The 125,310-nt window shown below is 36.9% G+C and overlaps 3 protein-coding genes across 4 annotated transcripts; 1 reads left to right on the forward strand and 2 right to left on the reverse strand.

Annotated features, from left to right (window-relative positions):
- Positions 1 to 6,455: 6,455 nt before the first annotated feature.
- On the reverse strand, positions 6,456 to 22,589 carry LOC140151456 (sialin-like). Its single transcript, XM_072173803.1, has 9 exons — positions 22,417 to 22,589; positions 17,066 to 17,256; positions 15,988 to 16,227; positions 14,832 to 15,015; positions 13,904 to 14,028; positions 13,359 to 13,511; positions 11,462 to 11,594; positions 10,447 to 10,688; positions 6,456 to 9,248 (listed from the first exon to the last, which is right to left on the reverse strand). Exons 1-9 carry the CDS (start codon positions 22,475 to 22,477, stop codon positions 9,048 to 9,050), a joined length of 1,530 nt encoding a protein of 509 aa, XP_072029904.1. The 5' UTR covers positions 22,478 to 22,589; the 3' UTR covers positions 6,456 to 9,047.
- A 9,745-nt stretch (positions 22,590 to 32,334) lies between these two features.
- Positions 32,335 to 58,357, reverse strand: LOC140151457 (ATP-dependent RNA helicase DDX54-like). The gene is made up of 17 exons (XM_072173804.1): positions 57,894 to 58,357; positions 53,014 to 53,134; positions 52,663 to 52,733; positions 51,485 to 51,673; positions 50,335 to 50,522; positions 49,535 to 49,718; positions 47,906 to 48,037; positions 46,882 to 47,092; positions 45,592 to 45,723; positions 44,307 to 44,531; positions 43,638 to 43,711; positions 42,394 to 42,597; positions 41,023 to 41,165; positions 37,560 to 37,664; positions 36,661 to 36,768; positions 35,916 to 36,076; positions 32,335 to 34,090 (listed from the first exon to the last, which is right to left on the reverse strand). The coding sequence occupies exons 1-17, from the start codon at positions 58,176 to 58,178 to the stop codon at positions 33,819 to 33,821; spliced, it is 2,805 nt and encodes a 934-aa protein (XP_072029905.1). The 5' UTR covers positions 58,179 to 58,357; the 3' UTR covers positions 32,335 to 33,818.
- A 33,518-nt stretch (positions 58,358 to 91,875) lies between these two features.
- Positions 91,876 to 120,125, forward strand: LOC140151458 (GATA-binding factor 3-like). Of its 2 annotated transcripts, none has more exons than XM_072173805.1 (8): positions 91,876 to 92,249; positions 96,899 to 98,030; positions 115,186 to 115,248; positions 115,570 to 115,790; positions 117,070 to 117,195; positions 118,544 to 118,723; positions 119,133 to 119,243; positions 119,716 to 120,125. In XM_072173805.1, exons 2-8 carry the CDS (start codon positions 97,112 to 97,114, stop codon positions 120,043 to 120,045), a joined length of 1,950 nt encoding a protein of 649 aa, XP_072029906.1. In that variant the 5' UTR covers positions 91,876 to 92,249; positions 96,899 to 97,111; the 3' UTR covers positions 120,046 to 120,125. The 2 variants fall into 2 exon arrangements, with proteins under 2 accessions (XP_072029906.1, XP_072029907.1); XM_072173806.1 differs by having other exon boundaries at positions 115,570 to 115,718.
- The last annotated feature ends 5,185 nt before the right edge of the window (positions 120,126 to 125,310 follow it).

Consider the following 125,310-nt stretch of genomic DNA (forward strand, 5'->3'; position numbering starts at 1 on the left):
AGGGGATGTTTAAAGACATTCCCACAACCCAATGGGGTTTCTGACCTTGTATGTCTGGCTTTTGTATACATGTGGTACAGTTGATCATGCCTTGCATTGGAATTGTGTGCAAATATCTGGTGTTTTCATCCTATTATTTAACATTCATAACATCGAGACTTAGGAATAAAATTAATGCAGTGGGACAATATGAATGTTTCCTGTAAGAAAATCAAATATCAGTCCTAAGTCTCAACTATTAGCTCGTTGGCTGCAGTTTTAAAATTACCATTTTGTGTGTGTGGCAATGGGGACTTTGCCTTTAAAATTGGGTTATATTGATCAAATTTCCCAATCATAGTGCATTGTAGGAATGCCTTTAAGCCTCCTCTGCCTGGCCACTTGGCCTGGCCAACGATTTTAGACCTTTAAAGCATTGGAAGCAGAAAGTAAGATTTTTGAGCTCAACAATATATCAGGTAGGCCCTATACCACCTAATATACCGTAAGAAGAACAGAAAATAGTTGCAAACATACAGCAGCAAGGGTATCACTAATTATTCATACTCTTGTTGCTGTACCGTACATTTGCACTTTGCACTGATGACATGACCAATACATATCTTCATTTACAGGTTCATTACCAATTGAACCTGCGACGTATCACAACAGATTTAGGGGGATTTACCGGTAGTTACGAAATTTCACCATTTTCTTTTAAATTCCAGATCTAAAAAAAACAGAACAGAGGTTTTATTCACCTGCAAATTTGTCACTTGACTGGTTGTCAAAAGGATCAAAGGTATTTACTAATACTTCTCACCCACATCTCACAAGGGTATTACAAACTAGAGAAATTCCCTACTTCATTTCGGTATAGAAGAAAAATGCAATTTTTGAGGTTTACTCCAACTCCTTCGTAAATATTAAGACAAATGGGAGAATAAATATCTCTAGAAAATAAGACCTTCTGTAAAAATATATAACCCTGACTTCTCCGAAGTCCTTGCCTTCACTAAGATAATAATTACCAGTTTGTATTATACTTCAATACCAAAGATGGCAAAGAAAACATTCATTATTCTTGTTATAATCACAGGTTTATTTCATTGCACATCATTATAGTGACCTCTTCAATTTATTACAATAATCTTATTAACTTTCATGGCAGATTGTATCTAATAAACTGTAGTCAACAGATTTGGTGTAAAATAATGTCCTTATAAAAAGATGAAGTTATATACATAAATACAAAAATAAACTGATTTCTAAAGATTTTTTCATAAGATTAAAGTTTTTGTCAAATTAATATACATTAGGTGAACACCTGCAAGGGAAGACCTGAGCGCAAGAAGACTGTAAGTCCACTTTTGACAAAATTGAGTTACAGGTTGTTTTGAAGTTATTGGATGAAGACAAAAATGTTGACAATTTTGTTTGACATTTGGCCCCCTCCCCATAGGGGTCATGTGGGGGTTCAAGAGGGGTCAAAAATGAAAAATTGTCCAATGTCAAGAGACATGTCAACAATCATATCTCAAAATACCAAATATGGACTTACGGTCTTCTTGCGCTCATGTCTACTTCTCTAAACTGAGGAAGTTTTTTATATCTTATTTTTATATCTTGAATAGAAAGGTAAAAAAGAACATACATCATTACAATAATACAATTTGATATATGAACCAATCATTGTAATTTAAGCATCACAAATGCTATGCGCAGTATCCATGGATGCATATGGACCATGGATGGTCGGTCTGCTTCTCCATCGGCAGCTCCAATTCGACGAAATAGGCCAGAAACAAAAATTGCAAGTAACATAAGTCCCCCTAAAATTATATCCACACTTGGATAATTGTGTGCATGGTCCTCATTTGCCAGCAAATGTTGTGGTGGGGGGGGGGGGGGTGCATGTGTACTATATACTTAGAACACATAAATGGTTTAGAATTTGCATTTTCAGACTCACCATTCATGAAGCACCCCTCATTTTAATATTAAGAGCTGGCATAAAACTGAAAAACTAAAAATACAGGTGCTCCACTAAAAGCTGTGCCCTAATTGCGCTCTCTTTTTCACATATTTTTAAGACAGTAATCAAATTTATATTTACTAGTTGCGTAGATTTCTTTTTGACATGGGGAGCGAATGGGTTGGAAAAAAAGTACATTGAATCCAGCATCTTTTGGTGATAGAATAAGTTTATGGTACGTGCACAAACAATTTTGCCATATTGAAGCTAAATTGATGAAATATGGTGCAAAAATGGAATAAAAAGCGCACAGAAATTGGCTCTATGGCTTTGGCTATATTATGGCCAAATATGAGTTTAATTTGGTCAGAAATCCACATACAGGCATCAACAATGGGGGGAATGATATTATGGACCACCCCCTAGCAAAATATGGGGGGGTCTACACCTTTATATTATTAGGTTATGGCTCTTATTGAGACACCCTGTACAAAATACCTCTTCAGCCACCCCTTGTAAAATTCATCAGGCACATAAATATGACAATTCATACAGTGCATGCTGTGTGCAATATAATTATAATGACCTCTCTGCTGAAAAGAACCCTGTTTGCAATGATGATAACATTAACAGGAAAGAGCTACATTCAGCAAGACCTTGTACTTAAGTGTGTTTTGTTTTATTTTGCCTCATTATTTCGGCTTAAATGACCAGACAACCTTCCAGACAGTTGTTACTAATAGTATTCATAATTTTTGGCAAATAATTACACATCAAAATTTGAGTGAAATCATATGGCAATAATATATATCTTGACCACTTTGCTGTGATGTTCTTTGGGGATTTAATGTCTTATTAAAAAAATCATATTTGAAAAAAAATTAACCAAACTCAACAAAGTTAACCGAAGTTTTCATTCACACCGACTAAACAAAACATATCTTGGATGGCAATGGACGCTGAATTTTAATGGGGTAATGAAAAAAATATGAACTTTCTTCTGATACTGAAATCTGAGTTTTGATGAAGAAAAATAGTGGTTGAGGCTGTCAATTGGGTCACACCCCATGAAGTGCCAACATTGCCTTAAAATTTGGAAACATATGTGACCCATCACATCGAAACAGACCACTTCGCGGCTAGCTTCATTGGCAGATAACAATGAAAGAAGATGGAAAAATATAAAGAAAATAAAAAGAATTCTGAGCTTGTTTTGCCTCATAAAACATTTTACTGTATCTGATTTCAACAAGTAAGGTGTCATTTTCAAGCTAAAAAGCAGCAGTTTATCCTTGTGTTTAAATCTCCATTTTCATTTCTGCCGCGAGGTGGTCTGTGATGTGATGGGTCACATATTGGTTTATTGGTAGGCCTCAATCAGAGATAAAAAACACAGGGGTGTGAGTGACCTCTATTGAAAAAAGAGGAACTTTGTTCAAAAAAGAGGAAAAAAGAGGAAAAGCACTGAAATATGCTCAAAATGGGCTGAAAATGAAAGAAAAAGCTGAAATTTTGCCTCAAAGAAATTTTAAAAGAGGAGATTTCACACCCCTGAAAACAGAACATGAAAAATTGGACCACATCTCTTTTCAAGGAATACCCACGGGGAATACCTTAAAGATGAAGCCCCACTTTTGGTCTAAGTTCCTTAGGGAATTAATCAAGGTTAAAATGTATCCATGTAAATTCTGTTCTGTCTGTCATCAAAGTAACAGGTGTAAGTCAGTTCTTCACAGAAGAACTGGCCAGGCGGGGCTTCCTCTTTAAGCTACAAGAACAAAACAATACCCCCCTGTTCTTACAGTTCTACAGGCCTGACTGACCAAGATTTTGCCTTACATGTATGTATGTTTATTTTTGCTGCTTGAATATAATGAACAAAAATATATGAGCACAAAGTGAAATTTTATTTTCACAGATTTGGGGGATTTTTAAAACGGTTATTTTTAAAAAGGTTATTTATCTGTAAAATCTGTAAAATTAAAATTCCATACACATGAGTGTGAGAAATATACAAAAGTGGTATGTTGCCACTTGTATTCAATAATGCTTTAAATAATACTGCTTCAATGTATATGTGGTGTGATCAAGCAAATCAGTCTAAAGTCAGGCATATTCAATTTTCATTTTTTTTACATGATTGTATAAAGCATTTTCAAAGCTACATTTTGCAGAAAATTGAATATTTAGTTCCAAAGATATGAACAGATGAAGTTTTTCCAAAACAATATGCAACAAAAGTCTTTGTTTGGCTATATCTGAAAATCAGTATATCTGACTACCGACTGATTTTTCTTGATCACAACACATATAACAATTTATTTTTATTATTCATGATTACTCTTATATTATACAAAATATAACTTCTTAGTCAAGAGTTTGCAACATATTCCGGCAAACACAAAAACATGTTTTGGTCATTTAATAAATCAGTATATCTGACTACCGACTGATTTTTCTTGATCACAACACATATAACAATTTATTTTTATTATTCATGATTACTCTTATATTATACAAAATATAACTTCTTAGACAAGAGTTTGCAACATATTCCCCGGCAAACACAAAAACATGTTTTGGTCATTTAGTAAATCAGTATATCTGACTACCGACTGATTTTTCTTGATCACAACACATATAACAATTTATTTTTATTATTCATGATTACTCTTATATTATACAAAATATAACTTCTTAGACAAGAGTTTGCAACATATTCCCGGCAAACACAAAAACATGTTTTGGTCATTTAGTAAATCAGTATATCTGACTACCGACTGATTTTTCTTGATCACAACACATATAACAATTTATTTTATTATTCATGATTACTCTTATATTATACAAAATATAACTTCTTAGTCAAGAGTTTGCAACATATTCCCGGCAAACACAAAAACATGTTTTGGTCATTTAGTAAATCAGTATATCTGACTACCGACTGATTTTTCTTGATCACAACACATATAACAATTTATTTTTATTATTCATGATTACTCTTATATTATACAAAATATAACTTCTTAGACAACAGTTTGCAACATATTCCCGGCAAACACAAAAACATGTTTTGGTCATTTAGTAAATCAGTATATCTGACTACCGACTGATTTTTCTTGATCACAACACATATAACAATTTATTTTTATTATTCATGATTACTCTTATATTATACAAAATATAACTTCTTAGACAAGAGTTTGCAACATATTCCCGGCAAACACAAAAACATGTTTTGGTCATTTAGTAAATCAGTATATCTGACTACCGACTGATTTTTCTTGATCACAACACATATAACAATTTATTTTTATTATTCATGATTACTCTTATATTATACAAAATATAACTTCTTAGACAAGAGTTTGCAACATATTCCCGGCAAACACAAAAACATGTTTTGGTCATTTAACAACATTTAAATGTCAGGTTATGCACAAGTAATGAAAACGTTTTATACAAAAACACTACATTTTTAAAACATTTAAAATGTTGTTGCAAAATATTTTTGCGAAACGCTTAAATAACACTATGTTAGAATGTTTTGCAGCAAGTTTTCAAAAATACGAATGTTATTAAAACGTATTATAATCTTTATATAACCTTAACATTTAAACGTTTTCTGACGTTTTGTGTTTGCTGGGTTAATGATATTTTATATCAAATGGATTAGACATTATACATCACCAACACCCTATATTTAGGATGACCCCCCCCACCATAAAAAATCACTGTCTAACATTATTACATTGTACATAATTTGTTTGTACAATGTACAAACAATTTATAAAAAATTTTATAAGTTCTTTTTATTCAACACATTTATTTAGCCTGCTATACCGTTCAAACCTTTTTTTCACCTAAACTGTTTTACAGCCTAAAAGCTGTGTAAAATCAGTGTTGTGTGTAATGTATTGCAGATTACCTGCTAGGTGATAAATGTACATTACATCAGTGGCGTAGCCAGGATTTTGGAACCGAGGGGGCACAACTTGTAAATGTACCGACGGAAATATTTTTTGCCGACGGAAGTTGTGATTTGTTGACCCAAATATTTTTTGCATGGTTTGAAAAAGTGAAGAGCTGTATATTTCACAATTTTCATCATTTTTTTACAATTCTCCCTTTTTCTGTCCCCAGAGTAAAAAATAGTCTATTGTTAACCCAATTTTTTTTTCTCCAACACCTTCCCTTTACTGACGGCCTTACACGAACGTCCATGACTGGGGGGGCACTGGCCCCCCACTGGCTACCCCTCTGCATTACATCACTCATATACATAAATTCTAAACAGTTAAATGGTTGATTACTATTCTATAATTTTATCATCAACCAATGCCTTTTGATAGTTTTTATTATATCACTCATACATAAATTCTAGACAGTTCAATGGTCGATTACCATTTATCATTTTTACTATCATCCTCTCCGTGTGATAGTCTTTACCATCATAGTGCTCTGTCGTAGGCGCCAAGTCGTGCGCTGACTCTATGGGTGGACCCCAAAATGTGAAGTATATCACGTCAAAACATGGTGTTATGTTGATGAAAAAATGTATTTCCTACCTTAAATAGTATTTTAGTAATAGAATTTATGCACCGGCCCCCGGGCCCCCCACTGGCTACCCCTCTGCATTACATCACTCATATACATAAATTCTAAACAGTTAAATGGTTGATTACTATTCTATAATTTTATCATCAACCAATGCCTTTTGATAGTTTTTATTATATCACTCATACATAAATTCTAGACAGTTCAATGGTCGATTACCATTTATCATTTTTACTATCATCCTCTCCGTGTGATAGTCTTTACCATCATAGTGCTCTGCCGTAGTGCGCCAAGCCGTGCGCTGACTCTATGGGGTGGACCCCAAAATGTGAAGTATATCACGTCAAAACATGGTGTTATGTTGATGAAAAAATGTATTTCCTACCTTAAATAGTATTTTAGTAATAGAATTTATGCATGAGTGATATAAAACAAATATTAACTGTCTTAAATTTGTGTAATGGTTGAAATATAATCACTTTCGGTGAAAGATGGATTGTTCCATCCGTTCCGGCTCGTGGAATGGAACAATCCATCTTTCACCTCGTGATTATATTTCACCATCACACTCATAGACAGTTAATATTTGTATACTATCCCAAAAATGCTTATGTCATGCAATATATGTTATAAAACTTTTTGTGCTTGCAAATTTTGTGCTTACAAATGTGTATAAATATTCTGCAAAAACGTTATAAAATTTATGTTTGAGTGATATAAAACAATCTAACATGTGTACTCTTTGAAACATGGATTCTTACATTTCACTCACCATGCTGGCTTGTGAAATGGAACAGTCCGTCTTTCACCTTATATATGATTATATTTCAACCATTACACTTCTGTTAGGTGTTAGCAACCCATTGACTTTGTCTTGTGATCATTTTGATCCTGGTTCCAAACACAGATAGCGTGAACCAGTTGACCTGGCAACGATCGATATTGATGTCACACTACAGTGATGAATAGACGGTTAATAATTGTATAATATTTTGCATTGCATATGCTTTCTAAAAGGCTAATCAATATTTACACTGGGAGAAGGGGGAATTAAGTTTTTCAAACAAAACATTTGGGTCACCGTCACATATCATTTATGTTGTGTTCCGCCTCTTAAACCTGAAAAACATTTTTGTATAGCCCTAAATTCACACTGTGTAAATAGGGATTGGTCCCTGAGACAAAAGCTATTATTTGACTTTGCCAACTTAAAGGAGTAAAGTGACTAGGTCCACATGTGCGAGAATCCAATATGGAGACTACCCCATTGCTTTATGGGATTACATAAATGCCCAGGGGGTACTCAACTTTGATTTTGGTAGGGAAATACCACTGAGAATTTGAAAGTGGATCCATAAATATACCAATTTTTGGAAATTTTTGAAATTTTGGCTGGATTGAGGCAAAATTGGGCTATTTAAAAAAAAAATTGAAACAATTTTGAAAAAAGGACCCATTCATATACCAAAATTGGCTTAAAAAAAGGGGTCATTGATATACCAAATGGCCAAAAATGCTACCCATATTAGCCCATATGGTCATTTGTACTTAGTACCCCCCCCCCCCCCCCGGCATAAATGTTTCCATTCTCCATTTTACATTCTTTGAAAGGAGGATGGTCCAATCAACAATATCATCCCAACAATTTATCACTAACAATGCAGATTTTTATTGGTATCACTTGAAAATCTGCAATCTTTATCTTCGCTTCTGCAAAATTATTAGGGCAGTTTGCAGTGCTTTGTTTCTATTTTGTAAACCAAAATGTGTCTAAACTGGGTCAGCCTATTTATTTACACATTATTCTACAGGCCTTCAACTTCACCATTTAAGCTCTCATATCAAAAGGATTGATGGAATATTAGCATACCTCCCAACAATAGAAACAGGCCCGTAGTCAGGATTTATTTGGGGTGGTGCTGATTTTGAAAGTGGACCTTTTTTTTGACCAACAAGACATAAAAAAACCTCTATTTTTGCACTCGCTGTGCTCGCAAATGGGTCGTACCTCCCGCAGCCCCCCGCCACGGGCCTGAATAGAAAGCCCAAAATCTGAACATCCACAAGGGCGTACCCACAAGGCATAGAACCCAGGGCATAGACCCCTGGGTGCACATGCACCATCTGTACCCCCTAGTTATTGATTTGCAACAGACTCAAGAAAGGTGATTTTAACATTGACTTTATATTCACATATTACAACATTTCATGCATTAGGCTATTTTTTTTAACCTAACTTTATTCTTTGGAAGATTTTAAAAATATGATTGCTCAGATTTGGGGCGTTTCATAACTGTAAATTCAGAACAAATCAAATTAAATCTGAACAGTTGGCAAGTAGGCCTATGTATTAGCACAGAACTTCATAGGTGCAGTGTGATGTTAGGTAATTGATAAAGATGAAATTACACCATCCTCCTTTCAGGGATTGTAATGCATTCCTTTATGAGACATATTTTGTATTCTTATATCCCATGCCTTATATGATGCAACTGAAGAATAAACCACATATTCACTATTCCTCCATGATATATTTTTACCTGCCATAATCTGGGTTAACATGATGATTCTCTTCACTAGGCTCCTGATCTTCTTCAGATGCATTAACTACCACCGTATACTCTTCTTTAGCCCATGGTTGCTCCACACCTGATGCCATAAATGTATAGGTAATAATACCAAACATGTAGATACCAAAACAAATCCAAAACACTATGCGCCACTGGCTAATTGTGTTCTAACAAAAGAATGGCAAAAATACAGTCATTAATATATGAATAAAGATAGTAAGTGTGTGTATGTTTGTCACAAATGTGCTTGAGGTTAGTTTAACTATTTATTAGTTTATTTATCTTATTTATTTGAATTGGGGAAAAGTTCTCATACTTCATAAACTGAAAGTCATTTACTTGTTTAATAGCCTACATACTCTTGTCTCACTCACTAACCTCTCTAATTTCATTCACAAATCTAAATCACTGGCTTACTCATTCACTTTCTCACACAACAAATACCCACAGAAAAACCAAACTCATATACACAATCTCACTTGCTCACTCACCTCCCTCTCCTCACCTTAATCTTTCAAACAGGGAGTACATGATGTATTTCAAATTGAGTTACTGGAATGGGTGACTCCATTTGAAGTCTACATCCTCTGTGTGGGAAACTATGGTCTTCCATAGGGGTGTATGGATTTCAATTGGAACTTGGGAAATAACCCAAAATGTTTAACTTGATGATGTCCTATAATGAAAATGTTTTTGTTATGAGGCTGGTCCCTTCCCTCCCTCCCTCAAACATACGTTTGAAATGATGAGGACTTAATTCATTCATTTCAGTCATTCATCAATTTATTTCCATATCAAATAAATACATAATTACATACATCAAAATCAGACAATATTAGATTAACAAAATACATCAAAATCAGTAAAACAACTTAATTACAACGATTAACAAGACATGTAAGATTGTGTTTGGAGTGCGCCTCCACTAATAAAATCTAATCTAATCTAATCTAAAAATGTTATGGAAGAGAAGGTTGGAAGGCCAAAGAGGCCTGTAAAAAGTTTTCCCCTAGGAGTAAAAACAAACAAAAGTAAAAAGAATTTAAAACAAAACACATAGCCGATAACACAACTATGGAACAAGACAAGGATGGAGCTCAAAGAAATTTATAAACCATGGTTTAAGTTAAGTGCTCAAAAGAAAAGAAGAAAAAAAATCATACGTAAGTTAAAATTAGCTTTTGCTTAAATTGATTGCGGAAATGTTTAACTGATTTAGATTGCTTAAGTTGATTTTCTATTGTATTCCAAAGATAGGGTCCACTAGTACGAACAGAATGATCTGAAAATGTTTTCTTATTTTTGGTTAGATTGCAGTTGTCGAATAATTGTGGATATCAGACCGTTTTTTAAAGTAATACTTACATTGTTTTCTGTAAGAGCTCCTACCACGGCAGGTCCAGCAAAGCCTGGTATGGTGGCACCACAGTTAGTTATACCCATTAATATACCTGCATACTGTGGAGCTATGTCCAGATGGTTGACATTACAACCAGACATAGTAAGACCAGCACCAAGGCAGGCAACACACAGAAACACTATGGCCAGTGTCCTATCACAGCCTACATAGCCTACTAGAACCAACGAGATAGCTGGAATACTAAGACCTGAAACAGGGCAAATTCATGGAATGGATTTAATTGTTGTATGTAGATCTATGCAAGGAGTTTGGAACTTAGTACTTGGTAGTTGCACTGGCCAACACTCCTGGCTGGAGTCAGACGGTCAGGGAACCCTGGGGTACTTTAGTTTGCTTTAGGTAGGGGTATACCACTGAGAATTTGAAAGTGGACCCATCCATATACCAAATTTCCCAAGAAATTTGGACCCATCACTACACCCCCCCCCAAAAAAAACTGAAAAAATTGGGAAATTTTTGAAAAAATAACCCATCTATATATCTATATGGTCTAGAAAAAGGGGTCATTGGTATACCAAATGGCCAAAAATGAGACCCATGATTGCAGCACATTGGATTTCGCAGCAGCAGGTTCTAATCATGCGTGCAGACATAATCCTGCAGGGCCTATAATATACACATGTAGATCACAGCTATTTGTCCTGGCGACGCAACCACGTATATGCACTGATTCGAATCTGCCACTGCAAAATCCCACATGGCGTTACTCTCAACTTGAGACGAAACACACTATATGTATATAATATTCTTATGTGGCTTTAATAAAGGTTTGGGAAGTATTCAACTAGAAGTAGAAGTAGAAGAAGTATAAAAGATGTTGAACAGCATAATAGGATTTCATATATTGGGCTTCATGGGACAATCACAAATTTCCTAAACCAGAACACCCAAAAATAATACTCAGATTTTGTATTCAGAAACAATGGTTAAACTAGAAACAAAGCAGCTAATGCTACCTACCTAAATTATTGAATAATTTTCTAGTCTGTCCGGTGGTAAGAATATTATTCATTCGCAAATAATCAGCCACTTGTCCTCCAAAAACTACAGCCAACCATAGGAATATGTAAGGAAGCCCTGATAGAAAACCACTCTGTAAGAAATAATACAAGGACAAATAATTAGGTTATCATTTATTGACTAGTCAAATTTATGCCAGGGGATTCTTGATTTTGGATGTGTGACTGGGACTCCAATAACTTCCCCCTATACACATTTTAATGAAAATGAGACCCAAAATTATAATTACTTGGACTTTGAAATTATTTCTGTTCAAAATTAAGGTAAATTTGCCAAATTCTGATATATCTTTACAAGTTTTGCTGAAAAAAAGAAAATTCACGCTTTTTCCAGATTTCTACTATATCCCCTTCCCCTTCTTCCTAGTATGAGAATTAAGAATTACAAATATGATAAGATGTGGCTTACATTTGAGTGAAACAAAATGGGTTGGAACAGGGACGTAATAGTTACAAATTATATTTTCTTTTACTTTTCACAGGTTTTCTCCACAAATGGACAAGAATCAAAAGATAAATGACAAAAGATGAAAAGAAGATGCAAAATAAACAAGCTTGATGATTTGAAATATCTGAAAGAATTCAAAGTTAAAGTGAGGTGTGAAGCCTAAGTTGCAACATTTGGAGCACAGCACCTGTTTATTGGCAGACATCAAGGCAAATTATAGAGGCCGTCAGCCTTTTCCGCGGGATCCGCCATCTTGTGGGTACTGCTGTTCTGCATGTCATGCGTTACACATTACGCCCATGATTACGCGGAAGTCGCAGTGCGTGACGCACCTCTTCAGTCAAGCGTCAACGCGGTGATCTTAGCAACAAGACTCCCCGTACCCACAAGATGGCGGCGTTGACGTCACAATGACTACCTCTATTGAACTGCAAAGCCTACTAACAAAATTAGAGGCACATTAACGCCATAACGGTAATTCATACACTCTTAGATAGTGAGAACCAATCAAAGCAAACATTAGAAAAATGCCAGACATGTGTTAATTGTGTATAATGCATAGATGCACACTCCGCATGATACGTGCAGTGCTTTTGGATGTGTTAATTGCTTAATTATTCAGAATAATTCTGGTATACCCTACGGCCTACGCACAACTATAACCCTAACCCTAATCCTAACCCCAACCTCAACCCTAACCCTAAAAAATAGGGTGCACTTGGTAAACCAGAATTGTATATTGAAAACACAAGAGTGCACAGGGTAAACCAGAATTGTACCAATTTTTCTTGCGGGTTGACGTATTTATACATGCTCTAATTTTCCAAAATTTTTTGTGACAATTTTGTTATAAATATAGCAAAAATCATGTGATTTATTCTGGTGTATGAAAATATGCGCATCACGAGGTGCAAGAGAAATAAAATAATAACCTAGTACTGAGATGCTGATATCCCCCCCTGTGGGACTTGTGCATTAGATGCATCAACATCTCAGTATGTGTGCATTATTTTGTACAATATCACTCCCAACAAGTATTAATATTATTAAAATAGCATGAAAGTTCATCTGTGTTGGTAAACTTCATAATTGGAAATTTAAACTTATGATCTCAACACAAAATTAAGACGTACCTCAAACCAACCATCTCTCAACCGCGACGGGGGCCGATACAAGTTACCAAGAGTGTACGACCGGGTTTTGGGGTCAAGTGTCCAAAAGGTCACTGATCCCAAACTTGGGTTGCCAGTCTCCAGATGAAGGTCAAAGTTGTGACCGAAAATTTGAGGTACGTCTCTTAATTTTGTGTTGAGATCATAAGTTTAAATTTCCAATTATTAAAAAATTACCTTTTCTTACAGGACTTAAGATAGCAAAGCAGATGACTTACCTGTGATAAATCAAACTTAAGTACATTCTTTAAGTAGTTTGGCAGATTAGTTAAGAGTGTATAGAATCCCCAATTGTTGGCAAAATGTGAGATGATAATTGCCCACATAGGTACTGATGTAAAAACACTTAGTATTGGCACCGACAGAGAACGCTGAAAAATAAAGAAAGACCAAACAGGTTAAAGTAACAGCAATATATATTGAGGTCTATGTGTAACACTGCCTCATTTATAGTAGCTCCTATTATTATATTATTCATAAGCTTAATTCATAATGCATGTATTTATTTATTAGGACTGTATTTTTTTCGAAAAAATTAACAAAATTAACAAAAAAGGAAATTAAAATTTAATTAAAAAAAAAAAGAGTAAAAAAGATCCAAGGCTTTTATCAAACACAATTTACAGATTTAAAAGTTGCATTATATTGGTAACTTTGGTAACTTTTTATCACAATTTTTTTTTTAAATCCCTACATACCTACCCTAATTGTTTTTTATGTTACGTCAATCAAACAATTTTTTTTCCGGCCTAATAGTACTCACCTTATTTCTATGGCCTATACTTTTTTCTATATATTCTCTTTCTTCAGGTGATATTCTTGGATGTTGTGCTGGTGTGTCATGAGCTAGTAGAGTCCAAAAGACAAACCACACTAGACCAAGAGCACCTACAGGAATGGGTGGAAGTGATATCAATAATTATGAACAAAGTGCATTCTGGGTAAATGTCATGGGGGATTAACTCCCAGTTTTTCAATGAGAGTGAACTTCACACTTAGTAAACTTGAATGTGTTCTGTGCATTATTTGGTCTTGATATCTTAACATCACTTATATGTACATAAAACTAGCAAAGTTATGGTTGCCAATGTTGTAACTAACAAGTCGAAAAATACAGGAATTCCTGACCAGTCAGTAACAGTTTATCATTCACACAGCCATCTATACGATTTTTCAACCTGATGTGGCAGTGACGTCAACAGTCAATTGAACGCATTGAGGCAACTGTTATACTTGCACATGGGCGTCTTTGTGGGTTTGCATATGTATGTTAGACGCTAGCAATTTGAAGCTGTGCCCAATGAAATGCACACAGACACCACTACCACAGGGTTTAAATATTAAACATCCCTAACACTTCCCACAATGCATTTTGTTTTTAAATGGTCAAATTGGCTTATTGAACTTTAAAAGAAAGTTAACACAACAAAAAAATATATAGGCCTACATGCCCATGGATTTATATTTAACTATTACATTTTACATGAATTTCAGAATGTAATAAGTTACAAGTTTAAACTGCACATTGGTTATTTGGCGGGGATTGTGAAAAATCTAAACATTTTGCCTTTGGAACCGAGGAATAACCGAGCGCAGCCCCGGGAGATATTCTGAGACAATTTGTACACCCTCTAACCCACTGCTTATTTTATTCCACAAATAACTAAGTGTAATACTACACTGATACTTACCGAACAAGTAAAAAACAGCAGGCCAGCCTCCCAGAAAATTGCTGTCACACAACACCCCTGATATTGGTGATGAGATGATGGTCCCCATGTGACTACCAGCATATGTAAATGTTGCAAGCTTACTGCGCTCTAATGGGGGTGCCCAGGAACCCCACATGGCATGCATAGCTGGAAATGTTACTCCCTGGATAGAAAGGAGGAGAGATACATGTAAGTACGGTATGTGATGCAGTGGTGTGTGTGTTGGGTTTACTATCAAGACCTTACAACTTGAAAGCATACTGCTTTTCAGCTGTTTAGTAAGCAAGAAAAGGGGCGTATTCATGATTAGTCTAATATTTTTTTTTTTGTCATACGCTTATGTAATTCACTCATTACTTTCAAATGCAATATATGTTGTGTCCATGCATTAAATATAGGAGTATAACAATGTCAGTTATTTTGAAATTTGCTACTCCTTTACCAAATGATCAAGGCCAAAAGTTTTGAATTCTTATTATTTACAAGACATGAAAATACATACGCCAGGAATATTGCTTGCTTGCCGTAGATAAGAATAAAACAGAGAATTTAATGATGTGACCTGCTCCCCCAAAATGAGTGTAAAGTCATGAGAGACATTCCAACTGTTCACTTGATGTTCTTTGTTTGAAAACACCTGTATTGGCAGTGGTATATCCTTTGTGATTGGGGACAGAATTGAATACAGAGTACAGCATTATGACCTCATTCACAAAGGGCATACCGCTGATCATCTCCCAACTTGAGAGTGAGACTTATGCTCATTTTGTGCATGTGGGAGCAGAGCACATGTGATTTACCAAAGAGGGTTGACTTCCTTGAGCCCCTTGTTTGTGTTATTTTAGTTCTTTTATTTCATTAAAATTAAATAGTTTTAATAGAATTTTTTTTTAATTCAAGATATTTTGGTCCCCTTAAATTGAGTGTATTTTTCCTCTGTTTTCCAATACACTACACTTCCATTCCCCATTTTATAGCACATATTTCAAATTATAACAAACATAACACCATAGTATACAATCATGAAAAACAAAATTTGATATAATTTATGAAAACAGAAATGTGCGAGGTAGAATAACCAGTGCCATCAAGGGGTTAGTGCAAGGCAATAAACCCTCGACATCAAGATACTTACCTCACCAAGTCCTTCTAGAACTCTGACTGCAATAAGCCACCCTGTACCTGCTGACGCTGCTAATGGTGTCAATAACGTCAAAATGGTTGTGCAGAGAACGCCTAAACCAAATAACCACTTGCCCCCATACTTTCCAGCAAGCCATCCACCAGGAATTTGAGTAACCAAGTAGCCATAGAAGAAAGCACTGAGGATCTGGTTCTGTGTGTTCTCATCCCAATGATAGGTTTCAGCAGTACCCTGTGCACATTAATGATGTACAAGGTAGGTTAAGGAATGTTACATGAATACTGATCGACAGCATCAATAAACCACTTTCGGAGGCACTTGTCTGTTCTATACTCCACTGGATGGTGATTTAGTCATAGGATCCAAAAACTGCCCATCCACAAAGCCGTTCCGATCTGGGAATGGATTCAACCTGTTAGTCAGTGACTATGCTCTGACCACGATAATGCAAAAGAAACTTCCTTCATCATTTCAAGGCTTTTTAAATTGTTATTTTAGACAAATTTAGAATAGAAATTTTAGAATTTTTAAAGGAAATTGTATTACAAATTTATCTCATCGGGGCTTTTGATTGCATCCCTTTACATGCAAAACATGGGTGGACAGCCCCATGGATGGGTCTTGAAGTTGCTCCAGGTATGCATCAATTAAATATCTTGCACATATAAGGCCAAGTCAAATTGTTTACAGATTGAGCATTGCAGAGCCAAATGAAACAAATATTTTGCATTAATATTGTTAGTTTTGGCCTTTCAATGGGCTAAATGACTTGCAATGTGAACATTGTAAATGATAGTGAAATCCATCTTCAGTCACTATAAAATCACGCATTGAAAATTCATTTGAATCATGATTTGATACATTTAACCAAAGGAGGAATAAGACAAACTTCATTTGCTCTTATCTTTCATTTGTGATATTGATCTGGTCAATAATTCTGTTTATTGAATTTTATACTGTATGGATGTTTTTTTATATCCAATTAATAAAATAACGCAAAACAAAAAAAAAAAGCGAATAATATCAATCCAATTTCCCTGTTGTCTATTTACTTATTTCCTTGTTTTACCTGAGTTATGTGTGTACTTAAGTTCCCTGAACATTCCTCTGATAAGGTTTCATTTTTGGTTGATGTGTAATTGGCCATAGCAACTAGTGCCACACTCAGATTGACTCTCATGCAATAGACATTGAAGAATCCCAAGAAGCCCAGAATTGCCAAGGCATGCCGAGCTTTAACACACCCTCTTGATGATACAGCTGTAAGAAAAACAAAAAGAGTGCTGTCAGTCACACACAAGGTCTTAGCCAGCCATGCGTCCACCCGTCTTTAAGACGGGCTAATCTAATTTTAGACGGGTGGATTTAATGGAATTTACAGATGTGATAGCTCTAAAACAGATGATTTTAAGGTTATATGAACTTGAGACTAATTCAGAGTGACATGTAAAGGCCAAATCAGGACATTTTTGACCCCAGTGACCCTTCCATGGGTATAGACAAGCTGTTTTATATTTGAGGGTCAAATTTTGGTATCTGCTTGGACGGGTGGTTTCTGATTTCTGGCTAAGACTCTGGTCACACACAATGGTTGTTTGATGCAGAGAAGTGATTATTTATTAAAAATTAATTTTTCTAACAAAACATCCAGGACTGTCAACTTTCTGGTATTGCTTGGTGTGAGACGCTGTCAAACAGTAGCATACCAGGACGAAATTATTATTTCGCGACTATATTACAATTGTTTATTTTGACCCATGATTATTTGAGTCAAGGTGCTTGAGGATCTAAAAAGTATGGGGGGAGCTCAGAGACTGTATGAATGGTGATGGAAATGCTAGACTCGTCAAGTATGGATTTATCATGCGCATGATATGCATGTATGGAACTAAAACTAAAAGGCTGCTTAAAGTGAATAAATTTAACCCATCAAATCTGAAGTGTAAAAGACTGTCTCGGGTCAGACTGCATGTGGCTATCACTTCAAAAAATGCAGGGCAGTTTTATTTCTAAAGAATGGGTGCGCATGAGATGAAAATCTTTACCCTTCAATTAAAAAATAAACAATATGAATTTTTGTTTTTACTGTCCTATACCATGTGATAGATGACAGACAGGTCCAACATTTTCAGCAGTGAATGCTGGGCCTTTGCCAGCGGACCATGAGCTGTAGTAGGCATTCTTGCATTGTTTGTGATGTTTGTACAATTTGTGAAATAAAATAAGTCTTTAACAAATATTATGTGTGAATTTGTCTGACTTTTTACTCTTTCTAATGTTGTGATAAATTTATAATTAGAAGATATCACAAAATATTGTTCATTCCACCATAAATGATCTTGTTTAAAATGGTATTCATTTACTTGTACTGACAGAGGGTGTCAGATATAGGCCTACATGTCGTTTTTGAAAAACAGCGAATCATACACATGCTCAGCATGCAAATTTACGACGGCGATTTAGTACACTGATCGTGCGTGTGATTCAGTTTTCTGCAAAAGTGATTTTAAAAGTATAAATCGTCGGGTGCATGACATACTGGTCTATCTTGAATTTTTGACTTTTTTGAGAAAATTGGTATATAGTTCTTTTTTACGAAGCTCTTCAAATACAACAAATTACAGACCTCAATTTTTCCTAGATAATTAGTTATAAAATGTTTAATTTAAACTATCTATGAATTTTTCAAAATACGTATTTTCACATCCTGATCTATCTCGTAAAAAACACGCATTTCTAGAAAATCGCAATTGAAAATCTTCGTATTAAGTTTACCTTTCTATAATTTAATTAGACTACGGATTTTCATGAAAGTGGTTTTAAATTAAAGCATATACTTAGCAGATTTATTTAAGTGGAATCTGTAATTATATTTACGTATGTAATATTGCTTAAAACTACACTTAAGTTGTAGTTCTGTATGCGAAATCGTTAATTTCCCGATCTCGTATTGAAAGTGCATTACATACTGGTCTATCTCGAGATAGACCAGTATGTGATGCGCCTAAAAATCATATCATTGTTCATGAAATCGAGATAGCCCCCAAGATAGACCAGTATGAAACGAATTTTAAATACGCTATCGGGAAATTAACTATTTCACATACAGAACTACAACTTTAGTGTAGTTTTAAGCAATACTGCATACATAAATATAATTCAAAATTCCACTTAAGGCGATATAATACCCCGATTTTCATCAGTACCCCTCTTCTTTTTTTTCTTGCAAATTTATTAAGTACATAATATGTTTATCACCTCATGTCCTGAACTTATAAAATAAACACAGCCAAAGTAAAAAGTCTCCAGTAGTTCCATCCCCATTTACTCAGAGTTTGATGAGTTTATGGCAAAATCATTTTTATAATAATTTTCTATACACTTTCCTTCGAAGGTTGATACCAAATCTGATAGCAAAAGTTTAATCATCGTGAGCAGAGGAACCTTTGTTTGGAAATTCGTGCAATTTTAAAAATGACATAGGGAATTGTATCACATAGCGGAACTAGCGTGAGTGCCAAGAATTACGTCGCCTGAATAGGCCGGCAGGATAAAGGTTTACCCATGCATGCCAAAATGCAAATCAAATAACCCGCTCTTTCAATTGTGCGCAGGCAAGTGTACAATGATTCCTGTACGGGTTGCTTCAGGCCACATAATAAGCTGATACCATGCATTGACTTTTGCGTGGTCAATTCGTAATTTGTCATTTTTGAAATTGCACGAATTTCCAAACAACGGCTCCTATACTCACGATGATTAAACTTTTGATATCAAATTTGGTATCAACCTTCAAGGAAAGTGTATAGAAAATTATAATACAAATTATCTTGCCATAAACTCATCAGACTCTGATTAAATGGGGACGGAACTACTGGAGACTTTTTAATTTGGCTGTGTTTATATCTACATATAAAGTGAATTTCAACAATTTTAGTAAGTCATTTTAGCCCTATATATTTTTTGTTTACTGTAACCTAGTAACTCAGATCTGTGTTTCATAACAAACCATAATTTATTCTTTTGAAAATGTTCAAGTAGGGTACATGAATAGAATACATTAAATCCTTTGTTATACTCTCTATAGAAAATCTATAGTGGTGCATGCAAAATACCTACCATGATATAACACTGAATAAATTAAATAAACACTTATACAATGGATGCATAGTCATTAGTTGTTAGGAGAAGAAAAGGCTATTAGGTCACCGTATGTCAGGTTATAGGTCAATTGGTTCAGGTCAAATTTAAGCATCAATTTTGAATACACATGTGAGAGTCTGTGATATCATATGAGGCATAATTTTGATATTCTGTCTTTAACTGGATATATATCGAGAAGTGCATGGTGGATATACTAATTATACCTTGGGATGTAAATGGTGAGTACAATTTAGAATGCCTAGTTGAGACGGATTTCACAAATAAATATAAAATAGTTACCAAAATCACAAAACTTAAGCTTACGGAAAACTACCCAATATGGTTGTATAGGTGACAAGAAATACAATTTTTTTCATCATTGCTGTAGTATGGCTGTTGTAACCTGTTACCTATATGGCTTAATTAAGTTTCAGTGCAATAATGTCGCAAGTTAAAAATGCAAAATATAGCTCAACATTGAAAATAGAAGCATTTTAACCAGTTCCTTTTTGATAGTTGTGGAGCACCAAGTTCATGAAGTCATAAAAGAAATCAGGAACCACTTATTCCCATTTTACATATCAACTTTATTTCCCTAATGTGTTAGCAACACATATCCAAAATTTTAACGAAATCCGTTGATAGTAAGCTTTCCAAAATGAAGTGAATTTAAATCATCAGTGATGTACCTCCTTTTGGCTTCTATCTGTAAAAGCATGTAAGCTACATTGATACCGATACCACCAATAAAACGAGAAGATTTGCCCCTTCATTTTGCATACCACTTTGTCCAATTTTTTTGTAATTTCTTCACAAAATGCAAAAAAATGCAAAAAAAAATCAATGGGTGTAGTACCCCCTTAAATAAATTTGTTAAGTATATGCTTTAATTTAAAACCATTTTCATTAAAATCCATAGTCTAATTAAATTATAGAAAGGTTAACTTAATACGAAGATTTTCAATTGCGATTTTCTCGAAATGCGTGTTTTTCGAGATAGATCAGTATGTGATGCGTCCGACGAAATGCATCTTTAGAAATGATTGTGTGTTCTCAAGTGGGTTTTATTAATTAGCGACCTGACACACATAAGGCGAATTCAAATTTGCCATTAAACTGCATTATTTTATATCAAATTAAAGCCATTGAGTAAAGAAAGCCAAAACTGAAAACCGTTTTGTCATAGCGGTTTCCGTAGCAAAGTTACATCTTGTCAAAGATTAACTTGCATCAAAAACATTCAGCCAACATTTCATCAATTAAAAAATTAAAAACAAAACAGCATACATTGTAGTCTCATGATAGAGCAGCTGGTGTCAAAATCCCTCTAAAGTATAGACAACATATTTATGTAGGTTTCCTTGACCTATATTTTCTTTTAATTTTCTATGTAAAATATGTATTGTGCTAGTCACTAGCAAATAGAAATTATGTGTTTTAACTAACAAGGTTTGCCTTTTATATATACTAAAATGCAGTAAACCTTTGACGAGCGCGTATTTACTGCATTGCACGCACTTGTCTCTGATTGGCTGCTAAGGCGATATGTTGTTGCTGAGTGGAAATAATGAACGAACTGTGCGCCGTACGCGTTGTTAGCGCCGAATTTGCAACATCACAGTAGTCGCGCTCGTCAAAGGTTTGCTGCATTTGACTATAGGCCTACCTATGTTTTGGTTTGATCAAGCATTAGAATGCTTTCAAATTTTGTACTGGATCGTTCAACCATGCTCAACAAGTTTTTCAATGAAAGTCCCTCTGGCCCTTGTACATGTACCTTGTAGAAATCACTCCCGAAGAGTGGCCAGGGACTACTAGCACACCTTATGTGGTCTGGTGGTCTAACGGGGGCTGTGAAGTTGGTGGTTTTGATCTTGGATGGTAGTCTTAGAAGTCTAGTAGGAATTAAAAATGGATACTATGGCCAGAGTTATACTTAGGGCTATAGAGAATGGTGTATGAAAGTTAACTGTACTATATTAAACAGGGACTGCCTTTTGAGGAGAGCGAGAGTAATCGCTCTCTACTGCTCTCCTTAAATCTGATATAGGAGAGCAACTCTCCTTAGTTGACAATTCTCTCCTTACTTTCTATTGTAAATGCTCTTAAACAGCTCTCCTGAAAGGCTCAAGAATAGTTTAAAAGACAGTCCCTATATAAAGCTGTGCAAAGTGCAAAGCTGTTGAATTTTGCCGACTTTGTCATGATATTAATCATGATATTGATAATGTTGACAGCCTTGTCCAGCTTTATCAATGCAGCGACCAGTTTACTCACCCTCTTGGGCTCCAAGTAACGGTACACCTTCATCCTCTGCTGACGATCTTTTAGTAGCCATCGTGGTGAAATAAAATGGAAAAACACACAGCTTTATTTTTGTGTTTTGGTTTCAGTGGGCAGGACGAACACGGTGGTTGCCTGTATCTTTTTGGAACGGCGTATGATGACATGCGTAAAATCAACGGAGCTGTTCGAAGCACGGAATTCCAATCAGCTGCTCATTCACGTGATTCGCCTGTCACATTCATTGCTTTTGTGCGATTTTGGCCCGATAATATGGTGCAGGACCATATCGCTATGAACACGGCAGAGTGCCGAATACGCAAAATTTCTGTTCTGAGTAAACGGCGTTTGAAAATCTTGGTACCATTCCATTGGTCCTTCTAAAAATTTAGAACATTCGTGAGCATTCATTTGAAATGTATATTATAGAAGTGAATGTACACGAATTATTGGCAATAGGGCCTACTTGCATGTTCTGAAATAATCGATATATCCCTCTAAACGCGTTAAACAGCTATTCGGCTTTATGCTGTATCCAAAATGTCTCAATCACTGCGCAGAGAGAGGTCGAATACGCATTCAACTACGTGTAAACCAAAGCACGCATTTATGATTTGGGGCATTTGTGTAGAAATTAGGCCTACTGGTTGTCCTACAAGCGGCTAGGGGACGCAGGGGTAACCTTGTCAATCAATCGTTATTCTATTGTCCACCAAAGTTAAGCTTAGGACATCACCAATACGTTTATATCCACGATCAATCCAATCGATAGGCAATTATCCCCAGAGGACCACTGTGCGAAATGACTAAGTTTAACGTGTGCGCATAAATCTGCATGGAATAAAAGTTAAATAGCCTAAATTATAAAATATTACAATTTGAAATGAAATAAAAATTAATATTAATAATGAAAAATCATCACAATCAAGTTATAAATAATGATAATAATAATAACTTTTATGTTAAATCATTGACCATTTATTAACATAAAGCTGCCAAGTAATTTACATTTTAATGTGAAGGTCTGAAAGGCCATCCCGGCAAACACAAAACGTTTTTGTATATTGTATATTTTATAATTTTATTAGAAATCACATAGGCCTAGCAGCCACCGGCTGAATTGCATGACATTTACATTAAAAATAGCATTATGAAAAATACATAGGCCTACATTTATAATTAAAACACTCAAACATTAAAAAACATACAAATAAATAAGAACACAAAAACGTTTTAAACAGGTTAGGCCTATATTGGGTTTCGGTTTTGGTAAAAACGTTTTAAATGTCGGGTTAAATAAAGGTCATAAAAATTTTAAAATATTTTTTAAATGTTTTCAAAATGTTTTTAAAAATATTTTCTGCAAACATTTTTTGCCAAATATTTTGTCACCACTTAATAATGATATGTCCTAAGGCTATGTAGACTTAACTTGCTATATAAGTTATAAATAGTCATCCCTGTAATATTTAGCAAACACTCGAGGATTTTAAAGCAAAAATAACAATATTGGCCTATATTTTGCGCATGATTTTCCGGGATTTTTCCAATTTCACGGGCGCGCACTCACATATTAAACCACAGCAATATCATGTGGGAAATGTTTGTACTTATTTTGGTAGGCCTATCACTGGATAGAAGATACCTACAGCTATACGTTGGTATCAAATATATTAGTATAGGACATGGTCATATAGAAAATTCGGGGTTTCCCGCTATACAATACTATAGATCAACATGATTTGTACAGCTAAGTATACGATTCGTCTCTCTGCCGAATTCATTTATCGCACTCAGGCGCGATTCGTCCAAATCAAAATTTCAATAGCTACGTCGGTGTGCAAGATTTACCATTAATTTTTGGTGGAAATAAAAGATAACCTGAAATATAATCATAAGCATACAAAAACTGAATTTGCTCAACATTCTCGATTCGTCACTCTGCCGAATTCATAACGATATGATCCTGCACCATATGGTACAGGAGCATGTTTGACTTATAAAATAATATACGAGTGCGAAATATCGTATTTGTATAGGCCTACTCATGAAATGTAATGTGCAAGAAAATCATGGGCGGCTGCATACCAAATTAGCTTGACATCGGCAGGAGGTCAGGGGTGCACCTTGGGGCTCAAGACTAGTAGTCCCGGCTAGTAGTTAGGCCCCGGAGTTAGGCCTACATTGTAGGGGCCTATGTGTTAATTCCGGGTGAGGATCGGAAATTACCTAGGCCTATTCCAACAAGAATTTGTCTTTAAAAAGACAAGTTCACGGATCAGGTGTAGTAGTACATGTACTTTGAGCTACTTTGGTCTAACATTTAATATTCATATCTAACCTACTCTGCACTTAGGCCTATTCGACAATAAATAAGTGATATGAGACTTAATAATGATACCTGCGTCTTGACTCTGGAAAACAATATTTCTTAAAAACCTCATTTTGCATTTAGTTTTTGCGTTGCAAAGTAGCAAAACTTTCTTTATATATGGCCCAATTTATGACTGGAAAAGGCTATTACAGCCTCTTACAACCTATCAACAGGTCTGATTTCTATAATGAGGTGTCACCGAGCTTCACCGGGTTTGCAAGAGATAATTAATGCCAAATCTAAACACCATGAAATTCACCACATCACGACCAAGCTCACATTGGGCGCCCCGTTCCTTTTTTAAAGGAATTTTTATGTCAGGGTCATGGTCCAGCTTTTATATGAACACCAATATTATACAGGTTTATACACATGGGTTATTACAAGATTCAATAAACATTCAATTAACTGGGTTATTACAAGAGTCAATAAACATTCAATTAACTATAGATAATGGACTTAGTTTTGTGCAATGTAATTATATTAAACTTTTTCTGAAGTAAATCGCCTGCTGCATAGTTTTCTAATTACAGATGATAGGCCTATGTTAATTTGTGATTAGGCCTGACCATGAAATGGTAGTTTTGATTAACCAATCAGTAATGTGTATTGTCAGCATGTGATGGCTATAAGCCAATTGAAAACATGTTTATAAAAAAGGCTAAAAAATTCCTCCATACAGACTCTTTCCCGGGTGTAAGGCTAAATATTAAGTTGTCATGGGTGGCAAGATTAGATAAAGGCATACAAACTAGGGTATGAGATATTAGGAATTATTTCCTAGCCTCTTAACCACACTGGTTAACCACATATAGCTATTCAAGACACAGGATATGTTAGGGATAAACTGTGCATATGAGATGTGGGTGCAAGTGGCATTTCACTGCCGTGAAAAAATAGGCTAGATGCACACCCCCATAAGCTCCCATAGAGGAATTTCGGATTTCCGGACTTTTTGTCCAGTCGTGATTGTTGGACTCCGGGCAGGGGCGGCGGAACGATTTTGAAAGTGGGGGGGGGGGCAGTCAGGGTGATGTAAAAATCTAATGGCCGCGAAACGGCCATGCGCGACACAGGGGGGGGGGGGGGTATGAGGGGGGATGTGTTCCCCTCAAAAGTGAAACTTTTGCAAAATGAAGGCCCAATTGTAACCATTTTTGTACTATTATTGAAGCTTATTGAGTATAATTTGAGTTTGAAAAAGCCGAAAATTGGTGAAATGAAGCTATTAAAGCCATTCGTGGACAAGTTCTCACTATTCTTAACTGTATAAATTATTACTGTAACCATTAAGTGTCGGGTGTCCAAAGCAGAAAAAGGGCGAAAGCGGCAGGGGGGTGTCTGAGGGGGGATGAGGCCCCCTCCGAAGTGAGAAACTTTTGCAAACTGAAGGCCCAATTGAAGCCATTTGGTGGACCATTCTGGCACTATTATTGTGTACAAGTTTTAGTTTGAAAAATCCGAAAATGGGTTAAATGAAGGCCCAAATTGAAGCCATTCGTGGATAAGTTTTCACTATAATTGTATAAATTATTGCTTTTAGTGTTGGGTGTCTATTAAATACAGGGGAGTTGGAAAATTTTGCAAAATGAAGGTCCAATTGAAGCCATTTCGTGCATCATTTTTACACTTTCTTTAAGCAGGGTCTAGAATAGAGATTTTATGTTCACCAAGTTACACACAGCACATTATGGCTAAAAGCGGGGGGGGAGGCCCCCGGTCAAAAAAGTGGAGGGGCCACTGGCCCCCCTGGCCCCTCCCTCCCCCGGTTCCGCCGCCGATGACCCGGGGGGCACTCCAACTTTGGAGGTGACGCGTATGTAGGGCGGTTAAGACCCCCTTTTTCAGCGTCGCTGTCATGAAAACCCCATATTTTTTTACGAACACATGTTCTGTAACTTCTGTCACCCGAAGACCCCCTATTTTTTCATTTGATCTGTCACCCAAAGACCCTTACAAGTTCAATTTTAACAGCAACTTTCAGTTATCACTGATTTTGTCACTTATTTTGAAAAAACAAAGAAATTTGAAGCCATTTAGAACTAGAAATTCGATTTTCGAGGTTTCTGTGGTGCTGTTTCGGCTCTCACCCAAAGATTCTATTTAAAAAAAAGGTCATGTTCTCACCCAATGACCCCCATATTTTTTACATTTCCGTCCCATGTGCACAAATTTTCTTGGGAGGGGGGAAATGCGAAATTAACTCAAGAACAGCAGGTGTAGTGGACATTGTTACAAAATTTACATTTTTAATCATCTATATCCAATGATAGCTAACCCACTCATTCTGTTAATGAAAGATCATAATACTTTAACTGTTGATATCAGAGCTCAACAGTAAACAAAATATTAGTGTTAGTTTAAGGAAGGGGTATGAACGTTTGGACAGTATTTATTGTGGGACATTAGAGCACATCAGACATATCGAATTGCATTCTGAATACGAAGAATGTCATTCTGATATCAAATAATTTTGATTTTTGAAATTCGCAATGTAATACACATTTTATGGCAAATCATTAAAAATTGATATTTTGATATTTAACAGTACTCGAAGTAAACTTTATAAATCGGATGATTTATACTTAACGTGTATGTAGGTGGGATGAAAAGCCGACGATCAATTGAAAATTTTGACCTTTCGTATTGAAGATATGGATTTTTTCCCCAAAACACCAAAAAAATTAGGTCTTTTGGGAAAAAAATCCATATCTTCAATAGGAAGGTCAAAATTTTCAATTGATCATCGGCTTTTCCTCCCAGCTACATAATACTTTAAGAATATATCATTAGATTTATAAAATTTACTTCGAGGACTGTTATATATCAAAAATTTGAAAAATATCAAATTAATGAGGTGTCACCGAGCTTCACCGGGTTTGCAAGAGATAATTAATGCCAAATCTAAACACCATGAAATTCACCACATCACGACCAAGCTCACATTGGGCGCCCCGTTCCTTTTTTAAAGGAATTTTTATGTCAGGGTCATGGTCCAGCTTTTATATGAACACCAATATTATACAGGTTTATACACATGGGTTATTACAAGATTCAATAAACATTCAATTAACTGGGTTATTACAAGAGTCAATAAACATTCAATTAACTATAGATAATGGACTTAGTTTTGTGCAATGTAATTATATTAAACTTTTTCTGAAGTAAATCGCCTGCTGCATAGTTTTCTAATTACAGATGATAGGCCTATGTTAATTTGTGATTAGGCCTGACCATGAAATGGTAGTCTTGATTAACCAATCAGTAATGTGTATTGTCAGCATGTGATGGCTATAAGCCAATTGAAAACATGTTTATAAAAAAGGCTAAAAAATTCCTCCATACAGACTCTTTCCCGGGTGTAAGGCTAAATATTAAGTTGTCATGGGTGGCAAGATTAGATAAAGGCATACAAACTAGGGTATGAGATATTAGGAATTATTTCCTAGCCTCTTAACCACACTGGTTAACCACATATAGCTATTCAAGACACAGGATATGTAAGGGATAAACTGTGCATATGAGATGTGGGTGCAAGTGGCATTTCACTGCCGTGAAAAAATAGGCTAGATGCACACCCCCATAAGCTCCCATAGAGGAATTTCGGATTTCCGGACTTTTTGTCCAGTCGTGATTGTTGGACTCCGGGCAGGGGCGGCGGAACGATTTTGAAAGTGGGGGGGCAGTCAGGGTGATGTAAAAATCTAATGGCCGCGAAACGGCCATGCGTGACACAGGGGGGGTGTATGAGGGGAATGTGTCCCCCTCAAAAGTGAGAAACTTTTGCAAAATGAAGGCCCAATTGTAACCATTTTTGTACTATTATTGAAGCTTATTGAGTATAATTTGAGTTTGAAAAAGCCGAAAATTGGTGAAATGAAGCTATTAAAGCCATTCGTGGACAAGTTCTCACTATTCTTAACTGTATAAATTATTACTGTAACCATTAAGTGTCGGGTGTCCAAAGCAGAAAAAGGGCGAAAGCGGCAGGGGGTGTCTGAGGGGGGATGAGGCCCCCTCCGAAGTGAGAAACTTTTGCAAACTGAAGGCCCAATTGAAGCCATTTGGTGGACCATTCTGGCACTATTATTGTGTACAATTTTAGTTTGAAAAATCCGAAAATGGGTTAAATGAAGGCCCAAATTGAAGCCATTCGTGGATAAGTTTTCACTATAATTGTATAAATTATTGCTTTTAGTGTTGGGTGTCTATTAAATACAGGGGAGTTGGAAAATTTTGCAAAATGAAGGTCCAATTGAAGCCATTTCGTGCATCATTTTTACACTTTCTTTAAGCAGGGTCTAGAATAGAGATTTTATGTTCACCCAGACATGTTACACACATCACATTATGGCTAAAAGCGGGGGGGGGGGGGGGCAGGCCCCCGGTCAAAAAAGTGGAGGGGCCACTGGCCCCCTGGCCCCTCCCTCCCCGGTTCCGCCGCCGATGACCCGGGGGCACTCCAACTTTGGAGGTGACGCGTATGTAGGGCAGTTAAGACCCCCTTTTTCAGCGTCGCTGTCATGAAAACCCCATATTTTTTACGAACACATGTTCTGTCACCCGAAGACCCCCTATTTTTTTCATTTGATCTGTCACCCAAAGACCCTTACAAGTTCAATTTTAACAGCAACTTTCATTTATCACTGATTTTGTCACTTATTTTGAAAAAACAAAGAAATTTGAAGCCATTTAGAACTAGAAATTCGATTTTCGAGGTTTCTGTGGTGCTGTTTCGGCTCTCACCCAAAGATTCTATTTAAAAAAAAGGTCATGTTCTCACCCAATGACCCCCATATTTTTTACATTTCCGTCCCATGTGCACACATTTTCTTGGGAGGGGGGAAATGCGAAATTAACTCAAGAACAGCAGGTGTAGTGGACATTGTTACAAAATTTACATTTTTAATCATCTATATCCAATGATAGCTAACCCACTCATTCTGTTAATGAAAGATCATAATACTTTAACTGTTGATATCAGAGCTCAACAGTAAACAAAATATTAGTGTTAGTTTAAGGAAGGGGTATGAACGTTTGGACAGTATTTATTGTGGGACATTAGAGCACATCAGACATATCGAATTGCATTCTGAATACGAAGAATGTCATTCTGATATCAAATAATTTTGATTTTTGAAATTCGCAATGTAATACACATTTTATGGCAAATCATTAAAATTGATATTTTTGATATTTAACAGTACTCGAAGTAAACTTTATAAATCGGATGATTTATACTTAACGTATATGTAGGTGGGATGAAAAGCCGACGATCAATTGAAAATTTTGACCTTTCGTATTGAAGATATGGATTTTTCCCCAAAACACCAAAAAAAAGTAGGCCTAGGTCTTTTTGGGAAAAAAATCCATATCTTCAATAGAAAGGTCAAAATTTTCAATTGATCATCGGCTTTTCCTCCCAGCTACATAATACTTTAAGAATATATCATTAGATTTATAAAATTTACTTCGAGGACTGTTATATATCAAAAATTTGAAAAATATCAAATTTTTATAATTTGTCATAAAATTTGTATTATATCGTGATTTTCAAAAATGAAAATTATTTGATATCAGAAAGACATGCTTCGTATTCAAAATGCAATTCGATACGTCTGAGGTGCTCTCATGCTCCATAAAAAATACTGTCGAAACGCTCATTCCAGATCCCTTAATGAAAGAAAATAATCGTAACACCGTGTGGGTCAAGTTCCGGGGGGGCTCACTCACATGTATGTGCGGCGGTCAAGGGTCCCCTTTTCAGGCTCTCCAGGAGTTCTTTATTTTCAGGCTCTCCAACAGTTCTTATCGACCCACAATTGCATCATGCGCCAGTTGATTGAGCCCAAAATTCTGAAAATTGTAGCTTTTTAGCTCCAAAGCCTATAATTTGGCCCAATTTTAGTTCACAGACCTCCACAAAAATGTTGAAATTTCAGTTCATCAAGCCCCTATTTTGCCCCAAAATCAGTTCTTAATTTCCAAAGTTCGGCGTTTCGCGTCACACATCCCTACCAAAATTTAAGTTGAGTGTCACCCCGGGTCAAATTTAGTACATGACATAAATAACGGCATGACATTTAAGAAACCAAATTTTTTTCAAGTCTTGTTATAAGGTAGATTATACATTGTTTAAAACATTTCAACATTGCTCTTGTGCATTAACATGATTAAGGGGAGTCGGAGCCTTAAGTCATATTTGTCCAGTTTAATTGGTCCCCGAATTGGTCCCTGGGGTATCATCTAGCCGTGTTGTCGCCTGTTGCAGGCAGTAAGGTTTTAAACAAGTCTCATTAATTTTATTTATAATAAGGGGAGTTTAGTTTTATTTTTTACTAAATAAAATAATTTTTAGTCATTAAAATAATATTTAAGGTTATTAATTATTTTAAACTGTTGTGATTTGGTAGTTAACAGCATCTTACGAATGGTGGTGAGCTTTGGCAAAAACTGCATTGCTCAATTCATAGCGAGCGTGTAGAAGAATTAAAATATCACAGATATACTTTTATAGCTGCTGCGGTTCTTGAGTTACGTTGTAAAGAGGTCTGAAACAACAACACTTTTGTAAAACGTACATAACTCATTTACAACAATAAATTAAGCAGGTTTGCAAAGTATACGATTTGTAGAATGAACTTTTTCAAAGCATCAAGGTGTTAATTTTCAATAATATATTGATCTAGATAATGAAAATCGATTTTTAGGTTGCTTCGACCAACAATACCTCGTCTACCCTTAATGGACTAAGAATCAGAATAACCAATACGAAGTTTGGTTTTAACCCTATATCATGTCATGGATGATATGCAAAATATTGGACCTTTCTATCCGGGGGAGGGTCACTTCCAATATAAATGGATATAGGTGTAGGGCTGACACTTTGACCATAAGGGGCATTCGGTGAGAGCATAATATAAGGGGTCATTGGGTGAGAGCACGGGTTTTGGCATTTGGTGAGAGCGAGAGACACTGTTTGGACCTAAATTAGGAGGCATTGGGTAAGAATATGGCTTTTTTAATGGGATCTTTGGATGAGAGCTAAAATAAGTAACAAAATCAGTCATAAAATGAAAGTTGCTGTTCAAATTGGAAAATAAGGGTCTTTGGGTGACAAGTGGAATGGAAAAGTAAGGGATTTTTGGGAGACAGAGCATGTGTACGAAAAAAATATGGGAGTAAAAAATACTTTGGGTTGAAAACATATTACGATCTGGTCCAAAGGAGGCCAAAGGAAACATTTTGAAAATTGAGTTACTATAATTATTACCTTATACAAACAATTTGCTATCTATCATAAAATGAAAACACAAAGGTCTAGCTTACTTAGTTTTAGAGTTACGAAGTTTTGTGATGTCCATTTACTTATGTATTTTATTGTTTTTACTCCATATTTTTGCCTCTATCTCAATTTCAAATTTGCCGCCTTTGGTCTCCATGGACTAGATCGTGTCATATTTTAACTAGCCTGTGTAACGCCAGAAAATTCCAAGACTTTACACTCAATAGAAACACACTTTAAACAGACACAACTCTTAATGTATTCTTGCAGGTTTATGTCAAATAACAAATACAATGTATGTTTGAATCAATTGCATTAGTTAAAAATCATTATAATATATACTAAGTTCTCTGGGCTTACAGGATGAACAAATTTTAATCTTTACCCAGAGCAGCCAGCGCACATAAACATGATAAACGTTTAAAAAAACTCTGGTGACTTTTGTGATAATAGCATGACACATTCAAAGAACTAAGTATAATGATTTTCATCCCTATGTGACTTTGTGCATTTGTTATAAATATGCAGTTCTGATGCCTTCCAATAGGAATGAGATGATCATCATTCGAACCTAATACCTATAGATTTAAATCTTCCGCTCTTCTCCATCGTGCCTCCGAGGCTCAGTTGGTTAGAGCAACATACTAGTATTACGAAGGTCACCGGTTTCAACATTTATGTGTGCTGGCTGCTCTGGGTAAAGATTAAATTGTTCATTTGCATTAGTTCTTCAAATGTCAGAAGGAAGAGACATGTCAACTGTCCTAAATTACTTTTTATTGAAACTTACTTTTTTTCTTTCTTACTATCATCAGAAAATATTTCATAAATATTTTTTCTCACAATACTTTTTCGTTGGTTCATACCACCACTAGCTAATTAATCTGTAACATAACACCAAAATCAGCCTCTCGCCCCAAACTAGACTTTTATTCAAATCCAGGATCTGTGGTGACCTTCACATTTTCATAGCCAGGACCCGAGTTGCAAGCACTTCTGATCATCCACTCAATTTGAGTCTCAAGCACTGACAATTTGTGCCATTATCCATTTTAGCCAGGATGTCACCTCTTTTAGGTAGTTTGATGAGACAGGTACCCTGTTCAATCCATGGTAAATCTCAGCTGTATTGAATTTACATTTATTTGCTCCATTGCATTCATACCCACAAAATTCTGCCAGTGAATAGAACATGACTTTAGTGTGTTCAGCATATAATTGCCAAAAATTATTGTTATTTGTTACTGCATGCGTCAATAAAGTCCCAACTTATGCCTGTGTAAATTCACATAAGGGCTTGGCAGTCAAGCATTATGCAACGCATAACTTGCAAAAGTGTTGGAGTCTCATTTTTTTGCTAGTTATAAGCCGGGCAAACTGTCCCAGCTGTGCTTTGTATTGAAATGAGGATTCTTGTATATTCATGAGGAATGCTTTAACTGCTACCTGTCTTATAAATAACGCACAGCATTGTGTGTCTTTGCATTTATGCAAAAGATATCACAACTGCGCCTTGAAAATTAGGCTGTAACAAATGCAGATAAGAGTGGACATAGCAATTTCATGTCTCACACTTTGTGGGACGATTGTTTTCACTGGCTGTTTTCATGATATGCATTATATCTATAATCCAAATCTGCATTGCCTAAATTAACATTACCTAGTATATCTGTAACCTTTCCAGTTATCTCCTTTTACCTCCACCACTCCTGCCAAAACCACCCCTACCACCTCCTTTCACTCTTCCACCACCAGGACCACCCCTACGGCCACCACCACCTCCCCGACCACCACCACCACCACCACGACCCCTCCACGGCCACCACCGCCACGGCCACCTCCTCCACGGCCACCTCCTCTACCACCTCTGCCGCCCCCTCCTCCAAACCTACCACCCCCTCTATGCCCACCCTTTTTACCCCTGGAGTGTTGTAATTGTGACTTTCTCTTCTCTTTGATTTGGCGATCTTTCAATATTGATTCTTTGGTACGCAGGTCACCTTCAGCTCCTGTAACAAAGGAAAAAGTAGGAATGAATGTGGTTACAAATACCTTACACAGGAATGTCTATGAAGGTATATACTACACACATATTCAAGGGCTTTTGAGACAGAAATACTTTGGACATGCATTCTCACATAGCTGAACACAAAACCGCATGCTCTATCTGAACCTGACATGTATATCCCTTTGCGCACTTAAGTTTGTTTGGCTTATAATAGGTGACAATGATTCATTTTTTGCTACAGTGTGCGACAATGAAGTCCTAACTCACACGTTTGTGCTGCGCCCAACTGCGTGCACGCGATGCTATATCTATACACGGATGTTATGAGTCTTCTTATTTTTTCCGCCTATTATAAGCCAAACAAACTTTAACTATAGGGCGTAACTGTCAGATTCCAATTAGGCCAAAAAAATAAATTGTTTGGTTGCCCTTCCAAGACAAAAATTTGGAGGGTCGGTAGGTTGATCCCTTTTATTTTTCATGGGTTCTTCCTTCATTTTTCCTCCATTTTGAAAAGGCTAGTATTGACAAATGCTTGATCATTTTACAGTAAAAAATTGTACCGTTTTTGGACTGAATTTAAATGGAAATACTGCCTGTTTTTAATCAAATATGCATTTAATAAATAAAATGAGTGAATAGCAAATACCGTATTGTTTGTAATAAACGCTCCCCCTCTAATAAACGCCCCCCTCCAATTTTTCTGTGAAAAATTGACAAAAAATCCATGCTATATCGTGTGAGTAAGCTTAAAACTGGCATCAGTCAGTCAGTCTTGTCAGGGACGATCGGTAAATTGCATGGACAAAACCTGTTATGACTCACACTTTCATCCATTCCATTGGCTAATTATGGCAGAATTTCACCAAATTCTTGCTTGATGATGTACTTACGGGTGTAATTTTGATTTATTTACCACGAAAATGATATTTTCCATGGGCGTTGGCATTAGTATAGCCGTAAATCCATTCTTTATACAGGAGCACCATCGGGGCGTTTATTACAAACAATATGGTATCAAATGTCCTTGATACTGTCCTAATGTAAGTTTCTTCTATAAAGGTGATTGAAAAAAAAAATCTGACCCAAGATTTCTAATTTTTGCGGTCAGTCGCTGGGAGCAACCAAACATATTGTTTGGCCCTATCATACATTTTCAGACATTTCCTGAAATTGGTGCCAATGTGACTCCAGCAAAATTTAACCAAATTTGCAAAGTGATTTTTCCTTTTGACTTGTTTCAGCCCAAAAATCTCATTTTGGTCCATTTTAGCAATAAAATATCAAATAAAATATCAAATTTCAGAGCACATGCGTCACAGGTAAGTAATTTTGATAGCGGGTCAGTAGGGCGACTTTGTAATTTATAACTTTGCCCCTTTGGAAATTTTGGCCTGTACGCCTGCTACCGAAAATTATTTCCCATTCTTATTCAGGTGGTGTGTTTTGTCCAGAATCTACACAACTTGATTGATTTCAGCTATACATTATGAGTTGACACAATAGTGGATAGTCATATAAGAAAATGTGCGCTGCCATGCAGTTGTGGTCTGTCTTTTTAACTTTTGCATCTCTACTAAGGAGAACTAATTAAAAAAATTAAGCATGCAATATTTGTATTATAAAATAGGTGTGTCCATGTCTGTTTTGAAGAATAAGTTAGGCTCAACATGGACTCGTTCCTTGACAAATATCTCAGCTACGCTACTGTGCACAACTCTATCATTAAACTTCTTTGGACGTTTCAACATCTGTATCATCTTTCATGGATGCCATTGTGGCATGCTTCATCTTATATCACAGGACATGTCATAAACTTTACTAACCTCCTCTAGCGCCACCTCTGTTGCTTTGGCTGCGCTGCCAATAATGCTTCTGACCCAAATTTCCACCCATTCGCTTTTTACCACCAGTCTCTTCCTCGCTATCGCTGCCACCCTGAGCATTCAGCTCGTCCATCTTGCTTCTCTTCAACCAGTCTTTGTAACTGAATTAACTTGAGTTAAGAAAAATTCTGAAAGATGTCTTGGACATAATTATTTTATGAAATATATGTTCTGATATGGCTAATTTGGTAACAAACACCTGCTCAGATTTTCTCTCATCCTGCAAGTAAAACAATTGAATGAATGGTTGTTTTGTCACTGTTCTGTAGATATACAACCTGTACATGATTTTTGCCTACCTCGTAAAAACAACTGCCTCATCTTTATATTCTGGTGATAAAAGCGTCACATGTGAGGTTCTGATTGTACAGAGGTATCTGTGGTCCAATCAAAAGCATTGTGTGGCCATTTAATCATTGGGTTATAAAAGAGGTTGGGTAGTTTTTGGTGAGGTGGTTGAAACTCATACATAAGTGTCTGGCTACAACCTGACACAAATATGCCTCAGTATATTTTGCATATTCAATACTGTACTCTGATACTGCCTTATATTAATTATGGAGTACTTATAAAAACATGTCTTGCAAAATTACATTTGCTCCAAAAAAGGGCAATGATAACCATGTCACTATCGAAATCATTCTGCACTACATCACTGTTTTTCAAATACTGGTAAAAAGGATACATATCTTTCTTGTAAGACACTGGTATATATGTGCCACTTTCAGTCTTGAACTTTTTCACCGTGTCTTTTCCACCGTTTTGACCAACATACTTCTTCTTCTTTCTATCCCTGGATATAAAATAATAAGACACAAAATAAAGCAATGTGCACATTTGACAAAAATCATAACTATAACTAAAACACTGTTAGTAAACTTTGGAACTTTTCATTATAGTTGTCTAGGTACTTGTTTGTCTGAAGTGGTTGCTACCCATCTACACCTGGCATATAGCTTAAGGCACTTCACAGGTTATATTGCTATCATAGTTTGATCTGTTATCTGTCAGTATATAGATACCATGACAATAACATATCGATCGACTTTCATGTGGTGGTAAGTACTACAGTCCAACCTCCTTTACCTGGACATGATGGGACCTGGGGATGGAACCAAGCAATGGCTGGATAAGTGAATAATGTGTAATTTTAATTTTAAATGTCTGACGTGCTTATTGCCCCCAACAAAAGATACCTCAATATTCACTACTTGCCCGGTTCCGCCATTATGTATTATGTGCAAGGAGAGCCGCGAACTGACATCACATGAAAGGGATAATTACATAACTTTACACACAATGTCATATGACTGCTTTGACTCTCATTTATGTGTGCTGCCAGTCCGAAGCTCTCCTTGCACATTGTGCGTAATGGCGGAACCAGGCAAGTAGTGAATTGGGTAATAACACAAAGATATTTGAGTGCAGTATACAATATACATATGTCCTTCTAAATGTCCTTCTAAATGCTTCAGAGCCTGCAATTAAGGTGTCAATGCATAAAAAAATGGCCTGATAACAGAGCGATCCCTATAAAAGAGACCCGCATAAAGGACTGTAGCTACGAATATTAGTGAAACCTACCATTTCAGTTTACTCTGCTGCTTCCTCATTGCATCAGCATCATCCTGCGTCAGATCAAGAACAGCACCCTCTGCTTGCCTCTCAAATGCACTACCAATACTTAACCTGTAAGTAACAATGAGGAAGAACATGATCATATTTGACACAAAAGTTAACACCAGACAACATCACTTAGCATAGAGTCCAAAGTTTTCCGTTTTACGGAAAACGGAAGAAAATCACGGAATCGGAGGTACAACACGGAAAATGACATTTTTGTATGATGTGACAAAAATTGTTAAAAGACAAGAGAAGTAAATGTTAAAAATAATCATGAGTTGTGTATGTTGATTTTTATGATAAATATACTGTTTAATAATACTGAAATAAAGTTATATTGCCAAGGCATGAATCCCCTATATCCCTCCAAACATCGTAATAATCGGCCTATTGTCGTGAGAATATTCCAATCAGAGCATATTGACCGCGATATTGAACACTTTGTTGTTACATTAATATCATTGTTTGTACATTTTAGGCTTTATTCATGACACGGATTTACAAATTTTACAACACGGATTATAACACGGAAAATGAATTTTAGAAAATGGTAAACTTCGGACTCTAACTTAGCATCAGTGTTCACTTAGAGGTCGTATGTCACAATTTTTGTCCCAGGGAAAATTAGATAAATTAAATTCTGTATTACACTTTAGTCAATTTGAGGAATTTTTGAGCCAAAATTGGCCCAGTTAGCACCATTTAGTATTGCAATACATAACATGAGGTGGAAAACACAACCAAACAAGGATCGTTTCGCAAAAGAAGTCAATATAAGTATTATATTTATGATCACTGCATAACCCATGACTAAAAGCAATGATCAATTATACAATAATGCTATCAAAAAATCTGGTAGAAACATATCAATCAACATGGTTGTGTCATAATAAGCTAAATATTCTAACAAACTAATTATCCCATTTAAGGTTACATGAAGAAACGTATAAAAAACGTATAAAAGACGTATAAAGTTGTTCTCTAAAACCACGTTTTCTCAGCAATCAAATATCGCAGTGAGTCAAATGTTGGTGAATGGATGTATCTTTACATTATTTTTGTGTGTTTATACAAATTTTTAGAATCCGTTTGAAAATCCTTCGTTTAAATCATTTTTACGCACCGTGTTCACAAGATCAAAAACGCGTTCCATGCAGTTTTTTTCAAATGTTCGCTCCGTATAAAACCACGCCGAGTGATTGTTTTCTCCTTTTTTGTATTGTACTACAAATCAACCAAAGAAATAATGTTGCCATGGGAAAGAACCAAATACAGTACCGATTAAATTTTATTCGCCCGTTTTGGGGAACAATTTTCGAGAATCTTGTACCACAAAACACTGTTATGTTACATTATCAATATCCGGATTGTGGAACGTTAATTTTGATTTCTAACTGCCTACATTATTTCTCAAATGCCTGTCGCTTACTTTACCATTTGAATTTCACTCCAAATTTAAGCTACTTTTGCAAAAAATGAGGTTTTTCGCCATCGATACCTCCGACATTTACAGCGGTGATGAGCTTGTTTATCATAAGAGCCTGTTATGCACTATTCCATAATAGTAAGTTTGAGATCAATCAATTTCATATGTCCCTCAGTGGCTCAATCGGTTAGCGCGTCGGACTCACGTTTGAATTTACAATACAATAGTTTTGACCTGGAAAACTTTGGTACGTGTTCGAGTCCCTATGTGGTCCATTCCATTTATTTTATTTTATTTTTCTCTCACTTTTTTCTTTTTTCTTGTTCGTTTTTTTCTTTCTGACTGCAGCGATTGATTGTTTTTGCCCGTTTTTTTTTCATTATATAACTCAGGAATTTTTATGCTGTACTAGTCTAATAGGGGCGGCCTATGAATATATTTTTACAAATTAGATTAACACAATATTGGTTGTTGGTTTTGTTATTGTTGTTGTAGTTATTGTTGTAGGCCTATATATTGCATGATCAGGGTATAAATAGGCCTACTAGGCATATTACAGCCTATCAAAGCATTGATTTATTTCACAACAGATATCATCCAGGATAATTTTAAAAATTGAAAATTTAGAAAATCAAAAGGAAAATTGCCGAAAACGGCTGCCCACAATCAACCGCCCCCCATCAGCCCATATGGTCCTATCATGGTCGCCCCCTCTCTATCCCTGCAACATATAGGATGACTCACAAGCCACAGTTTGTCCGTTTTCATTATTAACTTACGCCCCTCTGGAATCAAGCCTTGAAAATCAATTGTATTTAACCTTAATAGATAAATTCAGTGGCATAGATTTCTTTTCGTCCAATACACGCAGCAACAACATGGGGGGGGGGGTGCTTGTCTGGACCATCCCCCTTTATCAAAATATGGGGGGCTGCATCCCCCTAGCCATGGGATCTACTATGCCTATGGTCAAAATGATGGACCAGTCATATATGAACTCACATGAGCATGTGAGCATGTGAGCACCCGGAGATGCAGTGCAGACACTCAGAAACTGCAAAAACTGCAGAAAAAACACATGTAGAACAAATTTGAGGTGCTCAATATGAAAAAGATAACGACCATGTTCTTGCTGCAATCCAATATTATCAGTACGTTGTGAGTTCTGATTGTGTTAGTCATTTTATCAAGGTCCTTCACATCTGTCACCTCTCTCCAGCGTGTTTATGCATGGAAGGTAAACAGACTGTGTAGGATATATTATGACATTACCCTTCCCCCTCCCACCAGCATATAACCAGCTTGGTTGTAAAGCTTTGATAAAGAGGCATGCCATCTGGCCTGTGTACAGAAAGCAGAAATTTGGACAACTATTTAGTTACCACAATATAATTGCTTTATTTGGTGCATGGACGAAAAAGATAACAGACTGTGTACAAGCAGTCAAAGTCTCAGCATCAACCGATAATGAGAGCGGATTGTTCCAGGAAATGCAATAGGCAAAACTGCTACGCACTTATATTTTTACGGTCTATCGCATAATCGCAGAGGCATACAATGCTCTATCTATACGTGAAGGCACGCAACGCTGGTGTGATTGTTAGACATGGCACAATCAAACAATCGGCCCTCATGAATATGCGAGAATTCACAGCATACAATATACAGGGACTTTGACTGTTGATACATGGTCTGCAGTAGTCTGTGATTCCATGTGTTAGTAACTGGATAGTTATCCAAGCTTCTGCTCTCTGTGTGTACACATGTATGAACCTTTACCATTATAGTTTGACTTACCCCAGCTCTGTTTGTCTATCTGATGGTGTGTGTGGAATGAACCCTTTACCATTATAGTTTGACTTACCCCAGCTCTGTTTGTCTATCTGATGGTGTGTGTGGAATGAACCCTTTACCATTATAGTTTGACTTACCCCAGCTCTGTTTGTCTATCTGATGGTGTGTGTGGAATGAACCCTTTACCATTATAGTTTGACTTACCCCAGCTCTGTTTGTCTATCTGATGGTGTGTGTGGAATGAAATACTCCTCATCTCTTACAGCTTGTTTCTTATTTGGTTCATACAACCCATCAGATATAGCCTTTCTCTTACTGCCGGGCATTACTATTGTACTGAAGGCTTGCTAAAGAAATTTATACAACAAAAGAGGTTCACAGACTAATTAATAGGGAAACAAAATACGGTTTCAACATTTTCACCATCATAACATACTTGTAAGGAGCAAACAGAATTAGTGATCCTGTCAGGAAATCAAACCATAGATGAATAAATAATCAGATAGGAATTTTCCATGCCTGTGCCCCCTAGGCGTATTAGAATTCAGCTGAGGCCGGTACAGCGTTCAGACCGGGCGACATCGCTTATCTTACGTGCGAAGTTTCTTTTGTGTACGCTCGCGCTGTTTGCGCTATATTTGAGTTTGCTCACACTGTACCTGACTTAGCGTCGATCCCCACGGGCAACATGTCATGTTTCCGCGGTATGAATCAAACACAGAATCCACCCACCTATGACTCGGTAATCCATTCATCAGACCGTCGGATGACCCAATTTCCCGCTACCATCAAAGCCAACATCAGTCAGCATTGAAGACCAGTGGATGCTGATTGCAAGCCACCAACCTCCACAATGTAAGTCGTGAGAACTTTGTTTATATTTGTACTTTCTTGATACAGAACTTTTGGTTTGCAAAACATGTGCCTTAACCAGCGGGCAGCCCCATACTTCAAAATAAAATACACTTTTCATGGTAATTTCCAAATTAGAAAGAACTTTCATTTTATGGTTCTCGACAAAAGCGCCGCTGCAATGCCTCCACTTTTACGCTAGTCATTTTACCAAGGGCGATTTAAATAAAAAAGAAGAATAAAAAGGTTCAAGTAGTGATGTCAAGTGTGCTGACAAACTGCCCTTGTACTCATATATGCCAGAGGTGTTATAGACACATGAATTCTAATTCAACACTTTGTCGGGGAAAAGATACGACAATCGACACATGTTGACACTTATAATGAGATCTAAAATGCTGAAAAAAGTTGATGAATAAGCTTAAAATCACGCCGATATGAGTTACGATCGGCGACTTCCGGTGCAAATACTTCCTGGTTCGTTCTACTTCCGGGTTTGGATCAACTTCTGCAGGTAATTTTTGACTTCCTGATGAAAACATGATCATACGGTAAGCTTATTTGGACAAAATAGCATTTTTGATATGTGTCGTAAAAAGTGTCAAAAGGGACATTTCGGATAAAGGGTCATGTCGACGATAATACGACAATCAATAACACCTTTATCATATGCACACACTGTGGGATTAGGTTAGCATGCACAATTCAAACAAATGCACCCACCTCCACTTCAACCATGGAGCTTTGTTGCATGGCGGCCATCTTGGGTTCTTCCTCCTTCTCTTCATCCTCATGTTGTTGCTTGGCTTTCCTTCTTTCTTCCTTCTGACTATTATATTGCTTTATGGCAAATTGATGCTGCACCCGTTTGGCAGCCATCATGACATGACCCTGGTGATCTGAACGAGTCTTGAATTCAAAGACGGTCTGAAAACAGAACAAGTATGCACAGTATCTCATATTACACACACAAACTATAATTGAAGACCGAATTAAAAAGACTAGTTTGCGTATGACGTCCTGTCAACCAGACCAAAAATGCTGTACTGCGCAGGTCAGCATCCAATCATGTCGCGCCTTTGCCTTGACGTCAGACACAAACTAGTCTTTTTAATTCGGTCTTCAATTATACCAAGAGCATCCTGCACAATCAGTTACATTAAGATGAAAACATTGATTATTGGCTTATTCATTGGGTTCTTCTATTTGAAAACAACACCCTCACTGTGGAAATGGTGTGCATGATTTTGAAATTCCAAACAAAATTATCTACTTTTATGCCAAATAGTGCAAAATTCCACTGATTTTTTTATAAATTTCAACAATTTTCAGCTGGAAATTCACATAAAACATGCACACATTTCCAGCTGAATTGACCATAAGGGTGCAACTAGAATTGAGATGGTAGTGAAATCTACTACAGCTACAGGTGGTGTGTAGATTTCAAATGGAGTAAAGAACCATACTTTAATCAGCTCGTAATCGGCGGGGCCTTATAACATCGCGGATTGATATAAAAATATTTTAGTTGGAGAATTGTCTTGTGACCTCTCACCAGAAGCATCTCTAATTATTAATTCAAGTTCTATACTCTACTTTCTTTAAAACACAAAATAAAGATCAGACAGGTCAACTATATAATAGCACTCTCAACGTGTCTACTTTTCGGCGTAGTGGTAAAAGCCTAATATTTCACGCCTATTACGAGCTGATCAAACTATAATTAGTCACCATAATTAGCATGTAAATACCCGCATATATGCAGTCTCTTGTTCATCCAGTGTCATCATGAAATCTTCACCCCCTTTATGTTCAATTTACTTGAATATTACTAAAGTAGATAAGAGGACATACACTTTATATAAGCTGTGCAGTCTGGATCTCTGGCATCAAATCTTTGAATATCCATTATAAGTTATAATGATAAATTACAAATAAACCTGTCATATCAAGACAGGGATACTCACTGAGCGAGGTTTGTAGTTCTTGATACCATCCACTAAATTGGCTCTCTCATTTTCTTGGAAATCATCATGAATACCTGTTGGACACACAACAAAAATATGAATGTAAAGTGTACAGATCAAAAAAACTTTTTTCAAGAGAAGACACTAATATTTGTTCACTTAGAATTGGCAAAAATTATTTGGTTTTTGTAGTCAATAAAGTGCAAGAAAAAATGAGATGTTGATTTTTTTTTAATTTGAAAAAAATCACACAAAAATTAAAATTTTGTATTCAAAAATATATGCATACAAAGTACTTTCAATCTTAAATATAGATTATGAATTGAACACAATTTTTTTGCTGGGCCTTAGACCATCCAGTGTGCATTGTTGACAATGATTTCTTAATCCTACGCTTCTTTACTCTTCTTTAACAATTTTACTTCAAGAAGTAGTACTATCCAGAACAGGGGTCCAGTTCACTAAGCATTTTAGTTAAACTTTTACTAGATATAGATGTAACTTTGTAAAAAGTAGTAAATCCCATTACTTACAAAGGGTACAGATCGTTAAATCATTTTAGTAAAATGGATTTTACAATGTGTTGCATGTTACAATTGATTTTGAGACTTGCTAAGCTTTTGTTAAGTTTAGTGAAATGGATCCCTGATCATTGAATAACTATCTTACCAAACACTGGATGAAAGGCTATTTCTGATTGGTCAAACTCCTTAATTCTCTTGATGCTAGCTGTGGATGGATTAGGTCTTGATTTGAGGTACTGCTTCATAGCATTCTCACAGGTCTTATGCAGTCCATCAAGCTCAACAGGATGGATCTTGTGATGTAGATCGATTACTTCTTCATTCTCATCAACGACCACTTGAGGAATGCGTCCCAGCAAACCATCATCTTCTGCAAACATGTCAATGTTAAAACTAAACCATTTAGATAAAATGAACACAAACTTTGGTATAATTGACTAGATTATACTCATTACTAGGCTTGTCAATAGCCTTTTTTATCATAATGGTCTCATGAATTCATAGGCACTTTTTACACAGAAATAGCAAGATAATTGGTCATGAGTATATCATTATCCATGCCAAAATAAAAATAGACTTGGTGGAATGTGATCACAAATTCACGATAGGTCCTTTTTTCTCACAAGATCAATTTATTCCTTTAGTTATAATGCCAATTTTCCATCTCAAATCATAATGGAATTTTGAACTTGTAAATTAGGCAATTAATTTATATATATATAAATATGCAAATAAAATGTGACAAAAATGTGTAAAGCACCAGCACCCATCATGCACTACCACCCTTTCAAAGTTGACTTTAGATGATAGAGTGGGTAAAGAGTGAAACCATTCATCCACCTACACTTTGTTTCACCTTGAGTTGCGCTGCACGTATGCCAACAAACCAACCTTGTATGTGTTTGAATCAAAGGACGTTTAAATACATTCCCACATTGCACTATGATTGGGAAATTTGATCAATGTAACCTAATTTTTAAGGCAAAGTCCCCATTGCCACACACACAAAATGTTAATTTTAAAATTGCAGCCAACCAGCTAATAGTCGAGACTCATCAAATTAAATTTGATTTTCTTATTGAAAACATACATTTGTCCCACTGCATTAATTTTATTCATAAGTTTCAATGTTTTGAATGTTAAATAAAAGGATGAAAACACCAGATATGTGCACACAATCCCAATTCAAGGTATGGTCAGCTGTGCCACATGTGTACAAAAGGCAGCTATACCAAGGCCAGAAACCCCATTGGGTTATGGGAATGTATTTAAACATCCTCTGTATTTGAATACAACCTGCAGGATTTGGTTAGCATTTGGTTACCAATGCACCTGTCACTACCAACCATCCTCACATGACATATCGCTGTAGAGGCCAAATATGGTGCAAATAGTAATCTGCATTGAACCAATGTCAATTGCTAACATACCTTTTGTACTATTTGGGGCAGCATATTTGACACTTCTTCCTAAAAATAAATGAAGATCTATTAAATAAGCCAATTCATCTGGACCAATTATGGAGTATGCTGTACCAGCTCGCCCTGCCCTAGCAACACGACCTAGGAAATAATGAACAAAGAGAGAGATATATGATGAAGACCATTGGACAAGGAATAGAGGAAATATAAGGGTAAACAAAAATGATGACAAAATAAAGAAAAAAAAACAGTAGAAGATAAAAGAAAAAAATTGCTCTAGCATCATAACTAGAAACACCAATTTAAAATTTCTTCTTGAAGACAAGCTTATGATTATATATAAATATGTTGGTGATAATTGACTTAGACAATTCAACGTAATCTGCTAAAACAGATGATAATAATGCTGAATACACCTCTTGATTGTTTTAAGTTCATAGAGATTATTCTGAACTTGTGCACATGAAACATGTACATTATCTAAGAAATTACAATAACCTTGCTTAAATTAAATACGACGGACCCTTGGGCCAAAGGGCAGTGGAAATCACTGTGGGCCCGTAAAATTTTGTCGCCAAAAGTCAGCAAAACAGACTCAATGCAATTTCAACATCAACCCATAGCATTACCTGCTGCTGATTTGTGTGTCACAAGTCTTGTGAAATGAGCTATTCTAGCCGAAATCTATACACCCACCATGGAAGACAAAACCTTAACCTCCTACACAGAGTGTCAATTTCAAAATGTAGTCATCAATTCAGATAGCCTCATTTGAAATTCACACTCCCTGTGTGGAAGATTAAGGTTATGTCTTCCATAGGGAGCGAATGGATTTCAACTGGAATACCCCAAGGTCACAAATTGGACCAGTGTAACATTAAAATTTGACAACTTGAGTTCAGGCTCGTAGATATCAAACCTAAGAGCCTGAATGGCCCTTGTAGATGTTGGCTTACTTTAAGCACTATCAGTATTCTCCATCGAAGTGATGTAATAATCAGATTAACTACCATAGCAATAGGGTAAAACAATTTTTGAATATATCACACTTCACTAGTATGTTCATGCAGTACCTCTGCATTAAACCATATCATGCTAATCACTCACACCTGTTAAGATTAGTATCTTTGAAAAGAGCGGAATTGTATTCAATCTATGATTGCAGACATACACATGTGATGAGTGCAACCTGCTTGTAGTGCAGCGCGATATATTCAAATATTGTTTTACCCTGCTGCTATGGTAGTTATCCGATTATTATGTCATTTCGCCAACATATTGTGACCTCATAATACTTACCCACTCTGTGAACAAATAATTTTGGCTTGCCAGGGAAATTATAGTTGATGCAATTATCTAAGAGAGGGATGTCAATACCCCTAGCAGCGATGTCTGTCACTAGCAGCACATTGGTTTTCTTGCAACGGAATTTGGCTATGTTGATTTTACGAGCTGTTGCATCCAAGGAGCTGTAGATGTATGTGCAGCTGATGCCTGCATGGAGAAGAACCTAGGATCAAAACAGACAAACTCTCTTAATGCTATAGCATTCAAGATTTTTAAAAGTCCATGTTTTTCTTCTAAATATGAAGAGCCATCTTTAGAATCACTGAACCAACTTGTTTGTACTCATTTTAAAGCATTTTTCATACTGATTCCAAATATGGTCATGAAAATGTCTAATTCTGAAATTTTCTAAATTTATAAAGAAAATTGGGAACTTGTCGTCTGCAGTGGACACCTGTGTATATAGAGTTAAACATAGCTTGAAACATTCATAGCTGTGTGTGTTTGTGTGTACTATCGGCACCTGTGCCCAAGGCTATGAACAGTAGTGCATTGAAATAGCCTGGTTATACAGCGAATCTTTTTTGCGTCATGCTTCGGAAAGTACTCAAACAACCAAATTTGTTTGATCCTTGGATCAACCAGGGATACTGCTTCGATGCTTGTTATTTTAACTATCAACTAATTACTAGTAATCAGAATTAATGGTAAAATTTGTATTGGTCAGTATCATTACATGCAAAGATTCGTGTTATCATAATTAACAATAGTCAATTAAGTAATTTAATAAATAATAATGATCGATTAAGCATTGACGGTTGATCGAATGATCAAACAAATTTTGTTCTATTGCCTATGAAAATTGTCTACCAAAATGAAGCCTGTTTCAGTTTTCATAAACTTACCACCAGTTTGATACAAAATGTATAGTTATGATGTTGTTCAGAAAACAAAGAGTCACATAACAAATCATCATAACCTGTAACTGCATTACATATTTCAACAAATTTGAGTGACATATTCTGAGTATACATACCTCTTTTACATACTCCACATGGTGTTTCGTGGCTAGGAAGACAACGGTAGGCTCATCTGCTTTGACAACTTTTTGAAGCAGATGTAATAGCACAGGCAGCTTGTCATTGCTACGAGCATAGAAGAATGAAAGCTGGAAAAACGCAACAATGTAACAATGTGTAAGTCCAACATGGTAACAGCTTTGGTAAGTTTAGACATGGAAGAAAGAGATAAGAAGGAACCACAACGAACGCATTCACTTTGTCCACTCCCTTTACCGACATTTAGTTGACATTGTTATTCATGAGGCTTTACTTTGATCAATACCCCGCGTTAAATAGGTGATTAGTATTGTATTCCATGTATTTGCATGTCTTCTGGAGCGCGTGTGAAGGATGATTTGAACTAATGACCTTCCGTGCAAGCACCCTATAGGATTTTCTCTGGTGACGTGATCATCGGTCATTGATGGCCTACATCTTTTTCTTCCATTTTGCCCAATTTTTCCGAACTTTGATGACTTTTTTCTCAGAGTTGGCAGTCTTTGGCACTGAAACGAGTTAGCTAGTTACAATTATACACATATAAACTATTAAATTAAACAGGTTTTATGAACCGGACTCAACCGGAACATTGTGCATTATTTAAGAACATTTTACATCTATTTTTTTCATCGAAAAAGTCACCAAAATCTTACCTTATTTGCTAAAGATGAAACTCAGCAAAAAAGCGGCCGATTTTGATTACCTTTTCGATGTTTTATAGGACATTTTCTACACAACACGATCAAGAAAACAGTTTGACTGTAGATCCCAAAACAAAGCTACTATACATGTTCAGAGCATCAGTGAAATTCCATAATCTTACTTCTGGGTAGCGTTTGTTTGTTCGTGGATGGGTTTGTTATAAATTTTTTCCAGTAATGATTTCGCCAAGCATCGATCATGCGGTAAATGGATCATACATGAAAGAAAGTACCATTGATAGCTTTTTCTTTTCATGCGTCAATAGATAAGCGGATTAAAACTTGGCCGATCGAAGTCGTTGTGGTTCCTTCTCATCTCTTTCTTCCATGGTTTAGATAAATACCATTTACAATGTGTTTGCCAAATGCCAAATGCATTTTCTGGTCTCCAAAAATGATATAATTATGACTTATGTCATTGTTATTCTTTCCACATAAATTTTTGTGCAGATGTTACTATGAATTGAGTGCTTCACTAACTCTAAACTATACATATACTATAGGTCAACTGCACAGTTATGACGAGATACTGTGTATGTTAATTCTGTTCTCTATAATGCCCTTTAACCTTTTTCCATACCTCCCAACAGTTTGAAGTCAGTAATGTTCAAATGGTTCATGACCATTTCCCCATTTTCTCTAAAAATGAAGGAAGAGATAGAAATCACTATAGTCTGTCTCGACTCAAGTTGAGAGTAACACCATAATGTATTTGCAGTGGCAGCTTCGAATCATGTGTGCTAACTTAATCCCACAGGCGTACACACACGCATAGAAGGCCCAATTTTCCGTACACTGACGACGCATCCACATAAATGCACCAATTTGTATCTGCCACTGCAAAATCCAACATGGCGTTACTCTCAGGTTGAGACGAGACAGACTATAGGGCATCTTTTATACCTTCAGGTGTTCAGATATCTTATTCTCAACATCAAGCCGTATCAAGACTGGATCCTGCAGCCCGGCTCTAGCAAACTCCACCAGTGACTTAGGCAATGTGGCTGAGAACAGCAACGTCTGTCTTGTGTCTGGAAACCGCTTGATGATCTCACGTAACTGCTCAGCAAATCCCATTTCAAATAATCTAAAAGTAACAAGTGATGAAAAAGATTTTCTTAATTAGAAGACGTACTTAGAAGAAGATCTAATACTGTTACTAAGTGTTAGTTATCTAGTAATTTTACACCTAATAAACAGTTTGTTTGGCAGGTGCTCCCTACAAACAACATCAAATACCTCATCAAATACAACATATTCTATATACTTGAGTTGAAGGGTCACCTCTACCAATACTATTAGTTATTAGATGAGGTTGGGTGTGATACAATGCTGTACGGGCAGCGAGCATAATCTTGGTCAAAAATCCAGTTACTCCCACATGGAATAAAGCAATTGCTATCGGCATAACTGGATAGCTGTCCAAGATTCGGCTATACAAATTATACCTACAGACTCTGAGACTAGATGTAATTCGTATCACACCCTAAACTGAACCTAATAAAGATTTTACCATACCCATCTGCCTCATCAAATACAACAAATTCTATAGACTTTAGTTGAAGAGTCACCTCTATCAATACATGCATATGTACATCTTACCTATCTGCCTCATCAAATACAACATATTCTATAGACTTGAGTTGTAAGTTCATCTGCACCAATACATGCAGTATTCTACCAGGGGTAGCTATATATCTTACCTATCTGCCTCATCAAATACAACATATTCTATAGATTTGAGCTGTAAGTTCATCTCCACCAATACATGCAGTAATCTACCAGGTGTAGCTATCAAGATATCAGGGTTCTCATGTAATGCAGCAAATTGATCCTCCATCCTATCTCCACCCAAAATCACCTCAGCTCGAAGGTTGGTATATCGACCAAGCTTAAATGGAGAGGAAAAAAACAGATCTGAACTAACCAGAAGACACATCACAATTTTGGCATAGTAAAATGATTGGGAAAAGCCATTTTTAATACTTTAAAATTTAATTTTTATTCCACAAAATAAGTATTTTTTTGCACACCAAACTAATGCATACACGCCATGAATATGCAGATCTATCCGAAATATCCATAGGCCGAGTTTGTATGCAAAACTAGGAAACCCTGTGGATTATACCCTGGCAGTGGACATGTCCCATATCTACACCTATGAATGACTCACTTTTCAAATTAATTTGAAGCTATTTGGCATCCTTAGATAGTAGACAGAAGTAGGCTAAAAACTGCAGACATCCATGAATGTTGCATGGGAGTCTTATAGGTGATGTGAAGTTTTACCAAAACAAATAATTACGCTTTGAAGTACCATATTCATTACATTAACTCCCAAGGGCACTTAAGAAAGTCATTTTGGGTGGGTGCTTATTTTTTATATTGTTTACATAATTGTAATGGTAAAAAATGGCCCAAAATATGGATTTTATGTGTTTTGTGTTTGATGGTTGGATCCTGCACCTGATGGAGGATCATGTGTATTCACCAGCGAAGTGTAATGTGTAATCCGATTATCACCATGCCAACTGGATCACGCTTTTGAGTTCTGTACCACAATCGAAATGATAACAACACAAAGTCTATGGCATGTACCATCAATTCCAAAAGGTAACTGGGTGGGCGCTTATTTAATATTCAAATAATTCTGTCAATAAAGTTTTCAGCATTGCATCATATTTAATCTGTCACTATGACTAAACATATACCGGTATATAATAATATATATGCTATGTCACAATATTGGGATTCTTCAAGATTGACCCATGTTTTCCAAAGTAATACCAACTATCCAGTTTTACCTGACACTCTTAATTTGTAGTTTTTTGATATCCAAAAAAAATCACCTACCTCCTTTGTAAATTTCAATGTCTGCAGCGCAAGTTCCCTTGTGGGTGATAAAATGAGCGCCCTCGCCCCAGCTTGAGCTGACCTTTGTTGTAGTTTTTCAAACATCGGTATCAGGAATGCAGCTGTTTTGCCACTTCCAGTTCTGGCCATACCTACGACATCTTTGCCTTCCATGACTACAGGGATGCACTAGAAACACCAATATTAAAAAGGTTTATTTATACATGGTACGACCAGAATAGATGTGTTCAATGGGTAATAGCAAGAAAATAATAAAAGTAATATAGTCCAACTAAAATATTGTGAAGATCTCTTTCAAGCAAAGCCAAAACTCTAATTTCTAGAAGACTGTATCAATCACTGACATTTATAGAGTGCCAAAAACAAAAAAGAAATTGCACTACTTAAGGCGCTATGAACGAGGTACAAAAAGCAAAGAATAAACAATGATGTATGTCCAAGTTAAACAATAATTTTCATACATGCTAACAAAATGATTGGTACTCATCAGTTTCTAGTGATTGTGGACAAGACTGACACATCAAAATGCAAGATAAGAGTTAACTAATTCATGTTATGGAATCAAAATTTGGTCATAAAACACTCTGTATAATACAGCAAAGCAAATGACACACACAATAACAGAAACACAGCTATCTTTTGGAATTTGCAGGAGAGCATTAAATAGCTCTTCTGGAGCCTACAAGGAGAGCTGTTTAGAACATTTACAATAGAATATAAGGAGAGAATGGTCAACTAAGAGCTAAAAATCAATCCCTTATATTAGATTTAAGGAAAGCAGTAGAGAGCGATTCCTCTCGCTCTCCTCAAAAGGCAGTCCTTGCAAAAAGGCATCTAAAATCATTTAACCGCCTTGTCATATTGCACCAGATTTTTGTATTCTGTACTCAGTTTTATTTTAAAGCAACTTGAAACTTTAATAAGGACAATTCACCTACAAATTTCACAAAATAACCCCTGTGAAAAAGAAGTGTCAATAAGGGATACTTTTGGTAAAATTTGTTCCAAGATAGCGACATCAAAAAGTAATTTGAGCCCTGTGATGACATAAAATAAAGAACCCAACTTTGTGTTATAGTTGCATGTGAATACAAACTTAGGTACATATAGTGAGTATGGTAAATTGAGTTCACTTGATCTACTTGATATTTTCTTACCTTTCGTTGAATAGGTGTTGGTACTTTGTAACCTTTCTTCATTACACCTCTGTACACTGGATAGCAAAGCCCTAGATATAATGATAAAAGATATTAAATACCGTACTGTTAACAATTATAACTACTTCATGTACAAGCACAACTGCGCCACACTTTGTAAACTTTCTTCATTACCCTCTGTATACTGGCATTCTGGATAGCAAAGCCCTACATATAATGCCAAAAGATATCACATACTGTCACTGTACATTGTAGGCACCCCAAATATTTCTCCTAAGCTTTTATTGATTTTCCGAATTTTAAAATTGGTATGCTTTAAAAAGTGTGGACTACCTGCTATACAAGTCTTACCCATAGACTGAAAGCCACCAGACTTTTTCTTCTTGCGGTTTTGTTCTTTCACAAGTTTTCTTGTGTCTGGTTCTGCATCAGATGTGTAGCCATCTAGTGAAGGAAAACCAGCAGACAAACCCTACAAAAATAAATCAATTACAACTTAAGGTCAATTTTATTCAGAGGCATATGAAATCCCTAACCCTTTGGTTACCGCAACTTTCTTTAAATATAATATGTAGAAATCTCCTTGTTGGAAAAAATACCAGTACAAATATTTCAAGAATGGCTGCAATGGAAATAGTCCCATTGATCAATACTTGTTACTTACACATTACAAGCACAATGTTTAAATGATCAGTAGGATGGACACTTCAGCCTAAAACGGTATATGTGGACTCATTTCGTACTTCTTTAGCAAGTGTGGGCTGGATTCTGGAGCATTTAAAATATAGTTATTCCATCCCGCCGGCACTGTCAGTGACTGTGATCAATACAGAGGACCAGAGGTAGTTGGTCATGCCGATTCAGGCAATAAAATGCCTGCATTAATTTAAATTGCCTGTGTTGTAATGCAAAAAGGTATCAACTTCAATTACAAAGAAATGTGAAATCATGTTTCCAAGCAGTTTAATTTCATTCACTTCTTAAGATCATATGTATGTTTCGTTTTTATAAATTTTTAAATACAAAAATTTGCCTCAGTAGACTGCTGAACTCATTCTTCAATGATTGTAGTTACGGTAGTCATTTATAGGTCGTTATATCATTTGAAGACCGAGTTCTGTTCTTATGATACATCTTCCAGGCAAGAATGAAAGTCCACTTTTGACAAAAAGCCTGAAAAACAGTGTGGAAATGACCAAAATGGCCCTAAAATGGAACTGAAAATGAAAGAAATTGCAAAAAGCCTGAACTTGGGCAAAAGTTGATTGCGATTTGTGTTTTTTATTTGGTGGAAATCGGTTAAGAAACAAAAAAATTTAACGGTTTTTCCCCAAAATCTGAGGAAATTGGTCAAATCTTAAGGATTTAGGCAGGTGAGACGAGTAGCCCTGCTCTCAAAACATTATAAATTATAATCCTTGTAGTTTTTTGAACAAGAAAAGTGCAACTTCATTCTTCCTCAACGAATCGCAAGGGAAATACAAAATATAAAAGCTATAAAGACAGGCACACTGAAAACATGTTTCGACCTCAGTACATGCATTTTCCTATTCAGCGCCTGCTTAAACTCATTTTCTTCATAAAATGTAAGTTTTAAAGTAAGTGGGAAAGGGCATGGGGTTTTAGGGTTAGGATGTGCACATCATTATTTTGACACATTAAAATGTCAGAAAGTGATCCAAATGAGAAATATTGGTGTTTATTCTGGTGATCTGGTCAGTCTCCAAACCAAACAACCAGCATGCAGCAGAAACTTCCAAACGTTGTAAACTTTAAAGATTATTATCTCTTCAAGGGAAGCAGATTTTCAAGCAGTTTTCGCCATTGTGCTTATCTCAGGCTTTAATTTGACATATAATTATTTACAATTCGGAAAGAAAATAATTTTGGGTGTCATTGCCTACATGTACTTACTTGCCACAGACAATCCATATAGGCCTAGGTATGCTTACTATGCTAGGTGAATTCAAATTTGCCATCAAACTGCATCATTATATCAAATTAAAGCCCTTGAGTAAAGAAAGCCAAAACTGAAAACCTTTTTGTCACAGCACTTTCTGTAGCAAAGTTACATCTTGTCAAAGATTGACTTTCATCAAAAAGATTCAGCTAACAAAACAGCATTTCGGTGGTGTTTCTAGATCTTAGTCTCATGATGATAGCAGCTTTTCTATGTGGAACTGCTATCAAAATCCCTCTAAAATTCCATGTGCGAGTGTCTCATCACCATAAAAAATCATATATTTGGGTCAAGTGAAGTATAGACAATATATTTATGTAGGTTTTTCCTTGACCAGGCTGTCCAATCTGTTCTTTTAAATTTCTATGTATTTATATGTATTGTGTTTGGGCCCCGTTCTAGGCGTATTTGGCTGACTAGCAAGTATGTTAACTAAGGTAGATATGCCCACATTGCCTATCATAGAGGGCTCTTTCAACACCCAACTTGTGACCACAGAAATGGCTTAACTGTGTAATCCCCATAGGAAAGTACAAAAATTTGAAATTTGGATACCAGAAACTTTACGTAGAAAGTCAAAAACTGTTAATTGGTATACCTTGATACAAAAGTTATCATACATGTATGTACAGTGATAGTAAGATTTTTTCAAATAAAATCGCTTTTGTGTAAAATGGATCGCCGTGCTGAAAAATGCTGCATTACTTGTTTTTTTGTACAGTACGGTAATTCATTGTAAAGGTACAGTCGATGATGGTCACAGAATTTGGGAAAAGACATTTGCCTATAACTTGCTAATTTTTGTCCTACAGACATGGTTGACCCCTCATTTTTTAAGTTAAATAACTCACCTTTCCATATAAAACAATTTCCACGTGAAATATCCTACTTGAAAATTTGATGATCACACCTAACTAGTCACGATTATGGCATTATGCACTTTCAGTTTCCCACGCGTTTGAACGGGAATTGGATTGCGTACTTTTTCAATGTCTAGTGAGCAAATTTTTTCATTATTTTGAGAAAATGATGTCAAATTTTCTATTCTATATTGTTTGGTAATAATGTCTTTTGCCAATAGTATGTTTAAAGTTGTAATTTTGTGTTTTTGATCGCAAAGATCGGATATTTTCGCTCCCGATTCAATTCTGAACCCTTCGCAAGGGTGCCGATTTCGCAGAACTTTGACGATAATTTTGCCTTTTTGGACACTTAAATGCTTTCGATCCTTAATTTTGTTTCAACCGAGTCTTAAATTATCAAGCACAATACAGTTGGTACCACCATGGCTCGAAAAAGTGGGGAATTTGGGAAGCTCATTCCCAGGAAATGTTGGTGTTTGGAGGGAAATTCTGGTATTTGGAGGGAAATTCTGGTATTTGGAGGGAAGTTGTGTCTTTTTTGCATATAAAACATGTTATAAATTGTGGGAAATTCAGCTTGCTTCCCGGGAAATTAACATTTTTTCGAGCCCTGGGTACCACATTTATATACATTGATGAAATTTTAAAGATTTTTTTTCAAGTTTCTAACCGGCGCAAATCGTTAAGTGTGTATTTCCCATTGACATCCAAAATGGCGTAAGCCAGTCCTCAATCGGAGTCAATATACATAATGTCATAGGTGAATTATGTACGTCATCCACCAGTGGAGCTCCTGCGCCCCTCCGCAGAACTTCCGGTAGTGGATGTTCTGCGCTCGGGGGCGCAGAGAATCCACTGTCGGAGTTGATGCGCTCGGAAGCAAAATAATATATTTTCTTATTATAATACTGGTGGATCATTGCTGTGCTCGGGCGCAGAACATCCACTGTCGGAGTTGATGCGCCCGGGCGCAGTCCCTTATATGTAACAGTGGATCATTGCTGCGCTTGGGCGCAGAACATCCACTGTCGGAGTTGCTGCGCCGGAAGCAAAATAATAGATTTTCTTATGATAATAACGGTGGATCATTTCTGCGCTCGGGCGCAGAACATCCACTGTCGGAGTTGATGCGCCCGGGCGCAGTCATGTAACGGTGGATCATTGCTGCGCTCGGGCGCAGAACATCCACTGTTGGAGTATCTGCGCTCGGAAGTAAAATGATAGATTTTCGTATTATAATACTGGTGGATCATTTCTGCGCTCGGGCGCAGAACATCCACTGTCGGAGTTGATGCTCCCGGGCGCAGTCCCTTATATGTAACGGTGGATCATTGTTGCGCTCGGGCGCAGAACATCCACTGTTGGAGTAACTGCGCTCGGAAGCAATTAATATATAATAAGAAAATAATTTATTTAGCTTCCGAGCGCATCAACTCCGACAGTGGATTCTCTGCGCTCGAACGCTGTTACTCCGGCAGCGCAGCAACTCCGACAGTGGATGTTCTGCGACCGAGCGCAGCAATGATCCATTTATAGTTATTATACGCATGCCTATTATAATAGGCCTAATACTAGTTATTATACGCATTAGTGCTGTAATCGATAAGCTTTCTGGGTATCGATACATTGTATGTCGGGAGGCAAACATCCGACATGTCGATACTATTATCGATACTCACGCAGTTTGAAACACGGATTTGAGTTTACCAATTTTATTATCAGTAAGTTCCAGAAACAAGTTAACAACAAGTGTATTGAAGCCTAACAGCTAAAACTAAATTGGGAGACGGTAATTTGAGTATTTGACGGTAATTTGAGACCTGATTTGAGATAATCTAAGCATGTGTGCCATGTCGTTTGTGTATCGATACTGACATTGAGTGTTTCGACATGTCGGAAGTCTATGTATTTTCCGACTATCGATACTTACGACAATCGATTACAGCACTAATACGCATGTATATTTATTAATATAGGCCTAATAATAATGTGTATTATAAAACTCGACTCCGACAGTGGATGTTCTGCGCCCGAGCGCAGAAATGATCCACCAGTATTATAATACGAAAATCTATTATTTTACTTCCGATCGCAGCAACTCTGACAGTGGATGTTCTGCGCCCGAGCGCAGCAATGATCCACCGTTACATATAAGGGACTGCGCTCGGGCGCAGCAACTCCGACAGTGGATTCTCTGTGCCCTCGAGCGCAGAACATCCACTACCGGAAGTTCTGCGGAGGGGCGCAGGAGCTCCACTGGTGGATGACGTACATACATGCATAGGTACGGCGTATATAGGACTGGCAAGCGAGTCTACACCTAACTAAGGTTTGCCTCTCAATCAGTACGGTAGACATGCATAATTATGGTAGGTCTGAGAACTGAGTCTAGATTTTGTTGGTTTTACCTTTGATTTAGTTGGATATTCTGGCTCTGACTCCAGCCCACTGTCTTCAGCTTCATTCCGTTCTTCAACTGCTGGCTTCTTTTTCTTCTTCTTGCTCTTCTTTTTCTTCTCTGAAGACAACGCAGGTGATGATGACATGACTGGTTTACTTTCAATTCGATCAGCTGACTTAGAAGCATCAACAACCTTCGCATTTACAGGTAAATCTTGAATAGCGTCTGGCTTGGTAAGCTTACTCGGTTCTGTCATTTCTTGGCTCGGTTTCTTTTTGCTTTTCTTTCCCATGTTCCCTAATTATTTTTTAAGCAGCAATCGTAGATGGAAATAAACAATCTTTCTAATGTTAATTAATGTAATGTTGAGAAAATTATCCACTTAAACTGATAGTTTACGACCCGATTTCCACCCTGCAAGATGTATTAAAGTCTTACGAATTCTGCGATTTCCACATGTTTGTGAGATTGACCTTTGTCTTTGACCTGTCCTGTACAGCCGGATGTGTATAACAAGTCAAATTTAACGTTAGAAGTACTGTAAATCATAAAATTTAATGTTTTAAGCCAATTTCTGATTAAATTTCATTGACAATAATTAATTTACATAACTTTACTTGCAAAAAATTAAATATTATAGTTTTAAACTATAAAATTTTAAGGAAACACAAATATAGTTTAGACCAATTTTCAACACTACCACCTCGACGTCGAGAGGGCGACATTTATTTTCACTTGTTGGCCTCACAGACCGGAGCCTGTCAGCCCTTTCTGTCTGGTTGCTTTACTTTTCAATCAATTCCCAATCAATCTGGAGTTCAACTTCAAAGGTATGAATCCCGGAGTCATGAAAAATGGTTTCGCATAACATCGGTTACGGCCTATATGAAATATCATGAAAACATGTTAAACCCTTTTATAAGAAAAGCACAAGTATAAAGCCTACAACACTATGATGTTATTTTAATGTCACAGTAGGCAACTGTGGCACTGAACACTAACATTATGTTTGTATCAAGTTTTCACAAATATTTTCTGACTGTTCAACATTTTATACCCTATACCCTATATGATATAACCCGATACTTAAACAAAAACGCGTGTTTGCTGGGCAGGCAAAAACAGTGCATGTTTAGAAATCGTGAGAGGGGAGATTGTAGCCCTGGACCCAGTGCCGTGACCAGTACCCGCGCCCTCTCGGCCGCTTCGCGGCCTCATAGTCCGAGGAACTGAGCCAGTTCTATGTTCTAACGAATGTTTAATGACGTAAAATCGATAATTAATATTATGCTTTACTTGTGGAAATAATATACGATTTTACATCGAATATTCTATATCCACTAAAAAGTCTGTTGCGGCCTTAAGTGCTGAGCTGCGCTACAGTGGTCACGCCCTTGTTGAAGAGAAATGATTATGATGAAGGCCCTATCCCAGTGAATTAAATCTTTGTTGAAGTGTATTGGTATTTTTTATTTCTCTCTATTTAAAGTTTAAAATAGGTGCCGGGAATGGGTGCCATTTTCAAATAATTATCAAATACGGTATAGGATATTCAATGATTTTAGTTCAAATCGTAGCCGTTGAAACATATTTGTTTCAATTGCTTTTTTTTTTTTTTTTATTGCTTTTGTGTTTTTTGTTTTTCATTTTTAATTTAGGACTACATATTAAATAATTTGATACATGATTTCACGATACAGACCATATAGCATACCTATGCCTTTATGTATTTATGTATAGGCAAAATAAATATATATTATAGGCTGATCGAAGTCCATGCCGACCCGGGGCTCCGCCGGGGACCACAAACACTTGTCTACACAGGCTGCCATATATTATTAGCGGTGAGTACCCTTTTATTCAAATACAACTTAGCCTCCTCCAAATCATGTTGATTTCTACACTATTTAAATAAGGAAGATACTACAATAAGTTTTTTAGTCTGCAAAATAGACCACAAAAAGTCATGTCATTGTATTTGCTAAGCAATTTATTTTATCCTCGGCGCCTATCTGTCGCACTTTACTTCACAAAGTTTGTCCATCAGCATTTTATATTTAATGTCGACGACCTACAACTTAAAGTCCAATGTTACTTACACAATTGGTGGGATTTGAACAATATGTTGACAATACAGGGTGCCTTTAAAAAGAAACTGTAGAAATTTAAAAAAGTGCGATGTAACAGGGTGTAACATGAATTGAATTTCAAGTTCCTATATAGGCGACGGAGGGCATAACCTATACCGGTGTAATTTTGCACTCAAATATTTTAGACAAACAAAGATGACACACAAGAGGTATGACATGGGTCCTATAAAGGAGATCCCAATGCTTGATAAAAGGTTGACCTATTGCCGCCCATTTGCATGATGAGTGTTTTTGCGATGGGAACTTCGCCCAAAACATTCGTTTTGATTATTGACCTTAAAGCCATATTATAACATTTCTGTAAAAATAGATTAGTATTTATTTTCCATTAAATGTTAGCTTTTACTGTCAGATATGTCCCCTTTTAATTTTGAGCCGAACAAGTGAGGTAAAGCATTGAAAATTGGAATTTACTATTAGCGCCCATGCATGCAAGTTACTCCCGCGGTTGTAATACGGTACGCATACGATTCTCGGGGTGTGTGTGTATGTGTATCCCGCACGCCGTGTACGTACTGTGCATAGGCTACTGTTCGACTAATATTTCCATCGTAATAATAAAACGCCGGTTCCAGCGTTTTATTCAAAATCTCGGATTTTGACAAAACTACAGCACCTATAGAGTCTTGATTTTTGCAGAGTATCTTTATTGACTAAAGTACATTTCAATCGTGTAAAAACCAGAATTTAACATTTTTTGAGGGCGTTCTCCTCAGCAAATGTTATAATATGGCTTTAAAACCGCAAGACCGGACCGCAAGATTATGGAAATAATATGAATGCGAGTATTGGCTTTCTTGACTCACTTCCTTTTCGCCAGCGAAGTGGTTACATAACTCCTTGGTATAGACGAATCCAAGTAGCCAAGTCATGGTCAGGATTTGGTCGGACATCTTTGGGTAGCCGCTAGCACCAACCTGGTGTTTTGAGCGTCCAATTGTGCAAATAAAAGCCGCCTAACACCTAGAGAAGATGTAAGGACGAGGAGGGTTAATAGAATAATAGCTAATAATGTATATAATGGAGATAATTCCGCAGGTAATCCCGTCGCATCTACATAGTCCTTTTGTTCGCAAGTACATCAATGCATAGATACCGTGTATAGTTAATCCGATTATTATGTCACTTCAACAGCGAATAGATCATGCTGTGTGTTTTGTCGAAGGGAACTGCATTGTGTCATTCTTTTGTCTACCTGTGTTTTCGTGGAAGGTGTAAAACGGGTGATGGAGTGCAGTTTAAAATGTCTGCCAAGGCCGAATCATTTCACATTTTGAGTGCATTGTAGCCGATGGCTACCCAACTAAAGGCTGCTAGTCAGGTGTAGGAATGCGTGAATTTACATTCGTCTATATAGTGGATCACGCACATTTTGGAATCGGTAATGCATGCCATAGACTTTGTGTTGCGATCATTTCAATCGTGGTGCAGAACTGAAAAACGTGATGCAGTTGACATAGTGATAGTCGGATTACACGTAACACTTCGCTGGCGAATTAGGACAATGCATACCTATATTAAGGGATCTGGAATGAGCGTTTTGAGCGTTTCGATGATATGGATTTTTTTTCCCAAAAAGACCTATTTTTTTGGTGTTTTGGGAAAAAAATCCATATCTTCAATACGAAAGGTCAAAATTTTCAATTGTTGGCTTTTCATCCCACCTACATACACTTCAAGTACATATCATCAGATTTACATAGTTTACTTCGAGAACTGTTAAATATCAAAATATCAATTTTTAATCATTTGCCATAAAATGTGCAGTGTATTAATATTACATTGCGAATTTCAAAAAATCAAAATTATTTGATATCAGAAGGCCATTCTTCGTATTCAGAATGCAATTCGATATGTCTGATGCATGTGCTCCAATTTCCCACAATAAATACTGTCCAAACGTTCATACCCCTTGCCTTAAGGTTTCCAGTTGAATGGCTCCTGCCATCCCACTCGCCTTAAAGGGCTCGGATAGCGACGTTTGCACAGTATTTTTTGTGGGACCTGAGAGCACATCATACATATCGAATTGCATTCTAATAATTATAGGAATGTCCTGATGATATCAAATAATTTTGATTTTTTTTTAAAATTCGCAGTATAATACAAATTTTATATATTTTTGATATTTAACAGTCCTCGAAGTAAACTTTATAATCTAATGACATGTACTTAAGGGATCTGGAATGAGCGTTTTGAGCGTTTCGACAGTATTTTTTGTGGGACATGAGAGCACACCAGACATATCGAATTGCATTCTGAATACGAAGAATGTCTTTCTGATATCAAATAATTTTCATTTTTTGAAATTCACGATATAATACAAATTTTATGACAAATAAAATTTGATATTTTTCACATTTTGATATATAACAGTCCTCGAAGTAAATTTTATAAATCTAATGATATATTCTTAAAGTGTATGTAGCCGGGAGGAAAAGCCGACGATCAATTGAAAATGTTGACCTTTCATATTGAAGATATGGATTTTTTCCCAAAAAGACCTTATTTTTTTTGATGTTTTGGGAAAAAATCCTATCTTCAATACAAAAGGTCCAAATATAGTCAATTGATCGCCGGCTTTTCATCCCACCTACATACACTTTAAGTATAAATCATCAGATTTATAAAGTTTACTTCGAGTAGTGTTAAATATCAAAAATATCAATTTTTAATCATTTGCCATAAAATGTGTATTACATTGCGAATCAAAATTATTTGATATCAGAAGGATATTCTTCGTATTCAGAATGCAATTCGATATGTCTGATGTGCTCTAATGTCCCACAATAAATACTGTCCAAACGTTCATACCCCACCCCTTAAAGTGTTTGTAGCTGGGATGCATGAAAAGCCGACCATCAATTGAAAATTTTGACCTTTCACATTGAAGATATACATTTTTCCCCAAAAGACCTAAACATTTTTGATGTTTTTGGAGAAAAAATCTATATCTTAAATACAAAAGGTCAAAATTGTCATATGGACGGCTTTTCATACAGCTACATGCAATTTAAGTACATATCGTTAGATTTATGCAATTTACTTTGAGGACTGATAAATTTGCCATAAAATATGTATTATATCGCGAATTTCAAAATCAAAATTATTTGATATCATTAGGACATTCCTCGTTTTCAAAATGCAATTCGATATGTGCTCTCAAGTCCCACAAAACATACGTGAAAACGATCACACGTCGAACTAAATCGACTCGGACTGACTGACCGAGACTGATGGGATTCGAACATGCCTATAGCCCTATATTCAAGGGTCATAAACATAGTTGTTGAAATACAGCCTGTCTCAAAAAAATTTGTGCAAATGCCCTCTTTGGCAACTAAAAAATACCATTGTGACATGATGCGGCGTACATCAACGTTAAAGGCGATATAAAAACAAGCAGAACAAACGGCATTTGAGAACTTAGACTGCGCCCTTGACGTTGATGTAAGCATCATGTCATAACGGTATTGTCTAATTGCAAAAGAGGGCGATTTTCACTTGCACAGTTTTTTGAGACAGGCTGTATATTTAAAAAGTATTAGAAATTATAATTATAATAAGCGTGACAAGTTTATATCTGTAGCAATGATAACTTTGAATTTGTTGTCGTAAAATTATATCGACAGTCGAACGAACGTGCAGTCGACTCTGTTGATGTTCCACACTATCATGGCTATCTCTTGTATTTATACCCGCTGGTTAAAAAACACAAGTTTATCTTTAAACTATTTTCTTCAGCAGATATAAAGCAATAATACAGATAATAGGTGTGAATTTTATCAAACAGTAGCAAATTAAGGGTAATTTCTGATAAGATTCAGTATCTTTAAACGAGTGATATGATATCATATAGGTGTAGGAATTACCCTCTCGTTAGCCACGCGTTTTGATATGGAAGTGGATTTACTGATGATAATAATTGTTATGATACTATAGGATAACTTGCGATAAAATCCATTAGAAAATCAAATTATGTTAGTAGTAGGTCAATCAGTGATATTTGCTACTGGGTATTCATCTTATCATTACCGGCTCGTGAATCAGTGATGATATCTTCAATTGTTACAACAACAATTAAGATAAAAATTAAACGGAAACTTGACAACGAGTCGAGATTGACCCGATTCAATGTACTTTTATAGTGTCCAGTGCTGACCCACCCATCGATTCACAACATACAATATAGGCTAATATTTAAGTATAAGTTACCCTGCCCTGATAGTTCTAACCAAAATTGTGTTTTTAGTTTAATAAGTTAAATAATGATAACATTTTAAACGAACGAATGTAGAATATGGCCAGCGTATGCAGAGAGAATGTGGGCCTACTGAACAGCTGAATGCTCTGTGAAACTCGCAATCCTGTTTCCATTTTGACGTGTATGCGTTAGATCAATGTAGACCGAATAAAAAAAAATTAATAGAAAAATAGGTGTAAATACCCACATTTGGCCCTGTATTTAGTGTAGAGAATAATGTCTGAAAAAAGAAGAGTTTTTTATTTTATTGTTCTGATCCTAATCCCCCTCGAACATGTCGAACTCCCAGAAGTGTTTCTTGTATAATAAGCAAGGCTATAGAAAGCATCTCAACTTCCTAGACACCTTTCTTCAAAAGTGAAAATAGATTTGAAGTGGTCGCAAAATAGGAAGCGGGAGGGGACGAGAACTTGTGTCGAGATTCTTGAAAAAATGTGTCGAGATTTTATGATTTTATATAATTTTTATCATTATACATTATACGAAACAAGTGAAACGTGGAAGTTGAATCCAACATTGCCGTCCGGTTAATCGATCAATGTACTATTATATATACCCAAATATTTCCATTTGGATGTTTCTGAGACCAATGATTCGCCACAGGATGACCGGAACTTCGACAAAAAAAAGATACTTTGCCTTGTTTGCCAACGCTCCACAGATTTCTGTTTTCACACACATCAAAGACCAAGCCAAACAGCACCCGCACGTGACAGGTCTGAGCAATATTTGTTCGATTAAGTTTTATGTTTGATGTTTATTCAAATAATGGTTTTAAACCAATTTTATTGGTAAATAATTGGACAAAGGCGGGTCTTTGTGGGATAACTGAATAAAAATTCCTTTAAAAAAGGAATGGGCGCCCAACTGTTTGGATACTTTTTTTTCTCTTTAAAACAATAATGTAATATTAGCATAGAAAGAAGTCCATTAATTTTGTATTTTAAACAAAGAATATACGCACAACATTTTATCCCGAACATATCAGAAAACAATAATAAAATCAAATCCAAGCAAATTGTTGTTTTATTTCTAAGCTGGGCATACTTTTAAGCAATACAGTTGCGAAGTAAATCTAGCAAGACCGAAATTAGACGCTCTTTGCAAAGTCAAGCCAAACAAGAGAAATGTGTCTGATTGGGGAAGGTGTTCTGACAATCCAAATATAAACTTAGTCCACCTCAAATGACCTGTAACAATTTGTGATTGACATTACTTAATTCACCTCGGATGACTTTGATCTGACATTCAACTTTTTCGTTCTTACACCAATCATATCCATAACAATTTAACTCTTACAACTTCCTGTCAACTCTCTAATTTAAAACTCTAAATTTCTGTCTGTTTGCCTTTTCTGTCTACAGTTTGTTACAATTATTATGATAAGCAAACATTGCTGGGTAGATAACAGGATTTAGTTATTTACTTAATCCAATCATGGAGGTAGTATAGCTACAACCTTGGCGAAAAATGTTGCCACACCTGAGCGTTAATTGGCCAACATCCTTCCCCGCTCCCCTATTGCAATGTTGATTTGGACAAAATCGTCATCATTTCTACATTACAGTCTCCCAACATTGGAAAATGGGGGGGGGGGGGGGGGAAGGGGCAAGTGTAATCTGAATGTGCATTTGCAACTATTATACAAAATAGTACGGAACTATCCCATATTTAGCTTCGATTGCGTGCTTTTAACACCAGAACGTGCTGGTGTGGCCCTGGTGTGGCAACGAATTTCCGCCAGAGTTGTAGTAGGCTTACTACCTCCATGATCCAATCATGGCAATAACGTCAATTTTGGTCTTCAGTGTTTTAAAATACAACAATGTAGAACATGTATAATTAATATGCCGTGTTGTTTGCATACAGTTTTCCGCCCAATTGTGCCACCATATTGCAACTTTGGCAATAACCGCTATATAGATTCTATGGTAATTAGCAAACAAAAGCCATCAGTAGAGTCCTCGTTAATTGATCTTATCACTATGGACCACAATAGTCTCATCCCAATGGCATAGTCCAATAACCTCAATTACATAATCATAGTGCAAAATTTGACCTCAAGTTGCAGAGTATGAGTTTGTGTACCCAAATTTTCAAAGGATGAAAGTAGGCCTACAAATGTATTAGGGCTTAAGAACTGTTCCCATGATAGATGAGCATGTTGTGGATCCTAGTGTATGGTCAAATGTCTATCGGGTTTCTAAGGCACACGGTAAACTGGTTGAACCCATACAAAGGTCAGGATTTATTTGGTGTTTTTCTAAATCCTAATTTTGTATTTTAAACAAAGAATATACGCTCACCATTTTATCCTGTGCATATCAGAAAACAATAATAAAATAAAATCCAAGCAAATTGTGGTTTTATTTCTGAGCTGGGCATAATTTTAGCAAAACAATTGCGAAGTCAATCTAGCAAGAGTGAAATTAGAAGCTTTTCACAAAGAATCACAAAGTCATGCCTATATTTTGGCGCCTCCGTAGAGGGCGCCAAAAACAAAGGATAACAATTACGCGGTTTATGATCGCCAATTGAGAGGAAACTAATCCGTTATTAACTTTTTGTGGCGCCCTCTACGGAGGGGCCACATATAGGCATGTACTTTGTGAAAGGCTTCTAATTTCACTCTTGCTAGATTTACTCCTTAATTGTTTTGCTAAAATTATGCCCAGCTCAGAAATAAAACCACAATATGCTAGGATTTTATTTTATTATTGTTTTCTGATATGCACGGGATAAAATGATGTGTGTATATTCTTTGTTTAAAATACAAAATTAATGGACTTATAAAAACACCAAATAACCCGTGACCTTTGTATGGTTTAAACCAGTTTACCGCCTCTTAGAACCCGATAGACGGTGACATTTGACCATTCTAATTATGTATGTTTTGAACATGTTTGCACATGAACTAGTTGTTTACAGTGTGAAGAATCTACAACATGCTCATCTATCAGGGCACAGTTCTTTAACCCCAATACATTTGTGCATTCATTGAATGACCTTTGAAAATGTGAGTACAAAAACTCATACTTTGCAAATTAAGGTCAAATTTTGCACTATGATTGTTTAATTGAGGTTATTGATAATATAGTGATTGCACACAGTGCATCTAATCCTTAAACCAACACCAATTAATTATAGTTGACCAACACATCCACTGACCAAACATGAAATCACTAATGGTTTATGTGCTTGAATACAGCTCAGTATCTTTGTGGTGACTATCTCTGATAAAAAACAAAACATTAATTAACGAAAATCAATCCTGGTCAGCAGAGAAAGGAATAAATTTGGAAGACATGACTGTGTTGAAGGTCAGAAGTTTATTTGCAAAAATAATATTTATTGTAATATGCCTAACTGCTGGGAAGGGTTCCTAGCAAGGTAAAGTGAAAGAAACCCCAATGGCTATTTTGTCTGTTTAAAATAGAGTTCTATGGCCGACTTAAAGTCATAATTATGACGTAATTTTGTTATTTATTAATTAATTTTAGCAGAATTAATAACATAAAAATGGGCTGTGCCCGTTTCATGAAGAATAACGATCGATCTTACCCTTGATTTAACAGGCCTGTCAATTTCTTGGTATTGTTTGATATGAAAGGAGGGTATGATTGTTTTGTATTAGTTTAAGTATTTCCTAGCCTCTCTTAGCCACATGGTTGGCTACAAAAGACACAGAGTAGCCTATACCTTATAAACTGGCATGAGTGCGCCGACCCCAAGTTTTCAACATTTCAGGATTGTTTCTGGACGGAGGTCGGGTGAAAAACGAAATTACGTTTACATGACTTTGTCTAAATTCGTCGTGTGACAAGAATGAGTGTATAGATGACTAGGGGGAAGCTTACTTATTTGTGTCTTCTAGTTATCCATCATATACCCTAGGCCCTGATAACGAAATTCAACAATATTCAATATCCAAATCAATATCCTCACTACAACGGCCCCCAAAACAGAACTCCCATCCCACCCCACATAATCGCAAATTGACACGAAAGCTTCATTCCATGAAGCATTTCTCTCATTTGATCATCTTCTACTCTTCCCTAAAAAATCATTATAATACCAAATCTAATCACCATGGAATTCACCATATCCCGTCCAGCTCACATTGGGCGCCACATTCCTTTTTTAAAGGAATTTTTATTTGTAAAGAGCCGCTTTAAAGTATCGTGGCCAGTGGCGTAGATTTCTTTTTGACATTGGGGGGATGTAGTTGGAAAAAATTCTTGAAGTATAGTCAATCCAGCATCTTTTGGCGACAGAATAAGTTTATGGTACAATTGCGCTCGAAGCGCGCGAAAAATTTTGCTATTTTGAAGTTAAACTTATGAAATATGGTGTAAAAGTAGAATAAATGCGCGCGAAGCGCTCGAAAATTTGCACTTTGGGGGGTAAAATGGGCAATGAGGTTAATTTGGTCAGAAAGCCATTATCAGGCGTCAACATTGGGGGGATGATTGTATGGACCATCCCCCCCTGGCAAAATATTGGGGGATTTATCCCCCTCATCCAGTTCTATATTTTTCCAGAATCTGGAGTTTAAAGGCATGCTATACGGTATATAATATAGTGTAAGAATGAGCCACAAAACACTGTCTTATCCTTGAATTAACGTTGTGGCGGAAGCAGGAAAGGACACATAGGCGTAGATCCTGGGGGATGGGGGATTTATCCCCCCAATATTTTGCCAGGGGGATGCTCCATACAATCATCCCCCCAATGTTGACGCCTGAATATAAGTTTCTGACCAAATTAACCTCATATTTGCCCATTTTAGCCCCAAAAGTACAAATTTTCGCGCGCTTCGCGCGCATTTATTCCACTTTTGCACCATATATCATCCGTTTAGCTTAAAAATAGCAAAATTTTTCGCGCGCTTCACGCGGATTTGTACCATAAACTTATTCTGTCGCCAAAAGGTGCTGTTTTCACTATACTTCAAGAATTTTTTTCCAACCCCATCCCCCCCAATGTCAAAAAGAAATCTACGCCACTGAAAGGACATGAAGAAGACATTGATTTCGGGTTTGACAACCCTGGATATTAACTCATTCGGGTCAGTCCTCAGAACACCGGGAAGGATTGGGGCAGTTAGAGGTGAACGCCAATCTCTTTGAAACTGACTACGGGATGCATAGGCCTACAGATATGATCTGTGTACCCGGGAACAAAGACTTAACGCCCCTCCGAAGGACGAAATTTTCTGATAGTTCATTTACCCAACTCTAAACGCACCATGGAAAGTCTGAATATATCTACAGACGTACATGTGTTGTCCATTTAATTCAGATTTAAAAGACAGTACATGTGTGTGTACCCCAGCAAGTTTTTTCACTGCGGGGAGTCGAAACCGGGACCCCATGCACCAGAATCGAGAATTATGACCACTGTAGGGTCACGCGTGGAACTTCAAACTAACGTTAAAGCTGCTATATTATATATTTATATATCATGATTCTTGAAAAGCTCGAAAGTCAAAAGTGTCGATTTTTCCAAACATATAATAAAGAATTAAACACTTGGTTCAAAGTGTGTTGATTTTCCCAGGCTCTTGCGATATTTATAGCACTGAAACGCCGTGGTCCGTGTACGCTGGGCTGATGCTGGCGTGTCAAAGGTACCAAAATGATGAAACTAAGAGAATTCAAAGTTCAAACTTAATCAGGAAAGTAAATATATTATATTTTCTCTTTTTGAACTGATAGGTTTTGTCAATATGACGTGCCGGGGTTTTATTTACTGTTTCAGTAATTCGGCACAGCTGTGGTACATCAAGGTTGCTTCAAATAAATTGTTTTTGTTTTTTGTGTGTTTGAATATTTTAGCACTTGTGACATTTCCATAATTAATCATCTTTTTAAATTTGTGACATAGCGAACGATCATTCTCTCATGTTTTAGCGCTTGTGATTGGAGACAACACAAGGTGACGTCACGCGTGACGTGCCGCGTATCGCCAACGGTAGTTTTGTGTCATCATTTTGGTACATTTTGCATTTAGGCCTATTCCGTTTTTACATAATTTAATACGAAATAAAGCATATTTTCCTTACACCAACCGCGATGGTTCACGTGTGAAAACTATTATAACAAATATAAAAATAACATTTTAAGAGAGCTATAGAATTGCAATGGGCAAACCATGAACAATTTAGTCTTTTGCAGCGGTTGTTCACTGTGAAAATAACAAGGGAACGTTGCATTTTGTCGATAAAATTCTTCTGTGGAAGTGAAACTGGTCATAATGTATTCACTTTTATATATTCACTTGATTAAAAGTACAGATATAAATAAGTAATGTACGTTATTTACGTTATTTACGTTATCATGAGATGTAAGAACTGAAAATAAAACTGATCAAGGTATTGATATGGAGTGTACATAATACTCCTGTATGGCTTGGAGGGCTGTACTTGCTGCTGCTGAAATGTGGTTCTGGAGAAAATATAAGAATGCTGAACATCAGTTAGAAGGAGAAAAGAACAAACAGAGGCATCCTTGAGGAACTTGGTGTGAAGGCACAACTACACGGAGAGTTCGTCCCGTAACAACAAAGTGGCAGTGCACTAACACTCCGGGTAATAGACGAAAAAGATGAAGGGGATCGATCAGGACGAAGAAACAAGGTTTGACAACATCAAAGATGGACAGGAATGGACCTAGTGCAAGCCAAGCGTCTAGCTCAGAGCAGAACAGCTTGGAAGAAGGAGATAAGGAGATGCAGCCAGGAGGTGGTAGCCAATCGTCAGTAGTGACGGCGGCCGAAGATGAAGAAGATATCTAATTTACATATTTCAAGTCGGGTTCGTCAGTTACAGCATATTCGGGTTTATTTTAAACATGTTAAAGCTCGCAAATTGTTATCAATTTTAATTGATTGTTTTAAATCGTAAGAACACATCAAGAACACTAACAAAACACCAACAACAGATGCACTTGGAACACAGCAAGAACGTACACTCTAAATTACAGGGATTTAAATTCAAATCCAAAAGACTTACTTTTAAAACTTTCAGAGACTGTAGTTAGGGACCAATCAATATAGGATTAAAATAAGTCTTTACAAAGTTTTATAAATTTCAGTCCCACAAGGATTTAAAAATGCAAGTCCATTGGATTTAATATTCAAGTCCTTTAAGATTTACTTTTAAGCATATCTGGGATTTATTTCAAAATAATATAAATCTTTATGGGGATTTAAATATCGATATTAAATACAAGTCCGTGTGACTTCTTATCAAGCAATAGCCTACGTCTATTCACGGGAGTAATACCAAGTCAGGACTACTTCTTTCATAAAGTTCAAGCAATAGTCTGCAGTGCCAGTGATATTCCAGTGTCACTGTGTCCGAGTGTGATCCTTCATGGAAATAAGCTTACAAATTTATAAATTATATCATGTGTATAGGTAAGCTTATACAGCAGACGCACAGACTACTACCTCGGCGATTGAAGATAATGCTCACATTGGCCATTCGTGCACAACAATGTAAGCTTTTTCATGGAAGTTATAGTCACTGACATTGGCAATTACAGCATCTGGGATGCTATTCTGCTCGTGTTCGTGTTCGTCCATATCACTTCATTCATTCGCTCGCCACCACACAAAATCGCAAAAGAAAGATGGCGGCTGAGCAGTAAAAAGAAAACGTTTCAATTTGATCAGGTGCACGCACCATCGCATTGTGATTGGTTTAATTCTTTCGAAAGATTTAAAAATAGATTTTCTTTTTCCCGATCCCAAAGAAAATTTAAATCAAACCCCGCGTAAAATAAATCTTAAAGACTTAAAAAATTTTAAGTCTCAACTAAGATTTTAAGTCTTTCTAATTTAGAGTGTAGTCTATATCCGTTACATTTTGAACACCTTGATGTTCTACATTTACGTCCGATATGTTCTGCAGTTTTTGCAGTTTCCGAGTGTCTTCGCTACTATATCTCCGGGTACTCACGTGCCGCTCATATGAGTCAATCCGGGGAGCACCGCTCAGTCCGACACGCCGCTAGTCCGACAACGCAAATTCCCTATACTTAGAGGTGCGTCAGTCCGAAAATGAAAAGCACGGCGCTAGTCCGAAAAAAGCATGCGATTCGGACTAGCGCAGTGGTTTTCAATTTCGGACTAGCGGCGTGCCGGACTAGCAGAGTGTATTTTAGATTCGGACTAGCTGCGTGTCGGACTATGCAGTGCATTTCAGATTCGGACTAGCGGCGTGTCGGACTAGCGGAGTGTCGGACTAGCGGCGTGTCGGACTAACGCCCTGTACCCGTTCATCCTATGACCGGTCCATCCTTTTGACGGTGGACCATCGTACTTCGTAGATGCCGGGGCCAGGGGATGCATCCCCCAATGTTTTGATAAAAGGAGATGGTCCATACAAGCACCACCCCTATGTGTTTTGGACCACTTGCATATTTAACCATTTTAGGTTAAACCGCATCCCCACATGTCGAAAAGAAATCTACGCCACTGATTTGATCCAGTTTGTTAGAATATTTAGCTTATTTATGACACAACAGATTTTGATTTTGATTTCAGACAAAAGCAAACAACCATAAGTGATAGCGTGTTAATGTATTCATTTCTTGATGTTGATTGATATGTTTTCTACAGATTTGTTGATAGTGTTATCGTATAATTGATGCTGTGTTTATATGGCCCCACATCATCTCAGTATGTTTTGAAATGGTAGCTACATTCACAGTAAACTATATAGTGAAAACACTCTCCAAAAGAGTGGGAAGAGTGAAAATCACTCAAAAAGAGTGGCAACCACTCTTTCATAGTACAGATATCTCAACTTCAAACTGATCTTGAAAATAATTTGAATGATATTGCTGATTGGTTTAAAAAAAACCACTTAACTTTGAATATCAAAAAGACTAAATTTATGATATTTGGTACATGGCATGTTCTATCTAAATTTGATGATATTAAGTTAAGTTATTGTGATCAAACCATTGAAAAGGTTGACCAGTTTAAATACCTTGGTGTTATATTTGATTCAAACTTAACATGGTTTAACCATATCAATTATGTTTCTAAAAATATTTCTAAAAGATGTGGTGTCATAAATCGTATTAAGTATTATCTTCCAGAGTCAACTCTAACCATGCTGGCAAATGCTCTCGCTCTACCCCATTTTGATTATTGCAGCCCTGTATGGTCAAATTGTTCTGGAGAACTTGCAAACTCTCTCCAAATCCTCCAGAACAGACTTGCAAGAATTATTTTGTCAGCTGATATTAGAACACCAACAGATGAAATGATGGATAAGTTAAATTGGATTAAGCTTGACAAAAGGTGGTACAATCATTTGTTAGTTATTGTTTTAAAATGTATTAAAGATCAAGCGCCTTCATACTTATCATCTAACTTTACATTTACACATTCTGTACATAATGTTGCAACCAGAGGCCAAATTTCAAATATGCTTTATCAACCAAAATGGAGCTCTAACTCTGGTAAACGTACTTTTAATGTTAGAGCTGTTAAAATATGGAATGATCTTCCATCTAACATTCGTAGTAACTATAATACAATGAGTCTCTCCATGCTTAAGAATGCTACATTGTGCACCTCAACCAAGATAATTTAATTCATAATGTACTCATAATTATTTCATATTCAAATATGTATATTTTTCCTCATGTACATGTACTACTATAAATATTATTTAAGTTGTATTTTAATTTGTAAATGTACGGCTCTTGCAGGGCCCCCAGGAAGATCAGTGTTTTCATTGATGGGATTACCCTGCTTAAAGAAAGTATAAATAAATAAATAATATATTTAAGGGCCATTACTCGAGAAAGAGTAATGTCTCTTATATTATATACCTTGCAAGAGAACATGATTTCCACTCTTTTAGAATTATTTTTCACTCTTTTAGGTGTGATATTCACTCTTTTGCGGTGATTTTCACTCTTTTTGGAAAGTGTGTTTTTCACGCTTTTGCATTAAAAGAGATATGCCATAGTCGATTTTTCAGGGATAAATATTGTATAATTATTTTTTTTTAAAGCATGATCAACTCATTCAGTTGAACTTGAAATACAGATTTACTGTTATGACAAATTCAAGCATTCAATAGTGGCCATGATATCGATCAGTATGTCCTGCGTCATATACTGGGTACCCAACTAAAGAAGGGGGTTTTGTTACATTTTGATGTGCAGCATGGATTTCAAAACATGTCTATTGAATTGAAATACATTTTTGGGATTTTCATTTCAATGCACTGGAAATGAATTGGAATAAAAAATTATTTGGTTTGGGCATGAATTGATTTGGATTGGAATTGAGTAAAATTGTGAGCAATGAAGAAATGAGTTGGATTGGAATATTGAAACCAATTTTCTGGAGTGAAATAACACGGTAAGCCTCCAATCAACCCACAGGCGCTGCCCGCCTCCCTACCTGCAAGACTGCCACCTCAGATTCAGGTATGGGATATGTACAATGCTCTGAAAAAACTGAATGTTAAATAAAAATTCCTTTAAAAAAGGAATGTGGCGCCCAATGTGAGCTGGACGGGATATGGTGAATTCCATGGTGATTAGATTTGGTATTATAATGATTTTTTAGGGAAGAGTAGAAGATGATCAAATACGAGAGAAATGCTTCATGGAATGAAGCTTTCGTGTCAATTTGCGATTATGTGGGGTGGGAGTTCTGTTTTGGGGGCCGTTGTAGTGAGGATATTGCTTTGGATATTGAATATTGTTGAATTTCGTTATCAGGGCCTAGGGTATAACTAGAAGACACAAATAAGTAAGCTTCCCCCTAGTCATCTATACACTCATTCTTGTCACACGACGAATTTCGACAAAGTCATGTAAACGTAATTTCGTTTTTCACCCGACCTCCGTCCAGAAACAATCCTGAAATGTTGAAAACTTGGGGTCGGCGCACGCATGCCAGTTTATAAGGTATAGGCTACTCTGTGTCTTTTGTAGCCAACCATGTGGCTAAGAGAGGCTAGGAAATACTTAAACTAATACAAAACAATCATACCCTCCTTTCATATCAAACAATACCAAGAAATTGACAGGCCTGTTAAATCAAGGGTAAGATCGATCGTTATTCTTCATGAAACGGGCACAGCCCATTTTTATGTTATTAATATAATTCTGCTAAAAATTAATTAATAAATAACAAAATTACGTCATAATTATGACTTTAAGTCGGCCATAGAACTCTATTTTAAACAGACAAAATAGCCATTGGGGTTTCTTTCACTTTACCTTGCTAGGAACCCATCCCAGCAGTTAGGCATATTACAATAAATATTATTTTTGCAAATAAACTTCTGACCTTCAACACAGTCATGTCTTCCAAATTTATTCCTTTCTCTGCTGACCAGGGTTGATTTTCGTTAATTAATGTTTTGTTTTTTATCAGAGATAGTCACCACAAAGATACTGAGCTGTATTCAAGCACATAAACCATTAGTGATTTCATGTTTGGTCAGTGGTTGTGTTGGTCAACTATAATTAATTGGTGTTTGTTTAAGGATTAGGTGCACTGTGTGCAATCACTATATTATCAATAACCTCAATTAAACAATCATAGTGCAAAATTTGACCTTAATTTGCAAAGTATGAGTTTTTGTACTCACATTTTCAAAGGTCATTCAATGAATGCACAAATGTATTGGGGTTAAAGAACTGTGCCCTGATAGATGAGCATGTTGTAGATTCTTCACACTGTAAACAACTAGTTCATGTGCAAACATGTTCAAAACATACATAATTAGAATGGTCAAATGTCACCGTCTATCGGGTTCTAAGGGGCGGTAAACTGGTTTAAACCATACAAAGGTCACGGGTTATTTGGTGTTTTTATAAGTCCATTAATTTTGTATTTTAAACAAAGAATATACACACATCATTTTATCCCGTGCATATCAGAAAACAATAATAAAATAAAATCCTAGCATATTGTGGTTTTATTTCTGAGCTGGGCATAATTTTAGCAAAACAATTAAGGAGTAAATCTAGCAAGACTGAAATTAGAAGATTTCACAAAGTACATGCCTATATGTGGCCCCTCCGTAGAGGGCGCCACAAAAAGCAGCTGGACCTGACGGTCTTCCTGGGAGGTTGATCAGTGAGTTTGCATGTGAGTTTAGCATCCCAGCAGCAGATATATTCAACTCATCTTTAAAAGATGGAATAGTCCCCCAAGTTTGAAAAGATGCCACAATTGCCCCAATTCCAAAGGAAACCCCTGCTCAATTTCAAAACTAAGGCCAATCTCATTGACTTCCCTTTTGGCAAAAATATGTGAGGGTTTGTTGCAAAGTGGGTGCTTGATGATATTTCTAGTGCAATTGACCGAAACCAATATGGTAGTATCAAAGGGTCGTCTACCTTTCATTGTCTAATTGATATTATTGATGGGTTTTTTTCAAAGGTACTGACAAAGGAGGAACTGTAGGAACCCTCGGACGGACTTCTCCAAGGCATTTGATTGCATCGACCATACTTAAGCTATCCAGAGACTCTACGAGCTTGGTGTCAGAAGCGAGTTACTGCCGTGGATTATAAACTTCCTTACAGCTCGTCGTCAGCGGGTGCAGTACCACTCTGCCCTGTCAGAATGGGAAACTCTCTCATGTGGTGTCCCACAGGGCACTAAGCTTGGCCCATCACATTTAAATGTTTCTGAGGAGTCTCTGACTAAAAGCTTTAAGTGTGTCGATGATCTCACGCTTGGAGAGGTTTATCCTGCTAAACAAGTCAGCCAGATTGGATCTGATGTTCAGGACTTGGATGCTTTGGCAAAAGACCATCATCTCAAGCTCAATCCGAGTAAGTTTGCTTCATGATGGAACCTCCTGAGTTGGATCCTATGACCAGTCCATCCTTTTTGACCATCGTAGTAGATCCAGCACTGTGCATGCCCAAGGGGATGCATCCCCAATATTTTGCTAAAGGGGATGGTCCATTCAAGCACCCCGGGAAGCACCCCCTTCCATCCCCATATGTTGACGCTGAATGTATGTGTTTTGGACCACTTGCATATTTGACCATTTTCGGTTAAACTAACCCCATCCCCCATGTCGAAAAGAAATCTACGCCACTGATTTTATCCAGTTTGTTAGAACAAAGATACTCAATACGGTATTGAGTATCTTTGGTTAGAATATTTAACTTATAATGACACTAGAGATTTTGATTTTGATTTCAGACAAAAGCAAACAACCATAAGTGATAGCGTGTTAATGTATTCATTTCTTGATGTTGATTGATATGTTTTTACCAGATTTCTTGATAGTGTTATCGTTTAATTGATGCTACATCGTCTCAGTACGTTTTGAGATGGTATTGTACAGACATGTAAAAGCTACATTCACAGTAAACTACTCTCTTAATAAAATAGTGAAAACCCCAATCTCCAAAAGAGTGCACTGTAAATTGGCCAGAACACATGGAACGCGTTCATTAATGTAACGGTTTTTTAACACATGACACGTGTTCAACTTATTTAGAGAACACTAGTGTTAATGTAGAGAACACAGGTGTTATTACCTCAGAACACTAGTGTAACATGTTCTAATCCTTTAAACTCTGGTGTTCAAAATTACTATCTATGAACACTTCGGACACATGAAAGAAATGTAACGGTTTTTTAACACATGACACGTGTTCAAACATTGATTTTCAGAATGCTGGTGTTCAACCTTTATTTATACATTTTCAAAATCTCATTACTCGACAATAAACAAATGCATGGTAGCAGATAATGGCGGTGTTCCGAAGAATTCCGATGAAATCAGAGAGTTTTCACCTAAGGCAAGCCCAAGGCTCGAACCCTCGCCGATCGTATCTCCCGCCTGACAGCGCAACGCATTTTAATGCGATTAAAATGTTACTGGATTCGGATTTGACTCGCACTGCAAGGCAGCCAGGCTTCATCACGTTTTCGCAAATCGCAGGTAATTTCATCATTTTATATGAAATTTAAAAAAAAATTGTTTCAGTTTTATAAAATACATCGGTTAAAATCGTTCATAATATTTTGATATAAATATAATAGGCATATTCTTAATAATATATCTATTTTGACCAGTGACAATAATTTGACCCGACGATATAAAATTGCAAATACCGCAAAATTTATTATTTTTCGGTTTCACAACACACTAGTTTCACAATGACCATCAGACGTATAATTCGTAGTGCATTCTGAATGGTCATTGTGAAACCGAAAAATGATTAATTTTGTGGTCAAAATTGTCACTTGTCAAAGAAGAAAAAAGGTATTTTATTAAAGGAGTATTTCGTGATCCTTCATCCTTTTTTTATGTAATTTGTCAGTAGATATCCACGAACAAAGCTTATTCCTAAAATTTCAGTTGATTCCGATTTTGCATTTGCGAGTTACGCATGATTTATGTGTATTACACTGCTCATAGGCTGATAAGCCACTGTTGTAATTTTGTTCTGGTATACACCAGAACGTAATTCAAATTTGACGATATGTTTGCTAAACGAATTAATCTGCAAGAATTGTTTTGCACAAAAACATTATGAGGCCAAAGGTTTCCAGTGGTATAAAAATCACAACTTTGTTTTGGGAAAAGTGGAGGGATGAGGCTGTGGATAACGATATGCCCTTTTAAGTCGATGGTTCTATTTATGTCAGATCATATCAGTCGGCTGCGGAGCAGGCGACTACAAGCTTTCTCCAACTATTGCGATCTTGGGCAATGGAAACAATTTTGTTTGGCTGCAGCATCCCTTCAGTATCTCCGAGGAGATGCTGGACATACTGTGAGTACAGTGTGCGCGGCCGTCCAGGTTTCCTCTTCCCATGTGGTGGAATATAAAGCGCATATTCTTTCACAGGCTCGCCATCTTCAAGACGCAGTAGGCCCTATATGGCCGAGAAATTTGAGTTGATGAATCTTGACTTTGGCAACCAGTGGAGTGGTGTTGGTCAGATAGTAGATGGTTTCATTCGGAATCCTTTCCACACGCTTGATGTTTAGCATGACTCTGTAGCAAGATGTTGCAAACGCATTGATCTTGTTTTCCATGTCCTTGGTGATTACCCATATGACTCGCACCCGTACAGAAAGACAGTAGCACAAGTTGTCTCAAACAGCTTGATTTTTGTATCGATTGGCAGGGATGGGCTTCTCTAAAGGCCTTCCCGTTTCCAGAAAGCTGCCCAGGCTAGTGCTTTTCTTCTTTTTAGGTCTCCAACACTAGAGCCCATCTTGGAACCCAAGTACTTGAAGTCTGTGACATGGTTGATGGTACTGCCATATAGACTTCAAGTGCTGGTTGGGCGTTACAGTTTGCAGTCATTCTGTCTTAGGTGCGCTGATGACAAGGCCTATATCTGCTGCTGCAGTTGCAGTCCTAGTAAGCTGTGACTGGGCCCGGGCTATGGAAGATTCCAACAGGGCAATATTATCAGCAAGCAAATTCCAGGTCATTCAGCATCCTAGCGGGATACCGTAGGTAGGTAACAATTCCAGCGTCAATTCCAGAAGTTGATTTCTTCAGAAGGTAGTCTACCACGATAATGAACAGGAATGGAGCCAATACATCACCCTGAAGCACCCAGTTGTTACTTGGAAAGGCTCTGAGATACTTCCATCTACCATAACGGCACTATTGGAGTCCTTGTAGAGCACCTGGATGGCATTGACCACAACCTTTGAAGTTCCGCAGCACTGAAAATGACAGACCTGTTGATGGAGTCGAAGGCTTTTTTGAAGTCCACAAAAGTGACCGTCAAGGGAAGTTGGTACTCCTTGAAGCCTTCCATTATCCTCCTCAAATCAGCTGCGACCTGATATAAAGCCAGCCTGGTTGCTTCTCATTAAAGGATCAATGTGAGGTCGAATCCTGTTCAGAAGGACCTTGTTGTACACTTTTGCGGCAATGGACATGATGGACATAAGCGAATTATCACGGTAGTTTGTCATGAATATTATATGAATGATTTTAACTGATGTATCGTATATGGAATAGAAGATAATAGGTTATATTCTAAATAAATCTTATGCAAAGTTGACTTTAAAATACTAGTGTAAAACTTTTGAATAATCTTGCATAATATTGTGAGTTTGACCGTTTAACGATAAATTTGAACCTAGTATATATATTGACGTATAACTAGGCTAATATTTTAATTTTTTATTTACCAACGGAAACCACAGTAACCCATAGACCACTTCCTAGCCCAGTGTCTCAAATTCCCTCTTGTAACGTGTTGAGAAATCGCTCTACTTTCAACTCGACCTCTCAGCAGATCGGAAATATTCAATTGTTTCATGTAAATTGTTTTTACTATAACTAACCGCCATATAACACCTGAGTTTCTGTTAACATTTTATATACGGACACTATTATAATGAAAGAAGTTAACTTTGATTGGTTGATTTCGCTTCAAAATGTTCAATGTTTGAATATAATCACATTCTGGTAAGTTACTTGATTTAATATAAAATGAGTTACATTTAAAAACTATGCCAGTATCTTATTTCTATAAAATACTAATCCTATGTTTGTTCTATACAAAATGCGCCTCACGTAGGCCCATACGGGAGAGTTTGCGAAATGAGGGTTGAAAATCTACTTCATTCGATTTCTTGCTAAGTTTCCTTCAACGCGAACGTATATATAGATTGGTTACTGCACCAATAGCGTCTTGTCGCTTAAACTCGGGACATATGTATCAATGGGCGATCAAAAGAAGGGCATGTGTAAGCAACTGTTCCCTTTTGTTTGGTCAAGTGGGTTATTGGTCACACTTCAAGACAACAGACTCTACCTTAGGCGCTTGGTTTGAATAAACATAAATGGAAAAACAAACGAGATAGTATAACTCGTGGTCCGAGAAAGTAACTCGGGGACCCGAGATAGTAACTCGGGGTCAGAGATTGTAACTCGTGGCTAACTCGGGGTCCGAGATAGTAACTCTTGTCCCCGACCGGGGTAAGTCAGGGACAAGAGTTACTATCTCGGACCCCGAGTTAGCAGGGCACGAGTTACACTCTCTGACCCCGAGTTACTATCTCGGGTCCCCGAGTTACCAAGTCAGGGCCCCGAGTTACTATCTCAGACCCAAGCTACTATCTCGGGGTCCGTTACTATCTCGGACCCCGAGTTACGAATTCGGGGGCCCGAGTTACTAGCTTGAGGCCCCGAGTTACTAAATCGGGGCCCCGAGGTACTATTTCAGACCCATAGTTACTATCTCGGGCCCCGAGTTAATATCCAGGACCACGAGTTACTAAGCCAGGGCCCCGAGTTACTATCTCAGGGGTAGGTCAGGGACAAGAATTACTATCTCGGACCCCGAGTTACTAAGTCAGGGCCCCGAGTTACTATCTCGGGGCCCCAAGTTACTATCTCAAACTCCAAGCTACTATCTCTGGGTCCGTTACTATCTCAGACCCCGAGTTACTATCTCGGGGCCAAAAGTAACTATCTCAGACCCCAAGCTACTATTTCTGGGTCCGTTACTATCCCGGACCCCGAGTTACGAAGTCGGGGCCCCAAGTTAATATCTCGAGATTATAAATGTGTTTTCCAAAAATTAGAATGAATTAAACATGTTAAACTTAAAATTAGCAAGTCTTTGTACAAGTCTTTGGGTTTGCTTGACACAGCATTCGAAAAACGACCTAAACCCCCGTGTTTTTGGCCGTTATTTCCGAGAATTGGCCAAATATTGACTTTTAACTTTTAATGCTAGTTATTACTAACTAGAGGATTTGGAATTGGGCTGTTTCACTTGGCAAAACAGGATATAATTTTAAATCCCCCCAAAATAGTGCTGTATTTTTGCTGAACCATGAAATGGTATCAGCCTATAGGAGTGAATGTTACTTACTAGCTTACTTACTAGCTTACTAGCTTACTTACTAGCTTACTAACTGACTAACCATTTGGTCTGAAATGGACATATCTCTAAATGCCACGAAGGTATGACCCCATGAGTGGTGTGATATGAAAAAGAAAATCATAAAGAATATGATAAAAATATTTCCAAACGTCGGAGGTCATCCAGGGGTCACAGGGGTCAAAAAAGGTCATTTTAACTGAAAATGCTCCGATTGAGCTTAAATTGAAATGCAATGATCCTTGTGACATTCTAAACATATTTCAAACATTTAAAATTTATTTAAGGTCATTAAGGGGTCATAAAGGGGTCAAAGGTCATGGTTCTCAAAATGCTCCAATTGAGCTGAAATTTAAATGCAATGATCCTTATGACATTCTAAACATTTAAAAAATATTTTAAGATTCATTTAAGGTCATTAAGGGGTCATAAAGGGGTCAAAGGTCAAGTTTTCCCAAATGCTCCGATTGAGCTGAAATTTAAACGCAATGATCCTTATGACATTCTAAACAGGTTGAAAATATTTTAAAATTCATTAAGGGGCAATAAAGGGGTCAAAGGTCAAGTTTTCAAAATGCTTCAATTGACCTGAAATTTAAATGCAATGATCCTTATGACATTCTTAACATTTAAAAAATATTTAAAGATTCATTTAAGGTCATTAAGGGGGTCATACAGAGGTCAAAAGTCAAGTTTTCAAAATGCCAGCTTCTCACGATCAAGGTAGGCCTATATTAAAACGGCAATTAATGAAACAGTCTTATTAAAATTAATACTATCCTGCACAGTATTGCTGCTTGATCAGATCGTCACAGTCATCCGCCTAACTTACCTCGTGCCCTTGCAAAGGGCACAGTTGCTCTAGTTTATTTTATATTCTTTACTTTTCCTCTTTCATTAACACCACTCGGGTGGTTATACCTTCGTAGCATTTCGAGATTATGTCCATTACAGACTCCAGGTGACAGTGGTATAGGCCTACCACAATATACTGCCGAAGCCACATGGTTCAGCTATGGTGCGGTTATCGCTCTAGTTGTATTATAATGGGGAGTAGAATTTTGAATGTGGAGCATTCAAATGGTAAACTATGCGCGGTTATTCACGCCTGATATCACTTGCTTGAACTCAGATAACCTTTCTATTACAATATTCACATAGCATCAACATGAACATAATAAAAAAAATAGAAAGTAAAATTAAACCTGCACTATCAGACAAAACAAGATTTGTGTAACATGAACTCGTGCATGAACTATGAAAGAATTATTTGAGCCTGGAAGTAGGCCATATCAGGGGTTGACACAGAGGTTTCCTATCATCAGGTTATGTCAAAATATTCAGCATGTCGTGATGGTCTTATGCAATTTGCATTACATAATGTATTATCGTGCAATTTTAATGTAACATCGTGCAGTTAAAATCTATTGCCAAATTGTGGTGCAATTATAGCATTAGATAGAGAGGAGGGTGTATTATTAGACATGTAGTAGGCCTATCGTTTCCGCTAAAAGAATTTTTTTTAAATCACAAGAGCAAAACAATTACAAGTTGGAGCCATTTCGTGGACCCGTTATTCACTCTCTAAATGTAAAAGAGTGAAAATCTCACTCCGAATGGTAGTGAGCTTTGGCAAAAGTTTCATTGATCGTCATTTCATAGCGAGTGTGTAGAAGAATTCAAATATCACAGATATACTTTTGTGTGTCCTGAAATGTTGTATGAGGGCTGAAACAACAACACTTTTGTCAAACGTACATAACTCATTTACAACAATAAATTAATCAAGTTTTCAAAGTATATGATTTGTAGAATGAACTTTTGCAAAACATTAAAGTGATATTTTTCAATAATAATATATTGATTTAGACAATGAAAATCGATTTTTTTTTGCTGCTTCGACCAACAAAAGATCGCATCGCCTTATAAACTCCTTGAAAGAGTTAAAATGCACTCTTTTAGAGTGGTTTTCGCTCTTTTTTGAATGGTTTTAAAGTTAAAAGACACATTTCACTCTTTTTGAGTGGTCTTTATAAGTGGATCACTCTTTTGGGAAGTGAGTTTTTTACTCTTTTACATTTAGAGAGATTACTGTAAAGATGGACGGGCGTTGCTTGTAAAAAGGGAGTTCGAGCTTCGCGCCGACGAAATTGGGAGTGATTATAAAAGGAGCTTCGGGGGCGTTGCGGCATTGCAACTTGTAAAAAGGGACAGCTCCATGTCGTGTGATAAATGAAATAAATGAAAAGAAAATTAAGATATAGAAAGAAACAATAGTGTATGGAGAAAGATGGAAAGAAAGAATGAATGAGGAAGTAAAAATATGAACAGAGCGTTGTGGAGTTGCTTGTAAAAAGGAAGATCTCAGTTTATATAGAAGAGATACAGATTAAAAGGTAGGAGAGAGATGGAAAGAAAGAACGGATGAGGAAAGAAAAAAGATGGGTTAGGCGTTGCGGTGTTGCTTGTAAAAAGGGAGAGCTTCACGCCGTCGAAGTTGGGAGGCTTATAAAAAGGTGTAGCTTCGGACACGTAAAATGTGGTAGGGTATTCGAAAGTCTAGCCCCAATTCTAAAGCTTTCTCAATCATAAGTCGTTGAAAGGTAAATTAATTCACTCCTCTTACAACTATACTTACAACAACATAGTAGAATATTAGAAATTTGAGTTATTAGAATAATTGATTATAGATCAACTTTTACAAATATAAACGAAATTCATCAACGTTGATCACAGCGCAAGCGCGACTATAAAGATTTCAAAAACAATGTTTACAATTCTCGTTCGATATTTTAGAATAAGCACAAGTCCAATTCGCTGAAGTTCATGGCACTGTCGATATAAAGTTATCTCAAAAATCCGCAAACATCCAAAAATCATATACAGTAGTTGTGCTATAACTTAGTTACTCCCTGTGCTATCTACTGAAGATAGCAATATCATGCATTCCGCTATCGTCGCAGCATGCGGATATATAAAGCGCATGCGCGCTTAAAAATGCCGATTTTGTTGATTTGTCTAGTATTGTTAACTTCAAACATTTGCCATTTTCACATAGGCTAATTGTATCTATAGTAATTTGTATCTATTGAACATTAGGGAATTTAAATCTACACATGATGCACACAATTGTCAAACAATTCAAGACTCAACTTTGGGGGAAAATATTCAAATTGACAGAGCGTTGCGAGGATCATTTTCTTAATACAAGGTTATCTTAATGTCTATATGCACTCCAGGTAAAACAAAACAATGTTTAAAAGACTCCTTACCGAAACAAACTGAGTAGCCGTTATTACGTCGGCTAATGTACAACCATTGTTCATAATAAGTTATGTCAACTGGCGTGAAAGATTATGAGGTTAATCATTCATTGTCGGTATAAGTATCGTGAGATAAGAAAAGATAGAAAGACACCTCGATGGTCTGATCAATCTTCTCTAAATATCTAAAATATATACTGCTTGTTTCTGTTTATGGATGCTTATTAAAATGCATCATGTCTATAGTCTGTCTATGTTTTTGTTTTGCTATTCGTTTCTTCTTAATTCTTTCTTTCTTTCTTCCTTTCTTTCTTTCTTTCTTTCTTTCTTTCTTTCTTTCTTCCTATCTTTCTTTCTTTCTTTCTTTCTTTCTTTCTTTCTTTCTTTCTTACTTCCTTTCTTTCTTTCTTTCTCTCTTTTTGCTTTTTGTTGTTTTGTTCACGAATATATGTCTTTGTAAAGTGCATTATACCAAATGGTAACATTACGGACATTATATCCTATTTTTAATAATATATCCCAAAACACACAAAATATAATCAAAAAACCATTTGCAAAAGGTTGCTATAGAGAAATCTCTTAAATGTCGGGCTATAAACTAAAGGTATAACGTTAAAAACATTATTAAACAATAATCATTTTGTTGTAGTGTTGTTTTTTAACGTTTTCATGACCTTTATGCATTATATAACCCGACATTTTAAAATGTCGGGTTATATAATGCATAGAGGTTATCAAACCGATTGATCAATAACAAAACAAACAAAACAACAAGAAAAAAAAAAAAAAAAAAAAATAAAATAAAAAAAAATAAAATAAAATAAAATAAAATAAAATAAAATAAAATAACATAACATAAATAAAACCATTTTGTGTTTCCTGGGATTGGCATTAAAAATATGTATTATATTTTGTTGGTTTGTGCGGAAGTATCATTTGAAATTTTGCACTGAAATCTCTCCACGGCAAGGCCTACTGCAGTAGACGTTGTCATGGTTGTCATGGTTGTGACTGTATATTATAAAGGCATAATCCTTGAGTGTTTCAATGGTGGAATCTTCTTATCTTGTCTTATACTGAGGCCTTATATAGATAGATAAAGTGATGTGTTAGGAGACACGGGAATGTCAAGTATGATAAGAAGCCTGCACCGTTATGTTTTACTTATAATTATACGAGTAAACACTTTTGATTGGGAGATATAATAGCACCAACCCCTTTCCTTTGCATCCCAATGACTGAAGCAAACCAACCGTTTTAATTATATACATGTATAATAAGGCTCCTAAGATATTCTAGGAAGATATTAATTATAAGATGGTCTTGGCTCCTGGAGAAAGGGGACACAACATTCAGCCAAGCCCCGGAGATAATATAGAACACAGCAGTTAGACCTATTTCACCCGTCGCACCCCCATCAAAATATTTTTCGCATAGGCCAATAAGGCCATAGTATAAAAGGCACCTAACTAAATATTGATACTAATAAGGGCAATTACAACAGAGCGTTGAGCGCTGCTGATCCCGAAATCGACAATTTAAAAACCGCGGGATCTATCATGCAAGTAAAGTGTTTTTTCCAACCCCGGGTTTCCAACCCAGTTACCCGCTCGGCATATAGTAAAATTATCGCATCAATACATGTCATATCATGTCATTATACTGATTATAAATCGAAGAAGTGTAACAATTTAATTGCAAGTCCAACAATCTATCCCCGATAAAACAATTAAATGATAAAAGATTGGATAGAGCACTTACAGTTCGAGACATCCAACTGATAAACTGTAAAAAATCACCGATAAGTTCATTTATATCTTGTGTATTTTGAATTGTTTATCACTCGATGGCCAAGTGCAATAGCGGTATCATACCGGGGAAGATAAGGCATGTAAACCCGTCATATTCACGGCTAAGGTGTCGAGCAACTTACCTCCATTAGTCAGGGCCATTAGTGCCTTTCTGCTTCCCGATATATAAAGGAAGAAGACTTCGTGGACAGACATTTTATGCCATACATTCCATTCAATACGAAATTACATTTTAACATTACACTAATACCGAGAAAACCAGGTTGTGACAAGAGCAAATTATATCATTTCAGGATAACACAGTCAAGAAAATTGATGGAATGCGTTTATTGAACAAACAATCATTTTTTTGTTGTACATTTTAGCGTATTTAGTATTTTGAGCCTATAAGGTTCTTGCACATAAGCTTAGCCCTTTAGGCTCAACATTATTTGTTATTAATTTATTAACTTATTTATTTATTAAGATATTTATTTATTTATTTATTTATTTATTTATTTATTTATTTATTTATTTATTTATTTATTTATTTATTTATTTATTTATTTATTTATTTATTTATTTATTTATTTATTTATTATTGTTAGATTACGGATTTAAGGTAACATAGGCCTATACCTCAAATCCATTTGAAAAACATACAAATTTACTGTCAAATCAGAGCAGAGTAGGTTAGATTTGAAAATAACAAATGTCAGGAAAATTATAAGTTATTTGAATTCATAGGATTTATTGATTTCATGTTGCTTTAAACAAAACAAGAAAACTCTTTTGAAAACTTACATCATTCATTACAAAAATCAGCATTTCCCGAATAAAAAAACTCGCTTGTTGTTTTGTTTCTGTTTGTTTGTTCGTTTGTTTGTTTGTTTGTTTGTTTGTAAGGGGACTGGCATTCACGGCAACTATTCCCAACGACAGACAGGTCGTGAGTCTCTGTCATCTGCAGTCATTCCCATCAACATTTGCATAGCCTATACAGGCTGCATGATCTCGCCCAATTCCAGTAGTTCAATGTTTAATTGCGAAACTTGCCATTTCGACTTGTAAAATTGTAAGTTTCGTTTGAGAAAAGTTTTTCCTTAAATAATCTTATGGTCGTGTTATAATAGGTCATACATGTCAAAACTGGCAAATGTTTATGGTTCCGATTTCATCGAATCTGTTCTCAAATTACTCCCCTTATTTAACATAAGAAATCTCAAATACTTAATTCACAATTTTCATGATTTTGGTGCAATTTGTATTGTCATGTTCCCATTCAAAGTTAATGCAGCCAAAGTCCAATAGAACATGCATAACATTTGACCCAAGATTTCATCCGATTCTGAGGTTGTACATTTGACCTCTGTGCATGAGATACTAGTACTTTAAATTTAACCTAATTTACTCTATAACGTGCAATATGACAATTGATTTTTTCCATTCTGATTCTAATTTGAGGTATATATAATACAACACGATAGAAAATTTTTAAATTTTGTGATCTTGTGACCCGTTTGCCTTTGTAAGAAGCAAAGGGGCATATAGTTTTATCATTTGAGGTGTAAGGATGCCATACACGACAAAATGCTACTAAAAACTCGAATATCACTACACAGCGCCATTGACTTAATATGACAATGTTCGTGTACACACTAAAAACTACGGGGTTATATTTTCCGTGGTCATTTTGAATTGACCACGTTTGGGGTTGTTTTGACCCTTCAAGGGGGTTGTACTGTTTTAATTTGACCACATTCACGAGGTCATTTTAGCCACGACGAACGTGGTCAAAAACTTAGTGGTCATTTTGCCGATACCGTCGCGCATTGATATCAGTTTCAATCTTCCGCTTTGAAAATCTCAATTCATAAATGAGTTTAAACATGAGCTGCAATTAATGTTTGTTGATTAATAAATAAAACTAATTTTTTGACCGAAGTTACCCAATTTGTCAACTTTATAATGACTTGCATTTCGGACTATTTGCACACACGGTGTGCATCGGCTTCCCATGTGGTCACATCAGCGCCATATTTGTTCTGATTGTGCAGCTCAGCGGATTGTCGTGTGTGCTTGTCTGCATGATGGAATATGAAAAGTTAGTTGAAAAGTGAGACTGCAAGGATGCATAGACCCTTGTCTATGCACGCAGATTCATTCAATTTCATGCTGTCGTGGCCGGTGTCTTGGCTGCAGTTGTTATAAGCTTATATCATGTAAGCTTATAATACGTGAACTGTCATAGGCGATGACTGACTGCGTGTGAGTGTGATACACAGATGCATTTTGCTGTTTATGTAATGCTTTCTCTGTGCAGAAACACACTTATGTCCTGGTGGGACCAGCATGACCATAGGCCTACTAAAAAATCCAAACAACCCCTAAATGTGGTTATTGAGTAACCCTATAAAACAACCCTTTCAAATGGGTCATTTCATTTGACCCCGAAATGAGGTCATTAAGTAACCCAATAAGGCAACCCTTTTGAAGGGGTCATTTCATTTGACCCCGAAATGTGGTAATATTTTGACCCCAATGGGGTTACTATTTGACCCAAATACGTAGTCATTGCAATGACCCCGACCAATGGGGTCAAAATAACCCCGTTAGTGGTATGGTGTTTAGTTGATAACTATGCTGGGGTCAAAAATGACCCCGTTTGGGTCATTTTTTGACCCCGTAGTTTTAAGTGTGTATACCCCCGGGATTATTCCGCAAATTGAGCCATCATCAACATATAGTGCTCCTAGAGCACCAGTGCAGCACACAGTGCTCCTGGAGCACAAGGCCATAGGGTTAATGGTCCATTATGACTAACCCTACTTTTTCATGCACCCTCCCTCTCCTAATATACACTTATAGCTACACACCTCGGGATGATTTAATTTAACAATTTTCTAGAAGATAAATTTTATGATGTCAAAAATATTTGTGCTCCACCCTTGGTGCTCCAGGAACACTGTATGATGACGATAACTTAACTTGCGGAAAATTCCCTGTACACCTAACATGCCTAATGGGATTTTCCAGAATATAGATGCACAACCCTAGAGGAGTTCGGATATCCGGACTTTTTGTCCGGTCGTGAATCCAAGCTTTTAAAGTATCCAAAACCAAAAAAAATCCAGCAAAGAGGTAGTTCAAAACGTAAATTCCTCAATTTGAGAGGCTCATTGGGACATTTCCGTGATTTTTCATTAATTTAATTGCATTTCCAAGCTTTTCCCAGTAATTTTGGCTAATGGAATTCCAGTCGTTTTCAAAAAGCAAACTAGGAAATCCAGACATTTCAGTTTATTGAAAAGTCACTCCTCTATAGGGGTGTGCACTTATTTTCTTGAATAGCCCAATGGCCTCTTACACCGACAGGTGGCTAGGATCTCCTCCTCGATGGCTCGTCACAACATCACTACTATCACATACTCATTTGTCATTTTCACTTAAATATTTTGTTGTCTCAAAGTTTTGGAATACTTAATTAAGTCATTGATACTTTTATTTGTATATTATGCATGTCATCTGTCCCGGTTGTGGATGAATGCAATTCAAAAGTGACGTAGGCAGGGCTTTCCTGGGCCGGGTGGGCGACTCTCCCAACCGAAGCAACAAACTATTAAGGAAAGGAAGAAAAATGGAAGATAAAAGGGGGGAAACCGTGTAACATAGAACAAGTAAGGTCCGGGGAACAGGTATACAAGAGAAGAGACAAACCTTTATAATTATTAGAAATTTTAGAAATGTTTGTGTTCTACGCTCAGCAGCTTAGCTGCAGCTTTTTAGTGCGAGGGGGCAAAGCCAAATTTTCGTCCTCATTTGTAATTCCCCCCCATATTTAATCATTTTATGACACTTTACATTTTGCCGTCCTGACTTTTATCCCTGAAATTTCTGTGGTGAAAATTGACCCCCCCCCTGCCACTGTCTACGCTGAATTTACAAGATTACATGCAGCACATTATATTTTCCTTATTTATTACTTTTATCCCAGCTTTGTAAAGGGTTTATCCTTTGGTTCCCTGTTGGCCAGCTGGAACATATTTTCTATGTTTTCGCTATTTAACAGTCAACTTTCAAGCCCATTTTGCACATGCATGCATATACATTAGTTTGAAAAAAGCAAGGGAAAGAGTTGCCTGCAGAGGCGGCGCTATGTGGTGGTGGTGGGGGGTGCATAGGGGAATTCCCCCAGTCATAACCCTTTTCTTTTCCCAGTTTCCCCATGCAGTAAAAACCCAAAATTATGATAATTTCACCTTCTTGTGGCAATTTTGCGCAAAATTGGTTGATTTTCCCACCCCCACCCTGAAATTCACTCTGCCTCTCCCCTCCCTCAAAAACATCATGGCGTCGCCACTAGTTGCCTGGGACCTCTGGCGGTGGGGTGGTCCCCTACTTGATTATGGTTAGCCCCCCTTAAATCTCTACGGGTACATGAGATTCAGCTGCATTTATTCTGCATGATCATGATGAGCATGGCAAGGGTTCTGAGTAGTGTGAACCAATCAGAGTCAAGAAACAAAGAAAGTCAGCGACCACTGATAACGTCATCAACTTGTGTCACCTCTTTCACAAACCAAAAACACACGCATTTAATCTTCCAATGTGTATACACGTTGTTTCAACATCGAAAACAAACATGGTGAAGAGACTATAATCCAAATGATAGTTCGCAGGTCCCAATACGGTTGATACTACACAAACTAATGAACCTCGATGTATAAATTAGCAGACGCCGCACTAATACATTCAACTTCAAAATTTTGTCAATTGTTACTTTACGGGCCACCGTGCGAGAAGGTGTGGAAATATCTTCCATAAACGACTTTGTCTAAAAATTGATGAAACAAATCTGCTGCATTCTTCAAGTTTGTTGCATCTTCATCTGAGAACGCACAACCATCTGCACGGAAGTCAGCGGGCCGATTGGAATAATCTTGCCAGCGCACTACCAGTAGTGGTTTTATTGGCAATTTATCTCTCATTTCTACTGATATCTTGCGATAGAGAACGGTAAGCAAAACATAAGAGTTAGATATCCATATCATCAAGAGTCTACGGGCAATCACACCTACTGATTAGGCCAGGCTGGTATCAGCAATACACGCTTATGAATTCACGGCCTTGCTGCCGGTTGCTTTTTCTGAAGAGCTTTTCTAACTGATGATGTATAATCATGTATTTTGTTTTGACAATAGCATGATGCCGGGTATAGTTTATCATTGCGAAAAGAAACTTCTGCTTAGTTTATCTGTTGTTTATCTGAAAGTATGTGGATATACCAGTCGTGTTATTTTAGGTCAATTGATTGCACCACTGACTTGATTTAGGTCTTCAGTTTCACTAATTAGGCAGTTTGTATGACATTTTCATTTACAAAATATTGCGAAGTGCTGATGAAACTGACATAGGCATACCGCTGATTTGGTAGATGAATAGTATATCGTAGTTTCGGCGTCACCATGATCACTACATGTATCTTTACACCATCATAGAAACATTAATTGCTTATCTTTATGTTTGTTTTTCGTAAATAATATACTATAATAAAAATGTTTCAATGAATTATTGTTTTTCTGACGAAAAAATTGTAACTTAAGGGTATGTGAGATTTTGAAATCGAAATTTTGCAAACACGCCATGGAAAACGGACCATATTTCCCATAATTCATCCAAACAGTTGCAAGTTCATTGCAAGACATTATGGTTTTTCTAGTGGTTCAGTTGAAGAGAATTAGTAAAACAGCTTAGATAAACCAATACATCATATAAAAGTAACGGTCTATGGAGCAGCTGAAAAATTGAAGCCGTCAATACCGTATTCATTCTCTTTAAATGCCCGGTGTACATGTTGTATTCTAATAAGCTGAGCAACTTTGAAGGTGTTAATTGGTAAACATGAATTGTGAAGTTTCCCACTTGAATATAATCAATTTCTTTCTTTTAGTTCATCAATATTTCGTGTTAATATTACACAAAAAGATGAGAAGAAATATCGCCAAATTGACCAAAAACATGCCAAAAGCTTTGGATTGTCGATGTCATGATATTCTGGAAAAATACAGGCCGTATCAAAAAGATCAGTTTTGATGGTTATTGAAAACCCTACTACTTTTTGAAGTAGGTTTTTCAATAAACTATCATACCAATGCAACATTTGATCCTCTTGAAATGACCATAATATTGTTAAATGACTGTTTATGATTAATCATAATTAATTATGTTAATCAGCAAATTATGTGGATCCTATATGTTGCATTTCGATGTGGCAGTCAAATGTCCATTACTGGAAACTCATGAGCCATGCAATCATTTTGATATAGCTTGTCCCAGGAAAAGGCTATATCATGCATGTTGCAACGATTGAATTGGATTATGACACGAAAACAACAATTATTTTGTTTATAAATCATTAGGGAATCCTTTAATTAATATAAATAGTACGTGTATTAAATGGAAGAGCTTGGAATTAGGTTGGAAGTGGAGACGCGTTGATCCAGAAAAGATGAGAAAAGTTAATCATCTCTGACTGATCACACGAATATACATACGCCCATATATAGTTGTATATTCATTTCCTTTTGACATGGTTGTTGTGGTTCTGTGTATCGTACCACTCTATCAGGAAATGGTTGGGATATGTGTAAATTTGCTTTCTGTTAATTAATTGGCAACGTTTCATATTCTAAACAATGTTCAAAACCCTCAGTATTTGACATTTTCCGTGAGCCACTGTAGCTTTCGCAGTGTATGCTTATTTTGAAGTATTTGAAAGTTTACCGTGTCGACTTCTTTAAGGCATCACCGTTTGTGAACTGAGGCGAAATATCAACATCATCATTTACGGTGAAACTAGTGGACTTGTTTTGAAAAGTTATATATAGACACTACCCTAACTCGTTTTTATCGTTCACGAAAACTGTATGACAACCATTAAACCATTAGCCCTCCCAAAAGTTTATTGCAACAAATTACCACTTGATAGTCCTATGTGAGACCTATAAAACATCGAGACCAGACAACATCTAAGGGTTGAAGAAATCATCGACCTATTAATAGGTCCTCAAATGGTTTTAAAAAGCAGGGTTTTAACCATTTTATTAAAAAGACACCCTCTTTAAATTGGGGCCATAAATACTACGCTACTTGACTTCTGAACTGTGCATCGTTTACGCACTTTGGTCGTTCCCAGATACCGGTTATGTTTTATGATAGAAAAACGGTTTAATGTTGCCCGGTATTTACTCACGGCATTGCGATACTCGTATAGTTTTAAGTGTTTTAATAGTACATAGTGAAATAGTGAGTTTGAAGTAGTTTTATCTTTATTGGACATATCGCTAATTAGAATTATCGGTTTCAACGCTTCCTCCCCTTGAACATTATCGCATTGTAAAGATACATGGAATTGTCAATGTACTATTCTCGTGTTCGATGTTGTGATCCCGCGTAGTGATGTAACTCCTTCGAAGTGGTACCTTATCTCAGATCACTCCAAAAAGATTGTATATAATGGCCTATTATAGAAGTGAAAATATATAATCTATTATAGTGATAGAAAGACTCATCATTATCTCTCTTGTCTGATAAGAAAATAATTTAATAATAATAATGGCAATTAGTTTGATTAATATTGAAGATCTATGTTAAATCCAAGTAAACCCCATGCTCGCTTACATGCACACAGCAAGCCTTTTTCGTAAAATACATGCCTTTCACCAAACGCATTTCTTATAGCAGCCCTTTTGGCCAGGATGCTCAAAACTTCGTTAAAAAGACCAGAACAAAAGGTGATGGTCAAAGAACAGTACATTGGTCAAATGCTACACGCGGATGTCCTGCATCTCCACGACATCCTGAATGACCGACGAAATTACATAACGCAAGCTGAACTAACCTCCGGACAAATATCCCTAACGCCAATGAAATGACCAATGATCTGGTCATCTAGCTGGACTGACCGCAAGATCATCGGAGATTATCTCATGGTGACCAGTCTTTCCTTATTTCACGGCCAAATCAAAAACTGATTAGTTTTATTTTGATTCGATACTTTGAAACATTAAATAATAATGAAAACAATAAAGTAAAAGTACAACTATTTATTCCGTTTTAGTTTCAGTTTATTTCATCAATTCAATTAGTTACAAACATTAATAAAAACTATATATTACATAATACAAAATAGTGAGGATGAGCTGAGGAGCAGTGGATGCGGATGCCACTAAAACGTACAGCGTGACGTTGTGGTAGTCTGTGCACCTTATAGCGAGGGTTTGGAGCCAGAAAGCCTCAACTCACAATCACCTCCTTTTAAAAGACCAAAGCTATAATTAATAGGAACTAACTTTATGCTCTTTTTGTGAGAGTTGGTCATAGTGAGTTACGGCTTTTTGGTTCTGAACCCACGAATTATAATTGTGATAATTGAGAGATTGTGACTTGCCGTATAATATACCAGCAACAGTTCAAAAGATTATGCCAACTGATTTCTAAAAGGGTGAAGAACCAACCCCGGGGGTTACATATTGCTCCCTTGGCTAAATTACACAAATTGCGATACCTGTACATTGCTTCAGCCTCGTTTACAAACATTAACATCGATTTAATATAAAAACACAACCATTTGCATTATATCAGATCAGAGAAGATGAGAAGAAAGATATAGGTGTGACGTTTTTGAGACAATTGCGACAACTGTCTTTTCGGTTCTCTATGCTGCGATTTTTTGGTTCTCTGTTGCGATATTTCGCGCGATTTTCAGCTCAAATACCCAGTTATAGCTTTTGGGACCTTGCTTTTCTTACGCACGATGCGCAAAAATACAGATGCGTTAGACGCAATTTTGATCCGTAACCCTAGGAAATTTTCCAGGTATACTCCATGCATGCACATGGGCATGTACATGTACATTATGTAGGAGACGTCAAGGCAATCGTACTCCGAAGGATAGCGTGTAAAAGTTGTTAAAATAATGGTTTACAATGACGTCTGGAAAACTACAAAGCAAAGGAAAGGCCCATTGGTTGTTAAGCACCCAGTATGAGAAGATCTCTATGAATTCTGTCGTCACAGATGGAAGATGGAAGTGTGTCCAGACAGATATCACCCAGGTCAAGGCGCGTAGATCCAGAGATCTAAGGCAGCTAACGCATTCAATGACATTATGTTTAAAACTACATAGTGAAGTAATTGCACTCGATATCGAACTAAATATAAGATCTTGTAATAAATTTGCTGGGATCTTGTAATAAATTTGCTGGCATTTTCTGAGGAAATTCGCTGTGATTTTCAGAGGAGAGAGCTCTCTATTTGTACATGACATTTACCCCATGGCAAAGGAGCCCACGCGAAAATATTGACTTTCATCGCTTGGAGGGGCGCAGAATCGATGCTGAATTGGTCAATTTGGCGCCCCCTAAGGGTAGCGCCAGGGGCACGTTGCCCCCTCCGCCCCCCCCCCGTAGTTACGCCACTGGCCCATGTGCGCCATTAGACGAACCTTTACGGTATTAGGCTCTACCGTTTTATTCACTCATATAATATTTGATAATAAGATGAGTGTCAATCTTGTTCACCGAGTGATAACGTAATTGGCATAGTGATAACATTATTTTAATTTCCCATTTTCACCATTTTTTCCTAATTTTGTCATTTTGCAGTGATTTGTTAGCCAGCTACGCCTTATTTGAACAGCTGCTTCGAAGAAGGAGAACAGTCACTCAATCTTCTCTCATAGTTTCCCAAACCAAGAGCAACTACTACTGAGCGCTCTTTGACAGAGAGCGTGCGTCCTTAAATATCGACTCCGTCAGTTCAAACGTTGATTCAATTCCTCAACTCGCCGCGTCAAACCGGCCGGTTAATGGAGGTCCATGGAACAAACTGCCTCTAGCTGGAATCTGCAGGCCTCTGCGCATAAAACTCAACTCAATTCAACTGGAGATAGCGCTAGCGGAGACTCTGCAATTGAATCCTACCCCTCGCGAGAGACAACACCGACTTCAGTAACAGCTCAAAGCGAAAGACACGATTCGGCAAGCACAGAACATAGTAGAGATATTGACTCTCCTTCAGGACATTCTGACAACTCTCACTCGACTCATACATCGCCATCAGCAACTCCCGTAAGCCAAGACAATCAGGAAGGTTACACCACTGTGACATCAGATAATCCGGAAGCTCACTCTCAAACAGTCGTACCTGGACGCGGGATACCACAAGGCTCTTTTGCCGCTAATTTACCAGAACCATCTTTGCTTTTACCAAGTGAGGACGTCGAGGTCTTTTTCAATCACTTAGATCGTCAACCAGCACCATACCATCCACACTATCACAGTACTTTTGGATCACAGAACCCTATAAGCCAAGCCTATCAAGCAAGTATGTCTGCTCATGGTGCGGTAACAGCTTCGGTGGCTCAACCTACCTACGAGTCACCATTTATTCACTCCGCAAACAGCCCTGTTTATGTGCCATCCACACGTGCTCCTGTGCTTACCATGCAACATCATCAGTACCTTCAGGGCGCTTCTCCAAACCCTCAGCATCCTGGCAGCAACCCGCATGCAGCTGCTGCTGCCGCCGCTGTCTGGAGTCCTCAAAATGACGCTTCGTACGCCGCGACAACTGCAGGACATCAGAGATATGCGTATCCACCTAACAGCCCTCCAATAAGCACAGGTCGCAATGCCATTGGTGCCTACGGATCTGCCTACATAAGTCCAGAGATTGCTTCGTGGTCGTCTTCCTACGATGTTGGCAGACCTGGAGCCATCGCTAGAAGATCACCTGGTGAGTAAACGTACTGAACAAAGAACTTAATAATAATACCGTAAAGGTTCGCCTAATGGCGCACACGGGCTCCTTTGCCCCGGGGTAAATTTCATATACAAATTGAGAGCTCCCTCCTAAGGGTACGTTCCTTAATTTCCTGGCTGGATTTTTATGGGAGGGCATTTTTAGTTTATGCCTAAAATTCCAGTTATGACAAGAGAGCACATAGCGCCATTAGGCGAATCTTTACGGTAGTATGTGCATTGCAATTCACTGAATATTCTCATTAATATACTATTCAACTTGATGGCTGTTGATAAAACATCACGTCGATATATATTGGTCTATTTATTGAATTCAGGCCAACATTGGATACGAAATGAAAATACATTTTTATTGGGAATTCCACTAGGCTATATACTTGATAATACGGTAATTCAATTCACTTATGTTTTTGCGCAGTCTAAATACCATGCTTATTGTGCATATATATTTAAGATTATGCGAAATGTCTGTCCAAATTTACCATGTTTGCGGCTTCGAATTCTGTAATATGAATTTAGATTGGCCGAGCGGACTCGAGCCCTGTGGATCATATAGATTTGAGCTGACTTGTACAAACCATGGCAAATATCATTAATTGTATATATGTTTTGTTGAAAATGAGGATTCCCTTTACCCGATTTACAGATTTAGGGTAAAAATAACGTACGAGGTGAGAATGAATTATTAATATTTGAGGGTAAAAGCAAACATAATACGGCAACGTGTCGTGGACGATTAATAATTGCTACAAGCCAACACATGACAAATTTGTACTTTTCATTCGAGTTATAGAATGATGGTTTTAATACAGATTTAAGCACTTTATTTAAGTGATTGCTCCTAAATTGATGATGTCGACTGGTTTGCGCGGATCAAAGTCCAAAATGAACTCTCAGTATTATTCGCAATATGCTTGGGAATTTTGCAATATAGTATCTATTGCTAAAACGAACCACGTGGATTTAAGCCATTGTATGATGATTCGCTTCGTATTGTCCACATTGTGCCATCATTGCGCCATTTTGGGTTCGATAAAAAGTTTTCGATAATCTCTAGTTTTATACGTTATAATAATAATAAATAATAATGGAGAATTTGTGAAATGCTATTCCAACTACCCACTTGCGTAGAATTTGTGCAAAAAGTGGACCCCCAATTTGCAGTTTTTGAACATATTTGTTGGTCGAGCTATGCGTTTTAAAATATTGGACGAGACGTAGTCGAGTCCAACATTTTAAAACTCACAGCGAGACCAATAAATATTGGGCGTAAAGCATCCAATTTTATCAATGTTATTACGTTTTGGATCCAATATTTTCACACACTTGGACTCATCCGGGGACTCATCAAAACATAATAATCATTAAAATTGATTGTAACTCGATGGTATTAAAACGGCATCCGTACGACCGTATATTAACATGGTGGCATTCACTGAGATACGAACGCGGACCGGGACGCGAATTATTTTTCTGTAATTAATATTTGAAGAGGGAGCCCGTTTAAGCAACCCGTACAACCCTTGAAATTAGGGTTAGGGTTAGAAAAATATTGCGACCGGGACGTGGACACACATCCGGGACACACATCAAGCTTAAGAACACCATACATGATGAAGATTTGTAATTTTTTCCGTAATACTTAATCGTGAAGCAGCATGAGCCTTCATAGCTTGTTTAAAACTTGAGCATTTCCGCTGGACGAGGGAGGGTGTCAGGGTGAGCAATATGTTTTCAAGTGCAATTTCCTGTCCTTTTATTCAGATCGACCATGACATTGCCTATGCTTCTGATAAATGTTGAGCGGACGCAGCAGCAAGGTATGGATGGCCAAAAGGCTCATAACACGCATAAGATTAAAACGATAACACTGGACGTCCACCATACGATATTGAATGGAGATGTAATCTTGAACATTCAAGATTCACGATGTCGAAGCATTTCGCGGTATCGTACTTAAGGGCTCGGATAGCGATGTTTTCAATTATTTTTTGTGGGACCTGAGAGCACATCAGACATAACGAATTGCATTTTAAATAATACGAGGAATGTCCTTCTGATATCAAATAATTTGGATTTTTTGAAATTCGCTAAAAAATACACATTTTATGGCAAATGATTAAAAATTGATATTTTTGAAATTTAACAGTCCGCTAAGTAAATTGTATATATCTAATGATATGTACTTAAAATGAATGTAGCTGGGATGAAAAGCCGTCTTTCATACAAATATTTCGAATTTTTATATTGAAGATATGTCTTTTTTGGGAAAAAATGTATATCTTCAATATGAAAGGTCAAAATTGACGGTCGGTTTTCATCCCAGCTACATACACTTTAATCATTAGATTTATAAAGTTTACTTCGAGGACTGTTAAATATCAAAAATATAAAATTTTAATAATTTGCCATAAAATTTCAAAAATCAAAATTAAGACATTCCTCGTATCCAGACTCCAGAGTGCAATTCGATGTCTGATGTGCTCTCAGGTCCCACAAATATACTGTGCAAACGTTGCTATCTGATTCCTTAAATCGACTAATTTATATATGGTCAGAAATCACAAACAGCCGATTATCTAAAAGCGTATTGTTTTGAGCCTCTCGGCCACATATGCAATTGCCCAACCTTGGAGGTCCAAGATGCAATCTTATTCTTAGGTGCGTTGAGCATCTCCACCACCTATCCACAACAAAATGAACAAGGAGATCAATGCATGCAAGAACTATCATAAACAGGATAATTGAAGCTAATTGAGAAAGCAGTGTCAGATTGGTTTACTCATTACACTGAAAACTGCGAAATAAAGTTGCTTTTTATTTTATTTTTGTCCCATGATCAGGGTGACGGCGACAAAAGTTCCATGTAACCTTTTTGCTCGCCAAGTTTTCGCCCTTTTTTCACTTGAATATCTATTTCAAACGTTCTTGAAAGAACAAGAGCATCTTGCAGTCATCCCTAATGTCAAGAAACATGCCACTCGTAGGTTCATTCCTCGAAATCTATACTTGGAGCTAGACGACAGGTGTAGGGCCTGATATATGGGTTGATTTAGTGAACAATTTGTCAATGCTGCATGGGACAATAAGTTTATTAAACTTTGGCAGAGGGAAGGAAAGGTCTTCATCCCCGTCTTGCCCGTCTTTATCATATCCTTATAAAATATAACAGTCATAATTCTTGTGTCGCACCTTCATCTTCTTGCTATGTATAATGTATCGGCCTGCATTAATCTGGACAACTTGTCCAGATTTTGTTCTGGGTGTTTTGTTCCTCCTTGTATAATTTTATTCTTGCGTTTGCGGGTCATTTTGTATTTTGCATTAATTGCTGAGTAAAGGTTGATATATTCATTAAAGGTCCTATATTCCCGCTATATAGTGTGAGCATGGCGAGTTATCCGATGGGGTGTACTGTATATATAAGGTCGGGTACCGCATGGGGTTCGGCCCACTCAATAATTTGGGTGAGGGAAGGGGACTCGAATACCCTTCAGCTCCTGCCGCATGCCATATGTCTTGGCCCAAATGTCATAAATCGCACAAATTTTCCTATGCCTATGCACCTGTTGGAAGGAATGATCGTACGATTTTCGGCATTTTCTCTTTTTTCGGCATTTTCTCTTTTTTTCGGCATTTTCTCTTCTTTTTTTGTCAAAAGGAGGAGGGGGTTCAGATGATCAATTGCGATAGTCTACACTGCCATGTCATAATGGCATTCCACGCTGGGGAGTTCTGACCGAAAAGGTTGGTGATATGTGCGTGTCATCTGCTTAGTCAAGTTATCACATTTCTTCTCAAAACATAATCCAATGTGAAAATATCAGATTCGCCACATTTGCTACATAATGCATGATGTGCAGGAATGCATGTTTTCTTTAGGCAAAGTTCTGTTGGTTTTGTAGCAAGAAAGAGCAAACTGTCCCAGCATCGAATAATCACAAAAAGATAGTACACGCTTGTTGCGATTTTGCCATTGTTAGTCATTAATTGTTCGTCATTCTGTCTGACAAGTGCCAAGTTCAGAATAATACATATAGTTTCTCCCGTTGTATGCGATGTATACAAAGTGGATAGGCCTGAAAATCAGAAATATTCAATAAGTATGTGGGTTACGTCGCCTTCACGAATCCCCTAGTAATCCTATGGATCTAAACTAAATTCTATCGGCTAGGGTTGAACAAATCACTCCAGGGTGGGCCGCTATACAGATGTTACAAGAAAGCTTAAAAAGAGGAAGAAATTTCTTGCGCCTGGATATATGCCAAACATGCCTCTGGCGTTTACATCGGAAAAATCTGCTACTTCTTCATCATCTTATTTCTTTTACACTTGACGTTAACTATAGGAATGAAGATGCTTTCATTAAAGGCTTATCAATTAATTCCGGGATCTTCAACGAAAGCAATGGCTATAAAATGTTTATAAATTTAAGACACTCCAAAGAGTAACAGTCTGGTTTTAAAGTTGGCAAATTTTGATCCCTGAAATCGGGTATGATGGGTTTGTTCTTGGGCCTCATGCATCGGGCATGTTGGGAAGGAGAACAAGGGCCAGGGAAGCCCGGACAGTATTATAGTCCGAGCAATACTTACGGTCCGAGGTTGCTCTATCTGATTGAATACTTTTTGTACATGTCTCCAAATTGGGACGTTGAATACGAACTGGCACGGTGCACTCAGGCCCGGCACTCAGACTATGTACAGGAACTGAACTACCCGGGCAGGGGAGATGTCCCTCGGCAACGTGCATATAAAATTATAAGGTGAAACCGGGGCGAAAAGATTGGAAATGTTTGTAATCTACCGTTTCCCCTCTGCCGGGAAAACCCCAATGGCCGGACTTTTACAGCCTACAATGTAGGGACGCGTCTGGATCAAGCAACTGATGAGTTTTATATGCTTGCATAATTCCCAATGTTGCCTTTTCAGCGTCTTCCCAGGGTCTGCCTTCAATTATGACACCAATCTTCGTACATCTCAGTAAACTAAATCATGTTTTTATGTTTGCTGGTCTGCTGAAGTCGTGTCATAAATAGTTTGGTTACCAAGGAATCGCCCGTCTCCACTACGGTATTCATGCTATATCCCGCAACACCGACAAGCGACCTGGCGTGGTGGTTATAATAAATGCCATGTTTGCTGCATGCAATTTCTACAGTGCGTTTACCAGTCCTGCATGTCCTCGCGAAAATACTATAGTAGTACTGCGCGGCAACTTTACAACCCCAAACCCCGCATTGATAGTGTTGAATAAAGTGCCAATTTCATGGCCCAAGGGCAGGCTATCCAAAATATTTGAAACATAGAATAGATAAATTAAGGCAATATATTGATAATGGTGGTTTTAGTGTACGCGACAAAGCAATTTTCTTATGATAAGTGGCATCATGCCTATAGATACTGATAAACTAATTTAGAGTGTCCTGACGACCGCCGGGTAAAAAGACGGACAACAGCAAATTGATAAAGAAAACAGAAGCAACCTGCTATTATAGGGGTATAAATGTCAACTTTTTGATTCAATCAGGTCTCATATCTTCGTCTAACTTCTGATAATAACCATATATCACTGATTTTGTCCATAATCTTGCTTTTTTATCGCCCCGTGTTATCAGGTAGAGGATATACTCACGCGACTTGGAATCACTCGCTCGCGCTGATACTTCACCCGCTGATCATCAACAGTAGCATATCAGTGTAGTATATATGTGTGGTTTATCAAATTTATCGGGACGTATATTGTGATTTATTGATAAAATGACACACTTTTAGGAAGTATTTTGGATAAACTGAGCAAATACAACGTAACTGCTAAGATATCGACGTTTTGCGTTTATATCAGGTTTAGTGCTCTGAAATAGCCGTGGATGCACAATCTGTGTGCATGGGTCAGATGCCTCGAAAATACTGGCGGTGGTGGACATGGTAAATAATAAATGCCATGTTTGCTGCATGCAATTTCTACAGCGCGTTTACCAGTCCTGCATGTCCTCGCAAAAATAACTTTGGACCGCCAACAACCCCGCGTAGATAGTGTTGAATAAAATGCCAATTTCATGGCCCAAGGGCAGGCCATGCGCGTATTTTTGGGGAGCTTTGGAGTTCCCGGTTCCCGGTTCCAACTCTAATCCATCAATTCACCATTTGTTTTGATGGGTTTACGAAATTATGGCAAAAACGTTATCCTGGACGCTATATGCTCTTAAAGCCAACTTACAACGTTTTGAATACCGTATGTTATTACGCAGTTTAGAAGACAATAGCGAAGTCAAGATTTTATTTCAACTAAATCCTACCAATAATAGCCTAATCTTTTATGGGTTTAAAAAATAATGTGCGAACACAAAATGTTCACAATATTACTAGACAAATCTTACACTTTTAGTAAGTGTTTATGGAGTGTTAAAACCATCAAATTGGCAAAAACAAATCTTTGTTCATCATACATATCATGCCATTGCGAAATATATATACACACAAAGGGGACAATATAATGAGATGAAGTCAAAATCCCACCGAGTCGGCAGATCAACTTTGGAACAGTTTTAAGAAGAGTAAATATGAACAAGGACCATCGCAATGCTGATCCTCCGTGTAGCAATATTTGTGGTCTAGGTACTGTTTGCTCAAAGGTTCAACAACAATGAAGTCAATATTGTAATTTCCCATGCAGTCTTTCTGTAGCTACCTCTATTCCACATCATTGTTACAAGCCTGTGTTGAAGGTTAATTCAATATTGTTTTAGCTCACCCTGGCGTAGTCACTTATTAAGCCAGTAAACCCCAAATAACAACGCCTTCTGTTTTAAAGTTTAACTAAAGAGACTATTTACAGGTTTTCAAGTGTGCTAATTGCCCTATTCTTATGGATTCTTTGCCAATATGCAATCTCAATTGTTTGATGAGGGGACAGAGGATGATTTAAGCACTTCCCACCACGCCACTGTGTTGACTTGCGGTTAGCACAGCTGTGTGAGTGAACATGACACGACTGCTCGCACATAGCATTGACGGCCATGGTTAAATTTGAATTTGGACTGATATATTTACAATAAAAACGCATTCACAATGCTGGTCGATTTCACATTTTATGTTACCTACAGAAGGTGTGAATTATCCTTCATGCATACATCACTTTAGATCTGAAATCGACCAACTAATAATGACACACGCACAATTCTTAAACAACATCTTTTGCACAGAGTTCAATGGGATTTGAAAAGTAAAGTGGCAGTTGAAACTCTGGTGATAACACGTTTGCAGTGCATGATGGGGCTTCCTTAAATCATCCTCTGATGAGGGGATATAGATTACCAGTGTCCAGAGTGGTATTAAATACTTAGTTAGACAGCTTTATTTTATTTATACCAATAAAACAAAACGAAAAAGACATCCAGACGGGTTCTGGGTCTGATATTATACAAATATGTACTGTTCTGCACAACTAAAAAAATTTCAACCGAATATTTCAAAATTCGTTTTCTCTTAACATGCTTGAGGGTTCCACATAATACAATAGCTTCGTTTAAAGCGTCTTTTTCAAAATGTAATGGTTCCAGGGGGACGGGAAAAATAAATTTTCTACATGTATTAAAACCAGCTCTTTTTCGGTACCGAGAGCTATACGCACCTGAATGGTTCTTGTATATCCCTCATTAAAATAAGTCAAGATGAACATTACATTCAGCTGATTCATACTGATACATCGTGGTATTAAAGCAAGTGAAATTAAGAATTTTCGCACCCACATGCTCACAAATATATCGAAATATGTATCAGATATCGGACGGGCGTGAGTCGAAAAGCAATTTAAGGGATGAAATAAGAAAGGGGAAGTTTTATACGAGAGGAAACAGAAGACGAAAAACATGGGATATCCGCGCTGCTGAGAATTGAGATAGGTCCCTATCAGATGTGTGTCATCGGTGTATACATGGTGTATGCATGCCTATTTGCTCAAAAGCTTATGATTGGACAAAATTCTTATGGTCAATTTTACGTAAAATAACCAAAAAGGAGGAAATCCGGGATTTCATTTTATATCAAAAATTAAATCAAGTCTGCGGATCTGGCAGAAGTCCCATAACTAAACAAAACTGACCAACTTCCACCACGCTATATTTACCAGAGATATTTACCAAAAGCATTCGTGCTCTTTCAGTATCCTGTTGGGCATTATTTGTTGAAAACCATGACTTCCACTTTTCGTTCTTTTAAATCATTATTTCTTTATTTGATTATTAATGATTGATTGATTGGAATGGTACCCGGTAATGAAAACTTGAAGTGCAGTTTTCATTGCACTATTGGTCTCTGTTTGCTCTGTATTAATGATCCGTATTGGTGCACGGTGTGCAGACACATGCATATGTCAAAATGTAGGTCTATAGTTAAATTCCCACACATTTGATACTAAAATTATATAATTAACACATAGTGGTACACATCGGATATAGGGACCTATCCCCAGTTACATAATTTAAAAGAAAATCCATCGTGTAAATTGTGTTCCAAGTGGAACAGGTTTTAAAAACTTAGAGAGAGCATGAACATTGATGAACGACATGGTACAAAAAAATGTGGTAGGCTGGATCATAAACCTATATAATACTTGGTTGTTTTAAAAAAAGGTTTTTCAATTGTTCCTCTTCTTGGCTATGATCATGGTGTTTCATATAAAGTCATGTAAAATATGTATATACTCCCCTAGAACTCAAATATTGATGTCAACTGCACCATTTTATTCTCCTTGAGAGTCTCATGTATCATGTATGTTTTCCCTTCTTATCACAAAATACTGACATGAGTGATAACAAAGATAAGACTTAAGTTACAATTTCAAGACGTCAAATTTCATATAGTATCATAACAGCAGATATTGAACTTTGGTGTCCCGAAGTTTCCCAAAACTTAATGTCCTTCTAACAGGCAGGAAATGTTAGGAAGTACATTCCACGTCCTTTTTCCTTCAAAATATATGAACACGTCACAAAAAGAAGTTACTACCTTTATTCGCCGTAGAAGTGATGACGTAACAGGATTAACTACCATAGCAATATGTTTAAACAAATTTTGATTATATCGCCCTGCACTACAATCAGGTTGCACTCATCACCTGTGTATGTCTGCAATCATAGATTGAATACACTACCGCTCTTATCAAATAAATTTATACTAATCTTACAGGTGCGAGTGATTAGCAGGATATAAATCAAAATTTCCAATAGATTCTTGGTGCAACTTTTGAATCGGTATCTTTTTCATTCAAAGGGTCACCATGACAACAAATTTTGGGCTATGAAGACAAGTTAGACATCAAAATTTACAGAACAAACCTGGATTTTCTTTTTACTATAATTTGAATTTAACATTTGATGCATAAATTTGAGTTATACGTAAAGAAGGAGGGGTAATTACTTTTTGTGATGTGTCTACAAAGATAGAGCACAATGACATGCATATAATATTGTACCTGGAATTATATGTGTAAGTATTAAATATATTTTAGCTGTGTGAATCAGATTATTGTTTTTATTCAAAATGTATTTTGTTAGGAAATGAAAAATCATTCTGCATTCATTATGTTCATGGTGTTTTATAAACTTTTCTTACCAAATTTGTTTTGGTCAATATTAACAAAAGGGCGCGGTGTTCAGAAAACAAAAAGCGAAGGGCATTTTGATATACTAGTAGATGATCCTGAGGAGGTTTGCACACCATTTTTCTCTCATCATTTTATGACCAATCTCATTGGGCGCCCCATTCCTTTTTTTAAGGAATTTTTATTTTGTATAGGGCCCTGCATTTTCATCACCACCGGGCCTGGGCCAGCTCTTGGCGGCCCTGACTCAAATATAATTAATTTAATTTAAATATGAGCACAGACGTTTATGTATAAAATGACTTGTTTGGTCGTCTTGTGCAATATGTGCGGGTTCAGATGATGTTGTCTTATAAACCTTTTCAGCTCATCAATCACAGGTAAACTACGTCTCGATTTAGGGAAGGACCGTTAGATGATGTATCGCAGTGTCAAACACACACCAACTGTCCCACCTCAATTTGTCTTCATAGTCATCATAGTTGCTGTGTTTGGTTTCCCTTCCGTTGAAAAGGTGAAACGGTTCATTTGTCTTCTGTTGAGACTTCAGGCTGGCGGGGAGGGATTTATCATATCACAACCAATCAGGGTGGTTGTACTTTGGTTTACAATGGTTTACATCACGCGTATGATGAAAAGGCAATGGAGAAATTTGTGAGCGACTGAAGTGTGACTTTATCGAGTCCATTTTGTTCAGATTGCTTTGGAAAAACAGAAATTTGAGTTCAACAGCTAGGTTTTTGTACTGTTTAAGTTGCGACTAAAATGCGGTGGCCAAAATGTCATCTCCTTTCTGCAAAAGTTGACAACGATTTTGCAATAATTTTATAGCAGATCTGGGCAGATTTATAAGTGAACAAATATGATCTATGATACCGTAAAACTCGATAGTTAGCATATGTGCTTACTATCGAGCGCTTTGTACCAAAGTCCGGCGCTTTACCAACTGAGCTAATGGCAGGTTAAGACAGAAATTTACCGGTTTACTTGTTCGTATATAAATGATTTGCTCAAAACCTTTCACACTTTTGTGGATGGGGCACTTCACGTTTGCATGTTTTAAAAGCGCTCGATAGTAAGCACATATGCTAACTATCGAGCTTTTACGGTATGCCACCTAAATATTTGGATACCAATGAGGGTGTTCATTACAAAGTGCTGCGAATTCTTCTAGATGAACATTATGGGTTTAAGTTTACAGAATTTCTTTAAAACTAATATTTATTTTGATATGTCTTGAGGAGTTTTGCCGTAGATCCGTGTGTACAATGCACACACTCTCGGTTTCAATTTGCCAGGACAGGTTACATGTGGTTGAATGTGAAACGTTTACTGTTTATACAGATCATTATTCCATAATTTCGTTGATAACTGGAAGATACACATCAAATACAGGATACGAAAAATGAAGTAGAATGCGAGTGGTATTCGACGATGATTTATACTATATAAAAGACTAAAACTCTGTCAAATGTACAGTGTAGGTCAATACCAAAACATCAAGTCCTTCCCGAAAAACAAAATACCCTAAAACCTTAAAATTCCGACGCAGAAATCTTAAAGAGTGGCTGAATAATTAGCATGATTACGAACCATATATAATTGATGGGAAAGTTAGGTTTTCATTAAGATAGACAATGTCAATCATTAATTGGTGTCATTTCTAATTAGCCAGTGTCATTATGTAGTCAGCAATCGTGCTGTGAGATGATGGTATAGTATACACATGACCCTGTCATATAACGAATACAGACAGAATTGACAGATTCTCATGCATGATAGAAATCATCTTCACTCTAGCTTTCGACATGTTTGAATCTTCTTTTTACATGATTCCCCTAGGCCTATTAAATAATAATAATGATAATAATAAAATAAACAAACAAATTAACTTACACAAGTAAAGATATAAAAATCATTCAGATCGATTGGGTTTCGCGTGCCAAAATATTTTGCGGAGTTTCGTCCACATTTGGCATTTACTTTGTGGAGTTTCGCGCCGGTCCAAATTCGGCATTATTTTGAGAAATTTCGCGCGAGTCCAAATTCGGTACTACTTTGAGAAGTTTTGCGCGGGCCCAAATTCGGCATTACAAGTTTCGCACGGGCCCAAATTCGGCGTTATTTTGTTGAGTTTTGCTCAGGCCCAAATTCGGCATTATTTTTGGCGTTTTGCGCAAGCCCAAATTCAGCATTATTGTTTGGCGTTTTACGCAGGCCCAAATCGGCTAAATGTGGTAAACTCGAATAGAAAAATGAGCATGCGGATGATATAAGCTACTCATCACTGCATAAATGTGTAATGTATGCCTTTTCTGTTTAATATTATACGATTTTATAGCGACTATCGCAGTTGGTGATTCCCTATATATGCCCAAATTCGGCACTTGTAATTCTTGCAGTGCATTTTTATATACATTCGTTTGTTAGCATAAAATGTTTGGATCATATCACTTTCATATCAGGCTTCCATAGGTCGTCACACATATCAGCACACCCGTCGTTCCCGGCAACACATTACAAATTCTATCCGCTCATTTAAGGCTTGGTCAGCAATGGACAGCCAGTGGTGATAGAACTCCTATCTTTTTTGTTTACCCAAACACACTGATATTAGCTAATTCGTAGATAAGAAAGTGTTATTGGGTACTAAGAGTGAAAGTTATATTTTGAAGGTGAATTTTGACCACTGGTCATCACTGTAAGGTTTGAAGGATGCCCTTATCACACATCGAGGCTACACATGTAGAATGAAAGTAGTCAAAGCACTTTTCTTCCAAATGCTAAAGTACTCTTTCATAAGCTTAGGAAGAGTTTTAACATGGGGGGGGGTCTGAAACTTGCAAATATTTTGGTGGGGATGGCCCACCAAAATTTTGCAAAATATAAGTCACAAACACTCATTTTCCCTTTATTTTATAAAAATCTTCACCTTCACCTATCATTATGGGGGTATTCCAGCCCCGCACCAAAATTATTGAGGGGCTGACCCCGGTTCCAAAGCCTATGTGTTTATAGTCGAGTCTTAGTATAAGTATGTTACAAGCCCTATATTCTCAAGATGGGAAATGTCAAAGGTGTTTATGAATTAGTGGAGCTCAATTAATGAAATACCGAACCGTTATGCAATTCATTTTCTGCGTGACTGAGTTGACTAAACATCGCGCAGGATGGTAAGGTCGGCATAGCAAACCATGTTAACGAATGTGGGAGTTTGTGCTCTATAATTTTGTTTGTTTGCCTGGCATATTTGATGGTATTTTCCTCTATGACTTCCAAATTTCCATAAAGGCGCAGGATTGGTTATTGCACAAAAAATAGCCTATTGCAAGAATGTGCAGTGTGCAAGTTGGACAAATAGCATAAATAGCCACGCCATTATTGTCAGGTTCCAAATGATCTGCCATAAGTCATGCCGTGTATATTAGTACATTCCAACAAACTCTTAGTCCAACGTTATCCCGGCGTTTTAGGTAACTCCACTTCCGGAGAGAGAATAATTGTTGAAATTTAGCGGGATTGTGAAGGATGGTCAGATATTGTCAGGCTGATTTTGATATTACGTAGTATAACATATTTTGAAAAATACATTTACTGCGGCAAACTCTACCGCTGATAGGCATGATAGGTGCCAATTGGTATAATTTGGTTTGAAAGTGATGACACTGGAGTTTTTGGGGCGCCCGCTACGTTGGGGCGCCCGCTACGGCGGCGTTGGCTTGACTTTGCAAAAAGCTTCTAATTTCAGTCTTGCTAGATTTACTTCGTAACTGGTTTGCTTAAAAGTATGCCCAGCTTAGAAATTAAACCCACAATATGCTTGGATTTTTATTTTATTATTGTTTTCTGATGTGCACGAGATAAAATGTTGTGCGTATATTCTTTGTTTAAAATACAAAATTAATGGACTTATAAAAACACCAAATAAATCGTGACCTTTGTATGGTCAGGTATGGTTTAAATCAGTTTACCGCCTCTTAGAACCCGATAGACGGTGACATTTGACCATTCTAATTATGTATGTTTTGAACATGTTTGCACATGAACTAGTTGTTTACAGTGTGAAGAATCTACAACATGCTCATCTATCAGGGCACAGTTCTTTAACCCCAATACATATGTGCATTCATTGAATGACCTTTGAAAATGTGAGTACAAAAACTCATACTCTGCAACTTAAGGTCAAATTTTGCACTATGATTGTTTAATTGAGGTTATTGATAATATGCCACTGGAATGAGGCCATTGTGTTCCATAGTGATTGCAGTAGCAACAGGGCCGTGACCTTTGCACACCTAATCCTTCAACCAAACAAAACAACCACTGACCAATCATGAAATCACTAATTGCTTTATGTGCTTCACTGCTAACTGATTGTGACCACAAATAAATGAACATAGCTCAGTATCTTTGTGGTGACTATCTCTGATAAAAAACATTAATTAACGAATTTCAATTCTGCTCAGCAGAGAAAGGAATAAATTCGAAAGACATGATTGTGTTGAAGGTCAGAAGTGTATTTGCAACCCGAATTGCCAACCCCGCGATATGGTAGCCCAATTAGGCGACTTTTAACTCGTGGTTCACCGTTGTTGGGCAGTTTAAAGCAATAATGTACGATTTAGGCCTACATCATTTTGTTAGTGTTTACCCAAAATGCTGAATGAAATAATATTTATTGTAATATGCCTAACTGTTGGGAAGGGTTCCTAGCAAGGTAAAGTGAAAGAAACCCCAATGGCTATTTTGTCTGTTTAAAATAGAGTTCTATGGCCGATTTAAAGTCATAATTATGACGTGATTTTGTTATTTATTAATACTATTTTTAGCAGAATTAATAACATAAAAATGGGCTGTGCCCGTTTCATGAAGAATAACGATCGATCTTACCCTTGATTTAACAGGCCTGTCAATTTCTTGGAATTGTTTGATATGAAAGGACGGTATGATTTTTTTGTATTAGTTTAAGTATTTCCTAGCCTCTCTTAGCCACAGGGTTGGCTACAAAAGACACAAAGTATACCTTAGGATAAACTGGCATGAGTGCGCTGACCCCAGGTTTTCAACATTTCAGGATTGTTTGTGGACGGAGGTCGGGTGAAAAACGAAATTACGTTTACATGACTTTGTCGAACTTCGTCGTGTGACAAGAATGAGTGTATAGATTACTAGGGGGGAAGCTTACTTATTTGTATCTTCTATACTATCCATCATATACCCTAGGCCCTGCATAACAAAATTCAACAATATTCAATATCCAAAGCAATATCCTCACTACAATAGGCCCCCAAAACAGAACTCCCACCCCACATAATCGCAAATTGACACGAAAGCTTCATTCCATGAAGCATTTCTCTCGTATTTGATCATCATATCCCGTCCAGCTCACATTGGGCGCCCCATTCCTTTTTTAAAGGAATTTTTATTTATCAGTGATAAAAGTTACTTTATCTCCTCTGTAAAAACTTTTACTATAGAGATATCAATCATATCATGATGGGGTCGCGTGCGCCTCTGATGGTGTCCAAAATTGTGTTAATTAATGACCTGGTGAGGACACGATGGTCTATGTTTAAAGTTAAACATCTTTTATCTTGATTTTGACATATTTTGTTGTATGTTAAGTTATAAGCAGTTCGCGGTACGAGTACATTTTCTGTAAACACAATAGACCTTCACTGTATATTATACAAGCAACTCAACTTAAAATATTGCCACTGCAACCCCTCCCGCGGGCCAGCCACTCTGACTGCTTCCCCCAGGTGCCCGTCTGACTGAAGCCCCTTCCAGGTGCCCTCTGACTACAGCCTTTCCTGGATGCCCCAGCTCTGACTGCAGCTGGCCCCTCAGTATGCTGCCCTGCCTGATCAGGAATGTAAGGAAACTCCCATCTCTAATTTGATTAATCCGCTTTTAGCTTCGTCTCTGCATGTTTCAGTAATAGTTTCAATAACCATGATAACAGTGATATTCGCTTATTCATAACGTGTTGTAAGCCCCCCAAAGAAAAAAATGATTAAACTTGCAGTTTGTATTTTAAGCTCATGTCACTTTTGGAAATAACAATACAACATGTCTAGATATTTGAATGTTTATACGGGTTTCCACAATCCAGACGTGGGCCTAATTAGCAAGAGTAATTAGGCGTTAATTGCGCAATTAGCTTTAAACTTTGTGTATGTCTTTCCGTGCTGGAGGTAATGTGTGTTAGTGTAACCTCCCGTCTATTCCTATGGTCATGTCACATTACCAAATCAGGTTAAGTTACGAAGACAAGAATTATTCTTGGACCCACCTAAATAAATAACATGATGAAGATGGACAGTTGGCTTCTTCAATCAGCTGAGAAGCCAATAATAGCGACTGGATGTGGGAGACTATGTGCGATTATCGGTATGCAACCCGAAATAGTGCAATGAATTGGCCAATATTGTGTATATACTTTTAAATACGGAAACCCTCCCATGTGCATTTCGCCTTCGAATCAAGTCCTCCTTCGTGGGCCCGCCAGTTCAAAACATTCTTTGTGTCATGATGCATATTACAATCCAACGATCGACAAAACGCCCTAAGTTCACCCTGAATTCAAATGTATCTCGATATAAGAGACTCCAGAATGTTTATACAGGGGCAGATAGTTATCATACTGGATGCCTTTTCTGCCCACTGACGACATACAAAACTATAGAAAACAGGCATATTGAAAGGAAAAAAGAACATCTAGACAGCTCCAAAACAGATTATATGCCAAGATTTGACAAAGAGGTGCGGAGAGGGCGGAAAAATACAGGAACAGACAGACTCACATAGACAGGAGGATAGAGACAGACATGCATGCAGAGAGAAAGGAAAAAGACAAATGAGGCAGAGACAAAACAGTAATCGAATCATGATCAGATGATGTCTCTTCTTTTCTGTACTATTTCAACTTTTTGATATAAGACATGCTTCCAAAAATATGCAAAAAATAGTGTCATCATCACCACCACCATCATATGGGTAATGTAAACTGCAAGCCCACCAGTGTGGATGGCGTGTGCCAAGAAAACACGCTTCAAGAAGCCTAACATTGCCGTGGTGGCTAAGCCACGACAAATCCACCAAGATCACAAGATTACTTGTGGTTTAGTTATTTCAATGGCCCAGGGTTTTTAATAAACGATGTGGGCTTATTATAAAACCTGCACCATGTCGAATAACCAAAGATACTAAAAATTAGTATCTTTGATTTAACTTCAGCCTATCAGCAGATCTTACTGCAACTCGATCATGTCAATGGATATCGCCAGAGAAAATCTGGAACTGGTCATATAGTGGAAAAAAAAGAAGAAACAAAAAAGCGTGCAGTGCGCAAATTTGGATTTTAAGCTTGAAATTCAGGCTAAAGCTTGTCACGAATATCAGGCAGATAGTTGAAATATATTTATTCTAACAGGCTATGGTTTAGACCATATTAACTGTATACTTGCATTTATATCGATTTAATTATAATACTAACGTTATTATTGTCCTGTATTTTTTGACAGATGGCGGACCTCATATGGACATGAAATTCGACCCAGGGGCAGGATGGCAACCCGATTATTCAGGTAAAAATCACAAAATATTATGCCTACATGTATCTTCCTTTGATTCCTAATGAATGTAATCAATAGGTTACTTCCCTATTCATCATGTTCATGCTATTTCACATTACATTAATATTGGTATCCATTGGCATTATGCCTATCTTATCATTCTCGCATGTTAACAAGATTTATGCCCTAGAAGTTTACACTTCAAACAATTTTCGTGAAATATTTCGAGTTTGTTACGGTTAAAATATAGAAAATAATGATCATAAATAAAGAATGGAATTGTACAAAAAGGTAAATTTACTTTTGTTTTCAAATTATATTTTTGTTACATAGCAATTGGTCGAGAATGCGTAAACTGTGGAGCCATTTCGACCCCTCTGTGGCGACGTGATGGAACCGGTCATTACCTGTGTAACGCGTGCGGCCTCTACCATAAGATGAATGGACTTAGCCGACCACTGATCAAACCACAAAGACGGCTGGTGAGTGAGACTAGCCCTGAGTCCATGATACCAGCACAACTAGGCCTACGCAATGGACTGGCCATTCGACAGGTTGGAATGATGAAAATATTGATGATGACATCACTACAAGTAGCCTCGATATCCCAGACGCAGTTCTATAAATATGTTTTGTGCTTTAACTTGTGATGAGAAATGAGAATACACACCGTTGAGTGTCAAATCGATCTGGGAAAATCGACCAGATATCATAGTTAACATGACGACTGCACACTCTGGGAGATCGGAATAAAGGCAACTTGTAGTGGGTGACGTTGGTGTAAGGCCAGTTCTGTTTTGTTTATAATTTTCATTTTGTTTTATCATTTTCATAATCATTTAATGTAAAAGTCAAACCATCGGTGATGGCATTTTCTTCCTTGGGCTGAATTATTTTTACAGAAATAATATTATGCATGACTTTATAGCTACTGGTAACTCGTGGGCAAAAAATTAATGCACTATTTATATACCGACCAATCGTAAACCTTGTAACACCCATTTCATCGTACACGAGCTCTCATTGGACCAAAGTTTTCACTAACGTACTATTGTTATAGGTTTAGAGGGCGCTATTACTGTTTCTATTACGTATCTGACACTGAATCACACTCAATGATACGCCCTAATCACGGCGTTTTCAACAATGGGCCATTATCCAAGTATTAAGGGGTATTAATTTAAACCATGCTATGATGTTAGTCTATTGAATAAGCTACAGGTTATTAGCTACGAATCGACACTTTCTTGTGCATTCTATTTAACATTGCTAATTGTTCTTGGCAGAGATAAACTCGGAATGATACGTCAGACTTCCGTCTGACGTTCCCTGAACTCGGAAACGCGTTGTAGGCCTATACGAAATTTCAGAACGAACGCCTGCAGTGAAAAACTGCGTGCCTTGTTACTTTTTCATCTTCAAAAACACTAACTGTCTCAAAAGTTATGTTAAGCCTAGTATCAGGAAACTTTCTTTGCCGAAGGCCCACTTTAATAAGTTGCTTTTAGCCTCGTAAACGTACCGACATCATCCACCATTTTCTGCGATTCCTCACCGATGTGGTTAATACTTCCATAGTTACGATGTAACATTCCGAGTTTATCTCTGAATCTGCCGTCCCGCAATTTTTGGTGTGCGTTTCTCGGCTGTGCGACAAATGATGCATTTCCACTGTCATTTTCAGTATTCCGCTGCGATTTTCCGCCACAAAAAAGGGCTTTTATATTGCCGCAAAACGCCGGGCTTTTACAATGCCCTAAAATTTAAAAAAAAACAAGGTGTCGACGATTAAATAACGATTGCTTTCTCTTTCTCGTTATTTTCTGGTAATAGTCTGGCTCAAGGAGGGAAGGTATTATTTGCGCTAACTGTCAAACGAGTACCACGACATTGTGGCGAAGAAATAAAGATGGAGAACCAGTGTGCAATGCTTGCGGTCTCTACTTCAAATTACATGGGGTAAGTACAATGATGATGATGATTGAATAGATGATGATGATGATGATGATGATGATGATGATGATGATGATGATGATTATATTATGAATGATGATGATATTAATGATGATGATGATGATAATGATGATGATGATGATGATAATGATGACATGACAACGACTATGATGACGATATTGATGACGATGAAGACGATGACAATGATGACGATGATGGGCGGGCAGGTGCACTTGCCTTTCACTATACTGCGTCCCAGGTTCGATCCATGACCGTCCTCCCAGGTTTTTGGTTCTCTGGTTTTCCTCCTGCATTCTAAAATCGGACTTCGTCCCATATTCCTGCCCATCTTATTCGTATAAGTTCACCTCGTTATAGCTGCGTTTATTGCTCGTTATAGCTGCGTTTAATTAATTAATTAAAATCAATCAATTAATTAATTATTTATTTATATATTATTTGGTTGGATGATGATGATGACTATGGCGATGACGACAATGACGGTGATGATGACGATTTGTTGACAACGAAGTTGATGCATGATATTGATGATGTTGTTTTGCTAAATAGAATCTGACACAGCTTTATAATGTACTAATCTAATTTGATTAAGACAAAACATATCACTGTAACATTCCCAGGAATACCGTTAGAGCATTAAAGTTTCATCGGATATAAACCATGAACCATATGCATGATATTTAGGTTACTTTTAAATAAACATTCTCGACCTTAGTGACCTAATGACATCGGTTATACTAACATACACATCCATTATCTATAGCTGTCGTCGTCGAGGGATGACAGTGATTTAGTTGACTCACCATGCTCACTGGTATTTAATGTACATTATTTTGAACATGCAATTAGGCCAAATTTAGGCTATAACACGACAAGATTCGCTATAGCGTCCTTGGTTTTCACAAGTATTACAGCTACATCCCATGCAACAAATAGACCAGTGGCGTAAGGAGCACGGGGTGGGTAGGTGCCCCCAATCAATCTGAAAATATTAAGAAAATCCGAAAACCGAAAAACCAAAACCGAAAAAACGACTTGTAACCTCAATCAGACCCGGTGATCCCCCCCAATCAAGGTCCAAGACTAACCCAAACCAACCTTTTTAGATTCATTATAGATAGTCCCAAAACACAGGTTCTTACGCTATCCTGTGTGTAGAATCTTACGATTAAGAACAACTTAAAAGGTTCTGAAAAGGTCGGAAAGAACCAGTTTACATATGACAAAGGTTCTGTGAAGGCTAGAAAGAACCATTTGTGGTTTTTGCAATTTCCTTTTGCCCTTTTTTGGTAAGAGTGTATATTAACTTATATATTAATACTTAACATTTCAGGTTAGCCGTCCATTAGCAATGAAAAAAGATGGTATACAGACTCGTAAGAGGAAACCAAAAACACCAAAAGGTCATCATCAGCATAATCAACATCAGCATCATCAGCAACCTGCTTCCAAGAAAGACCAATCTCATCTTACTATACCACCAACTTCATTACACAATAACAATACGGTCAAGGTAAGAACGAAATCGAAAGACTAAGAATTATAGAAATGTTGTATTAATAGAAAGGAAGAAAAATGTTCACCTTAAATTTGAACGCAATTTATCTCTTCATCTTGTAAACAGCTCAACTATGTTTTCCTCGTCTTCTAGATTTGGAATAATTTTTATATTTCGATTGCTGCCTCTTTTTGCTTCTATTCATGTATATTGTTTTCTCTTTTCGAGTCCATCTCTCTTCGTTTTGCCTGTTTCTCTCTCCCGTGTTCATTGCGTGTGTCTGAGCGCTTTTACATGGACATCATTTTGAAAGTAGTGCCAACATATATTGAAGTTCGCAGAATAGTTAAGGCGAAAATTAGAAAATATCAGTATTGGAGAAGTTGAGATTTGTTTCAATAAGACAATGCTATTTATATTTCAGATTGAGCCTCCAGCATCATATAGCTTAGGAATGAACCATCCTTCCATCACTAGTATAGCGTCTAAGGAACACGTACCGTTACCATCGTCTATGCACGGCGGCTCTATAAAGGTAAGGGGTACCTCGGCAGCGTGTCAATGTCTAATTTTAGAAAAGACGTCTCTTGCATGCATCCTTTAACGTTACAGTTCAGTTTTAACATGTTTAGGGCCAAATAATCCGCGACGTCTTGCATTTTACGTGAAATTTTCTGTTACAATAACACTAACATGACGCTCCCGGGCAAACTCTATATGTTTTCGGTTCATCCCTTATATCTAGGCCTATAAGCACTTTATGTACGTTGTCACATAGAGTCATATTCAAACTGAATTGAAAAATATGCAAATTCCATCGAAAACGAAAATGGCCGGTTCGCATGCATCCTGCTCGCTGACCGGGCCATTTAAATTTCAACTTTGATGACGACATGTCTCTGGGGTTTATGTCCATAAGAAATCTACACCCCTCCATGAGTGATACCCAATCAATTATTTGTTGTAAGCTACATAATAATCATTGTCGTTTTCTTTTTGCATCTCAGATGGAATCTCCCTTCAGTCTTTCTGGTATGCCTATAAGCAGCCTTCCTAACATCGCTCCGTCCGCCAGTTTTGTATCTGGTCTCGGTCAATCAGCAGGCATTCACCTTCAACACGGAGCACATCCAACTGGCATGATATTCTCCAATGGAGCTGTGTCGCATACACTCAACCTAGCTAGCCCTACTGGTGCAGTGACTGCACATGAGACTAACTCAGGATTAGGACACACATCGGCAACTCTCTTTGCGACTGGCGTAAGCCCATCGCCACCTTCCGCGGTGCCCGTATCTTTGGAGAGTGCACAGCCGACCGTTTCGACACCAGAGTAGCCTATAAAAAGGTACATCATAATAAGTGCCAAATTCAAACTATCTTGCAGAACACGTGATCATATATGTGTATGCAGGCAGGACTGAAAGATGTCGCTATAGGCCTAATAAGCCTTTCCTGGACCATTGGTACTTCTGAGACTATAGGCAGTTGATTTATCCATTGCTCCGGTGTCCTCTTATTTAAATGGATGGACACAGACAAACCCCATTATTCAGAATATAGTAAACATGATCATATACTGATGACTTTACAATGGAATCATATGAGGAACGACATTCTTAACAAGGTCTCCGAACTCTATTTTGCGACCATATTTGAACTTCATCTTGCGGCCATATTTCAACTTCATCTTGCCACAATTTGAGCTTCATCGACAATATTTAAAATTGTGTTAAGACTTTACCCAAGATCAAAATATGAAACGTGGTCTTATGAAAAGCAAATGTGAATTACAATTGAATTTGTTGAACATGCAGTACTAAACTATGGTGATGTTATGTGGATGACACTTTTACACATAATGCAACAATGATCATCAGTCTTCAGTGAAATGCTTAGCCCCTCCTACTCAGTCTCTTGCCTCGATTGGCTTAGGAAAAATGTTAAGTATTATTTCTTGAGTAGGAGTATAATTAGTTTACAATTCTACTTTTCATGCGTAACACAGGAATATGAGACTTGTCTTAAGGGCCCTACAGAATTTTAGAAATAGATGTAGAATATTTGATATTATACATGTCTTCGTTATTTAATCTACTAGTAATGTATCAACTGCCAACGAATGTTTGAAAAATTACTTAAAATCAATAATATATTTTCACCAGATATTCTACATAACATAGGCCTATTATCGATTTTTTTGTCATCAAACGTTCGTTAGAACTTTTAAGTGTAATGTTTAAAAACATTACTGGAAATGGATTAAAAGGGCATTTCGTGATCCACAGCCTCATCCCCCACTTTTCTCAAAAAAAGTTGAGATTTTTATATCACTGGAAACCTCTGGCTACATAATGTTTATGTACAAAATATTTCTTGCAGATTAATTCGTTTAGCAAAGATATCGTGAAATTTGAATTTCGTTCTGGTGCACCAGAACGAAATTACAACACGCATTGTCTATGGAGCAGTGCATAATCATTAACTCGCGAACGCAAAATCGGAATCAACTGAAATTTTGGGAATAGGATTTTTTCGTGCATATCTAATGAAAAATGACATAAATAGAGAATGCTAGGATCACGAAATACTTCTTTAAGTAACGAAGACATGTTACATCAAATTTTCTATGTAGAATACTTGGAGTCCGTAGCGGCCCTTACAGTGAATCAGTATTCTCATTTACACACATTGATGCCTTCTAGCAGCTAAATATCAATGCAAAGATTAATTAGTAAAGAATATTTCGGCAAATTAAGAGTTATTCAATAATTATTGTAGCCTGATAGGTACGTTGTCATGTTAATTACTAAGTTACATGACATTTCCGTTGTAGAATGTGTTAAGTTCCATAACTGTTGTTATACACTGTAATAAATGCTGCTTCAAAGTTTAAACCACTTTGATTAACGTGTGAGCTGAACAACTAGTTGCTTAAAATTTTAAAACAGGTTTTTAAAGAATTTTAAGTTGTTTAATTATTTCTTTTAAGAAATAGTTGTTAAAACAACTACTGTCCAGCTCACACGTTAAACAGGGTTGTTTATACCTTTAAACAGCAGTAAACAGTATCTGTATGTACAAGGAGATAATTATGCATGGTTATAAATATTGGGCATTGATGCAATATGAGATGAGCGTGTGAATGTGATATGAATTCTAAAATGAACATTCAAAAATCTTTTTTCTGCACTGTAAAAGACAATGGGCGTCATTTTCTTACTAAAAAGACATAACAAACCAGGCCGGGGGGTGATTACGATTTTGCTGGATGGAAGTCTACATGTGGGCATTTAATGTTGATGATGTTATAACTCTCAACTTTACAGCAAACGGGTACAGAATTTGTTCCAATTTATATGGAACAGACTTTATGGAAGACTTTCAGTATATCATGTATATCAGTGCTACATAAATGGAAGGGAACACAATGTGGGCATGTAGCTCCTCTCGAGTTCCTCTCGTATTGGCAAAGGGGAGGGGGAAAAATCTGTAAGGACGGGTTCCGAAATTCTGGCAAGGTCTAGAGGTAAAGGTGTATCTATAATCTGTCACTCGTTAAAGATGAGCGACCCCGTTACAATCCAATGAGATGGACTGTTACATCTTGCGTCAAAATGTATGGATGCGCCTTAGCTTATTGATCAAAAAGACAACAGTTCGTCGGTGGGATTTTGTGTGCTAAGTTTAAAGTTTGTGCTTTACGATGATAAAAAACTTTTGTGTGCTAAAGTTTAAGTTGTGCTTTACGATGGCAAAATAAGTTGTGTAATATACGTTGTACATAGAAAAGTTATCATGTATTATATAAATGTGAATAAGGTGTATTTATCAAGGTTTTACCGATGTGATTGTGATCCTACTTTTTGCATTATGTTGGTGGCGGGAGGTTTCATGGGTTAACTGATCTTACGATGGTTGAAAACATGGTTAAATTTAAGACAAGACATAGTATACCTATATATTTTTGTCAATTCTCTTCAAGAAATATTTGTGCTTCATTATACATTAACTTACCTACTGATTGAAGAACCTAAACAAATGACGCATAACAAGACATGCACAAGGACAACGCTGTTATCCCGATCATTAGAGCTGCTTTCTGATTTACTGTATATTTTGCTCAGATTGCTCACATGATTTAAGCAAGGGAATGAAAGGTTTCAGTTGAAAAAGTGTCATTTGTAATAAATTGTCTGGCGATGTTTATTTGTGCAAATATTATTAACTACAGACTCTGAGCTCGAATACAAGACCGCCAAAGATGCAGCAGCACAAGAAACACAGCAAGATATAATTTTCAAGCTAATAACCATGGTATATAACGTTGGCGTAATTTGCATAACATGGTTGGTTTAAATAGACCGAAATAGAGATGGTATCCCACATCGGTATATCAAACAGTATAAGGGCCACTACAGACTTTTAGTGGATGTAGAATATTCAATGCAACATGTCTTCATTATTTAATCTATTCCCATTCTATGCCAGTTAATGTTTAACTTCTAACGAATGTTTGATGAGGTAAAATTGACCCATTTGCACCAGACATTCGACATAACATATAATTGAATTTCCGCCAGCACACATTCGTTAGAAAATACAAAGAAATTGAAATAGATTGTATTTCGAATATCTGTTGAACGAATTATTCTACGTCAAATATTTGGAATCTGTATGGCCCTTAATACTCAAGCGTTCGGCTAGCTTTAACCATGACTAGCGGATGACTTGCTTGAGATATTATACGTAATTGATGATAATTAGGAAAATCATGAATGATTATTTATGCTTTATTTATTTATTCGTACTAACAATGTGGAAATTATTTTATGTTACTAGAATTATTGCTATGCTGTTTCATATTATAATTGATGATTATTATGTTGTGAAAATAGAAAACGAAAATCGCACCAAATCTGTATCTTTGAGAATAACGTTTTCTAACTCGTTTTGAGAGGTAAGAAAATGTTTGCATATTTAGCATCTCGGTCAAAATTGTATTACATAATCTTGTTACCCCATCTTTTATCCGATGCTTGGTTGAATCACAGCAAAACATTTATGTAAGAAGGGACACACCGTCTCCTCAAATAACAGCGATGGGTGCTGCTATGCCCAAGTGTCAGACGGACGTCAGGGGTAATGCAAATGACAATCACAAATCAAACCTAATTTAAAATCTTCAATCCTACAAATGCATCTATTTTATGAACTAATAAAAGCTTTCCAGCAACAATTTTGACCGAGATACTATTGTCAGTTTGGAATGACCAGTTTGCAATGGCGGGGATCACAAAATCGATGTGCCTCTCAACAAGATTCAGTTCCTATCATACCTCATGCATAATTATGTTGCTAATTAATACAACTCACTCAAATTATAATACAACTCTTAATTAGTATCAATACATGCACGGCAATGACCAAAGTGTGCCTTCTTTTAAAAGTAACATAGTACTTATATACAGTAGTAAAAGACCAAAGATAACAGTCATGTTATGTTCTATTGCATTTCAAGGCAAATTTTAATAAAGTTCTGATTTTTGAAAAATGAAAATTTGGTATCGTTTGAAGTTTCTGTTGCACTCTGATAAATGGAAAATATGTAATTATAATTGGGCTAGTCTGATCCTTAGAAAATGCACCCTGTTGAGAAATGCCCTAGAAAATACTATCCTAATCAAAATTTTATTTGGTTGGATACTGACATAGTATTCGGCATTGTCCTTCAGCGGTGTCTGACTGCTCTTCCTGATTATCACCTAAAAAGAACTTGATCATGTATTTGACATGTACACAGGTTGATCGGTGAACAAGCTGCCGATGTGATGACGACGTGATTTAATTAGCCAATCGGAACACCACTTCCATATTCACACTGTAAACAGCGCCAAATCGGCAACCGCTGGCGCTGAATAACTTTGCCAAAAACTGGAGTATCAAATCTCTGATGAAGATCACGAGTGGCTGGATAAGAAGTTTGCAATTGATGAAAATCCTGGACAGCAGATTTCAAGTAATAGAATTGCCCAGCCCATTAAGGTTACACAAAGAGACGTATAAAAAACGTATAAAAGACGTATAAAGTTGTTCTCTAAAACAGAGTTTTCTCAGTAATCAAATATCGCAGCGAGTGAAATGTTGGTGCATTGGATGTAGCTTAACATTTTTGTGTGTGTTATATACAAATTATTAGAATAAATTTGAAAATCCTTCGTTTAAAGCATTTTTACCCACCATGTTCACAAGATCAAAAACACGTTCCATGAGGTTTTTTTTCAAATGTGCGCTCCGTATAAATCCACACCGAGGGATTGTTTTCTTCTTTTTCGTATTGTATTACAAATCGATCAAAGAAATAATGTTGCCATGGGGAAGAACCAAATACAGTACCGATTAAATTTTAAAAGCCCGTTTTGGGGGAAAATTTTGGAGAATTTGCTTGAGAAAAAGCTGGTTTGTGAAATTATCGATATCTTGATTACGAGACGTTAATTTAGACATCTGAATACCTACATTATTTCTCAACATTCTGCCAATTGCTATTCCATTTGATTTTCACTCCAAATTGAAGCTAGTTTTGCAAAAAACGAGGTTTT

The sequence above is a fragment of the Amphiura filiformis genome, chromosome 4, assembly GCF_039555335.1.
Source record: "Amphiura filiformis chromosome 4, Afil_fr2py, whole genome shotgun sequence".
Taxonomy (NCBI): Eukaryota; Metazoa; Echinodermata; class Ophiuroidea; order Amphilepidida; family Amphiuridae; genus Amphiura; species Amphiura filiformis.

Excerpts from the sequence above, each read along its gene's own strand:
- LOC140151458 (XM_072173805.1), top strand. The coding sequence starts at position 97,112 with ATGGAACAAACTGCCTCTAGCTGGAATCTGCAGGCCTCTGCGCATAAA. Across the intron at positions 98,031-115,185 it reads CATCGCTAGAAGATCACCTG|ATGGCGGACCTCATATGGAC; the intron begins GTGAGTAAACGT and ends ATTTTTTGACAG. Across the intron at positions 115,249-115,569 it reads ATGGCAACCCGATTATTCAG|CAATTGGTCGAGAATGCGTA; the intron begins GTAAAAATCACA and ends TTTGTTACATAG.
- LOC140151456 (XM_072173803.1), bottom strand. The coding sequence starts at position 22,477 with ATGGCTACTAAAAGATCGTCAGCAGAGGATGAAGGTGTACCGTTACTT. Across the intron at positions 13,512-13,903 it reads GTATAGGCCATAGAAATAAG|CGTTCTCTGTCGGTGCCAAT; the intron begins GTGAGTACTATT and ends TTTATTTTTCAG. Across the intron at positions 9,249-10,446 it reads GAGCTCTTACAGAAAACAAT|AACACAATTAGCCAGTGGCG; the intron begins GTAAGTATTACT and ends TTCTTTTGTTAG.
- LOC140151457 (XM_072173804.1), bottom strand. The coding sequence starts at position 58,178 with ATGGGAAAGAAAAGCAAAAAGAAACCGAGCCAAGAAATGACAGAACCG. Across the intron at positions 52,734-53,013 it reads TGGTGGCTTTCAGTCTATGG|GGCTTTGCTATCCAGTGTAC; the intron begins GTAAGACTTGTA and ends CATTATATCTAG. Across the intron at positions 37,665-41,022 it reads GATAGACAAACAGAGCTGGG|GTTAAGTATTGGTAGTGCAT; the intron begins GTAAGTCAAACT and ends TGTTACTTACAG.